The following is a 117,444-nucleotide window of genomic DNA, read 5'->3' as shown; positions in this document are numbered from 1 at the left end:
CATCTCGAATGGATTTTCTGCGACTGTTGCGTCGCACTGCAACATGCTGCGACGCAACAGTCGCAGAAAATCCATTCGAGATGGATTTTTCTGCGACTGTTGCGTCGCAGTCGTAGCATGTTGCAGTGCGACACCATAGACTGCCATTATAAAAATTTTCGCGCGGCATTGGTGCAACAAAATGTCGAGCGACAAATGTCGTCGTGTAGACGTGGCCTAATACCTCCATATAGATGAGCCTAAGGGCTCATGCACATGACCGTATGGCGGTTTCAGTGTTTTGCGGGCCGTTTTTAACGGATCCATTTTTGTTTCAGTAGGGTTTCCGGTTCAGTTCCATTTTTTCCGTATGACATACACAGTATATAGTACTTACATAGGAAAAATTACAGATACAGAAGACATAAGGAGTACATTCCGTATGTGTTCCGTTTTTTTTGCGGACCCATTGACTTGAATGGAGCCACAGAACGTGATTTGCGGGCAATAATGGGACATGTTCTATCTTTCAATGGAACGGAATATACGGAAACGGAATGCACACGGAGACACTTCAGTTTTTTTTTTGCGGAACCATTGAATTGAATGGTTCAGTGTATGTAATGCATACTGAACTCAAAAAACGGTCAGTATACTGAACGCAAAAAACGTTTGTGTGCATGAGCCCTAAGGCTGGGTTGGGCACGTAGGTGGGTTTTTTTCAGCTGCCCAAAAAAATAAGCCAACAGGGAGTCCATCATATATCAAGGGCAGTTAAAGGGACTGTGTTGGCTATATTTAGAGAATTGCTTTACAGCGGCCACCATGGGCCATAAACAAAATAGATTGGAGGGGACCTCATTGGCTTTCTACTACTGCGAGTAGATGAGCTGTGGTATTGCCTATTGTGACTGGTGGATCCTGTGTTATCTATATAGAGGTGATATGACATTGTAATCCTGCCTGTGGTGATAATGAGATGACTGATGAAACGCAATCTGTACAGACCAAGAAGTGGCACCTATTATTAGGCTTAGTGGCCAGTTCAAAAAGTATAGTTTTATAATTTTAGGTTTTTTAATATAGACGATGAGCTGGAAAATTAAAAAATATCATCAAACATTATTTAAATTTTTTTAACAAAACTTGATTGAAGCAATAGGTAATTTTCTGGTGACACGTTCCCTTTATTTCTTGTTCCGATAGCTCTCACAGATTTCCTATTTTCCTGCGTTGTAAACTCTGCAGAGATCCGTCCTGATCCACATTTCTTACATTCCTTTTTCCTCAGTAGACTTTTTTTCCTGAATAAGAAGGAAACGCATAAGAAAAAGGCTCCTCTTCTGTGGCTTCAGTTCATAGTATGGACGCTTTTTTACTAGTTTAAAGATTTCTGCTCTGCAGGTCGTAATTTTGTCTGGTGTCCCCGAGGCATCTAAAGCTTGACACGCTCCTAAGAGGTCATTTTAGAGGAAGTGATTGTACAACTAAGCGCCTGTGGGCAAATTTCACACCAGGAAGCTGAATGCTGACAGTGTGATAATTTTTAAAAAAAATATTCACCTGTTACTTAGGCCTGAGCTCTCTGGTCCTCCCCGGCGGTCTCTGTTACTTAGGCCAGAGCTCTCTGGTCCTCCCCGGCGGTCTCTGTTACTTAGGCCAGAGCTCTCTGGTCCTCCCCGGCGGTGTCTCTACTTGTCTGTAGCAGTGACAATGCCCCTGATCAGTAGCCGCTCACTTGTATGGCACGAGACTGCTGAGGCCATTGATCGGCGTCTGTGTTCACATAGGTAGGTGGGCACATCATTGCGGTTAAGTAAACAAAGACCACAGGGACATCGAACAGGAGAGTGTTGGTTCTTTAGTTATTTTATCACATTGCCCGCTTTTGGCCTGATCCACACGACCGTGCTCGGTCCGGCAAATATGGCCCTGATCGATCGCAGTTCCCCTGACCCGAACTGACTGCATCATAGTGATTTATGATAATCAGTTACTATCTGATGGGGAGTCTATTGTACTGTACTACATGATGATATGAGTGCAGTCCAATAGTCCCACAATCAGATACTGATTCATAATACAGCCAGTTCCTACCTGATTGTGGGACTATTGGACTGCACTCATATCATCATGTAGTACTCACCATCAGATAGGAACTGACTGTATCATAAATCACTGTGATGCCATCAGTCGGGGTAAGACTACTTTAACACTAGAGTTTTTTTGCTGGATCCGGCACGGTTCAGCAAAAACGCTTCCGTTCCTGATAACACAACCATCTGCATCCGTTATGCACAAATCTGGTTGTATTATTGTTTACATAGCCAAGACGGATTCGTCATGAACACCACTGAAAGTCAATGGGGGACGGATCCGTTTTCTATTGTCAGAGAACATGGATCCATCCCCATTGACATTGTTTTGCTCCGAATCCCAGGACGGAAAGAAAACGGCAGCATGTTGCGGTTTGCTCTCCGGTATAAGAACGGATCCGTTCTGTTCAGTTATGTTTTGTCCCCATTGACAACGAATGGGGACAAAACGGAAGCGTGTTTTTTTTTTTTTTTTTTTCGGTATTGAGACCTTATGACGGATCTCAATAGCGGAAAATATTAACGCTAGTGTGAAAGTAGCCTTAGGGGAGCTGCGCTCGGTCCGAGAGATGAGTCCGACACACGGGCCGTGTTTCCTGGACTGAGCACGGTTATGTGAATAAGGCCGTTGCCCAAATGTTTATGATCTCTTGCTTCCTTTGCTGGCTTGATTCATATTATACACTGATCGACCACCCTGCAATCCATCAGCGGTTGTCGTGCTTTCACACTATAAGAAAAAGCGCTGGCTTATCTGGTTGTCAGGACCATGGGAGCGCAGAGGGGGCAGTGTTTTTCCTATAGTGTGCAAGGTTGGGTTGCAGGGCAGTGTATAATGTGATGGAAAAATGAATCCAGCCAGCAAATGAGGCAATATGGACAATCACAATACATTAGTAAGTGCCTGGTATTAGCTTTTGATACATGATCAATGCCATTTGAGGAAGTGACAATACCCCTTTAAGGGCTCATGCACACTAACGTATTTTCTTTCCGGCTTCCGTTCTATTTTGCGGATCCATACTGTAGAAATGCTATGCCCAGCCCATATTGCTCATGTGTTTGGTGATTATTTTACGGTTTCTATTTCCGATCTGCAAAAAAACGGATCACATACGGAAACCATATGGATATGTTTCGTGGAATAACTGAACGGAAGAGGACTTAAATGAGAGAAAACGAAAACTCGGATACGGAACAACGGATCCGTGAAATACGGACCGCAAAACAACAATGGTTGTGTGCATGAGCCCTAAGGGTGGGTCTGTAGGCAGCGGCAAGAACATCTCCTAAAGATGTCAAAAATAACACAACTGTGTCAAGTTTTAATTTATTTACTGCCATTTCGATGTATTTGCAACCAAAATCTCAGTTGCATACATTTCCTTATGGTTTCACTAAGGTCTGGCTGCCTTCTGCTTTTTGTGGACCCAGCGAGTCACTGTAAATACCCTTTTGGTCGACAGATACAGGATTTCTAAGCAGTTAAAGGGGTTGTCCCACGAAAAATATTTTACAGTTTTCGAACCAGAACTTGCATCTGAACACTTCTGTAATTGCATGTAATTAAGAATTTAGCATAGCCACTGAGTTATTCAAAAAAATTTATCTGTATAGCGCCACCTGCAGTTTGTTTTTCTCATATCTTTGACCTGCTCACTGAGATGGCCGCGCCTGCTCAGTTTCCTCCTTCAGCTGCCTCCTGAGCTGTGATAGGCAGAGCATGGACACGCCCCCTGATCTGCAGCAGAAAGGACACTCCCCTTGAGCTGTCAGCTTGATATAAATCTAGCAGAGCAATGACTGGGGAGATCTCTGGATCCATGTGAGGTACAGGGCTGGTTCTTTATTAGAAAGAGATTGTCATGTCCTATATGATGTCTGATCTTCATTTTATACAATTTGCGGTCCACAGCACGGGCTTCACACGGTATTGTGAACGAGCCCTAAAGGGATTGTACAGTGATTTTATATTTATAGGTCATCAGTATCCGATCAGCGGGGGTCCGACATCTGGCACCCCTGTCATGTGAGCACTGCTTCCATTACACTGCCCGTCTCCCTGATGACCAATCACAGCTCAGCTTACGTTTTTCCAGCTCCGGTTTTCCTTTCCGCTAGGTTTCTTGCACCTTACCCACGGATTTTTGTTAGCTGCAGTAAAGCATTGCCAGACCACCTCTCACATGGCCGCTCTGTATGTAGGTCAGATTTCCTGCCCTCCGATGTGACTACTGTGCCCTATCTTTCTTACTTTTGTCTTCCAAACTTATAAAATGTATGTGTTGAGGTTAGACCACGGCCCCTCCCTGACGGCTCTGATTTAGTAGTGACTTGCATCCCCCATGTAATAACTATTCTGAAGCATCTATTCTTATGTCTTTAAGGGCATCTGTCAGCAGTTTTGCACCTATGAAACTGGCTGACATGTTACATGTGCACTTGGAAGCTGAAGGCATCTCATGTTCATATGTAAACACCATACCTATATCCCCACCTATAATACACCCGTATACAACATGGAATAGAAAACCAATAGATTTATGTGGTTCAATAATAAAAAAACAAGCTAAAATCACACATCCATCATGGTTATAGCATCACATTTTTAGTAAACCTATATTGCAGACATGGTTGGCACACACAAATAAATTAATAAGGTTAAAAACACCAACACAGTGGTGGTGACCACACTGCAGGATAAATGCAATAAAGTGCAAGGGCATAAAGTATTTTTAGGGAGATACTATAAAGTGCAGATTCAAGAATACATAAATAAGTTTTAGGGCTCATGCCCACAAACGTAAGGGGCAGCCACATATGGATCACTTGAATGGGGTCAGCGATCCGCATCCGATGGTCCGCACTGCAAAAAAGTAGTGCATGCACTACTTTTTTGCGGTGCGTAGGCACGGCCAGAAACACCACGGGAGCACTCCGTAGTGCTTTCGTGGGGTTCCGATTCGTGCTTCCGCACCTTAGGCTACTTTCACACTAGCGTTCAGGGTTCCGCTTGTGAGTTCCGTTTGAAAGCTCTCACAAGCGGCCCCGAACTGATCCGTCCAGCCCTAATGCATTCTGAGTGGATGCGGATCCGCTCAGAATGCCTCAGTCTGGCACCGTTTGACTTCCGTTCCGCTCGGCAGGCGGACACCCGAACGCGGCTTGCAGCGTTCAAGTGTCCGCCTAGCCGTGCGGAGCCAAACGGATCCGCCCAGACTTACAATGTAAGGCCTCCTGCACACGGCCGGTTTTTTTTTCCCGTTTACTGGCCGTTTTTTGCGTTCCATATACGGAACCATTCATTTTAATGGTTCCGCAAAAAAAACGGAATGTACTCTGTATGCATTCCATTTTCGTTTTTCCATTCCGTTTTAACATAGAACATGTCCTATTATTGCCCGCAAATCACGTTCAGTGGCTCCATTCAAGTCAATGGGTCCGCAAAAAAAACGGAACACATACGGAAATGCATCCATATGTTTTCTGTTTTTTGCTGAACCATCTATTGAAAATGTTATGCCCAGCTTAATTTTATCTATGTAATTACTGTATACTGTATATGCCATACGGAAAAACCGGACAGAAACGGAAACACAACAGAAACAAAAAACAGAACAATGGATCTGTGAAAAACGGACCGCAAAACACTGAAAAAGCCATACGGTCGTGTGCAATAGGCCTAAGTCAATGGGGACGGATCCGTTTGAAGTTGACACAATATGGTGCAATTTCAAACGGATCCGTCCCCCATTGACTTTCAATGCAAAGTCTGGACGGATCCGTCTGACTAACTTTCAGACTTAGAATTTTTTTCTGAAAGATAATGCAGACGGGTCCGTTCTGAACGGATCCCATTGTTTGCATTATAGGAGCGGATCCGTCTGTGCAGGCACCAGACGGATCCGCTCCGAACGCAAGTGTGAAAGTAGCCTTATACACACAGCCTAATGATAGGTCTATAAATAGTACAGATCAAATAACATGTAAAAAATAAGTGATGCAGTATAATACAACACAATTATTTGGTTGGTACTATATATAGATATCTGCTTATATACTTTGTATTATACTGCATCGCTTATTTTTTACATGTTATTTGATCTGTACCATCTATAGACCTTCCATTAGGCTGTGTGTATTATGTATTCTTGAATCTGCACTTAATATAATACCTCCGTAAAAATACTTTTTGCACTTTATTGCATTTATCCTGCCGTGTGGTCACCACCACTGTGTTGGTGTTTTTAACCTTATTAATTTATTTGTGTGTGCCAACCATGTTCACATGTGCCCACATTGCTGAGAAAAATTATGTTTAATTATATGCAAATGAGCCTCTAGGAGCAGCGGGGGCGTTACCGAATCTGCTGACCCTAATATTGTGCCATTCCTATATTATTCCAGCTAGAAGTTTATGTATGAATTGCTAGCTGTTTCTATGAAGGGTGTTACCATTTGGGGGAAGGGGGGTGTCCTTGGACACGAGCAGCACTGATTGCATAATGTCAGACTGTGCACACAACGTGTAAGACCCATCCGGACCTTCATTTAAAAATGGCTAGCAATTCATTGCAGAAATAATAGAGGAATGGCACATCATAGTCATGAAGAAAATCTCCAGAACTGAATTACATGGGAGATGCAAGTAGTTTTTCTAAAACGGACATGTCAGGAGAGGGGACAGCTCTACTTTACTTTAAGATGAGGTCTGGACTGACCACCTGCTACGAAATAACTTTTTATATGAGTGCTATTGAAGTTTTTCAAAATGGTCGTCAGAACCTTGAAACGGTTTGTCCTTTTATTTAAAGGGGTTCTGCACTTTGTTTAAACTGATGATCTATCCTCTGGATAGATCATCAGCATCTGATCGGCGGGGGTCCGACACCCGGGACCCCCGACGATCAGCTATTTGAGAAGGCAGCAGCGCCGCGGCCTTCTCACTGTTTACCGCTGGCCCAGTGACATCACGACTAGTATCAACTGGCCTTGGCGCGGCTAAGCTCTGTTCACTTGAATGGAGCTTAGCCGCGCCCAGGCCAGTTGATACTAGTCGTGACGTCACTGGGCCTGCGGTGAACAGTGAGAAGGCTGCGGCGCTGCTGGAGCGCCGCTGCCTTCTCAAACAGCTGATCGCCGGGAGTCCCGGGTGTCGGAGGATAGATCATCAGTTTAAACAAAGTGCAGAACCCCTTTAACCACCTCAGCCCCCAGTGCTTAAACACCCTGAAAGACCAGGCCACTTTTTACACTTCTGACCTACACTACTTTCACCGTTTATTGCTCGGTCATGCAACTTACCACCCAAATGAATTTTACCTCCTTTTCTTCTCACTAATAGAGATTTCATTTGGTGGTATTTCATTGCTGCTGACATTTTTACTTTTTTTGTTATTAATCAAAATTTAATGATTTTTTAGTAAAAAAATGACATTTTTCACTTTCAGTTGTAAAATTTTGCAAAAAAAACGACATCCATATAGAAATTTTGCTCTAAATTTATAGTTCTACATGTCTTTGATAAAAAAAAAATGTTTGGGTAGAAAAAAAATGGTTTGGGTAAAAGTTATAGCGTTTACAAACTATGGTACAAAAATGTGAATTTCCGCTTTTTGAAGCAGCTCTGACTTTCTGAGCACCTGTCATGTTTCCTGAGGTTCTACAATGCCCAGACAGTACAAACACCCCACAAATGACCCCATTTCTGAAAGTACACACCCTAAGGTATTCGCTGATGGGCATAGTGAGTTCATAGAACTTTTTATTTTTTGTCACAAGTTAGCGGAAAATGATGATTTTTTTTTTTTTTTTTTTTTTTCTTACAAAGTCTCATATTCCACTAACTTGTGACAAAAAATAAAAAGTTCTATGAACTCACTATGCCCATCAGCGAATACCTTGGGGTCTCTTCTTTCCAAAATGGGGTCACTTGTGGGGTAGTTATACTGCCCTGGCATTCTAGGGGCCCAAATGTGTGGTAAGGAGTTTGAAATCAAATTCAGTGAAAAATGACCTGTGAAATCCGAAAGGTGCTCTTTGGAATATGGGCCCCTTTGCCCACCTAGGCTGCAAAAAAGTGTCACACATTTGTATCCCCGTACTCAGGAGAAGTTGAGGAATGTGTTTTGGGGTGTCTTTTTACATATACCCATGCTGGGTGAGATAAATATCTTGGTCAAATGACAACTTTGTATAAAAAAATGGGAAAAGTTGTCTTTTGCCAAGATATTTCTCTCACCCAGCATGGGTATATGTAAAATGACACCCAAAACACATTCCCCACCTTCTCCTGAGTACGGAGATACCAGATGTGTGACACTTTTTTGCAGCCTAGGTGGGCAAAGGGGCCCATATCCAAAGAGCACCTTTCGGATTTCACTCGTCATTTTTTACTGAATTTGATTTCAAACTCCTTACCACACATTTGGGCCCCTAGAATGCCAGGGCAGTATAACTACCCCACAAGTGACCCCATTTTGGAAAGAAGACACCCCAAGGTATTCGTGAGGGGTATGGCGAGTTCCTAGAATTTTTTATTTTTTGTCACAAGTTAGTGGAAAATGATGATTTTTTTTTTTTTTTTTTTTTTTTCATACAAAGTCTCATATTCCACTAACTTGTGACAAAAAATAAAAACTTCCATGAACTCGCCATGGCCCATCAGCAAATACCTTGGGGTCTCTTTCTTTCCAAAATAGGGTCACTTGTGGGGTAGTTATACTGCCCTGGCATTTTCCAGGGGCCCTAATGTGTGGTAAGTAGGTAAATGACCTGTGAAATCCGAAAGGTGCTCTTTGGAATGTGGGCCCCTTTGCCCACCTAGGCTGCAAAAAAGTGTCACACATCTGGTATCGCCGTACTCGGGAGAAGTTGGGGAATGTGTTTTGGGGTGTCATTTTACATATACCCATGCTGGGTGAGAGAAATATCTTGGCAAAAGACAACTTTTCCCATTTTTTTATACAAAGTTGGCATTTGACCAAGATATTTATCTCACCCAGCATGGGTATATGTAAAATGACACCCCAAAACACATTCACCAACTTCTACTGAATACGGAGATACCACATGTGTGACACTTTTTTGCAGCCTAGGTGGGCAAAGGGGCCCAAATTCCTTTTAGGAGGGCATTTTTAGACATTTGGATACCAGACTTCTTCTGACGCTTTGGGGCCCCTAAAATGCCAGGGCAGTATAAATACCCCACATGTGACCCCATTTTGGAAAGAAGACACCCCAAGGTATTCAATGAGGGGCATGGCGAGTTCATAGAAAAAAAAAAATTTTGGCACAAGTTAGCGGAAATTGATTTTTTTTTATTTTTTTTCTCACAAAGTCTCCCTTTCCGCTAACTTGGGACAAAAATTTCAATCTTTCATGGACTCAATATGCCCCTCAGCGAATACCTTGGGGTGTCTTCTTTCCAAAATGGTGTTATTTGTGGGGTGTTTGTACTGCCCTGGCATTTGAGGGTCTCCGCAATCATTACATGTATGCCCAGCATTAGGAGTTTCTGCTATTCTCCTTATATTGAGCATACAGGTAATGAGATTTTTTTTTCCGTTCAGCCGCTGGGCTGAAAGAAAAAAATGAACGGCACAGATTTCTTCATTCGCATCAATCAATGTGGATGAAAAAATCTCTGCCAAAAAAAGAAAAAGGAGAGGGGAAAGGCGTCTGCCAGGACATAGGAGCTCCGCCCAACATCCATACCCACTTAGCTCGTATGCCCTGGCAAACCCGATTTCTCCATTCACATCAATCGATGTGGATGAATAAATCATTGCCGGGATTTTTTTTTTTATATATACAAAGTGTTTGCCAAAGTATATGAACACCGCCACCTCCTCAGCTCATATGCCTCGGCAAACGTATCTTTTACTGCAGAGGAGAAATCTCGTCTTGCAGCGCCGCATACACCGACTTGCGTGTAATCTGACAGCAGCGCAATGCTTCTGTCCGAATGCACATCAGTGCTGCAGCTAGTCGATCGGTTGGTCCACCTGGAAGGTAAAAAAAAAAAAAAAAAAAAGAAAAAACCAGGCCGCAAAGCAATAACTTTATTAACTTTAGAACAGAACATATTAACTTTTTTTAACTTTTTTACTTACCGGTAATTTTTTTTTTGTTTTAGTTTTTTTTACCTTTATAGAACAAACCTCTCCTTCCCCATGGGACAATGTGCAAAGCGCAAATCGCCCAAAGATGTGGCGAAGTACGTTATGCACTTTATCCCAGGTGAAAGGAGAGGTTTGCAGCAGCTGTGAGTGAATGGGCCCTAATAGCCCTGTGTGCCTGTCCTGTGAGATGCAATCCCTATGCTAGGTGTACCTGTGTGTGGTACTTCCGGAAACACTCACCTAAGCATAGGGCAGGGTGGTCAGGGCAGTCAGGACAGAAATAGCGGGTGTCACGCCTTTTCCACTCCTGCTACAGACACGACATTTTTTTCGGGGTGGCGGTTGGGTTGAGGTACCAGCAACGACACTGGGGAAATGTCGCTCGTGTAGACGGCTAACTACACTGGTGGATGGGGCCACGGAACCTCCTGGGTAAAGGAGGTTCGCGATGATCTCTTCCTGGAATTTGAGGAAGGATCCTGTTCTCCCAGCCTTACTGTAGAGAACAAAACTATTGTACAGCGCCAATTGAATTAAATATACAGACACCTTCTTATACCAGCGTCTGGTTCTGCGGGAAACTAAATAGGGAGCCAACATCTGGTCATTGAAGTCCACCCCTCCCATGAGCGCATTATAGTCGTGGACTGAGAGGGGCTTTTCAATGACACGGGTTGCCCTTTCAATTTGGATTGTCGTGTCTGCGTGAATGGAGGAGAGCATGTAAACGTCACGCTTGTCTCTCCATTTCACCGCGAGCAGTTCTTCGTTACACAAGGCAGCCCTCTCCCCCCTTGCAAGACGGGTGGTTACAAGCCGTTGGGGGAAGCCCACGCGACTAGTTCGCGCGGTGCCACAGGCGCAAATCCGTTCTAGAAACAAATGCCTAAAGAGGGCCACACTTGTGTAAAAATTGTCCACATAAAGATGGTACCCCTTGCCGAATAAGGGTGACACCAAGTCCCAGACTGTCTTCCCACTGCTCCCCAGGTAGTCAGGGCAACCGACCGGCTCCAGGGTCTGATCTTTTCCCTCATAGATCCGAAATTTGTGGGTATAGCCTGTGGCCCTTTCACAGAGCTTATACAATTTGACCCCATACCGGGCACGCTTGCTTGGGATGTATTGTTTGAAGCCAAGGCGCCCGGTAAAATGTATTAGGGACTCGTCTACGCAGATGTTTTGCTCAGGGGTATACAAATCTGCAAATTTCTGGTTGAAATGGTCTATGAGGGGCCGAATTTTGTGGAGCCGGTCAAAAGCTGGGTGGCCTCTGGGACGGGAGGTGGTGTTGTCGCTAAATGCAGGAAACGCAGGATGGTCTCAAATCGTGTCCTGGACATAGCAGCAGAGAACATGGGCATGTGATGAATTGGGTTCGTGGACCAATATGACCGCAATTCATGCTTTTTTGTCAGGACCCATGTTGAGGAGAAGGCCCAGAAAAATTTTAAGTTCGGAAACTTGGACTGGTTTCCACCGGAAAGGCTGGGCATAATAGCTTTCCGGGTTTGCGGTTATAAATTGTGTGGCATACCGATTTGTTTCTGCCACGACTAAGTCCAAGAGCTCCGCAGTCAAGAACAGCTCAAAAAATCCCAGGGCCGAACCGATTTGAGCCGTCTCAACCCGAACTCCAGACTGGGCGGTGAAAGGGGGAACTACAGGTGCGGCTGAAGTTGGTGACTGCCAATCAGGGTTTGCCAGCACCTCAGGGACTCTAGGGGGTCTACGGGCCTGTCTGTGCGGTGGCTGCGACGGGGTAACTACTGCACGTGCCACCGTACCAGCTTCAACTGCCCTTCTGGTGCTCGCTACTTCACCAGGTTGTACGGCAGTGCTGGTACTAGGTCCAGGGAGGGCTGCGCTGCTGGTGTATGCCTCACCACGTGATCCGCAGCGACAGCCCCACTCTGCTGCTCTTGAAGCGGATCCTGCGTAACCTGTGGTCTAGCGACACGGGGCCTGGTACGCCTGGTGCTATCAGGGACCTCCCACCTCCTCGTCCGAAACTTTGGGTCAGAGAGCCACTGCTTTCCACAGGTTCATATTCTGACCCGCTAGATTCGTCAGATGAGGGTTCCCACTCCTCATCCGACTGGGTCAGAATCACTGTAGGCCTCTTCAGAAGAATACCCCCTGTTTGACATTTTGGACTACTAATGTAGGGGTATTCCCTGAGACTACCCAAGAAAAAAAGCCAAACCTGTCTTACAAAGGGAGGCTAGCGAAGTTACGGAGGCTGCTGCGGTTGATAAAAAATATCAAAACTGATTTTTTTTATCGCCGCAGTGGTGTAAAGTGAATGTTGCAGTGATCAAAAAATAATAATTTTTTGTCACTGCGGATGGGGCGGGCAGTGGGTGAACGCACGTGTGGGCGATCCGATCTGGCCTGATCGGGCAAACACTGCGTTTTGGGTTTTGTTCATTGTGTGAGGCAACTAAAGTGACACTAATACTATTATAGATCTGACCGTGATCAGTTTGTGATCACTTACAGATACTATAAAAGTACAAATGTGATTAGCGATACGCTAAACAGCGAATAAAAGTGACCTGCGGTGCGGTGGGGTGGGCGCTAACTGACGTAACCTACCTAACCAAGGGGCCTAAACTATCCTAAAACCTAACAGCCAAACTAGTGAAAAAAAAAAGTGTCAGTTTTACACTGATCACTTTTTGTCTTTCACTAAGTGATTGACAGGGGCGATCAAGGGGTTAATTGGATGATGGGGGTGATGGATGGTGATCAGGGGCTAAGGGCAGTGTTTTTGTGTGTACCCACAGTGATGTCTGCTTCTCTGCTGGATCCAACCGACGAAAGGACCAGCAGAGGAGCAGAGAAGCATATAACAGATCATATTTACTAATATGATCTGTTATATGGCTTGTGATTCGATTTTTTAAAAATCAGCAACCTGCCAGCGACGATCATTGGCTGGCAGGTTGCTGCTGCAACTCTCCTCGATCTTTGCCGGCCCGCGATGCGCATGCGCGGGCCGGCTGAGACCGAAATCTCGCGTCTCGCGAGAAGACGCGCCGGCGCGTCCACTCGGAATGAAACAACCACCTCCAGGACGCGTCTGTGCGTACAGCGGTCCGGAGGTGGTTAAAGGGGTTATCCCATGATTGATGTAAAAAATGAAAATCAGACATCATATAGTACATGATAATCTCTAGAACCAGCCCTGTACCTCACATGGGTCCAGAGATCTCCCCATTCATTGCTCTGCTAGATTTATATCAAGCTGAAAGTTTAAGGGGCGTGTCCTTTCTGCTGCAGCTCAGGGAGGGGAGGGGGGGGGCGTGTCATTTCTTCTGCAGTTAAAGGATGAAACTGAGCATGTGCGGCCATCTCAGTGAGCTGGACAAAGAAATAGGAAAAAGAACAAACAGCAGGTGGCGCTATACAGATACATTTTATTGAATAGCTCAGTGGCTATGCTAAATTTTTAATTGCATGCAATTACAAAACGTATTCTGATCCAAGGGCTGGTTTGAAAACCTAGAATATTTTTTATGGGACATCCCCTTTAAGGAGGATTTCATTGTTTGTATGTTAGAGGCATCTCAGCGATTGTGACTTCACCTTTCTGTGAATTGAGACGCTCCCGCCTTCTCTTAGTAACTAGGGGTCCCACCTCTGGGTGTCATTCACAGGAACACACCCATAGCAAGCATTTGCTGCAGGGCTTGATAGTGTGAAACCCGAGTTACCACCGGTGCTGTCCCCACCCTCTTAATATAGACTTACTTCCTCATCCGACACCCACCACTCTTCTCGAAAGGGGGAATCCCTTCTCTCTAACACTACAGAGAGAGAATTTTATATTCACGTCAAGTGACACTATTATAATTCAGTATTTCGGATTTTACGGTGCGTTACTGCCATTTGTACGGATATGAGCACCATTTGTGTATTCCTTGATTTAAGTGGATTCTGGACCCCTGAGAACGTCTGGCAGAGGTAGGTAGGTGAGGGGTGGAGCTGTTTCAACGGGTTTCTAGAATTTTTAGACATTGACGGCCTATTTTTTTTTTTTTTTTTTATCAAATCGTTTTTATTAATCAAATAAAAGCATCTTATTTCAAAACAATACGTTGTCTTTTTTTCCTTTCCTTTTCAAAATGCAGAGTCTGTATACAGCAGTAACATATGATAACCTCATACAAGGGTCGCCATACATCAGTACATAATGTATAGAACGTAAGACCAAAATTTAGACAATAGATGCATTGATCCTAGCAACCACCTCTCCTCCCTTCCCTCCCCCCCCCACCTCCCCCCATGAACTAATCGTGAACCCCACAAGAAAGCCTAGATAACAACATGAGTGTGAGATAACCATTCACTCCATAGTTTCTCAAACTTCTGAGGACAACCTCTCTTCACAAACACACCTTTTTCCAATATCAACATATCATGCACTTTCCGCTCAAACTCATCCAATGTGGGCGGACTCCCCTGGATCCACCTCAGAGCCACCAATTTCCTGGCCACATACAACAGCCTCCCCACCGCTACCTTAACCGACTCAGTCCCTCCAATATCTGACACATACCCCAACACACACACCTTGGGATCCTTTTGTAGCCTCAGCATCATATTACTGTTAATCATGTTCAGTACTCCTTCCCAGAAGTTACCTATTACTGGACAAGACCAAAGCATCTGTACCAGATCCGCGCCCTCCTCCATACACTTTGGACACTTGTCATCAATTCTCACCACCACCTTTTTTAAGAACACCGGCGTTTTGTACACTCTGTGAATGATGAATAATTGAGACAGCTTGCCCTGTTCACTCAGGGACACTTTGGGAACTCCTTCCTGTATGTCTTCCCACTGATCGTTAGATATGGCCCCCAGGTCAGCCTCCCACTTCTTCATCCTTGAAAGCAGAAATCCTTCTAAAAATTTCACCAGTAAGAGAGTATACACCTGCGATATCAGTCCTCTTTTTTTCCCCCTGTCGGAAGAACAAGTTTATGGACCACCTCCATTTGTGCTATTGTACAACCTTTCCTCATCGTGACCTCAAAGGCATGCCTCAGTTGAAGATATTTATAAAACCATACCCTGGGAATATTGAATTCCTGCTGCAAACTCTGGAACGATTTAAATATCTTGCCCTCAATTAGTTGGCCAATCCTCATCACTCCATGAGATTCCCAATTCCGGAGTCCTGACATTGTTAGGAACTTGGGCAATAAGTAATTATTCCTAATTGGGGAAAGTTCACAGACACCACCTACACCTCTAAGCTGCTTCACCTTCGCCCAGACTTTCTTCATAAGATCAATAAGCATGGACTTCTCTCTCCCAGCGTGCATTCCTGACCCCTCCAGAATACCCATAAGGTCCCGACTGCCCAACCAGTGTTGCAGTATCTGTCCCGTCATATCCGGCAATTGGAAATTAATCCATCCCTTTAAAATGCTGACATTGGGAAGCTAAGAAATAGATCCATGCATAAGGAACAGCCAGACCACCTTCAGACTTGGGGTATTGCAACGTCTCCAGCCTAATCCTAGCCTGACCATACTTCCAAATAAGATCTCTAAACATAGAGTGCATTCTCCTAAATCTATCCAGAGGAATCCACACGGGAGCATTATTCAATACATAAAGCAGCTGGGGCATCATTACCATTTTTAAAAGGTTTACTCTACCCACCACCGATAGGAAAAGTCTACACCATGTCCTTACCTTTAGTCTAAAAGTAGCTAGCAGCGGGGACAGATTAAGGTCTTCAAAGTCCGACAGTCTAGGTGTTATATAGAGCCCTAAATATTTGAATTTATCCACCCAGGGAACCAAACTATCAACTCGCCCACCTGACAGGGCCTGTCCATCAACCGGCATCAAAGCGGACTTCTGCCAGTTTATCTGAAGCCCAGAGAAGCTCCCGAATCTATCAATCAATGCCATGGCCGCATCCAGGGATGCACCAGTATCGCCCAAGAATAGCAGAGTATCATCAGCGTACATAGCCACTTTATTATGCAGCACACCATATCGAAACCCATCAATATTCGGTGACAAGCGAATAAAAGCCGCAAGCGGCTCTATTGCTAGAGCAAACAACAAGGGCGATAGTGGGCACCCCTGTCTGGTGCCCCTGGCCAAGGAAAAACCATCTGACAACCCCCCCATTGGCTCTAATTCTTGCCTTTGGGACTCGAGTACAGTACCTTTTACCCACTGAATAAACCGCGCTCCGAAACCCATGATTCTCAGGACCCCCCACAGGTAGTTCCACTCCACACTATCAAACACCTTGGCGGCGTCAAGAGCAAGCAAGGCCCTGTCTCCACAATTATCTGCCGGGATATTCAGGCTAGCATATAGTCTACGGAGATTTATAGCGGTCGATTTCCCAGGCATAAAGCCCGTCTGATCTGGGTGCACAATAGTCAAAATCACCTTGGACAACCTGTTCGCCAGCACTTTTGCTAGGAGCTTTACATCCGCCGTTAAAAGCGAAATTGGTCTATAAGAATCTGGTAGTTTGGGGTCTTTCCCAGGTTTAGGAATAACCACAATAATAGCCTCCTGCATCGAATGTGGTAGCGAACCTGCCTCCAGTGAGTGTTCAAGCACCTTAAGCAGTTCAGGAAGGAGTATCCCCTGCAACTTTTTATATACCTCCACAGGTAGGCCATCTGCCCCCGGAGCCTTTCCGTTCGCCATATCCCCAAGCGCAGCTTCCAATTCTTCCAGTGAGATCGGCTCCTCTAATCTTTCTCTATCCTCGTCTGACAGCACCGATAACTGTGCCTCCACCAGGAAGGTGTTCAAAGCCTCCTCCGAGCTAGAGACAGTGGAAGCGTATAGAGACACATAAAAACTTTTTAAAATATCTAATATTCCTTTCGTGTCCTGACTACTATTCCCCAATCCATTACTCAGTTCCTGAATACAGGAGGAACCTCTCTGGGCCTGGGAAACAACCGACAGCAGATGACCTACCTTCTCACCCTCCTCAAAAGATCTCTGGCGATAGAAACTACTCCGCTTCCTCTCTGCGGCCTGCACTAAATGACACCTCAGCTGCTCCTGAGCTACCGCCAGAGCCTCACTATTATTCAGAGTAGGGGATCGACCAAACTCCCTCTCAGCCTCAGCCACTAGGACATGAGCTTTAACGTCGGCCTCTCTAGACTTACCGTATATACTCGAGTATAAGACGAGTTTTTTGGCACATATTTTTGTGCTCAAAAAGCCCCCTCGTCTTATACTCGAGTCTAGGTCTGTCTTAGCTCTGGTAATAGCAGGCAGTGCGGGGGGCGGCGCTCACTCACTGACGTCACGCGCCTACGCCGCCTAGTGGGAGCAGGCGCGTGACGTCAGTGAGTGAGCGCCGGTAGATTTATGCTTGCTAATTTCTTTCATCAAGACTCCCCTCAAGAATGCTTTCATGGCATCTCAGACTCCGGGTACTGAAGCCGTCCCCGCATTGATAGCAAAAAATTCCCTGACCTCCAGTGAAACCCTGGATAGGTCACCCAGCACATTCAGCCAGTGTGAGTTACATTTCCACAGCCTCGGTCCCTGCCTGAGCACCCCCAGGCACAAGTCAATCTGCACCAGAGAATGGTCAGACAACGACCGAGGATGATAGACAACGTCCCTAACCAGTGGCAGCATAACATCATTAACAAGAGCCAAGTCTATGCGCGATAATGAATGATGCGTAGCCGATCTGCACGAGTATCCGCGCTTATCAGGGTTACGCAGTCTCCACACGTCATATACACCAATTTCACTCATAATATTCTTTAGAGCCACACTCCCCGGTGAACCACCTGATCCTTCCACCCAACATCTAAGGAGTCATTCAGCGTGCAATTGAAGTCACCTACTAGCAGCCATGGTAATCCAGGGAAGTCCGCCACAAAATCCATAATCTCCCTTATCACTGGCGAAGCAAACGGTGGAGGCACATACACCGACACAAGCACCACCTGTATCCCATCAGTCTTACACACGACACAGACATACCTGCCTTCAGCGTCCACACATTCCTGCATATGTTCATACCTAATACTACTATGCACAATCACACTTACACCCCTAGAGTGAGAGGAAGGAGTTGAATGTATCGCATGAATCACCCAATTCTTGTTATCGCCAGTCAAATGCGTTTCCTGAAGACAACATATGGCCGGCTGAAACCGCCCCAAGTATTGGAAAATACACTGTCGCTTCCGTGCGTCTGCCATACCTCTCACATTCCAGCTTAAAACTCTAATCACCTGTGACATGGTAAAACATTAAGCCATATCTGAATCTCACAACCCACTCAAACACCATCCCCTCAGAGTTCACGACCCCATCCCCCCCCCCCCCCAATCAGGTTACTGTAACTGAGGACCGCAGTCCCCCCTTTATCAACCTCAATCACTAAAACAGGGCAATCCGGGAGCAATTTGCCCCCAAACCTATAATAATCATAACCGATTACAACACACTTCCTCGGGTAGAGAATCCTCCCCACAGCTGAGAAATACATTATAGTCTCCCAACCACCTACTCCCACCTCAGGATCTACCATGCGGTAGCATTGCATAATACACTCCTTAACTGGTGCAACATTAAAGTGACCTTAAAGTGCAAACACATATATAGATTAAACACAAGAAACCATATCTTTGCCTCCTTCAAGTGTCCAGGGCCCCACTTCTCAGTTGCCGCTCGTGGACGTCCAGCCACTGCGCCGCTTCCTCTGGATCTTCAAAAAATCTGGTGGATCCCAAAGCCACCACACGCAGTTTAGCAGGGAACAGCATAGCGTACTGGACTTGTAGAGCTCTCAGCCTTTTCTTGATATCAATAAATCTGCTTCTTCTTCGCTGCACCTCATTAGAATAGTCCGGAAATATGGACACTTTGACCCCATTCAGGACCATCTCCTCATTACCCCTGGACTGCCGCAGAATAGTGTCCCGGTCCTTTAAAATGCAGAATCTTCGCCAGAATAGGGCGAGGAGGCCTGCCTGGCGGGAGCGGCCGCATGGGCACTCTGTGCGCCCGCTCCACCGCATACAGGGAAGATAGGCCCTTCTCATGAAACAACTGATGCAACCATTTCTCCACAAATTCCATGGCATTGGCCCCCTCCGTCTTCTCTGGCATTCCCACAATTCGCAGGTTATTCCTTCTGGACCTGTTTTCCAGATCATCCGTTTTAGCATATAAAGCAGCAATGTCCTTCGCAGTTGTTTTTGCCGCCATTTGCAAAGGCTGAACTACATCTTCTATAGTGGACACCCTCTTCTCCAATTCAGAGGTGCGCTCAGAGATCTTGTGTAGATCATGTCTTATTATAGACACATAGGATCTCAGGCTGCCGACTTGCACTATGAGCACTTAAAGGGTGCTGTTACAGCTGGCCACAGCGGCCATGATATCTTTCAGAGTGGGCTCCTCATTAGCCGCGGCCCTAGGGCCTGCTGTATCTTTAGCTGGACATGCAGGAGTCGGTAACGGCAGATTCACTGCTTCCAGGCCGTCACCATCAAGGGATCCGTCCTCCTGGTCAGAGGAGGTATGTATATCAGACTCCTTTTCCTCAGCCCAGTCGCCCACTCCGCTGTCAGTACGAGCATACTTGCTCAGTTTAGCAGCCGCACTCTGGCTCATCGTCTGCTGCAGCGCCATCACCTCTCCGCCATCGGCGCCATGTTGGCCCACCTCCAGTCTGTCGGACTTCGTCACTTTGCTCGACTTCCTCTGCATATTTAGGCTCACAGATTCGCCACAGCACCCTCCGGTCACTTCCCTTCCACCAGGCAAGGTTATTGCAAAGAATCGAGGGGTGCTACCACTCGTTTAGACAGGATACTAGCAGGAGCAGTGAGCGGTGCGTCTTACTCCATGCGCTCGTAGGCCACGCCCCCATTGACGGCCTATCTTTAGGATAAGGTCATCAATCTCGGATCGGCGGAGGGCCGAAACCCAGCACCCCCCACCCCTCGCCTGCTTTGGCAGAGGCCAGCATGGGAAAGTATACAGTTGGATGGAGCCGGGGCATAAGGTTGTGTCCGCTGTGTCGGGGCCGTGCCGGGTGCTGCAGCTCAGCTCCTATTGAAGTGAATGAGAGCTGCAGTACACCGCGCCAGGAACTACTCTGTGGACAGAGCCTTCTGCTGCGTGCCCGAAAACGGCTTCCCAGATTCGCTTGGCCAGCTGGTTATACTGATGCAGGGGAAACTTATGGTTGGCCACAGCTTCCTCTAGCTATAGCAGCTAATCGGACCAGCGGTTACTGAAATCGGACCAGCGGCTATCGCCGGGATCTACCAGTGGTTGTAACCGCCCTGATGACCAATCACAGTTCAGTTTACATTTTTCCAGCTCCGTTTTTTACCTGCCCGAAACAGCTTCCCACCAAATGACGGCTCTAGAATCCTACTCCGAAGAGAAGATTTATTAATATATATTTCTCAGTTTTAAAAGGGTTTTCTGAGTTTCTCCTCTGGATAGGTCATCAGTATCTGCTCGGTGGGGGTCTGACATCTGGGACCCCCGCCGATCAGCTGTTTTAAGAAGGCACCGGCACTCGCAGTAGTGCAGCGGTCTTCTCTCAGCTTACCAAGCACAGCGCTGTCTAAATATCCAAACCAGTAGCTGCCTCTAGCTTCGGACATTTCATTGTAGAGGTATAATGCACTAGCCCAGGGATGCCCAACCTGCGGCCTTCCAGCTGTTGCAAAACTACAACTGCCAGTATGCCTGGACAGCCTACAGCTATTAGGGTATGCTGGGAGTTGTAGTTTTGAAACAGCTGGATGACCAAAGGTTGAGCATCCCTGCACTAGCCAGTTCTCCCATACACATAAGGGATCATGCACCCGACCGTATGTATTTTGCAGTCCGCAAAAAAAATGGATGACATCCGTGTGCATTCTGTATTTTGTGGAACGGAACAGCTGGCCCTTCATAGAACAGTACTATCCTTGTCCGTAATGCGGACAACTTCTTTTTTTTCCAGAACGGAAATGCGGACATACGGAAACAGAATGCACACAAAGTAACTTCAGTTTTTTTTTTTTGTTTTTTTTTGTGGACCCTTTGAAGTGAATGGTTCCGCATACGGTCCGAAAACCCCCCAGAACGGACACGGAAAGAAAATACGTTCGTGTGCATGAGCCCTAAGAGTAATGTATGCCGAACATGGCCGTTTTTGGAGACGCCAGCCTGCCATCAACTATGTAAAGAAATGCCCGCTTCTCCTCCGACAACAGATTTCAGGGGAAAGAAAGGATTGGGTAGGTGGATTTTAACATGTCCAATCCTTTTGCACATGCAGAGCATGCATGTGTATTGGATTGCCAGCTATTTCATGTGTCCGGAAGTGTCCAACCACTCCCTCGGCAGAAAGAAGGATTGGACATGTTGGATTTTAATAGGTCGATTCACTGTTTCCAGTTAGAGAAGCTGTCATTTTTATCCCTCTCCCCCTTTTGAAAACACTTGCATGCTCGGCCAAGCATGCACGTGCACTGGAATGCGATAGCTGTCAGCTAATTGCTCATTGAAGGTTATAGGACAGGAATTGCTGTGTTCAGCGGACAGCACATGTAGCCGGGGTGCCTAGAAACTACATTTTGGGTTAACCTTTCTGTGGATTACCTGGCTACAAAAAAAAAAAAAAAAAAGGAAGTACATTGGTCCATGGTCCAGAGGAACCGAGCTTAGATTATGATAGGGTTCTGTGGTGATGTAAATTAGGTTCGGTTCATGGATTCTGCAACCATAATGCAAATACTAATAATCTGACGCATTTTGGCAGTTTTGAAACTGGTCTAAGTCCAAGTAACCATGGATGATGTGCCTGTTACCTGTGACTTCACGGTCAGCTGAGGCGGTGACTGGAGCGTTACAGGGAATATGCACAGCAGCAAAATGCTGGATTTTTAGCTTTTTGCATGGTGGTTTGCCTTTAATTTTCTGTTTTGTGTAGGTTGCTTGTCTTCCACTATGGTACATACACACAAGAGACTTGTACACCTGGCGCAGCATGTAGGTTTGATTGCTTTATATTTAGCCCACATTACCAGAGTCATGCTGCGAGCCCCTATTATGCAGCTAGCAGCGTTGTCAGGGCCTACCCTGCTTTTCAATGGCTTTCCCTGGGAATTGTGCCAACTTAATGCGGATATGTTTGTTTTTTGTTTTTTTGCAGCCTATTGTATTGAACTCTGGGCAGAGTGGCAGAGAAGACATTAGCATGAGGCGTCGGGCATGGCCTTTTAGTAAATCAATACAGAGTGGTCAAGCTCAATGAAGGCTTGTCCAAAATACTCCCAAGAGTCAAAAGCAAAGAACTAATCCCCTAAAGAGGGGACAGAGGGAATAAAACGTAACATTTATTAAATACTGGTTAGAATAAATGGTGCAAAAAGGAATTATACAAAAAACACATCTAAGACAAGCCCGTGTGGGCCTAAACAATAGCAAGGTATTGCCAGTATAAAAAAAAGGAACGCTCTCGCCCATGACGAACACGGTGGATAGGACTCATCAGGAGGGTGCCAGGTCGGGATCCCAAGGAATGCGTCTTCCAATTCTTTTGATTACGGTTACTGGATACCATGCAAGGAAGATGTCAGAAGAGGAGTTGCTGCAGGAATAGGCAGGGGTCGGGAACAATTTCCCTAATCAGGCCCTAATGCAAGGAAGGGGCTATTAATACCCTGCCTACCTACACGGAGTACTTGCCCCGCAAGGAGCGACCCCGTCCAGATACCTGTCCCTGGTGGAGGCCGGTATCGCTAATGTACCCTAAAAAATTCCCGACGTGTCACGTTTCATTACACAAAACTCATCAGGGGAAGTATGCATTCGAGGGTAGCAGGCAAACCAAGCCTGTAGTTAAAGGGGAATAGCAAAAATAGCAACAGTTAAAGCCATAAGGCTAAAGACATTGAGCTAGGCCGATGTGGTTCAGAAAAAGTGCTGGAATGGACCAGTGGGACCAGACGGGCACAAAAAACAGTGGCCGGGCCAGTGGGACCAGGCAACACAATTGTATGCACAGATGGACCTATAGTGCCGGCATGCCAGTGGGCTGCATCAGCACAGAGATTTAAAGCGTATCGAGGTCCCTGTGGGGCCCAAAACGTTGGGTGCGTGATATAGGGCTGTCAGCGAATAAATACCTTAATGATACCACTTTTTAAGGGCACAGCACAGCGCGCCGGTTATCCAGGACCGCCCTCAGAGGTCACATGAGGCCGGGTACGCCCAAACATGTGACCCAGGCCTGCGTGCCATGGAACGCAGCGCTGGGTCTCGCGTCCCGCCCAGGGAGCGACAGGGATGGAGGCGCGCTCGACGTGACGGGGCACGTAAAAAGGGGCGGGGAGACGTGGAACGCGGCGCAAACGGAGCCGCTGCACCAACTAGGCACGCAGGTCAGGAGGAGGGACGGATACTTGCACACTGGAGGCGGCCTGGTTGCCAGGCAATCAGGACGCCGGGAAATCTACCACGGAGCCGTCAAAGATTGCAGGGGAGACCAACAGTCAAATGGGTCTCATGTTTCAGCAAAGCAATCAAATGCTTAGAAAGCAGAGCTGCATATGTGCAGGCTAAAAGACAACAGGCCTAATTTAAGGCAGTTAGACTGATGATAAGGCTAGGTTAAGAAGTGTGATACAACTGAATGACATTATGACCGGACGATCACAGAAAACAGCTAAAATTAAGCTGCTCGTTAAGGCCCAATGGAGCCATTGTTTTTAGATAGTAGATCCAGCGGGTTTCGCGCTGCAGAATCGCCCCCCCGCCGCGGAGGAAGGACCCTGTTAATGCCCATGACGGACACATGGGCAGTACCATTGTGATGATTATGAATGTGGTTGGCCACTGGTGTGTCTTTGGCCTTGGAAATGTCATTCAGGTGTTCACCCACACGTCTGCGGAACTCGCGGTTGATGAAATGATTGATAGTATATGCTTTCCCGGTCATGTTGCTGCGGAAAGTCTTGCCAGTTTGCAAATGGCTGCACGCGATGCAGCCACTACATCTGTAGCAACCTTTTGATGTTGGACTGTAACCACATGGAGCCAGAAGGTGCAGGGGGTATAAACTCACTCGAGACCAGTCTGTCATGAAGACTGCGTCCTCTGCGGTAGGTGAGGTGTGGATACTCCCCCACCACCTCTCTTAGATCTGGATCCATGAGTAAGATGCCTCAGTTGTTACGTACAATGTCTCGGACCTCAGGTACTGACCAGGCGGATGAGATTCCCAGTCTGTGTGCCTGGTTGGACTTTGGGACTAGGAGATTCGTTCTACTTTCTTGCAGCGCTGACCTGAAAGCTCCTCTCAACACCTTGTCGGGATACCCTCGCTGACGAAATCTAAGCCGCAAGTCGTCAGCCTGCTTGATAAATTTCTTTTTTTGAGGAGCAATTTCTCCTCAGCCGGAGGTACTGCCCCTTAGGAATACCCTTAAGGGGGAGCGGATGACTGCTCTCCCACTTAAGTAACGTATTAGTTGAAGTGGGTTTCCTATATACCGTTGTAGTCAGCTCCCCTTCCTCTGTTTTAGAGATGAGAACGTCTAAGAACGGCAGGCAGGCGGTATTGTTCTCACTAGTAAAGCGAAGACCTATGGTGTTATTATTAAGTGTCTCCACTAGAGAACGAAACGAGACATCATCACCATTCCAAATGATGAAGATGTCGTCGATGTATCGCGCCCACAGTCCCACTGGGTCCATGGTAGCGGATCCCGCATCTGTAAAGACCCAGTCTCCTCCCACCAGCCCAGGAACAATTGGCATACGATGGTGCCACTTAAATACTGTTTGCTGGGTATGGAATTGAGGCGGATATGAAAGTGTAATGCAAGACGTCCCATGTATTAAGCTTCATACACGGAAATATAAATAAAAAAAATCCCAATGATCTGTTTATGCACCCAAAAATGCAGATTTTCTGCACACAAATCTGCACTTTATGAAGGTATCCTAAGGCCACCAGGCTACATGGCTTGACTGCTGATAAACGCTTTTAAAATGGCTATACCAAATTTTATTTTGGGCCTGGATCGGCCATCTGTTTCATGTGTGCAGAGATGTCCCCCTTTTCCCTCGGAGGAAAGAAGGACTGGACATGTTGGATTGTTTCCACGAGAGATAAGCCACTACTAGAGAATCAGCTGAACTAGCCATTTTTGGTGAGACCAGCCGCCCATCTACTGCTTCTCCTCCAACAGCAGATTTCAAGGATTGGGCTGTGGATTTCAACATGCCTGATCATTTTGCACATGCAGAGCATACAAGTGTATTGGGTGGCCAGCTATTTCATATGTGCAGGGTTGTCCAAACTCTCCCTCGGAGGAAAGAAGGATTGGACATGTTGGGTTTTAAGCCACTGCTAGAGAGTCTGGCAGGAGTTTATTCCTCCTCTCCCCTTTGAAAACACATGCATGTTCGGCCAAGCATGTATGTATATGGGGGATGTGATGAGAAACAGGTGTTGGGCACATAAAGAACAGGGAAGGGAAGAAGCGCAGCAAGCACAGGCATGTATGAAGGAATCATGAAGAATAGTAATGCACAAGGAGGTTAGTCCAAGTCTGGAGCATGCTGGCACCTGTTGTTCTCCAACTAGTTGCCTGCCCTCTGTGTGCAACAGCAGGAATTGTGCACAAAGGTCATAGATACAGGGAGTGCAGAATTATTAGGCAAGTTGTATTTTTGAGGATTAATTTTATTATTGAACAACAACCATGTTCTCAATGAACCCAAAAAACTCATTAATATCAAAGCTGAATATTTTTGGAAGTAGTTTTTAGTTTGTTTTTAGTTTTAGCTATTTTAGGGGGATATCTGTGTGTGCAGGTGACTATTACTGTGCATAATTATTAGGCAACTTAACAAAAAACAAATATATACCCATTTCAATTATTTATTTTTACCAGTGAAACCAATATAACATCTCAACATTAACAAATATACATTTCTGACATTCAAAAACAAAACAAAAACAAATCAGTGACCAATATAGCCACCTTTCTTTGCAAGGACACTCAAAAGCCTGCCATCCATGGATTCTGTCAGTGTTTTGATCTGTTCACCATCAACGTTGCGTGCAGCAGCAACCACAGCCTCCCAGACACTGTTCAGAGAGGTGTACTGTTTTCCCTCCTTGTAAATCTCACATTTGATGATGGACCACAGGTTCTCAATGGGGTTCAGATCAGGTGAACAAGGAGGCCATGTCATTAGATTTTCTTCTTTTATACCCTTTCTTGCCAGCCACGCTGTGGAGTACTTGGACGCGTGTGATGGAGCATTGTCCTGCATGAAAATCATGTTTTTCTTGAAGGATGCAGACTTCTTCCTGTACCACTGCTTGAAGAAGGTGTCTTCCAGAAACTGGCAGTAGGACTGGGAGTTGAGCTTGACTCCATCCTCAACCCGAAAAGGCCCCACAAGCTCATCTTTGATGATACCAGCCCAAACCAGTACTCCACCTCCACCTTGCTGGCGTCTGAGTCGGACTGGAGCTCTCTGCCCTTTACCAATCCAGCCACGGGCCCATCCATCTGGCCCATCAAGACTCACTCTCATTTCATCAGTCCATAAAACCTTAGAAAAATCAGTCTTGACGTTTCAGCTTGTGTGTCTTGTTCAGTGGTGGTCGTCTTTCAGCCTTTCTTACCTTGGCCATGTCTCTGAGTATTGCACACCTTGTGCTTTTGGGCACTCCAGTGATGTTGCAGCTCTGAAATATGGCCAAACTGGTGGCAAGTGGCATCTTGGCAGCTGCACGCTTGACTTTTCTCAGTTCATGGGCAGTTATTTTGCGCCTTGGTTTTTCCACACGCTTCTTGCGACCCTGTTGACTATTTTGAATGAAACGCTTGATTGTTCGATGATCACGCTTCAGAAGCTTTGCAATTTTAAGAGTGCTGCATCCCTCTGCAAGATATCTCACTATTTTGGACTTTTCTGAGCCTGTCAAGTCCTTCTTTTGACCCATTTTGCCAAAGGAAAGGAAGTTGCCTAATAATTATGCACACCTAATATAGGGTGTTGATGTCATTAGACCACACCCCTTCTCATTACAGAGATGCACATCACCTAATATGCTTAATTGGTAGTAGGCTTTCGAGCCTATACAGCTTGGAGTAAGACAACATGCATAAAGAGGATGATGTGGTCAAAATACTCATTTGCCTAATAATTCTGCACGCAGTGTATGATATAGTTGGATATGATTGTTTTATCAATGGGAGAAGGTAAATGAGAAAGCATCTTATCTCCCACAGGAGCAAAGGATCAGCCATGTTGAAATCCAACTGCCTGATCCTTGTTTCTCCCATACACAAAGGCAAGATTTATCATAGACCAGCGACGAATGCCAATCTGTTAAACACGTGCAGTGCCAGAGCCAGATGATCTGCTTATACTGGCCCTGGCCGGCATAGATAATCTTCTTTTTAAAGTAGAAAACGGATGTAAAAGATGATAAATGTGGTGGGGGCGCTCACACCGCCCTTACCATGATCCCTTTTGGAAAAATGGTGAGGCCGGAGGAGATATGCCATGTGCTCGTTAAAATATAATATATATATTAATATATATATATATTATTTTTTTCTGAACATTCTTTATTTTTAATTTTCTAGAAACAGAGCGGGGGAAAAAACATAACATATATGAGATATTAAAAATACAATGAGCTGGTGTCAAGCAAATGTACAGACTATGGGGGTAACTTATGAAACGGAAGTAGGCCTAAATTTAGGCGTATTTCTGGCGCAGATTTGAGGTCCTTTGCACCGCAGACCGGCGCCGGTCTTAATAAATATGCCCCTATGTTCCAGCCCACTTGATGTCCATCAATGAAACTCCTAGTTCCTTTTAGACCCAATATATACACTCGCCTAAAGAATTATTAGGACCACCATACTAATACGGTGTTGGACCCCCTTTTGCCTTCAGAACTGCCTTAATTCTACGTGGCATTGATTCCACAAGGTGCTGATAGCATTCTTTAGAAATGTTGGCCCATATTGATAGGATAGCATCTTGCAGTTGATGGAGATTTGAGGGATGCACATCCAGGGCACGAAGCTCCCGTTCCACCACATCCCAAAGATGCTCTATTGGGTTGAGATCTGGTGACTGTGGGGGCCATTTTAGTACAGTGAACTCATTGTCATGTTCAAGAAACCAATTTGAAATGATTTGAGCTTTGTGACATGGTGCATTATCCTGCTGGAAGTAGCCATCAGAGGATGGGTACATGGTGGTCATGAAGGGATGGACATGGTCAGAAACAATGCTCAGGTAGCCCGTGGCATTTAAACGATGCCCAGTTGGCACTAAGGGGCCTAAAGTGTGCCCAGAAAACATCCCCCACACCATCACACCACCACCACCAGCCTGCACAGTGGTAACCAGGCATGATGGATACATGTTCTCATTCTGTTTACGCCAAATTCGGACTCTACCATTTAAATGTCTCAACAGAAATCGAGACTCATCAGACCAGGCAACATTTTTCCAGTCTTCAACAGTCCAATTTTGGTGAGCTCGTGCAAATTGTAGCCTCTTTTTCCTATTTGTAGTGGAGATGAGTGGTACCCGGTGGGGTCTTCTGCTGTTGTAGCCCATCCGCCTCAAGGTTGTGCGTGTTGTGGCTTCACAAATGCTTTGCTGCATACCTCGGCTGTAACGAGTGGTTATTTCAGTCAACGTTGCTCTTCTATCAGCTTGAATCAGTCGGCCCATTCCCCTCTGACCTCTAGCATCCACAAGGCATTCTTGCCCACAGGACTGCCGCATACTGGATGTTTTTCCCTTTTCACACCATTCTTTGTAAACCCTAGAAATGGTTGTGCGTGAAAATCCCAGTAACTGAGCAGATTGTGAAATACTCAGACCGGCCCGTCTGGCACCAACAACCATGCCACGCTCAAAATTGCTTAAATCACCTTTCTTTCCCATTCTGACATTCAGTTTGGAGTTCAGGAGATTGTCTTGACCAGGACCACCCCCCTAAATGCATTGAAGCAACTGCCATGTGATTAGTTGACTAGATAATTGCATTAATGAGAAATAGAACAGGTTTTCCTAATAATTCTTTAGGTGAGTGTATATAAAAGGATAAATGCAAGGGAATATAGAGGAAGGGAAAAGGGAAAGGAAGGGGGCACTGAAAGGCCAGGGAAGCACTTTAGAAGTACTGAGAGACTACTCTCCTGAGCAGAAGAATATTCTGTGCTGTCACCTAATGGGCAAATCTAATGAGAAAATAGAAATTTTTAAGAAAATAAAAAGAAATATCCAAACCTTTTTCTCTTGGGATAACAGAGGACAGGAGAAGGTTCATGATGAGTTGCCATAAGGACCTGCAAGAGTGCGCCAGGGCCACCAGACCAGGAGAAACCTGTCATCGGTCCTTTTGATCCAGCTAGACATCTCCTCAAATTGACAGATCTGATCGAGCTGGGCACGTCGTTCCTGCAAGGAAGGTGGCTGTGTGTCTAACCAAGGCAAAGGGGTTAATGCTTTCGCAGCTGCGATAATACGGTTCCTTTTAGAGGTATTGTATAGTTTGTTTGGTCGAGACAGAACAATCGTATCTAGGGAAATCTGGACTCGAACGTGCATTTTGCAACTTTTTCACGCCCTAAAAGTGGTGTATTTTAATGATAATTCCTCCCCACTGTGTGCAAAATATACCAGAAAAAAGGCCACAAAAATGCTGTTTTTTGTTCTTGCATTTTTAATTTTTTTTTGTGGTAAAAAAATAACTAAATAAGAGTATGTAGGGAGCTTTATGGAGAACTGGGGTGGCTTTGATGGAAGTTTATCACTGATTGTTGGTTAATCTGTAGACAGATCTACCGTATGTTTTACAGTATCCGTTGCATGATAATATAAAACTAAACTAAAACTACGCAAAATTTCTCGAAGCAGAAAGGAATTTCTCGCTGTTTGCCCAGGCTGCATCCACCTGCTTGTAGTCTTGTGTCCAAGGCATCTGGATTGAAAGCCGATGAGGAAAAAAATTATTTGTCGTTTTGGGTTTAGATTTCGACATTTGATTCATCGTGTTATGAGAAATGGAACTGAAAGCTTAACCTCCGAGCGCTGTTTTACAGTTTATGTTGGGTACAGCAGAAATAGAAAGTGATATAACCTGGTAGATACATTGCACTCTTCCTCTTGTACTCATCCGGAGTTACTCCAAATGACACTTATGTAGGGATGAGCGATCTTGTGTTTTTCATGTTTGGTGTACAGTGTTTAGGTTATCTAATTATTCCGTTACCACAGACCAGAATTCTTAGATAATTTGAACCGTGGACGCCGAACTTGAAAACACAAGCTTGCGCAAAAGTACACCTATGTACTACAGTGTTTAAGCCTGACACACATGATTGCTGCCGTGGATGTGAAACTTTATCTGCTGTAGATTCCCCCTCCCAAGAATTTCAGTGCAATAAATTTACCAGTATGTCTGCACATATGCTGCTTGGACAAAAATCCGAGCAGATTTCCCCAGGGAAAGTAAATGGAGTTACAAAACCCCTGTTCACATGCATAGTGTGGTGTTTTGTTCCCCCCCCCCCCCCCCTCCTATGCAGAAGTTGACCTGCCATGAGGATTTTTAAAATCCACAGCATGTCAATTTTTTATTTTTTATTTTTTTTGTGAATGATTCCGCCGCACCGGCCGGCACCCCCATAGAACTGCCTATTCTTGTCTGCAATTGCGGACAAGAATAGGGCATGTTCTATTTTTTTCCAGAGATGCGGACCGGAAGTTTGGGGCCGCGCTCTGGAAATGCGGATGCAGACAGCACACAGTGTGCTGTCTGCATCCATTCCTGCCCCATAGAGAATGAATGGGTTCATACCCCTTCCGGATAATTGCGGAACGGATGCGGACACGTTCTACGGACGTGTGAATGGATCCTAAGATATAGTGGTTTTCTCCATAAATTTAATAGAAAATCCACAGCAAAAAAGTCAAACTTTGCACAAAAACTGCAATAAATAGTGCAGTTTACCCTTGTAAGAAATTATTATATATACTATATTTTATATATACTGGGTCTGATTCGAAGGTTGGCTGCAATAAATGAGACACAAGAGTGAACGTATAAAAGAAAAGATATATTGTAGAATGTGGAAAATTGATACTATACTTGTTATTGATGAGTATATATGGAGTTCGGGTAGCTACTTTCACACTGGCGTTTTGGCTTTCCGTTTGTGAGATCCATTCAGGGCTCTAAGACAAAAGGAGCTAGATACATACTAATGAAGTATGCACACACATGCAGTCACCTACCCGTCTCTGATTCACACAAATAAATCCCTCATAATCTATAAATATAATGCATATATTATTTCCAAAACCTGTATTTCTTATACCCTAAGGGCTGCACACAGGTGTGAGTTTGAGAACAGAAAATCTGCGCAGTTTTTTGTGCATTTATCTTTGTTTTTTCCATACCAAAAACCGCATGTGTTACTTGCGGTCTTTGGTACGGATTTGATGTGGTTTTGCTGCAGATCTCACCCTAGCATTGAAAAAGGTGCAACCCCACACCGAAAAATTGAGCAGAGAATTGATAGGCTACAGATTTCTAAATCCACACAGCAGGTCTTTTTCCGCACAGAAATAAGGCTGGGTTCAGACCTGAGCGTCTTTGATATGCGCGTTTAACGCGCGTTTTTTATGCACGTTTTTTGCAATAGTAAACGCGCGTTTGACGCGCGTTTGTGTGATTGACTGCAATGTCCTATGGCCACAAACGCGCGTCAAAACGCCCCAAAGAAGCTCAAGTACTTGTTTGAGCGTAGGGCGTTTTACAGCGCGTTTTTCAGCGCTGTAAAACGCTCAAGTGAGAACCAGGGCCATAGGGAAGCATTGGTTTTCATGTGTTGAGCGTTTTACAGCGCGTTTGAACGCGCTGTAAAACGCTCAAGTGTGAACCCAGCCTAAGAAGCAAAGTGTACGTGAGATTTGTCAGATCTCATTCACTTTGCCCGTACTGCATTATGGTGGTGGTGTGTTTTTGTTTTTTTTCTGCACAAAAATTGGCAAAGAAAAACTGCATGTAATCCGCCTTGTGTGCAGGCACCCTTCACACGCTGCTGATTTTGTTGCAGAATTTTACACGATTGAAAATCCGTTCCGTTCACCTGAATGGTGCTTGCCACCCCATGTGAATGAATGGAACCGATTTTTCAGTTGTGGGAATTTCTGCAACAAAATCTGCAACGTGTACAGGCACACTTGTACTCCAGAGCTGCGTTCACAATTCTGCTCTGTGCACCTATAATGCAGTAGGAAAGGTAGTGTTTCCTATGTCAGATTATGGTACAGTGTCTGTACAGTAACTGGGGGGGAAGGGGAGCTCTGGAGACAGCCTGCATAGTTATGAATGCAGCTCTTGAGGAGTATAATACAGGATGTCACTCTAGGTCAGCACAAGATAAGTAATGCAATGTCTTTACAAAATTACTCAACTTTTTCAGTTCTTAAATTCTGCTTGTAAATTGGTGTTCAGCCTCTTAATACGCGGCATGGGCAAAAGTATGTCATCATGCTTATGTGACAAATGGATTCAGCCACCGCCATTGCGAACGTGGCAGGGCATGTGTGTTGGGTGCCAACAAACCGCCCTGTTGTGCATGCCATGTACTGACTAAAGCTAGTGCCATATTCCATAAATAGACGGTTGCGATGAGACGTTCCCTTCCACTCTTATTGTTGCCCCCCCATAGGCTTTTATCATTGTAGCTGCTGTTTTCTGATGTTTTAGTGAACTGTCATTAGTGTGACTAGTGTTCCCCGACAGAACTGTAATGAATCACTGGGATATTATTAAGTCGACGGTCCAATTATTAGCCATATTATTCACTACCAACCTCGTTGTTTTGTAGGTTCCTACACAAACTTACTGAAAGATATTTGCGGCGGTATATGGTGGCGGAACCTTTTTTTTTTTTTGCGCTGTTTAGGAAAGTGCAGCAGACTGATTTTTTTATTTTATTTTTTTCTACTGGTGTTGCACCACAAGATAGGGCATAACTAACTGATCAGTGGGGGTCTGACCGCTATATAGTATAATATAATTGTATAACCCAACACAAAAAAAGGTAAAGGGCAGTTGGAAGAATTAATACAAATCAAACAAAAGTAAGATTGGATGGGTTATGATCCCTTCAGGTGAGGTTTCCAGTTGATCCCACCAAGATCGAAGGGCTCTACCGGTGAAGAATAATTTCACTGTGTCATCCGTGAGCCCGGTATTTCTCGGCGAGGTGGTTCTATATTTATTTCACAGCCAGACAGTGGAGGAATTGTTCATTACGATAAAAATCTGCGGAGCGTTGCCAGTGGATTGAACTGCAGTTCTTTCTGGTAAAGCAAAACTAACGAAGACAGCAGAGAAGTATATTGGCGTTACATAACTGAGCTATATAAATCCTTTCCATATAATACTGTAACATGGTAACTTCCCAGTATCATCAGAAAATGACTTCCTATTCACGTAAAGTTTTTATCATAAACAGTTAAATATTAACTTTTTTTTTTTTTTTTTTTAAAGATGCGAACTGTATAAAAATACTTCCTGAAGAGGAAGTATTACTGTTTTTAACATAATAAATTTTTAGAATTTTTTTTTTGCAGGTCTTCTAAGCTTTGCTGTGTAGACAGGACACGTTGAGCAGAGTCATCATATTACCCTTAGCAAGTTAATGACAATTGTATTGGAGGCCCAGATCAGGCAGGATCCATTCTTCCTCCAGACTCTGGGTCCTTGGTTTCCAAATGAGATGAAAAAGTTGCTCTCATCAGAAAAGAGGACTTTGGAGCACTGAGCAACAGACCAGTTCTTTTTTTCTTTACCCCAGATAAGACGCTTCTGACATTATTTGTTGTTCAGGTGAGGCTTGACAAGAGGAATATGACATTTGAAGCCCATGTCCAGGATCAGTCTGTGTGTGGTGGCTCTTGATCCACTAACTCCAGCCTCAGTCCACTCCTTGTGAAGGTCCCCAACACTTTTGAATGGCCTTTTCCTGACAATCCTCTCCAGGCTGCAGTCATCCCTGCTGCTTGTGCACCTTTTGTCTTCCACACTTGTCCCTTCCACATAACTTTCTATTAATGTGCTTTGATACAGCACTTTGGGAACATCCAACGTCTTTTGCAATTACCTTTTGAGGCTTTCCCTCCTTTATGGAGGGTGTCAATGATGGTTTTCTGCACAACAGGTCAGCAGTCTTTCCCATGATTGTGATTCCTACTGAACCAGACTGAGAGACCATTTAAAGGCTCAGGTACCCTTTGCTCAGGGGATATGGATTAATTACCTGACTAGAATGTGACACTTTGAGCCTAGAATATTGAACCTTTTCACAATAGTCTAATTTTCTGAGATTGTGAATTTGGGGTTTTGATAAACTGTAAGCCACAATCATCCAAATTATAAGCAAGGCTTGAAATATCTCGCTTTGCATGTAATGAGTCTATCTCATATATTAGTTTACACCTTTTAAGTTGCATTACTGAATTAAGTGAACTTTTGCACAATATTCTAATTTTTCGAGTTTCACCCGTACTCTGTACACAGCTCTCCTGCCACTCTTTGGTCCATGGAGGATGGGGACTATACGCCATCACTTCTTGTAGGCTGTAATAATCTATGACCTGTCTCTATCAACTCCTATTCATTGCTCCTACCAAAGATGGCTCATCCAAATGACTGGTGTGCCGCTGACCACAAAAGGGACCTCTATTTTGTCTTATTTAAATGGGGGGGTATTAGAGGTTGTCCAAGGTTTTAATATTTATGGCCCATCCCAGTGATGGGTAACCTCTGACACTCCAACTGTGGTGAAACTACGACTCCCAGCATGCTCCATTAATTTCTATGGAGTTCAAGTGTACATCTTGGGTGTCTTAGTTTTACCATAGCTGGATTGCCGGAGGTTAGCCATCACAGGTCTAACCTCTGGTTAGTTAATTGGTGTCAAATCGGCAGTGGTCTGACTCTTGGCATCCACACCAATCAGCTGTTTGAAGAGACGACGGCACTCTGGTGAGCGCCACAACCTCTTCTTCCTAGGCCATGTGACGTCATGTTCATCGGTCACATGGCCTTTAGGCGCATCTCAGTTCGGATGAATCACTGACTCTGTTATGGTAACTCCAGACAGGACCCGTCCTTCTATTATTGAGAGTGTGACGAAACCTAGAAACCCTGTTGTCAAAAGGACACAAGCACAGTCATAGGAAAGGATAGAAATATCTGTGGGTGTATTCTCGGGGTTAATGACATACATGTCACAACAAGTGGTTAGTAAGGATGACTTTTTATTTTATTTATTTTTGTGAATTTGTTTGGTCTTTAGCCCTTTCTTGTATTCAGTAGCAGTCTGACTTCTGCAATCCTGTTGCTGTCTACGGATTCGGCTGACAGGGCTCTGTCTGTGACCTCCTGTTGCATGCAGTTAGTGTCATTAATGTGTACATCCAGTTATAAAAAAGTTTTTAAAAATGAATAGTACAGGTGAATATAAGAAACTTTGTAATATATCTAATTAAAGAATGATGCTTCCTCCTGGCGCTTCTCAGGCTCTTTCCTCCTCCTTTCCCTTCACTCAGACTCCTATGTCTAGTAGCTCCAATGTCCTCGCTGTCTCCAGCCTCACACACACAAGTCTATGGAGGGATGAGGAGGTTGCTGTCAGCTTGTAAGTGATTTATTACCTTAGAACCTAAGGTTACTTTCATACTTTGTTTGGTGCGGATCCGTCATGGATCTGCACAGAGGGATCCGTTCAGATACAACCATCTGCATCTGTTCAGAACGGATCTGTTTGTATTACCTTTAACATAGCCAAGACGGATCCATTTTGAACACTATTGAAAGTCAATGGAGGACGGATCCGTTTTCTATTGTGCCAGTGAAAACTGATCCGTCCCCATTGTCTTACATTGTGTGTCAGGACGGATCCGTGTGGCTCAGTTTCGTCAGAAGGACACCAAAACGCTGCAAGCTGGTGTCCGCCTCCAAAGCGGAATGGTGACTGAACTGATGCATTCTGAGCGGATCCTTTTCCATTCAGAATGCATTAGGGCAAAACTGATTAGTTTTGGACCGCTTGTGAGATCCCATGACTGATCTCGCAAATGGAAAGCCAAAACGCCAGTGTGAAAATAGCCTTAAAGGGGTCTTCTCACTTCAGCAAATAGCATTAATGTAGAGGAAGTTAACCGCTTGCCGACCTAGGACGAGAATGCTCGTCCTTACTGGCTAGTACTTGACGCCTTAGGACGAGCATTCTCGTCCTAGTGTTAACCAGCTCCCCACATGCGCTGCCACGATCAGCAGCAGGGGCCCGGCTGATGCTGACAGCCGGGCCCCTGCTGTATCCGCCATCATCGGTGAAAACACCGATGCCGGCGGATTAACCCCCTGTATGCCGGCATACAGTGTGTTTGCAGAAGCTTGTACATCCCCATCGGGTCCCCGTGCTGCGGTGACGGGAACCCGATGGTTGTCATGGCAGCCCCAATACCTTGCACAGACATCGGGACTGCTAGCTACGGAAGCCCAGGAGATCCAGCCCCAGGGTTGGGTCTCCTAGGCAACTGTCAGCGTCTTACAGTGTTACATAAACTAGGATCTGGGGGAAGAATGGGAGGTCATACTAATAAGCGGGTAGATAGAGAGTGGGATATAGGAGGGGACAGTGGGGATTTAGTGGGGGCTGGAAAGTAGGGAGAAGACTCACCAGAACTATACAACGGTGAAAAATAGAACTGCTGGTAACAAGAACCTGTTACATACAGCCGCCATGGTAACCAAAAATCCCAGATATTGACTTTACAGGTAATAGTAATTTAAAATGTATTTTCACAAATGCCAGAAGTCTAGCTAGAAAAATGGGGGAGCTGGAGGCTCTGGTACTAGAGGACCACATAGATGTAGTTGGTGGGGCTGAGACATGGTTGGACTCTTCACATGACTGGGCTGTAAATATTGAGGGTTTTACACCATTTAGGAAAGACCGGTGTTAATAGAAAAGGTGGTGGTGTGTGCCTGTATGTGAGGAGTGATGTGAAGACAAGTGTGAAAGAGGCAATTGTGGGTGAGGATGCTGAGGATGTGGAAACCTTATGGGTGGAATTTCAAAGGGATATAAACACTGAAAAAATAATACTTGGAGTAATATATAGACCCCCTAACATCACAGAGGAGATAGAAATGCAACTGTATAACCAAATAGAGCGGGCGGCACAGGCTGGTACATTGGTCATAATGGGAGATTTTAACTTCCCAGACATGGTTCTGCCTCAACCGCAAAGGGGAGAAGATTCCTCAACTTGCTGCAGGACCACTTTATGGGCCAGTTTGTAAACGCTCCCACTAGGGGCGATGCTCTGTTGGATCTGGTAATCTCTAATGATGCAGAGCTTGTTAGAAATGTTACTGTTCGAGAAACACTAGGTGATAGTGACCACAATATAATTATATTCCCCCTAAACTATGAGAAACAAACTCTGTCAGGCAGAGCAAAGACACTGAATTTTAAAAAGGCTAATTTCCCTGGGTTGAGGGCAGCATTTCAGGGCACAGACTGGGGTGCAGCTACCTGTGACATAATGAGGCTACATGCACACGACCGTTGTGTGCTTTTGCGGTCCGCAAATTGTGGATCTGCAAAACACGGATGGCGTCCGTTCTGCAATTTGCGGAACGGCATGGACAGCCATTAATATAACTGCCTATTCTTGTCCGCAAAAACGGACAAGAATAGGACAGGTTATATTCTTTTGTGGTCCACGGAACGGAGCAACGGATGCGGACAGCACACGGAGTGCTGTCCGCATCTTTTGCGGCCCCACTGAAGTGAATGGGTCCGCATCCAAGCCGCAAAAGTTGCGGCTCGGATGCGGACCAAAACAACGTTCGCGTGCATGAGGCCTAATACTGAGGATAAATGGAAGAGCTTAAATAATGGTAAGGGTTGGTTGGGGAGGGGGGGGGGGTAGTCACAGAAGATAAGGAAAAGGCAAAGTTACTAAATGTTGTTGTTTTTTTAGCTCTGTTTATACAAAAGAAGAGAAATGAGCTGATATCTGTGGTGCTGGGGCTGTTAGTACATCTAGTAATATACTCAATTGACTAACTGTAGATCTGGTCAAAGATAAGTTAAATAAGGTAAATGTGAACAAGGCTCTGGGTCCAGATGGATTACACCCAAGAGTGCTTAAAGAGCTCAGTTCAGTCATTGCTGTGCCCCTGTTTATAACTTTTAAAGATTCTCTAGGTACTGGTACAGTGCCAAGTGATTTGACACAAGGCAAATGTGGTGCCCATATTCAAAAAAAATCTAGGTCCTCCACAGGTAATTATAGACCTATTAATCTTTCTTCATAACTAAGACCCTCCATGCCCCTTATCAGTTTAGTCGCTCTCCTCTGTACTTTATCCAGCTGCAGAGCGTCCTTTCTATGGACTGGTGCCCAGAACTGGACTGCGTATTCCAGATGAGGCCGCACCAACGCTTTGTAAAGTGGTAATATTACATCCCTGCCCCGCGAGTCCATGCCTCGTTTAATGCAGGACAATATCCTGGTGGCCTTAGAAGCAGCTGATTGACATTGTATGCTGTAATCTACCATCCACAAGGACACCCAGATCCTTCTCTATAAGTGACTCTCCCAGTGCTACATCACCTAGGACATATGAAGCACGGAGATTATTACTACCAAGATGCAGAACTTTACATTTGTCCACATTGAACCTCTTTTGCCAAGTAGATGCCCAATCACTCAGTGTCCAAGTCAGCTTGTAGTTTATGGACATCTTCCATAGACTGTACAGTACTACACAGCTTAGTGTCATCTGCAAAAATAGATATGGTGCTATTAATCCTGTCCTCAATATCATTAATAAATAAATTAAATAATAGAGGACCCAGCACTGAACCCTGGGGTCACCACTTAGGCCTCTTTCACACTTGCGTTGTCCGGATCCGCCGTGCACTCCATTTGCCGGAGGTGCCCGCCGGATCCGTAACAACGCAAGTGAACTGAAAGCATTTGAAGACGGATCCGTCTTCAAAATGCGTTCAGTGTTGCTATGGCACCCAGGACGTTATTAAAGTTCTGGCTGCCGTAGTAGTAGTGGGGAGTGGGGGAGCAGTATACTTACCGTCCGTGCGGCTCCCAGGGCGCTCCAGAATGACGTCAGAGCGCCGCATGCGCATGGATGACGTGATCCATGCGATCACGTCATCCATGCGCGTGGGGCGCCCTGACGTCATTCTGGAGCTCCCGGGGAGCCGCACGGACGGCAAGTATACTGCTCCCCCGCTCCCCACTACACTTTACCATGGCAAACAGGACTTTAGCGTCCTGGCAGCCATGGTAACCATTCAGAAAAAGCTAAACGTCGGATCCGGTAATGCGCCGAAACGACGTTTAGCTTTAGTCCGGATCCGGATTAATGCCTTTCAATGGGCATTAATTCCGGATCCGGCCTTGCGGCAAGTGTTCAGGATTTTTGACCGGAGCAAAAAGCGCAGCATGCTGCGGTATTTTCTCTGGCCAAAAAACGTTCCGTTCCGGAACTGAAGACATCCTGATGCATCCTGAACGGATTTCTCTCCATTCAGAATGCATTAGGATAAAACTGATCAGGATTCTTCCGGCATAGAGCCCCGACGACGGAACTCTATGCCGGAAGAAAAGAACGCAAGTGTGAAAGAGCCCTTATAACCCGGGACCATTCTGAACAGGAATCATTGACCACAACTCTCTGGACACGGTCCTTCAGCCAGTTTTCAATCCAATTATTAAACTATACTTTCCAAGCCTATAGAATTTGAATTTATTTAGTCTTGAGAAGAGACATCTAAGGGGGGACATGATTAACCTGTACAAGTATATAAATGGGCCATACAAAAAATACAGTGAAAAATTGTTCCATGTAAAATGTGCTCAAAAGACAAGAGGGCGCTGCCTCCGATTGGAGAGGAAAAAGTTCAGTCTCCGGAAGCGTCAAAGCTTCTTTACTGTAAGAACTGTGAAGCTGTGGAATAGACTTCCTCAGGACGTGGTCACAGCAGGAACAGGGGACAGTTTCAAAAAGGGTTTAGATGTTTATTAACAACATTAATGCTTATGAAAACGTGTAGAAATCTGAGTCTCGCTTCCTTCGGGGATTCGCGTCCCCACCTATAACTTGGTTGAACTTGATGGCCTTATGTCTATATATATATATTTTTTTTTTATAACCGTATCAACTATGTAACTATGCTAAAAAAACAAACAAAAACAAACAAAAAAAATATTTGTCACCTTTCATCACAAAAAGTGTAATACTAAGCGATCAAAAAGTCATATGTACCCAAAAATAATACCAATCGAACAGTCATCTCATCCCGCAAAAAATTTGTCCGTATATGACAGTCGGCCCAAAAATTTAAAATATATGTCTTTCAGAAAATGGAGACAAAATGCTTTAATTGTGTAAAATCAAAATAAATATAAAGAAATAGACAAATTGGGTGTCGCCACATCCGTAACAACCTGCTCTATAAAAATATCACATGAGCTAACCTCAAATAAAAACCGTGCCAAAAAGCTATTTATCACCTTACATCTCAAAGTGTAATACCAAGCGATCAAATAGTAGTATGTAACCAAATATAATACCAAACTGTCATCTCATGTCGCAAAAACTGAGCGCCTACATAAGACAATCACCCGAAAAATAAAAGTATGGCTTTCAGAAAAAGGAGACCCAAAAGTTCCAATATTTTTTTTACAAATTATGTAAAACTGATACAAAATAAGAGTAGACAGCCATTTTTTTGGTTACATTGCCTTACAAAAAGCATAATATAGAGCAATCAAAAGTCGTATATACCACAAAATAGTACCAATAAAAGTGTCCCCTTATCCTATAATTTCCAAAATGGGGTCACTTCTTTGGAGTTTCTACTCTAGGGGTGCATCAGGGGGTCTTTAAATGTCAAATGGCAACTTAAAATTATCCCAGTGAAATCTGCCATCCAAACTGTCATCTCATGGTGTTCTTTTAGGGGCCAGCTGTTCCGTTCCGCAAAATACGGAATGCACACGGACGTCATTCTTATTTTTTGTGGACCGCAAGATACATATGGTCGTGTGCATGAGGCCTTAAAAGCGGAGAAATTCAAATTTTTTAAATTGCTAATTTTTCCAAATTTTCTGTAAATTGAAATTTTAATTATATTGACTAAAATTTTTCACTATCATGAAGTACAATGTATCGCGAGAAAACAGTCTCAGAATGGTTTGGTTAAGTAAAAGCGTTCCGAAGTTATCACCACATAAAGTGACACATGTCAAATTTCCAAAAAAATAGCAAGGTCCTTAAGGTGTTAATACAAAGCACTTACTAATGTATTGTTGTTATTCATATTGCTTTGTTTGCTGGCTGAATTTTATTTTTCCATGGTTACGACCACCCTGCAATCCATCAGTGGTGGTCATGCTTGCACACTATAGGATAAAGCATTATCCTATGTGCACTTCCACGGTCCCAGCCACCAGAGAGGCCGGTGCTTTTTCCAGTCAGGTGCAAGTACGACCACTGCTAGGAGGAGCGATCATTGTGCCATTGCTTGTCCCCATGCTGTCTAGTTATTTGCTGGCAGCAGATCGTGATTAAATAGCAAGATCTGCCGCTGGCAAATTGTGATCTTTCAGCATGCAATATGCGGGAGTATTAGACTGCCAGATGATCGCTAACGAGCATTACTACGAACAACCGTTGGCAATCATCTGGCAGAAAATCTGCCAGTGTAATACAGGCTTTATCCTACTAGATAAAGTAGAATCAAAAGTGCTATGTGTAGCAGAGCTAGGAAACTGCACTTTGTGTGCCTCTCATCCAGCACCCCCCCCCCCCCCCCCCCCACACACACATAGAAGCCAATGTTAAAAACAGAGCAAAGCAGACTGGTAAACGCATTTTCTTTAATTAGATATATTACAAAGTTTCTTTGCACTACTCATTTATAATTGGGGATAATGTTTTTGCAGGGTTTGCAGTTTACATTGGAGGTATAAGGCCCCTTTCACACGAGCGAGTTTTCCGCACGGGTGCAATACGTGACGTGAACGCATAGCACCCGCACTGAATCCTGACCTATTCATTTCAGTGGGTCTGTGTACATGAGTGTTGTTTTTTTTGGTTTTTTTTACACATCAGTTCTGCGTTTAGTGAAAAACGTAGCATGTTTTATGTGTAGCCCTGGCCCCACAGAAGTGAATGGGGCTGCGTGAAAAACGCATTGCATCCGGAAGCAAGTGCAGATGCAATGTGTTTTTCACTGATGGTTGCTAAGAGATGTTGTTTGTGAACCTTTAGTTTTTTTTATCATGCGCGTGAAAAACGCATCAAAACGCATTGCACTTGCGCGGAAAAAACTGAACGCAATCGCAGACAAAACTGACTGAACTTGCATGTAAAATGGTGCGAGTTTTACTCAACGCATCCGGACCTAATCTGTCACGCTCGTGTGAAAGAGACCTAAGGCATTGTGCCTGGTTTAACAGTAAGGCCCCTTTCACACGGGCGAGTATTCCGCGCGGTTGCGATGCGTGAGTTGAACGCATTGCACCCGCACTGAATCCCGACCCATTCATTTCTATGGGGCTGTTCACATGAGCGGTGATTTTCACGCATCACTTGTGTGTTGCGTGAAAATCGCAGCATGCTCTATATTCTGCGTTTTTCACGCAACGCAGGCCCCATAGAAGTGAATGTGGTTGCGTGAAAATCACAAGCATCCGCAAACAAGTGCGGATTTTCTGAATACAGAATGCATAGTAAAATAGCGCTGGAGGGGTTAAAAAAAAAATAAATAAATAAAAAATTAACTCACCTTAATCCACTTGATAGCGCAGCCCGGCATCTCCTTCTGTCTTCATCTTAGCTGTGTGCAGGAACAGGACCTGTGGTGACGTCACTCCAGTCATCACATGATCCATCACATGATCTTTTACCATGGTGATGGATCATGTGATGACCGGAGTGACGTCACCGCAGGTCCTGTTCCTACAATCAGCAAAGGAGGAGACAGAAGAGATGCCGGGCTGCGCGAACAAGTGGACTAAGGTGAGTTAAATTATTTTTAATTTTTTTTTAACCCCTCCAGCCCAGTACTATGCATTCTGTATTCAGATTGCTATTATTTTCCCTTATAACCATGTTATAAGGGAAAATAATACAATCTACAGAACACCGATCCCAAGCCCGAACTTCTGTGAAGAAGTTCGGGTTTGGGTACCAAACATGCAGATTTTTCTCACGCGAGTGCAAAACGCATTACAATGTTTTGCACTCGCGCGGAAAAATCGCGTGTTCCTGCAACGCACCCGCACATTTTCCCGCAACGCCCGTGTGAAACCAGCCTAAATGTGCTGCTGACATACGCCCTACGAGCTCGGCTTTTTAGTTGCATTGTGTTTGCAGTCTGCAGACAAAGTCCAACCATCTTTTTAAAGTAATGCATATCTATTAACTTATCTTTTTTTCAAATATTTTTTTGTTTTGTTTGTCTTCCCGTCCTGGAAACGGTTGTAAAGCTCCCGTTCACAGATCTGACATTCTTTTTATATGTTTATCGATCTGGTTTTATACATCCGCTGTGGTTTTATTGCTGCAGATTTGCATTGCAAATTTCTGAATATCCACCGCATAAAGTGACATGCTTTGGATTTAAAACCAATCCTGCTATCTTCCATCTTCTATTTGGGGGCTGCTGATGGGAGGAGGCTTGGTCAGTTGGGGGCAGGTTTCTTTTGCAGCAAATCCTGTAACAGTAATTAGCAACCTTACCACTATTGGGGAACCCCTATAAAATGTTCTTCTCCTGATGAACCCCTACTTTTATATGTGAATTTTTTTTTTTTACATTTTGAATTTATGTAGATTAGTCTATAGGAGCAATGGGGGCGTTGCCGTTACACTTGGAGGCTCAGCTCTCTCTGCCACTGCCATGCCCTCTCTGCACTTTGACAGGTCTAGGTAGTAAAAACATCATAATGCCTGGCCCTGTCAATCAAAGTGGAGAGGGTGCGGCAGTTGCAGAGAGAGCAGAGCCTCTAGGTGTAACGGCAACGCCCCCGTTGCTCCTAGCAGCTCATTTGCATATATTAAAATGTAATTTTTCTCATCAATGCGGACACATATGAACATGGGACCAACACAGATGCCTTCAGCTGCCAAGTGCACAGGTAACAGGTCTTTTTTGACTGCTTGCCTGCCCCGATTGTTGGGTACACTGAAGAGAGATTTCCACTTTTTTTCCCCTCGACACCTGCCATCAGGGCATAGTCTTGAGGCCACCATATACGTTAGTTTGCGATCACCGGTGGGCGCCGGGACCAGTGTGAGGGTACACATTATGGATACAGCGCTGCAGGGTATGCTGGCATTGTAGGACTCACAAGACAAAAATAGTGAAGTGAGCGTGTCCCCTGCGCACTCGCTATATAAATAAGGGATAACAGAAGCAGATTTATAGGAGTTAGACGAGGAAGTACTTTGTTGGCATGGCTCCGACTGCATAGTTATCTAACATTTTATGAGGTTAGGGGGTTAGCGTCCCACATGTTGGACAGGAATGTTGTCTTTTGTGATGCAGTTTTTATATGCGTGCTTTCATATAATAATTCATGCCGAGGATTAGTGCAAAGCCTAGTGTGTGGGCGAAGTATGTCACGCTATATTAACTGCAGCTCATCTGAGCAGTTATTACTGCACTTCTTACTTCTGTCACAGGAACCACGGGGGCGCTGCTGAGCAGAGTCTGCTGCAGAGTCCCAAACAGGGGGTCACAGGAGCCTCATGCGTCTTCTGCGCATGTTTGGCCGACAGTTTTTCCCCCACCTCCCCCCCCCATACATATGCACTATCAACTCTGCCAAGCATTTCTGTGTTAATAATAGGAAGAGTGGAGTAAGGCTAAGGGGGTCATTTATCAAACTCCAGAGATCTCCTCATTCATTGCTCTGCTAGATTTATATCAAACTGACAGCTCAAGTGCCACCAGCTTGACCCCCCCCCCCCCCGGTGTCGCCAGCTCCCCCTCCTAGCCATGTCCCCGGCGCCAGTACTTACCTTTCCTGTAGGGGCGCCGCTCCACGGCTCCTCCATCTTCTCTGCGCGCTGCACTGCCGTCCTGACGTCACACAGCGTCGGGTCATAGTGCGCACTTACGTGTGCGATGACCTAACGATGTGTCAGGATACAGTGCACCACGGTACGGGCCGGCGGGTGACCACGGAGCGGTGATTAATAGCAAGCGTGTCACTCCCGCTCTGTGGTCAGATGACACGAAGAAATGTTTTTGTGTCGAATTACTCTATTTCAGTCGAGTAATCGTTTCAGCCCTAAACGATATGCCTTTGTCGTCTTGGGTATAAGAATCTATTTATTTAAAAAAAAAAAAATCCATTTCTTATTATTTCACCAGTCTGCCTGACTTCTCACGTTACTCTGTAAGCTGCTCGGTTGTTCATTTCAGTATGAACTTGTAAATTCCTTCCCTACAACAATTCTCTCAAGAATCTCCTTTAGCTGCACCCGGAGTCCGCCACACGCTAGCTGCACCCGGAGTCCGCCACACGCTAGCTGCACCCGGAGTCCGCCACACGCTAGCTGCACCCGGAGTCCGCCACACGCTAGCTGCACCCGGAGTCCGCCACACGCTAGCTGCACCCGGAGTCCGCCACACGCTAGCTGCACCCGGAGTCCGCCACACGCTAGCTGCACCCGGAGTCCGCCACACGCTAGCTGCACCCGGAGTCCGCCACACGCTAGCTGCACCCGGAGTCCGCCACACGCTAGCTGCACCCGGAGTCCGCCACACGCTAGCTGCACCCGGAGTCCGCCACACGCTAGCTGCACCCGGAGTCCGCCACACGCTAGCTGCACCCGGAGTCCGCCACACGCTAGCTGCACCCGGAGTCCGCCACACGCGCTAGCGTGACTTGCATGGGATTTTACGATGAGCCGGCCTTTCTGTTTTCTGTTCCGTAAAGACGCCACCTTGTACCAGCCTAAAGTTCTTTCGTTATGAACTGCAAACCCTTAACCACCCCCAGGTTTCACTTTTTTCCGTGAATAAAAAGTAAATTATGCAGCACTGGTCGTCATCTCCATCTTTACAGCAGGGTGCAGAGTATGTAAGTAGAACATTCATTACGATGTTGGCAGCTCCACGTGGGCTCCTTGGGCATAATTCCTAATTAATAGAACATCTGCCTCCATGGAGGAAGACTACCGAGCATAGCAGCTGGTCTCATCCTTCATATACGTCTCCAGAAGAATTTTGGTCGGCAATTTCTGGTCGCAATATTCGTCAGGGTCAGATACTGTTAAGAAAGAACATAATTTGATACCAATACAGATATTTCAATATCAAATGTAAATCGACAGTTGAGCGTGGAGGGCTGCACTTGAATACGCTACCCCAGAATTAATGCACCCCTTAAAGGGGTTTTCCGAGAGGTTTGTTTGTTTTGATTTATTTATTTATATATTTCTCCTGATGACCAATACTCTGCCACAGACGGGACCCCCGCCGATCAGCTTTTTGAGAAGACCGCGATGCTCCCGCTGCTTTCCCTTGGCCAAGTGATCTCACGCTCATCGTTCACATGGCCTAGGCGCAGCTCAGTTCCATTGAAGTGAATGGATCGGAGTGCAATACCACGCACAGCCACTATACAATGTACAGCGCTGTATTTGGTGAGAAGACCACGGTGCTACTGTCGGTACCTTCTCAAACAGCTGATCGGTGGGGTCCCAGGATGACCGGAAGACCTATATGTAAGCTGTCTTGGTGTGTTTTGTGGTTCATTACTTATCTTACTCCTGTCCTTTGGATCAGAAGGGGACATTACAGCCCACATGTAAGAGGAGCCTCTGTGTCCCCCACGACAACACTTCTTATTCCTGAGCTCAAGCAGCTCACTGGAGGAATGCCCTTTTAGACCTGTTGGTTGCAATAAGTGGCTCTGGTGCTTCAGTATTGCTGTGTATGAATAATTCTCTTAATCCCGGTCTTGTCAGGAAGACCAGCAACATGTCTAAGCCTTCAGCAAGGTGCTGGGTCCTCCAGACTCTTCCTTGCCGCTTGCTCGCAGTCCAGATCCAGATGTTGTCAGGCCTTTTTGGATCTGCGGCTGGTTTCTTGGCTGCTTTCCCACCAGTGATCCTGTGAGTCAGCATTCTGCTGGAAACTGGGATTTTTTTGGCGCAGGTTCCCGGAAGATAATCCATGTGTCTTACAGACTGTGTCATGGCATGTCGTCTATCACACATAGTATAATTTAACTACAGTATGATAAGTTACTTTCCAGTAAGAAGTGATTCATTTTACCATATTTTTCGCTTTATAAGACGCACCCCAGGTTTAAGAGGAGGAAAAGAAAAAAATATCATATCCTCAGATCAGACCCCCATAAATATCAGGAAATCGGATCAGGCCCCCATATCATGACATCACATTTGACACCCTTATCAGGATATCACACCAGCCCACCTTGTCAGACCCTCTTCAGACCAGCCCACCTTGTCAGACCCTCTTCAGACCAGCCCACCTTGTCAGACCCTCTTCAGACCAGCCCACCTTGTCAGACCCTCTTCAGACCAGCCCACCTTGTCAGACCCTCTTCAGACCAGCCCACCTTGTCAGACCCTCTTCAGACCAGCCCACCTTGTCAGACCCTCTTCAGACCTCAGATTAGCCCACCTTGTCAGACCCTCTTCAGACCAGCCCACCTTGTCAGACCCTCTTCAGACCAGCCCACCTTGTCAGACCCTCTTCAGACCTCAGATTAGCCCACCTTGTCAGACCCTCTTCAGACCTCAGATTAGCCCACCTTCTCAGACCCTCTTCAGACCTCAGATTAGCCCACCTTGTCAGACCCTCTTCAGACCTCAGATTAGCCCACCTTGTCAGACCCTCTTCAGACCTGCCCACCTTGTCAGACCCTCTTCAGACCAGCCCACCTTGTCAGACCCTCTTCAGACCAGCCCACCTTGTCAGACCCTCTTCAGACCAGCCCACCTTGTCAGACCCTCTTCAGACCAGCCCACCTTGTCAGACCCTCTTCAGACCAGCCCACCTTGTCAGACCCTCTTCAGACCAGCCCACCTTGTCAGACCCTCTTCAGACCAGCCCACCTTGTCAGACCCTCTTCAGACCAGCCCACCTTGTCAGACCCTCTTCAGACCAGCCCACCTTGTCAGACCCTCTTCAGACCAGCCCACCTTGTCAGACCCTCTTCAGACCAGCCCACCTTGTCAGACCCTCTTCAGACCAGCCCACCTTGTCAGACCCTCTTCAGACCAGCCCACCTTGTCAGACCCTCTTCAGACCAGCCCACCTTGTCAGACCCTCTTCAGACCAGCCCACCTTGTCAGACCCTCTTCAGACCAGCCCACCTTGTCAGACCCTCTTCAGACCAGCCCACCTTGTCAGACCCTCTTCAGACCAGCCCACCTTGTCAGACCCTCTTCAGACCAGCCCACCTTGTCAGACCCTCTTCAGACCAGCCCACCTTGTCAGACCCTCTTCAGACCAGCCCACCTTGTCAGACCCTCTTCAGACCAGCCCACCTTGTCAGACCCTCTTCAGACCAGCCCACCTTGTCAGACCCTCTTCAGACCAGCCCACCTTGTCAGACCCTCTTCAGACCAGCCCACCTTGTCAGACCCTCTTCAGACCAGCCCACCTTGTCAGACCCTCTTCAGACCAGCCCACCTTGTCAGACCCTCTTCAGACCAGCCCACCTTGTCAGACCCTCTTCAGACCAGCCCACCTTGTCAGACCCTCTTCAGACCAGCCCACCTTGTCAGACCCTCTTCAGACCAGCCCACCTTGTCAGACCCTCTTCAGACCAGCCCACCTTGTCAGACCCTCTTCAGACCAGCCCACCTTGTCAGACCCTCTTCAGACCAGCCCACCTTGTCAGACCCTCTTCAGACCAGCCCACCTTGTCAGACCCTCTTCAGACCAGCCCACCTTGTCAGACCCTCTTCAGACCTCAGATTAGCCCACCTTGTCAGACCCTCTTCAGACCTCAGATTAGCCCACCTTGTCAGACCCTCTTCAGACCTCAGATTAGCCCACCTTGTCAGACCCTCTTCAGACCTCAGATTAGCCCACCTTGTCAGACCCTCTTCAGACCTCAGATTAGCCCACCTTGTCAGACCCTCTTCAGACCTCAGATTAGCCCACCTTGTCAGACCCTCTTCAGACCTCAGATTAGCCCACCTTGTCAGACCCTCTTCAGACCTCAGATTAGCCCACCTTGTCAGACCCTCTTCAGACCTCAGATTAGCCCACCTTGTCAGACCCTCTTCAGACCTCAGATTAGCCCACCTTGTCAGACCCTCTTCAGACCTCAGATTAGCCCACCTTGTCAGACCCTCTTCAGACCTCAGATTAGCCCACCTTGTCAGACCCTCTTCAGACCTCAGATTAGCCCACCTTGTCAGACCCTCTTCAGACCTCAGATTAGCCCACCTTGTCAGACCCTCTTCAGACCTCAGATTAGCCCACCTTGTCAGACCCTCTTCAGACCTCAGATTAGCCCACCTTGTCAGACCCTCTTCAGACCTCAGATTAGCCCACCTTGTCAGACCCTCTTCAGACCTCAGATTAGCCCACCTTGTCAGACCCTCTTCAGACCTCAGATTAGCCCACCTTGTCAGACCCTCTTCAGACCTCAGATTAGCCCACCTTGTCAGACCCTCTTCAGACCTCAGATTAGCCCACCTTGTCAGACCCTCTTCAGACCTCAGATTAGCCCACCTTGTCAGACCCTCTTCAGACCTCAGATTAGCCCACCTTGTCAGACCCTCTTCAGACCTCAGATTAGCCCACCTTGTCAGACCCTCTTCAGACCTCAGATTAGCCCACCTTGTCAGACCCTCTTCAGACCTCAGATTAGCCCACCTTGTCAGACCCTCTTCAGACCTCAGATTAGCCCACCTTGTCAGACCCTCTTCAGACCTCAGATTAGCCCACCTTGTCAGACCCTCTTCAGACCTCAGATTAGCCCACCTTGTCAGACCCTCTTCAGACCTCAGATTAGCCCACCTTGTCAGACCCTCTTCAGACCTCAGATTAGCCCACCTTGTCAGACCCTCTTCAGACCTCAGATTAGCCCACCTTGTCAGACCCTCTTCAGACCTCAGATTAGCCCACCTTGTCAGACCCTCTTCAGACCTCAGATTAGCCCACCTTGTCAGACCCTCTTCAGACCTCAGATTAGCCCACCTTGTCAGACCCTCTTCAGACCTCAGATTAGCCCACCTTGTCAGACCCTCTTCAGACCTCAGATTAGCCCACCTTGTCAGACCCTCTTCAGACCTCAGATTAGCCCACCTTGTCAGACCCTCTTCAGACCTCAGATTAGCCCACCTTGTCAGACCCTCTTCAGACCTCAGATTAGCCCACCTTGTCAGACCCTCTTCAGACCTCAGATTAGCCCACCTTGTCAGACCCTCTTCAGACCTCAGATTAGCCCACCTTGTCAGACCCTCTTCAGACCTCAGATTAGCCCACCTTGTCAGACCCTCTTCAGACCTCAGATTAGCCCACCTTGTCAGACCCTCTTCAGACCTCAGATTAGCCCACCTTGTCAGACCCTCTTCAGACCTCAGATTAGCCCACCTTGTCAGACCCTCTTCAGACCTCAGATTAGCCCACCTTGTCAGACCCTCTTCAGACCTCAGATTAGCCCACCTTGTCAGACCCTCTTCAGACCTCAGATTAGCCCACCTTGTCAGACCCTCTTCAGACCTCAGATTAGCCCACCTTGTCAGACCCTCTTCAGACCTCAGATTAGCCCACCTTGTCAGACCCTCTTCAGACCTCAGATTAGCCCACCTTGTCAGACCCTCTTCAGACCTCAGATTAGCCCACCTTGTCAGACCCTCTTCAGACCTCAGATTAGCCCACCTTGTCAGACCCTCTTCAGACCTCAGATTAGCCCACCTTGTCAGACCCTCTTCAGACCTCAGATTAGCCCACCTTGTCAGACCCTCTTCAGACCTCAGATTAGCCCACCTTGTCAGACCCTCTTCAGACCTCAGATTAGCCCACCTTGTCAGACCCTCTTCAGACCCGTAAGATTATGGGACTGATCGATTGGTGCATTATGGTTTGTATGAATGATCCAACCATTAGCTCCTTCCTGACTAAACTGCCAGAGAAAAACACACCATCACAGTGGGTCTGCGCAAAGTGGCAAATAATAATAAGCCGAATCTGGCTGATCATGCCATACATTTTCATACAATCATGGCCGAATAAATCCCACCGGGTAGATCACATTTTGTGCAGACAATAGTCCGCCATCCCAAACGCTTACTCGGGTATAACTTTTTAAAATGGTTCTCAGCCAAAGTGGTCAAAATCATCCATTTTGTCCGATTTTTATCTTATGTGGATGGGCAGCTGTACTAGCGGGTTGTTTTTGTCAGTGATATACAGCAATCCGTCTAGATGAAGGCTCCTGTTATCAGACCTCATATATCAGATAAAAGCTGCTGTTGAAACGTATCTGGCCTGAAGCCAGAGCTGAATAATATGATTTTAAATGCAGATTTATTCTAGTCGGTTTGTGAATTTATCCCCCTATAAAGAGCGCCAATCTTTGTCCATGGGATGTTTTTGGTATTGCAGAACAGCCCCATTAAAGTGAATGTACATACGTTTAAATCCTGGGATAACCCATATCTCCTTTCCGCAGGATAGATGATAAGTGTCTGATCCTTGGGGGTCCGATCGCCTGGGCTCCCAGCATTCACAAGAACATGGGTCCAGTATCGGAGGAACAGTGGTCAAGTGTGCACTTTATCGTTCCTACGTCTTTGGGACGGACATAGATGGCTGAATAGCCATGAAAACCAAATCCAGCACTCCAGTGACTTCAGATACAGCCTGCACACTGTCCAACAGTAACCATCACTATGAGTAAAGATTTCTATATCTGAAACGCGTCAGAGATGGTTACTTTCGGGACCATGTGCAGGCTGCTATTAGTTTTACTACAGTAAAGGAGAAGTGGAAGTCACTGGAGTGCTGGATCTCTAGGCCTGTCCGAGCACCCGTACAACCTGTGGGATTTATCCGATGTGTGCGCTCCGCTAGCTCCGGCAGTCCGATAGACTTGGAATGGAGTGGCAGTGCACCTTCTCGATTGACTGTCTGATCTGTGGTTAGCAGCACTTATCCTCTATATTGTGGATTGGTGATAAGTTAAAATATTGGGGCATAGCTATACGGGCAGCGGCTGCTTTGGGACCTGAACTCAGAAGGGGCCCACCCAGGAGGAGGAGGAGTAAAAGATTTTGTCAAGGCCCCCTCAACAGTATTATACCATGACATTATATACGGACGGAGCGGCTTCTGGGCCTCGTCTGAGAGAGCGATCTTGACTAGCCACAGGAGTGGGGGATGTGAAGAAGTTGCTATGTGGGGCCCCGTTCAAAAATTTGCTGTGGGGCCCAGTCCTTTCTAGTTACGCCATGGCTAAGGCTTTTATTGCGGATTGTTTTTTTTTTAAATCTTTTTATACCAGTATACAAGGTGTCTAGTCTGGTGTCCTTTTATAGTAACAGACCATTTACTTTGGAAAGTCCCGGAGTTTTCCTGGTGCGGGAAGTCTCTGCATTTTCAGTATAGAACAATGTACTAATGGCCACCATTACAATGCTTATGGTTGTCTCCAGGACTAAAGGCGGCTTATATATTACTGGATGTGTATGGCGGTGTCCTGACCTCCTCCCTTTATGGCAGATGACAGGGGGAGGAAAAAGGGGTTGGACATGTTGGGTTTCAACTGTCTGATCCTTTTGTTCTCAAGGGAGAAAAGCCACCGCCAGAGGTATCCGGCAGCAGCTTGCCCCCCCATGTTCTTTTTGAGAAAACATTTCGAGCACAGCGCACATATATGGGAGGAATAGATGTTTAGCTGCCAGCTATCTGGTGTTTGGCCAACAGAAATAATAAATCTGCCTTATTGTGCAGTCATATTACATAATGATTCACATCTGAGCCGTGCTCCAGGTGTCCTGTAACCGCAGATAACACTATTCATTCAGCTGCACAGAAGATAAGACTTCTCTCCGGTTCCCGGTCAGTAAACATGGCTGTGTTTTCTGTTTTTCAGCTTCCCTGATTATTCCTGACCAGACAGATCTGCGCCTCCTGGAACAACAGGGCCACCGGCGGAGTCGGACCGAAGGGGTGATGTGGCACTGGATGAACAGAAACGCCCGCCTGAAGGACCTGCTGTCTATCTTACGGAGCCTGGGTTTATTCCGGGCACTCAACAGTTTTGAATGTTGTGAGTCCATCTCGCCTCTTATTTCCTGATTGTTTTAATTATTTTTTATTTTTTTTAAAGTAATATAAGAAGTCTTCATATTGATGCTGCCGTATCGATACGCTGATTTCAGCTCTTTGTCTTGTACTGTTTTTTCCCCCCACAAAATTGCTGTTTATTAGCAGGACAAAGCTGTGCAGTTCTGGCGCCAAAGCAACTCCCAGCGGTTGTCGGGCCCCTGATGATCTGATATTGATGACCTCTCCTAAGGATAGATCATAAATTGTTACTTCCTGGAGAACCATTGTAAGGAGAAAAAACAAAAACATTAGGATCATAAAAATGAGATTTCAGTTGTCAAATCTGTCTGATTTCCCTGGGATCCACCAACAAACATTAATAGGTGCTGCTTGACCGTTTCTTGTAAAAACTGGTATTTTACAGGATGGATCCTTTCAGATTCCTATGTTTTTCCCCAGGATACCTGATGGTCACTTATCACCCATCTAGAACTCCTCTGCTAATATTATGTCACCTTTAGGGGCCCTTCCACTAGCAGTAGGAATGGTCCATTCATTGAAATTCCATATTTTTGCATCTTATTAATGAACTAGTTCTGCTGCTGAAGAAAATAATAAAAAAAAATGGGAATTAAAAATTTAAATTAGACATTATTTAGGACAGAACCTGCCCTGTACCTCACATGGATCCAAAGATCTCCCCATTTATTGCTCCAACTGTTCTGCTAGTTTTTTTTCAAGCAGTCAGCTTAGGGGGGCGCCTCCGTTCTCGCGGGGCATGTCCTTTTCTCGTGCAGCTGGTGGCAGTTGAAGGATGGAACTGAGCATGTGCTTCCGTCTCAATGAGAAGGACAGAGAAATTTGAAAAAAAAGCAACCAGCAGGTGGCGCTAAACAGATTTCAGTAAATAACAGTAGCTATACCAAATTACTAATTACATGCAATTACAAAAGTATTCAGATCCAGGGGCTGGTTTGAAAACTATTTTTCATAAAAAAAATTAAAAAAAAAATGTTAACCTACCTCTTTGCGCTCTGACATCTAAACTGTGGGAGAAGTGAATGGGTTTACAGAGACGCTTTTTAGCCAAGTATTATTTTTTTTGTAATTGGCACAGAAACATTCCAGAAAAGTAAGAAGCTGAAAAAGAAAAGCGGTGACACATGACGGGGAAATGCTGCTTTCACTGACCATGAGTAAAGTGTGCCGATTCACTCCTGACCTAAAATGATGACGCGTTCACAGCAGTAACTGCACCTGCTTGTAAAAATGGAAAAGAAAACAGGAAACAGTAGTGTACAATAATAGTCTACTCATACTAGTAGAAGTCAGTCATACACTTTGCAATATTTTTTAGTTTACTCACTGTGTTTCTGTTCCTGCTGTTGTTACCTTCATTAACTTTTTATATTTCTATACATTATTTTTATACTATGGCTGCTGCTGTAAATACAGCCTGTAGATTATTGCTGCTGTTGTGTTCATTAACTTGCATCCATATTCTTTTTTTCATGTGCTCTTTTTTTTTTTTTTTCCCCTAAGACTGGCTGCTACCGTAAATGCGGCCTGTGGATTGTTTTTTTGCACCTCTGGCCCCTTGATATGACATCAAAGTGGCTCCATAGCCCCCCGTCCTGTTGGCATTGCGTGCTCCTGTCCTGTCTTCCACTGCGCAGACTCCACAAGAAGCATTCAGCATCTGCGCAGTGGAGTCAGTTCCTACCTAAAGTGTCCCGGCCTTGGAGCGCAGGTGACTAGAGAAGCGCGCGTGCACACTGACAAAGCCTGCTGCAGCGGTCGCTTGTGTTCATCAGCTGCGCTCCAGGGTCAGGACACCTGGAGGCAGAAGCTCATTCTACTGCCCAGACACCGAACACTTGTTTCAGAGTCTGCGCAGTGGAAGACCGGACGGGGGAGCCTATGGAGCCATTTTGAGTGATGTCATCACAAGGGGCCAGTCAGAGAGAGGAAAAGTACATGAAAAAGGAATATGGATGCAAGTTAATGAACACAAGAGCAGCAGGGACAGAAGTACAGTGAGTAAAATAAAAATATGGCATAGTGGCCAAACACCTTTAGGCCTCATGACCATAAGCATTTTGTGGCCCGAAAAACACGGAAGCGGTTTGTGTGCCATCTGCATTTTGTGGACAAGTATAAGAAATGTTCTATCCCTTGTGGAATGGACATACAGATGCGGGAAGTGCACGGATGACTCCCATGTGCTTTCCGCATCCGTATGTCCAGTCTTCAAAAGATAGAAAGTGTCCTATACCTGTCCGCAAAAAAATAAAATAATAATGCGAGTGACACACGGATGGACCGCTTCTGTATCTTTGCGGACCACAAAATGCTTATGGTTGTGTGATGAGGACGTAACACTGGAAATAGTGCGTCTAAAGATCTTTTTCTCCACAGGTTGATTTTGGCCTCTAATGAACGCTGATCGATGATGTCACATGTCAGCCGGTGCTCGTTTAAAGGGACTTTTACAAACAGTATATGTGGGGGGGGGGGGGGGGAGATGAGCGGTTGTTACTAAGAGTATTTTTCTCCGTGTGGTTTGCATATTTTCGGCATCACATCTGTTAACGTGAATGTTATATGTTCATATAATGCTATATGGATGTTAACATAAAGGATGTGATCAGCCGACTGATCATCACTGGGGTGTTCAGACGGGCCGACGAGCGACCAAATTAATGTTCTTAAAGGGCATCTGTCAGCAGTTTTGTACCTGTGGAAGTGGCTGACCTGTTACATGTGCACTCGGCAGCTGAAGGCATCTGTGTTGCATCGCTGAGAAAAATGAAGTTTTAATATATGCAAATAAGCCTCTAGGAGCAACGGGGGCGTTGCCGTTACACCTAGAGGCTCTGCTCTCTCCAACAAATCTGCTGACAGATGCTCTCTAAGAATAAAGTTTATTCTCGGTGCTCATCCCTTGAAAAGAGCCTTTAAAGGGGTTGCAAAAAGATGGCCCCTTTCTTCAAATAATAGCTCCACCCTTGTCCACAGGTTGTGCATGGTATTACAGCTCAGCCCCATTGACTTTAATGGAGCTGTAATGCAATACCAGGCACAAACCATGGACAGGCGTGGGGCTGTTTTTGGAATGAAGCAGCCATGTTTTTCTAATCAAGGACCACTTTTTTAAATTATGTTCTAAGTTGCCAAAAAGCAGAGGATGAACTGCAACCTTAGACCACACAAGGCTTATTTGTAGTCTGTTAGTATGGAGATGAATACGCCTGCACAGCTACTATCTATACAAGACTGCAGGTTTTCGAGTGTTTTTTTTTTTTTTTACAAAAAAATGTTTTTTTCTCCCTGCTGTTATCCCCAGCAATCAGCTATAATTGTGGGACAACCCGGCTGTAAGGCCCCTTTCACACGAACGATACGGATTAGGTCCAGATGTGTTCAGTGAAACTTGCACCATTTTGCAAGCAAGTTCAGTCAGTTTTGTCTGCGATTGCGTTCAGTTTTTTCAGCACGGGTGCAATCAGTTTTGATGCAGTTTCATGCACGTGATAAAAAAACGGAAGGTTTACAAACAACATCTCTTAGCAACCATCAGTGAAAAACGCATCGCACCCGCACTTCCGGATGCAATGCGTTTTTCACTGAAGCCCTATTAACTTCTATGGGGCCAGGGCTGCGTGAAAAACGCAGAATATAGAACATGCTGCGTTTATCATGCAACGCAGAACTGATGCGTGAAAAAAAAAAAAAGGCCATGTACACAGACTCATTGACATGAATGGGTCAGGATTCAGTGCGGATGCTATGCGTTCACGTCACGCATTGCACCCGCGCGGAAAACTCTCTCGTGTGAAAGGGGCCTAAGTGTTCACCTCTCCTGCACTGCCTCTGCTGGAGAAATAATGCATTACATGGTGTCGCTCTTCTTACTGCTCTTAGGATGGGAAGAATTTTTGGCTGGGATTCATCAATTTGGGCTTCTGTTTCCTGCAAGATGGTTATCTTTAGATGCAGTATGTTCTAAGGCCTAAATCGCTGATCTGCAAAATACAGATGCAGTCCGTGTCCCATCCTTCCTTTTTTTTTTTTGGGCGGGCTCAGTGACTTAAATGAGTTAATGTTCCACATTTTGCAGAACAGACACACTGATGCGGAAAGCACGCAGATTATCCGCATTGCGTCCTTTACGCAAAAAGACCATGTCCTATACTTGGCCACAAAACGCAGACCACGGAGCCATTGAAGTCAGTGGGTCTGCAAAAAATGCGGATGCAACTTGGACGGTTTCTGTGTTTTGCGGATCCACAATTTGCAGACGGTCGTGGGCATGGGACCTTACGGAGATCACTAAATAAAATAACTACGTCCTGCCTTGCTTGAGTTGTGGTGGGTGTATGTGCATATGGGGGTGTTTTTGGATCAACAGTTCACCAGAAAAACATCATCTGACACTGTGTCCTGGGGCCTACAGCGTCCAGGGGTTTTCTCTCCATATAGAAGTAAAACGTGAAGGAAGTTCATATCTGTTGTGGACACCAAGGAAACCTATTTTCCTGGTAGGTCTCCTTTAAGGAGCCGAGTGTGAAACGACATTGATCCTCAGCCTATTCAGAACAGTTCACCCTTGTGCACTTAGAGTACTTAATAGAGATGCATGATAAGAGTCTAGATTTTATACTTGCTGATTATTCTGCAGATGTTGGATCTTCACGGTTAAAGGAAATTATAGAGCAGATGTCAACAGCTCCAGTTGTATATTGACCAATTTTGCTCATAAAATCTGAATATATACTGTAAACTAAAAAATTTTAACTTAAGTTTATAATTGACAGCTGTCTGGTCACTCGCCTGGTTATGTGCGTGCATTAAGAATTGCGTTTTTCCTTCTTAGGGAGGTTGGGATACGAATCGAAATTGGCAGCTGCTCGAAACGCTCAACCAGCCAAGGAACCTTCACATCCCACACGTACATGGCCCTGCCCAGAGCAGAGTCACTCGGAGAAAAGAAAGTTGCCTTCAACAGAAACTGCAACATCCTCTGGTACTTTTTAAAGTCCTTCCGGTACTCTGTGTTGGCTGTTCCTCTACTATTCCTCTTGGAAATGTATGAATAAATATATAACTAACATTCCCCTATAGTTTAACACCTCCAGCACTGATTAGGCAGTGTGTAGGGACGCGCCCTATTGATAAAGGACATGGCAACACCCATTGTTAATGTCTGGATACATTTCCCAGAAGAATAACAGAGGAACAGCACAATGCAGAGTTGTTTAAAAATGTATGTTTTATGGGGAATGCAAGTATTTGGTATAATAGACATGTCTGTAGAGCTCTTTAGTATTCATATGGTTAACAGGTTTAAACTTAATACATTTTGTACATCGTCTTTTTCTTAGGGAACCCACTGCCTCTTCCTGATCCCCCTCCTCAAAACCTGGTTTGCAGCAGCATTTGCCCATCCAAAGCATCAAGCTCTAACGGCAGTAGGGACAGCACCGCTAGTAATACTCATTCTTCTATTCAGGTAAGTCCAAGTGTCACCCATTTTACACCTTACATACCTATGCTTCATACATGACTATCCCTCCACAAGCATAGGAGGTTGAAGGGAAGATCCACCTTAAAAATGTTGCATCTGAAATTAAAAAATTAAACAACTTTGTCTTAATTAGTCTTGGACCAGTTTCATGGGATGTATTTTTTTATTTTATTTATTTTTTGTGCCTGTGTTACAGGCTAGTGTCCCAGGACAACTGCAGGTCTACTGAGCCTAAGGCTCCATTTACACGTCCGCAAATGGGTCCGCATCCGTTCCGCAATTTTGCGGAATGGGTGCGGACCCATTTATTCTCTATGGGGACGGAATGGATGCGGACAGCACACAGTGTGCTGTCCGCATTTGCGGAGGGTGGCCCTGATCTTCGGGTCCGCATCTCCGCAAAAGATAGAACATGTCCTATTCATGTTCGCAGCTGCGGACAAGAATAGGCTTTTCTATGGGGGTGCCGGGCGGGTGTGTTGCGGATCCGCAATTTGCGGGTCCGCAACACACCACGTACGTGTGAATGGAGCCTAACACTTGGCGTCATAGATTCCAGTGATTATGATCCTGCAGTCTAAGGGCTCGTTTACACAAACTTATTTTGCGTTCCGTATACAGGCTGTTTTCTGCGTTCCGCATATACGGAACTATTCATTTCAATGGGTCCGCAAAAGATGCGGACAGAACTGTGTGCTGTCCGCATCCGTTGCTCTGTTATGTGGCCCCGCAAAAATTATGAGTCCTCTCCTATTCTTGTCTGTTTTGCGGACAAGAATAAGCATTTCTATAATAGGCCTCCTGTTCCGTTCTGCAAATTGCGGAAGGCACACGGGCGCCATCCGTGTTTTGCGAATCCGCAATTTGCGGACCGCAAAAAACTGCACAGTCGTGTGAACGAGCCCTAAGGGCTCGTTCACACGTCCGTATGTGTTTTGCAGTCCGTTTTTCATGGATCCGTTCCGTTTTTTTGGGATCCATAGTGTTTACGTTTAGTTTCCGTTCCGTATTTCCGCAAAAAAATCTCTGTATGGTTTCTGTATGCGATCCGTTTTTTGCGGATCGCAATCGGAAACAGAAAATTTGTAATCATTACTGTAATGTACTGTAATATTTGTAAACAGTAAATACATGGGCAAAGTGGGCATGGATCCGTAAAATATGGATGTGTTCTGTATGCATTCCATATTTTTTTGAGGACCCATTGACTTGAATGGAGCCACGGAATGTTATTTGCGAACAGTAATAGGTCAAGACTCAAAATGTTGCGGAACAGAAATACGGAAACGGAATGCACACTGAGTACCTTCCGTTTTTTCTTGCGAACCCGTTGAAATGAATGGTTCTGCATACAGTCCGCAAAAAAAAACTGAGCGGAAACATTAAAAATATGCAGTCGTGTGAATGAGCCCTAACTGTGCTTCATCTGGCCCCTATTGACTGCTAACCTATCAAGTGTAAACTAGTGAGAATTAGGGGATTGATGGGAGTGTGACTGCATCATCAGACTACACAGACTTTGTAGTCTGTTACCATGGAAACTTAAAGGTTATGAACACCTTCAGGGGTAATTTTCTATTATTGTGTTTTACTCATTTTGGAATACAAATCAATGTTTCAATTGGTCTTTATTAAAAATATTCTTCAGTTTTTGTCATAAAGGGTTGTCCGATTTTTACTATTGATGATCTATCCTGAGGATAGGTCATCAGTATCAGATCGGCAGGGGTCCAACACCCAGCACCTCCGCAGATCAGCTGTTTGAAGAGAAGGCAGCTCTGGTACGAGCGCTGCTTTCTCTGCTCTCTATCTGCTTTCTCTGCAGCAATTTCAGTGGTGAGCAGGTGTAATTACAAGTATAGTGTCCTCATTCACTTCTATGGGACGGCTCTGTCTGTTCAAGTGAATACCACAGAGCCGTCCTATATTCATATTTGCTTTGTGCAACTCTTATGCTTTATTGGATTATTTTCTAGGGATACAAATGTGGATGTTGTTAGACCTGCTGAGATGAATTAAGCTCAGAGGCGTTGATGCCTTGCAGGCTGGATTTGGACTAAAGGGTCTGTTTTATTTTCCCGTAAACAGCTCGGCTCTTGTCCGCGGGCCGTGTTTGTTCTGCAGCTCGGCCCCATGAACCGACCAAGAACCGCTGTTGTCACCAAAAGCAATAAAAATCCCTGTATGTCGAGTGGTCCCATTCATTATAGGATTATTCCTTTTTAAAAGGTGATCCCTTTATGATGGGACCCCCACCGATCCCGAGAATGAAGGGTCCACTTTCCTGCAAGTGAATGGGGCCGGCTGATGGTGACTGGGTGCGATACTGCGCAGAGAAGACTTTAGATCAGTGGGTGTCCCAGATGTTGGACCCCCATTAAATATAAAGTGACGGCATAACCTAACTAATGCCAGCATTTGGTCAGAGCAGAAGCTACAGCTACTACTCCACCACTGCACTCTTAATGATGTGCCTAAGAAAAGTAGATTGCTGTCCTCCGGGTGCGTTTTTTGTGGTGTGCTTAAAAAAAAAAAATCCACAGGATCCGGTTACACAGATGTAAGGTGACTACTGAGCATTTAGTTCTCTTCTCATTTTTGCACCAGGAATCCCCTGACCATAGTCACTCGGTAGAGCCTCCGAAGCATTTATTGTGGAATTTCCAAGAAGTGATCCAGGGTACAAGAAACTTCTCCAAGTCCTCCCTTGTTGGAGAAGGTGGATTTGGCTGTGTATATAAAGCAGTCATCCGGAACACTGTGTACGCAGTCAAGCGGCTGAAGCAGGTATGCTGACCCGTGCTTTATACAATGGTTACCTTGTGTAGAGGTATCTTACTCAAGACAGTGCTCTATCTGTGTCCAAGAAAACTCAGATTTACTGACTATTTGAAGATTTTTTTATTATTTTTTTTTGTCTGATTGAAAATACATACTGTGGGGATTCGCTCTGGTAGTTAGGACTAGCGGATGCAGTATAGAGGCAAAGTACACAGTTCTTGAATCAAACAGCGGTGTTTATTCACACATTGGTGTATAACAAAATGCAGATGAGCTGTATCACAAAACGCAGGTTTCTTGGTGTTTGTTCATACACAAGGAAATTCCATAAACAAAAGTCACCTTTTCTCCCGGGTGTCAATTCACACCCTGTTAACAGTTCAGCCTCAAAGTCCATAGGTGGCCTGTTCGCCTTTAAAGGGGCCCGAGTCCTCCAGCCCGGCTCAAACCTCAAATCCCAGCACAGCCCTCAGTTCACAGCACACAGACTCCTGAGCTCCACTGTCAGAGGGAGGTAAATCCACCACACCTGGCAGTGCTGGCTGGTTTTTATGCTTGGCAAAACCCGCCTGGAACATGGGGAGTAGTCACCCACCCAGCACTTTGACTACTCCCAGTAAGAGCCGTCCTGGATCAGCTATGACAGCCATGCTAAATCTCAATGTGTCAATTAGCAATAGCTGCTGCTGACACATAAGATACCGGCTCTTACTTCACCGAGGCCAGGAACCTCGGTGACACATACCTTCCATCCATGAGGAGTCCAGGTACCTTCTTACAAGATTTAAAAATGAATTCTTGAGTCGGTCCACTTTTCAGTGTAAACACTGCCACCAGTCAGTCCTCAGTCTGGTACACAGATCAGCTGCCTCCGGCACTCCATCTGTGGTGAAAGTGCAACTCCCAGCATGCACACTTGCTTGGCTGTTCTTGGAACTCTCATAGAAGTGAATGCTGCATGCTGGAAGTTGTAGTTTCACAACAGCTGGAGTGACGAAGGTTGCTGATTCCTAGTCTAGTATTAGTGATGCCCACAGTCAGTCCTCAATCTAGTGTAAATGCTGCAGCCGGGCAGTCCTCAATCTAGTGCTGCCAGCGGTCATTGCTCATACTGTACTGAGGAATGACCATAGGCAGCACTAATAGACTGAGGATTGACCGTAGGTAGCACTTACACTAGACTAAGTGGTACCCATGGTCAGTCCTAAGTCTAGTATAAGTGCTGCCCACAGTCAGTCCTCGGTGTAGTGCAAACTCTGTATACATTTGTATATTTATAGGATTCGGAGTTAGAATGGAGCACAGTGAAGAAGAGTTTCCTGACAGAGATAGAGAAGCTCACGTGGTAAGAAGCCCGGTTTCTATCAATATCTTTTGTTTCCAGTCTCTGTAAATCTATAATACTGAACTTTCTTTCATCGTGGCTTGTGGTAGACAACACTTTTTCATACCAGTTTTATTGCATCAGAACTTTGGCACTTTCCTTCTCTCCAGATTTCTATCACTCAGATGTTCCTATTTCACCAGGATACAAACAGGAAAAGGTTTCCAGTTGTGTCTAAAACTATCCCCCTAATGGATGATCCTAGTGATCACAAATCCAACAGATTCGACCATTTCCTCCAGTTAAACATTGCTATCTTTACCGCTACCCAAAATAATGGTATTCTGTTGTGACCCCACATGTGCCGCCATTTAAAAAACACACGTCTAATCGGTATATTGTCAGTGTATTGTCAGAACATACCACGAACCATAGCAATGATTTTACTTCAGATGTTGCGGCTCCAAATACAATCGTTATCGGTAACAGGCTTCCAAACAGTGGTGCCTAGGGCCCACCAGTGCAATTCATTCTGGGGGCCCACTATAAAGCTACGTGCATATGCTACCTGCCCACACTACCCAGTTTTTTTTATATGGACATAGGCAATGTACTGTATAGCATCTCAGCCAGCCTAATTATATGTCAGTCTACTGTGCAACTTGTGCCAGGGGGTGGGGGACTAGAGGTCCACCAGGGGGATTCACCTGTCCACCTGTGGGCCAGTCCGAGCCTGCTTCAATATATCACTTACCGTTATTTCATGGGGCAGAGAGAAACTTTTTGGGTCTCACACCCAGTTACAACCTCTGTATCCCCTCTATCCACTGTTATGCAGCAATCATTAAAGGGAACCTATCATCAGAAAATGACCTGTTTTTAAATATATTTTTTTATATTAAACATATTTGTAAGAAGTTTTTCCAACTTTTCAATTTTGCTATCTATATGCTATCTATATTAATTAAATCCTGAAATCTCTTGCTGTTCTGTAGAGAACTTCTGAGCAGTCATCTCATTATCATCACAGGTAGGGTTACAATAGAAGATGACAGATTTGATAGATTGGATGGACAGATTAGGTTGGATCGATAAGAGTAGAGTGGATTGATAAGATTAGATGGATAACACCGGATCTATCATTCACAATACGTCATGGTCACAGCTAGCTTTCTCCCCCTCCTTGTACAGTGACTTTCACAGCATGCCCACAACACTCTGCCCTATAAATGAATGAGTGATCTCCAGACTGTAGGTTCCTATGGTCCATGTGGCTGCTGTATAGCTCTTAGCAGAGCAGGCTGCCCTCATAAACCATGTAGATAAAATAAAATGAGTTTTTAGCAGAGGAGATATTCTCTTCCTAGACTATTTTTGTTTAGTTCTTTCACGACAGAGTTTTAGCTAGGCTTTCCTTTTAGATGCAAGGCTTGTTGACATCCCCCCGACACCCAGGATACATCCCCCCCTCCCCCCAGCTATTCCCCCTGCTTACGATTAATTGTTTCCTTCCCCTTTTTGGTTTCGGTATGAGAGTCACAAGATTAAACAAACAAAACTTTTCCAGAATCAAGAAACTTTCATATCTTTTTGAATCAAATGTTGGCAATTCATACTGACGGGCACAGTGCTAATGTATGTGGGTGTACTTCCCTTTTTAGGTTAAATTTCGATTCCCCTGTACAACCCAGTTGTTTCCAGGAGCATGTTGATTTGTGAGATGGCGTGATGAATGCATGTTTCTTAAGGTCCCTGACAGATCAGCAAGGCAATTGTCGGGAGGGAATCGCCTGCTCGTTAGAGGAGGAGACCGCTGCTATTACATGCAGTAATAGTGACAAGCGGTCTTTAATGCCTTCACTCGTCCCTATACTTCTCATTGTTTTTTCCGGCAGCAGAGCGCCTATTACATGGCACAATCTGCCGCCGGCAAACCAGGATTTTTAAACATATTAAAAGATCCTGTTTACCCGATGAACGAGCACTTGCTAGTTCAGCGGGTAATCCAGCAGCGGTATTACACTGCCAGGTGATCGATAACGAGTGTTACAACGAACGCTCGTCATTGATCATCTTCGCTATTATCTATTGGTGTAATAAGGCCTTTAGACTGTGTTGAGCAGTGTCCATTGTGCTGACAGTACCCTTTTCTGTAGTTTCTGATTTCCATTGATTTCTCTACTTGCCTTCACAGTCTTCGCCACCCAAACATCATTGATCTAGCTGGTTATTGTGTGCAGGGGGAGGAATACTGCCTCATTTATCTATATCTGCCTAATGGCTCACTGGAAGATAGACTGCATCACCAGGTATGACTTCTTTAGTAACACTAATGATACTCTCCATAAGCTGGTTGTCCAGGATTCTACTATTGATGCCCTATCCTCAGGATAGACCACCTGTATCTGATCGGCATAAGTCCTGCATCTTGTATTCCCACTCATCAGCTGCTTCGGGCTAGTGCTTGCATCGGAACTACACAGCCCTGTCCATTACGTAGTGGACAGAGCTGGTTACTGCAGTGCTGCTCACATTCATTGCCACATTGAAACAGCTGATCAGAAGGGATGTCCGACCCCTGCCATTCAGATATTGATTGCCTGTCCTGAGGATAGGACATTAAAGGGGTTTTCAGAGATTTTCTTACTGATGACCTATCCTCTGGATAGATCATCAGTATCTGATAAGTGGGTGTGCAACACCTGGGACCCCCGCCAACAGCTGTTTGAGAAGGCAGCGGCGCTCGCAGTAGCACCGCGGCCTTCCCTCTGCTACCGTATGTCTCGTGGCCTAAGAATGGGGCTGATCGGCTGGGGTCCCGGGTGTTAGACCCCCACCAATCAGATACTGATTATCTATCCAGAGGACAGGTCATCAATAATAAAAAATAAAAATAAAAAATCCTGCAAAGCCCTTATCATAGTAGAATCTTGGACTATCCTTTTAAGGCTCTTGGGCCTCAATGCCAAATCTGGAGCCCAACTACCATGTGCCATCTATAAATACTGGTGTCTTCTTATCTAGAAGAAAAGCTTTTAAGTCCCCTCGGGCACCACGGCCCAGAAGTGATTCCACTCCCAATAGGCACTCCCCAGACACAAAATGTTACCTGCTGGGTTCTGAAGATGAGTGTTTTCCTACTAAGACCATAGAAAATGTCTCAAATATGTGTCCCACCTCTGGGATCCTCACCCATGTGGAGAGTAGGGGTCTCCAACCGCTGTCTCGCTTATCAGCCAGCCACCAGAACAGTTGGAGAAGTGGCTGTGAATAAGCTGGCACAGGTGCTAACATAATTAATGTAGAACTGAATGGAAAAAGCCTGGGGGCTTTTTGATGTGCCATACGTGTTTTAGATGGGATAGGGCGGCACTTGGGACCACAGGGTAAGGACTTGGTGTCCTGCTCCAGGACAACCTGAGCCTGGCCTGGATGTTGCTGCTACCAGTGACTCATGGTGTGGTGTAGACTTACCACCATCTTGTTACTGTACATGGCTTCAGTTTTGAATGTCTATGTATTCTATACAATGAAATGCAGACTTCTTGCTGGGCTCCATGTATAAGCATTGTCGTGACTTTTCCCGCCCGCAGGGCAGCTTTCCTTCACTGACCTGGAAGCAGCGTCTGAGCATCATGCAGGGTGCGGCCTGTGGCATCCAGTTCTTTCACACCTGCAAACCGAGCATCATCCACGGAGACATCAAGAGTGCAAACATCCTATTGGATCATGCCCTGGTTGCCAAGTTGGGGGACTTTGGACTAGCCCGCTTCAGTCGCTATGCATGCGATGCAGGGAAGAGTCGCACTTTAGCACGGACCAGCACTGTGAGGGGTACGCTGGCGTACCTACCCGATGAGTACGTGAAACTGGGGAAGCTTACCTTTGAACTTGACACTTACAGCTTTGGAGTGGTGAGTTATCATGAATAAAAGTAATTTTATATTGAATGTGAGATCATTCGTATTAGTTGGGGTCCATGGATATGGCTGTAGAAGGTTAGGTTCACATCTGTGTTGGAGACCCCATAATTATTTTTTCAGTGTGCATCATTCATCGGGTAATATGATCATGTGTGCGGTCACAAAAATCATTTGCCCGCGGCAGATCGTACCGTCTCATCATGCTCTGCTGCCGGCAAATAATGATTCAGTATGGGGACGAGCTATGGCATTATCTGATCACTCCTCCCCATACTGTGGAGGAGATCGCTGCATGTAATTGCAGTGCTCTCCTTCACTGATGAGCAGGCGATTGTCGGGAAGGAACACTGCAGTGTGATACGGCCCTCACTGCAGAGCTATTCTTGCCTCTGGCAGATAATTTGATGTCTTGCAGAGGCACCATTTGGCTTAAAACAATAGCACAGCACCCGACCATAGGTTTCTACTGTGAACATGAATGGCGCTGAGCAGTAATATCATACACAACCTGTGGACGGCTGTGGCGCTATTTCTGGAAGAAAGCAGTCTTTCAGGGTCCTAGTCTCTCGCAGACGCATAAGAAAGCAGCCATGTTTTCTAAACCTGCACATCCCCCTTTAAACCGGCGTTGTCTGCATTCTTGGGTAAATGAAGGGCCCCTATTAACCGTTATCTGCGGTTGGTTGTGGCTGATTTCAGGCCTCAAGTCTCCAGAGAGGACTCGGGTGTAATCTTTGCAGAGCACTTCCTCATTGTACAGCGCACACGCACCCCCGAGATCATGGATTTGTCTCGTACGGCAGTGTGCTGGCCTCAGATACCATTGTGCTCTCGGTCCCTCTGGTGGTGGAAGGAGAAATGTGTTTGTGTGTTGATTAGTCTTCGGTTTTCCCCGCTGCCTGCATGTGCTGGAATTAATCTGCAGTTCAATAAATGCAGCTTTTGTCCCACGCTGACCCTTCGGTCTGACCATCCATTTCCTTCTCCGTTACCTTTTTAGGTCTTACTGGAAATTCTGACTGGAAGAAAAGCTGTAGATAGCGATAGCAATTCTCACACTAAATATCTGGTAAGGTTCATTGGGTCTTTTTTTTAATGAAATGCTGCACATATTGGGCAGATCAGGTGATGGAAGTGATGTACGAAACACAAATGATTTAAAGGGGTTATCCAAGTGTTAAAAACTTGATGGCCTATCCTTTTCATGTCAGGAGTCGGACTCCCATTTATCTGATAATGGCGTTCGTTCACTGACACTCCGACTTCTTTGCACTTTGTGATGGTTTTGATACATTACCTAATTTTGACTAGGGGAACCTGGGCCAAAATAGAATGGACTGTCCATTATTAAAGGGGTTTAAGGTCCTTAGGATAAGTTGTTAGCTTGTGACATATTGGGGGTCTGATACCCGGGACCCTATTTATGAACAAAGTGAAGGGGGTCTGAGATGCAGTACCAGAGCTACCAGGTAAAACAGCTGATCACAAGAGGTGCAGGGTGTCAGACCCCCGATCTGAGGATAGCCCATCAATATCCTGAACAATCCATTAAAGGGCATCTGTCAGCAGTTTTGTACCTATGACACTGTCTGACCTGTTACATGTGCGCTTGGCAGCTGAAGACATCTGTGTTGGTCCCATGTTCATATGTGCCCGCATTGCTGGGAAAAATTGTGTTTTAATATATGTAAATGAGCTTCTAGGAGCAATGGGGGCGTCGCCGTTACACCTAGAGGCTCGGCCGCTCTGCAACTGCCACGCCCCCTGCGCTTTGACAGGGCCAGGCAGTGTAAATGTCCTCACACCTGGCCCTCAATCAAAGTGCAGAGGATGTGGCAGTTGCAGAGAGAGCAGAGCCTCGAAGAGTAACGGCGACGCCCCCGTTGCTTCTAGAGGCTCATTTGCATATATTAAAACACAATTTTTCTATTGGTGGAGATCCTGATGGGGGATACCTTGATACATTGATCACATGGTAAAGGTATAACCATTAAGAATGACCTTTGTGTGTGGGGGGCTTTATGCAATATTGATATCCTTCGCCGCACTAGGTTTACTATTTTGGGGAGGCTGCACGATGGATACTGATATCGATGCCCGAGCCATAGCAATATTTCATATCAATAAAAGGTCAAGTCAAAGATGTAATTTACAGTCCTAAATATGGGGAAAGCGCAAGACGTCCAATATCTCTTGCCCTGTAACTACAGCTCTGATCTTCTGTGATCATTTCTTTATGAAGGATAATTCTACTCATCCACTTTGGCACCAGCACTGCTTGTAACATGCCATATCCAGTAGGGGGCAGCAGAGTACTAATGGTTTAGAATAAACATGCTGACTTTTTTTTTTTATTTCGCGACCAAAGCCTTACAAGCCGGTGAGTGACTGTCACATTCCACGGGACGGGATTCAATGGCACTTGGAACAGTGATGCTAACTTGCCTCACAAGCCTCGTTAGGATCTTTATGTGGTTTAAAACAGTCACAATTTATGCGTAATTGGGAATTTTATACAATGGGTCATGCAGCGTAATGCCAAGTTCTTTAAAAAAATAATAATGGTGAATTCAAGTGTCGCAATTGAGGGATTTTGCAGAGGAACTGTATTTCTTTCATCAGCCTGTTATCTCTTCTTGACAGAAAGACATTGTGAACGAGGAGGATAATGATCAGGAGGCTGAGCGTAGTAGTCTGCAAGGAGCTACCAGCACCAAAGGTGCAGAAAACAAACTATCCAGAGCAGCATCTCGCATCTGCCAACATCATCTAGACTTCCGGTTAGGACGTTGTCCTGCAGAGGTCGCTGAAGAGCTTTGTTTGCTGGCATGTCGATGCTTAGGACGACAGAAGAAACGGCCCAGCATGGTGGAGGTAACTGCACTCAGACCCTGGCATTAGGAACCATAACGAGCTGGCGCCAATATTCTCAACTGCCTGGAGTAATGGTCTCTATTTCGCTAGGAGGTTTTGCATGGTCAGATCTGCTTATACTTTAACTCGTTTGGTGCCTGACTACTAAGTTTTACCCTTAGAAACTGCTGAATAATTACAAAGGGAAACTGTTTTGGTTTCCTTTCAAAGGAGTATTCCCTTCATATAAAGTGATGGCATGTTGCTAAGATATGCCAACACTTTATGATCAGTGGGGGTCTGATCGCTGGGACCCCCACCCATCTTGAGAATAAAGGGCCACAGCATTGTGTCCCCTGCTGATTCGCTGGCTAGAGAACTGTAACACAGCCCGATCCAAGTAAATGGGGGCAGGAAAACATTAAAACATTGTGACTGCGGCCCCTTCATTGTCAGGATCAGAGGTTGGATATCACAGGATATCCTTGCAGTGGACGGTTCTTTTAGACGCATTTTCGTTTCGTGCAGCCATTGCGGGCAGCAAATACATCATTACTACAACTAGTGGCTACACAGCACAAATGTACGAGAATGCTGCATAATTAATGGTGTGCCCCTACACTGGTTTCTTTGTCATGCCTGGACAAAAATTCCCAAAATCCAGCATCCTTCTAACCCTTAAGAAGCCAAGCTATCAGAAAATGCCAGACTATTGGAAATAAGACGCTGTGACGTTAATGCTAAATAGGCCACCAACCTGCATGCCATGACAGCAACTTTGTTTTCATGTTGGATCGGGAGCATTGGGTACCAGATTAGTGGGATTTCACTGTATTAATGCAGGTTCCACGCAGACGGACTGCAGATCTTCTTTTTGAGAGAAAAGAGGACATTCCTGTCTCCCTGATTCATATAAAACACTTATTCTGTCTTTAAAGGGGTTATCCAATGTATAAAACATGCCCCCCAATGCCCGGGGCACTCATATAGATGATACTTACCCTGCTCCCCGGAACCTGCGTAGCTCCTGCTCACTGCACGGCCAATGCAGCGTCTCTTCATTGCGGGTGACGCTAGGAAGGATCGTCCCAGTCGTGGCCTGCTATTGGCTGAACCCCCCCCCCCTGTCCTCTCTCGCCAGATGTTTTGATCCGCGCGATGGGGAGATGCAGTGGTAGCTGTGAGGGGACTAGGAGCTACGCGGGTGCCGGAGAGCAGGGTAAGTATAATCTATAGGAAGGGCCCTGGCATTGGGTGGCATGTTTTCCACGTTGCATAACCCCTTTAAAGAACATGGATAGTTTTACGTCCTGCAGCAGCTGAGGCACAGAACTGTGTAAATCATGTTGCAGTTGCCGAACGTCGTCATAAAGGGGTTGAATACTAATTTCCAGACCTCTCAGGCTGGCGGGACCCGAGGATCAGGTAAGTATGATCACCAACCTGGGTCCCGCCAGTCTGAGAGGTCTGGAAATTGGTGCACCACCCCTTTAAAGTGGGAGCACAAGTTAGTCAGCAGAGGAGAAGACTCTTCCTGCACGAATTCTCAGGGACAGGCTGCTTCTGCAGGAAGAGATAATTGGTGGGTACGTAAGGCTGCTCATCTCTGTATTATTGTCAGGTTGTGACATCACCATGTGCTTCCTCTGATGCATATTCTATATCAGGGATACTCAATCTGCAGCCCTCCAGCTGTTGCAAAACTACAACTCCTAGCATACCCAATCAGCCTACAGCAGGGCATGATGGGAGTTGTAGTTCTACAACAGCTGGAGGGCTGCAGGTTGAGCATCCCTGTTCTATAGAATTGTCACCTCTCTTGTACGGTGTGGTTTTATTTCTATCTTGCTTTGGATTTTCAGGTCTTTAATGACGTTAGGAGATTGCAGAGCCTCCTGCACGCCGCAGACACAGGACACCACAGTGATGGACAGGGATCTTTTCTCCCCGACCAAAACGATTCTTTTCCTCCTGTCCTGGATATGCTTTCTAGTCTGGAGGCTTCAGTACTTACCCCTCAGGAAAACACGGACAAATTTACTCCATTTGGCACACCAGGAGTTGCTGCGGCTTCAGGCGGCGTCAGGCCTTACAGCCCCTGTGCCTATGATGACCAATTGGTGAATTTTTGCAGTATTTCTTCATATGGAAGTGAAAGGACATTTCAGAGGACGCCAAATTTACCTGAGGAGAGTGATGAAAGTGTCCCAGATGAAAGTGCTGCTTCACCAGAACTTACATGTGGTCAATCCCTAGGCCAACAAGAGACACGAACCACACCTCATGTAAGAGCCCTAAAGTGCCGGAGTACAGTGCTTGAACCCTCGTACATTGACTCTTCTGCCGGCCAAGGTAGCAGCATACAAGGCGAATGCAGCTTGGCATCGGGTGAATCACAAGGTAAATGTGATGATATAGTGCCACCATCTTTTGAGGTTGTTACAGACGGACATCCTAGCAGTAAATCGGGACAAACAGCCCCAAGGTCTTTCAATGGACCCTGTGCCATCTGCCCATACTAGGTAGGGCCACAGTTGTGTCAGAGATTTCCTATAACGTGGTGGCCCCCCTCAGTCTTTTACTTTGAATGCTTCTGTAAGCATTGATCACAGAAGAGAAAGGGTTAAATGGCGGAGTTTAGTTCTGCTGATCTCCGTCATTTGAATGGGGCTGTGGCTGTGTATTGCTCCACTCCTGATTGAACAGGTACAAACGCTGGACCCACATGATCAGAAGGACTAGCATTAGAATTGGGAGGAATTGCTACAGAAAGTTGTAGGCTTAGACTAGACCAGGGATCGGCAACCTCTGCCACTCCAGCTGTTCTAAAACTACAACTCCCAGAATCCTCCTTTCACTTCTATAGGAGTGACCAGAACAGTCGAGTGAGTGCGCACTGGGAGCTGTAGTTTCACAGCAACTGGAGTGCCAAAGTTTTCTGACCCTTGGTCTAGTCGGTGTGAAAATGCCCCAACTTTATCACCGTGGTTGAAACTGGATGATACACCGCGCACCTTTTAGACTGTCGAGTGTAAGTTAAGACCATCTCTAAGGCTTAATGCACACGACCGTTGTGTGTTTTGCGGTCCGCAAAACACGGAAGGTGTCCGTATGCATTCCGCAGTTTGTGGAATGGCACGGACAGCCATTAATATAACTGCCTATTCATCTTTTGCGGCCCCATTGAAGTGAGGACCAAAACAACGGCCGTGTGCATGAGGCCTTAGTTGACTTGCTTTGTGATGGAATTTTGTATTAACATTTTGGCGCGTTCTTTGGAGCATTGCAGTGTGTTATGAAGAGTGATGCATCTGATCACATGCTCCTCCACATCATGGATGGCCGCAGCATGCAGGAGTAAAATATGGCTGTCATAACGGGGTGTGGTTTCTCAACAAGCGAAAACTGTGCAGAACTAAGGGTATGTTGAGACACGGCCACGCTGTGGTAGAGTAGGCGCAGCCTTTACGAGTCCTAATTAGTCTGTCTCTAGTTTTTAAAGGTCACACAGCACCCACGATACTGCAGAGCCATTAACAATAAACAGTGTGGTCCCAGTTAGTTTAATAAGAGCCTGCTGACGCTTGTACGGCTGTGACACGGCTAGCCTAATGATAAAGACATCAATATGTTTATTTAAATCATGTTTCTAATGCATTTCTTAAAGGGCATCTCTCAGCAGATTTGTACCTATGAAACCGGCTGACCTGTTACATGTGCGCTTGGCAGCTGACGGCATCTGTCCACGCCCTCTGGGAGGGCTCTGCTTTTTCTGCAACTGCCGTGCCCACTTTGATTGATAGGACCAGGCTGTGTAAACGAGGCCCTGTCAGTCAAAGTGGAGAGGGCGTGGCAGTTACAGAGAAGGCAGAGCCTCTAAGAGTAACGGCGACGCCTCTATTGCTCCTAAAGGTTAATTTGCATAAAACATCATTTTCTCGGTGGTATCATTGGGGGACACAGGACCGTGGGTATAGCTTGCTGCTGCCACTAGGAGGCGACACTAGGCTGAAAAAATACTTGGCTCCTCCCCTGCAGGCTATACCCCCTCCAGCCTGGAGAGAGCATGTCAGTTTTTAGCTTAGTGTCCTTTTTAGGTTGGGGGTCCAGGGCAACTAAGAGCTCTGCATCCATGGGGGGGGGGGGGGGCTGACCGGTGACGCTTATTCCACCGCTCTGCCTCCCACAAGAAGACAAAGTGGACCAGGAGGGCTTCACCTTCCTGCTCCCCCCCAGCCATAGGGCCAGCTGTTCCTGCCCTTCAATCCGGTCCCTGTCACCTGTGCCAGGGACTGAAGAGGTGGCTCTGCTGGTCCATGTCACAAGGGTGAAGAACACAGATGAAGGCAGGTGAGTAGTCCGGAGTGGGTAAGTATCTTCAGCTCTCCACCTGCGCAATCCAATGGGGGACCTCTGGAAGTTCCCAATCCACCCTCCGGGGTTGTGGGTTGATTAAGTACCGCCCACTCAATCCAGTGAGCGGTCCTGTAGAGGTGCCGATTCCACCTCCTGGGTGGTTTGATTGTTATTTCATCACCGACACAGCCTGCATCTGCCATGGCTGATGCTGAGAGGTAGAACTGCGCACAAGCGGGCCAGAGCAGGACATGTTTCCTCCTCGGTCTCCTCCGCACCTCCACCCTTCCTCAATAAGGCTATATTCAGAACCCTCCCTTCCGGCAGGGGTTGGTTCTGAGGAAAGGGGTTGATCAGTTCTGCGGACTCTGATATGAATCCAGTTCAATCTTCTATGATTGCATCCATACTGACCAGCTGTACTGATGGTATGCATTACCCCCTTTCTTAGGCGGCATTGCACCACTACTGGTTAGGTGGACTGACTGCACTAGCACTGGTCTCAGTGCCAGCCATTCGCGTCCCTCCTTCCGTACTTGATGGAATTCCCGTTCCACTGGGTACAGTACTGGCAGTATACATTAGCCTCTCTCATAGGGGACGTTATGGCAATATCACTGGTGGCAGTGTTTACTGTTAGCATTCCCCCCTTACATAGCTGGAGGAATTTCTCTTCCCACCGGGTACTGGACTGATCATATGCATTACCCCCTTCATTAGGGTCGGCTGGCCATCTTCCCCTTCGACCTACTCGACAGGTAGCACTGGGTTGTACAGCTAGGGAATCCGGAATCTATTTTTTTTCCACGAGGAGTATTCTTGTATCTTTGTCATCTGCCCTTCCAGGCAGTGTCTCCACATGGTCAATATATATCACTTATGGGGCTTTCCATCACCGGTGATGCTCACATCGTTTTTTTGCTTCTACCTTTATCCGAGGTATTGGTTCTTTGGCCTGCAGTTGGGCATGCCTGGCTCAGGAATTTTGTTCTCAGTTCTTTCTCAAGCAGCTTCTCTCGCTAGAAGTCTCACCACAAGCCCGAAGGCTCTAGGGGCATTAGTCTACCAATTTACCGCTTTCTAAGGGATGTCCTTTTAACCAGAGGAGGACCCCGCGGACCTGAATTTTGGTTCTGCTTCCACAGTTGTAGCAAGCAGCCGGCTTCGTCCCAGCGACCTCTGGGACTTCTTCTTCTCTGGAACTTCTTCTTCTCCTTTTTTATTTCTAGGAAGGCGGCATTCCGGGTGGCAGGATCTTCCACCCGGCGGCTTTCCGAGTTGATAGCGCCTTCTTGTACGTACATTTTTCCAAGTCATCTACATCCAGGGTTAGGGCCAGGTACCTAGTTTCGTCCAGATGACCGTTTGGTGGCGTTTCAGTGAGGAACAGGTCCCCTCTCTCTGTGAGTCTTCTTCCCCTCTTTTTATTCTGGGAAGGTGGCATTCCTGGGGGCGGGCTTTTCCACCCAACGAATTTGGGAGTGCCTTTCTGGTACGTACGTTTTTCTTATCAGGTACTCGCATAAGGCAGTGCGCCGCCCATTACCTTTTTTTTGCTGACGGTAGTCGCCGCCTTCCACGTTGACAGGACATTGTTTTCCCTTCCTTTTCCTTCTCCTTCGCACTCGAGAGAGTGAGCCCTCAATCAGAATGAATTCGAGCTCGGAGGTTTGCTTGTCCATAACTAGCTCTTCCGCCGTGCAGACTTTTACCTGGTCATTCCTGGAGGTCCTTGGAAGGGCTCGATGGTCTCCAAGGGGTGTCCCAGGTGGATCCGTTGGCGGCTGCTTAGGCATTCCGCTCCCGGGGCAAGACACCGCCCAGCGGAGTTCGGGACATCTGACCAGCGGTCAGCTCTTCGGGAGATACATGTTTCACCCTGCATCAGCTTCGCGGTTGTATACGGCAGCGCCTTGATCTTCCTGGCGCACGTTCACCAAGTTTTTTTGCCAGGTGGTTCCTTGGCGTCGCTAGTGATGCTACGGGCTCCGGGTCTCGCAGGCAGCAGTGCATTTAGCATTCTCGAGAGTGCTATTCCATGGGCGTGGATCTTTTTCCCTCCCTGTGGACTGCTTTAGGACGTCCCACGGTTCTGTGTCCCCCAAGGATACCAGCGAGAAAACAACAAGATTTTGTGAAACTCACCAGTAAAATCTTTTTCTCGCGGGGTTCATTGGGGGACACAGCACCCACCCAGTATTTATTATTGTTGCATTCTCTTTTACTTGGCACATGTTTTCTACTGCTCCTACTGCTTGTGCACAAACTGACAGCTCCTCCCCTGCAGGCTATACCCCCTCCAGCCTGGAGAGAGCATAAGTCTTTTTTCAGCCTAGTGTCGCCTCCTAGTGGCAGCAGCAAGCTATACCCACGGTCCTGTGTCCCCCAATGAACCCGGCGAGAAAGAGATTTTACAGGTGAGTTTCACAAAATCTCGTTTTTCTCAGCAATGTGGGCACATATGAACATGGAACCAACACAGATGCCTTCAGCTGCCAAGTACACATGTAACAGGTCAGCCAGTGTCATGGGTACAAATCTGCTGACAGATGTCCTTTTAATGTTTGGTAGTCATAATCCGGAATTGTTCAGACCACTTCACTACTAAACGTACGATTTCCCTTATATATGACTGTGACAAGACACAGATGAGAATGAAAATCATTCTGTATGTATCAATTTCACTAAGGAGAAGCAATCACTTTATTGTTGGCGCGTTCACAAAAACAAATCAATTTCTTGTTGCATGTGGTCGGGTGTGTAAATCGTAGCCGTAGGGCCTGGATGTGATGGGGAGAGGCGTTTAGTTTCTTTAGTTCGTTTTTGGGATTCTGTGCTTGCATGCCGCCTCCTCTCCCCCCCCCCCCCCCCCCCCCCCCCCCCGCCCCTTTCTCCTTTCGTTAGCACATGATTATTAGAATAGGCCATCAAATAATATTTTTTTTTATTGGTTATTTGAGAAGGCAGAACTGCTCCGATGTGCTGACCTCGGCTGGCACTACAACCCTCACAGTGCGCTGCTTTCTGCAGTCATCAGGCTCCTCTGGAATAATGCTCTTGCGGCCAGTACTCGCCTCTGTGTAGTGTATTAAACGTCTTGGTTCTTCTTCCAGCTATCTCCATGCCACATCACCAGATCATCGTGAATCCTGCCAAACAGAGATTTGTGGAGCAGCTGGCGCTGTACGACCAGGGGAAAATAAACAGCCTAGAACTGCTGTACTCTGGAACCAGTCCAGGTAACCGGCTCCGGAGAGAAGACTGTACATCCTGAAGCCACCCCGTCCCTGCTCTAGTTTACCCCACGTTCAGCCTTCTCCTATCCCATTGAGGAATATGTGTAATTTAACCCTTAGTTAGGCCTGTGTTGTAAACTAGGGAAATGTAGAGAGATTTCACTATGTTCGTTACAGGCCTTGGCTCACACTTGCTATTTTTGGGGATATATAAATATTGCTTAGGATTCAGTCCCAGGGGGGCAGCAGAAGGAGCATTGCTTATCCACGTACACTCCCTCTGAGCCCTCAAAATTAGCCCTCCGCATCATGCTCTGCAGATCTTCTGGCTCTTCCAGAGAGCAGACAGCCTGCTCCGCAGAAAATTTAAAGCCTAGATTTCTTTGTTCCACATAAATCAGGTTATATGTACCTAAAAGGGGGTTATCTGGGCCTGTATCCACTTTTACATACCCCTGCAAGACCCGTTAAGTGAGGGATACTTACCTGCTCCCCGACACTCTGTTCCAGCTCCTTGCGGTCTTCTCAGGACTTCCAGCGTTACATGTTAACATGCAGTACGGATGGGATCACGTGGGCCACTGCAGCAGTAACATGTCCCTCAAGGCAGCACGTGACCAGTGATGCGCTGTCTAGGGGGACACGTCACCACTGCAGCCAGCCTTTGGCTACAGCAGTTCACATGACCCCCATCTGTACCAGATGTTCATATGCAGCCACTGGAAGTCCAGAAAACAGTGCTGGACCCTAGGACCTGAGTGTCGTGGAGCAGGTAAGCACAGTATGCTTCACTTAACGGGTCCTGCGGGAGGGTTGTGGGTGTTTTAAAAATTGATACAGGGCTGAAAAACTACACCGGCTTTCCAGAAATCGGCTGATTATTCTTGACTTATTCTTTTCAGCACTGCGTACATGAAATTAGGGAAGGTAAAAGTAGCAGCCGTTATACACCTACATCCCAACATGCAGATATAAGGACCAGGACTGCGTGCTGTAAATTCACGCTTGCCAGTCTTTAAAGTGTAACTACTATTTTATAAATCTTTTGACGTGTCTTGGTGCTGAGACCTTGATTGCTGAAATGAGGCGGTAGAAATGCTCTTCTGAGAGTGAGCAGAGCAGTGTAAGCTTTCTTTGACCTTGTACACCAATTTGCTTGCTCAGAGACCAGATTAGAGCTGGACACGACTACGGACATGCCAAAAGTTTTCTGACCTCACAGGTACACTTTAAAGGGCCTCTTGCATTGTCGGCAATCATCGACAGTCAGGCAAACAGCTTAGGCTACTTTCACACCAGCGTTTTTGCTGGATCCGTCATGGATGAGCAAAAACGCTTCTGTCATGATAATACAACCGGAACAGTTATCCGTTCATAGCGGATGCACAGTTGTATTATCTCTAAAATAGCCAGGACGGATCCGTCATGAACACGATGGAAAGTCAATTGGGTACCGGAACTGTTTTTTTTTTTTTTTTTCTAGTGTGTCTGAGAAAATGGATCCATCCTCATTGATTTGCATTGTGGGTCAAACGGAACAGAATGCATTCTGGTGCACTCCGTTTCGTTCAGTTTTGAATGGGGACAAAACGGAAGAGGTTTCCTCCGGTATTGAGATCCTATGACTCATCTCAATAGCGGAAAGGGAAAGCGCAGATGTGAAAGTAGCCTTATGTGGATATAAAAATGATCAGCAGTATATCTTCCATGTAAACTGAGGATGTGGTGCCGACAATGAAAACGAACAGGCACATGAGCCCTCTGATTGTTCATGCGGTCATTTGTTCGGACAGCTTTCTGCCCCCCTAAAGGTCCTTAAATGAATGCCAATCTACATACTATGTCATCAGTCGGCATTCGTTGCATGGGCAGGAACCTGCTAAGTGATTTAAACGGAGCATGTAGTGACTGCATTGAGTGGATCCGTCGGACGAGACTGCACCTGTCATGTCGTGCTGGGGTCAGATTAAAGGAACTGGTGTCTTTTATATACGGGTTCATCATTATAAAATATCTTTTCTCTTTCTTTAGAATACCATTCAGGAGGTCGAGGATACCCAGAAGAAAGTGATGATTTTCCCAGTTAGCCCCTTGGCAGAAACGCATTGGATTTGCCGTGGAGAAAGTTCTCATCCCAGCCGCAGGAGATCTGACTTGCAACTAATTGTCAGCCTGCGGATGATCCAGATAAACAGTATTCCAGACTCCTATCACACAGGAGTTGTCGTCCAAGTGTTAAATCCTTGCTCCTCTTGACGTTTCCATGAGACAGGCCGGTATGAGTCCTGTGCCGACGGAAATCGCACAAAACTTCACTTTGGTAGAGTGTTAGTATTTATTGTGTTTAGAGGAAGGTTGTGCTTTTAGATTGCTGTAACAATTAATTTTGTCCTGTACTTTATATTGGTCTGTTACAATTATTCATTGCACTGCTGATGTTCAGCCATTTTGTAGTCTGTGATATTGGGGGTAAAAAAAAAAAAATCTTGAACTGTAAATCTCTGCCTGGGGGGCAGCGAGACCAGGGTCTTCACTAATGCAGAGTATCTCTGCTTCATGTCTTAACTTTTTATTATTTTTAGAATATTTTTAAAGGGAACCTATCACCATGAATGGGAGTACAATCTGTAGACAGCATATTACAGAGGAGGAGGAGGAGGAGCTGAGCACTTTGATATATAGTTTTCTGGGGAAAAGGTTCCACAAAGCTGGTACATTACTTTTAAATCACTGCTCTTCCTGTGCTTTGGAGTCCAGTGGGTGGTCCTACTCGGTGATTGACAGCCTACCCACATGACTCTAAAGCATAAAGGAGGAGAGGTTTAAATGAATAATGTCCGCTAGCTGCAAAACCCTGATGCAGGTATGTCTCTGGGTAGGTTCGCATCTTTTTTTAACTGATCCGACAGGCTGTTCTGACAGAGAACAGCCTGCTGGAGTTCCCCAGATCCGGCCTAGCTGGACACTGCCGTTCACCGCCAGATCCTATTGACTATAATCAATGGTGAACCAACCCTCAGACAGATATGTAAATTGTTACAGGTGTGGTCTTACCACGAGAGAACATACACGCATGAGCAACTCCCACAGTTTCATTGTCCACCCTCCAGACAGAGGTGGCTCCTTCCTTACACCCCTGTCTCTGCCCGGACCATTTCCAGGTGCTTAGCAGAAGGAAACTTGGTGTCATGGCAGCCATTACATTTCCTGCATTAACATACAGACACAGTCACCTTCTTTTGCAGTGGTGTCGTGAAGAAACCTGAACTGCTACCGACTGGAACCGTATCGTCTTTACCGACCTATCCAGGTTCTGTTTGGCATCCCAAGATGTGGACAGGTTTAAGTATGGAGGCCTTGTGAGCGCTTCAATCCTGCCTTGGAGCAACATATTGACCCAACTGCTGGTGTGATGATATGAGGAGTCATCACATACAAGAACTGGTCACCCCTAGTAGTGATGCGAGGACATCCTACAGCCACATGTGTTCCTCTTGCTTCCAACTGGCATTTTTCAGCAGGATAATGCTCGCCCACAGACTGTAAGGGTTTCCCAGGAATGTCTCCTCCAGATTGCAACACTTCCGTCACCACCCGGTCACCAGATTTATCACTAATCAAGCATTTATGGGACCAGCTGGGGCGCCAGCTTCGGCAACCTGTGAGTGTGCAGAATCTATGGGGAAATGTGCCACAGGATGCCATACAGAACCTCCATGCCCAACCATATCTAATTTTGTATCCAGGCTAGAGGTGGCCCAACAGGGTCCTTGAGCCTCCATTTAATTATACAGTTTTCCCTAATAAACGTTTCCTTTCACTTTTATATTGCAATCACTTGCATCTATGATCATTACAGTCACACATAGAAAGTTTCAATCGATTGCATCAAATTCTTCTTGGTGCATTATGTATATTTTGATTTTTTTTGGTCAATGAGTGTATGTATCAGTCTGCACAGCTCCTCCTGTCCCACAGCACGTGCCTGCAGATTGAACTGCTTTTTTATATGACAGGTTCCCTTTAAAGAGCATCTGTCAGCAGTATTGTACCTATGAAACTTATTGACCTGTTACATGTGCAGTTGGCAGCTGAAGGCATCTGTGTTGGTCCCATGTACATATGTGCCTGTATTGTTGAGAAAAATTAAGTTTTAATATATGCAAATGAGCCTTGAGGAGCAATGGGGGCGTTGCCATTACACCTAGAAGTTCTGCTCTCTCTGCAACTGGCACTCCCTCTGCACTTTGATTGACAGGGCCAGGTATGATGACTTTTACACTGCCTGTGAATCAAAATGCAAGGGGGCCCGCAGTTGCAGAGAGAGCTGAGCCTCTAGGTGTAACGGCAAAGCCCCCGTTGCTCCTAGACTTTCAACTAAATAATGTGGGTAACCTTATTAAGACTTGGCATTTAATAAATATACATTAAAATAGGCCCATATCATTGATAAAATTATCACAAAAACAAATAAACTGTGACAGAACACAGTTCACAGCACCTTTGAAATATATATATATATATATATATATATATATATATATCACCGCATAACTCAGCAGGACAGGTAATGTATAAGGGGTTAAAGGGACACCATGCCAGGTCTTTTACCCTAGGAGTCCCTATAGCTCCCTCCATAAGCGTATCTTCCTATGTGGCCCATGTAATGATGACTCATGGGTCAGACATATGGCATCGTTACTCCTAGAGGCTCATTTGCATATATGAAAACATCCTTTTTCTCAGCAATGCGGGCACATATGGACATGGGACCAACAATGATGTCTTCAGCTGCCAAGAGCCAGTGTCATAGGTACAAATCTGCTGACATGATGCCCTTTTAAATATTGGACACCATAGTCCAGCATTTTTATGCAGTCAGCCAAATCGTTGTGCATTGTGGCCACCATCACACTATTGTACGTATGGGTGTAAAATTCTTCCTGTGTAATAAAAAAAATAATAATCTGTGCATTATAATAGGAATTGCTGTAGCTAACCTGAACAGTGCATAGTGCTTACTACAGTCTCCACGGAGCATGTGTTAATAGATATGGTCTTCTAAAGACAACCTGGACTCGGGTTACAGATTGGTTTAGGATGGTCACGAATGCAAGTTTTGTGTTTCAAGGAAATGTGTCACAAAATTTTTTTATCTGCTAGTTAAAACCAGATCTCACACATCCTTTTTTAGTAGTTTGATTTTATTTTCTGATTGCAGATTTTTTTTTAATTTTTTTATTCTATTCTCTGAACTCGACTATGGGGGCAGCCATCTTGCCTGAGCTGTTCTTAAAAGCATTTACACAGCATTAAAAAAAATTCCTTTACGGCAGCCCCATGGTCTATAGACACAATCGACAGGAGAGGACCCTATTGACTTCTGTGGGAGAGTTTTCTAGGCATACTCTGACCTGTGCGGAGGCCATTGTACAAGGAAAGAATAGATTAGCTCTGACAATCCCCTATTGTTAATGGAAGATCATGTCTTATCTATACACAAAGGTGATATCATTACAGGCAGGATTAGAATGACAGATACGCAGATAACTGCAGTAAAGTGATCTGTGCAGACCAAGAAGTGGCACTTTTTTTTTAACTTAGTGATCAGTGTGAAAATTGCAGGAGTTTATAGTTTTTGTTTAAATATAGATATTGACATGGAAAATTAACCCCTTCCTGATATCCACCATACATGTACGGTGGATGTCAGTTCTTTAACCACTTCAAGACACAGCAATTTTTCACCTTCAGTACACAGCCTAATTTTGCAAATCTTACATGTGTCCCTTTATGTGGTTATAACTTTAAAACGCTTTTACTTATCTGGGTCATTCTGAGATTGTTTTCTCATCACATATTGTACTTCATGACAGTGGTAAAATTGAGTCAAAATATTACATTTTTATTTATAAAAACATACAAAATTTACCAAAAACTTTGAAAAATTTGCAAATTTAAATTTCTCTACTTGGTAATACCTCCAAAAAATAGTTATTACTTTACATTTCCCATATGTCTACTTCATGTCTGGATCATTTTGAAAATGACATTTTCTTTTTTTGGAACGTTAGAAGGCTTAAAAGTTTAGAAGCAAATCTTTAAATTTTTAAGAAAATTTAGAAGACCACATTTTTTTTAGGACCAGTTCAGTTATAAAGTCGCTTTCTGGGGCTTACATATTAGAAACCACCCATAAATGACCCCATTTTAGAAACTACACCCTTCAAGCTATTCAAAACTGATTTTACAAACTTTGTTAACCCTTTAGGTGTTCCACAAGTATTAGAGAAAAATTGAGATGAAATTTCAGAATTTTACTTTTTTGGCAGATTTTCCATTTTAATCCATTTTTTTCTAGTAACAAAGCAAGTGTTAACAGCCAAACAAAACTCCAATATTTATTGCCATGATTCTGTAGTTTACAGAAACACCCCATATGTGGCCGTAAACTGCCTTACGGGCACACTGCAGGGCACAAAAGGAAAGGAACGCCATATGGTTTTTGGAAGGCAGATTTCACTGGGATAATTTTAAGTTGCAATGTCACATTTGAAGACCCCCTGATGCACCCCCTAGATTAGAAACTCCAAAAAAGTGAAGGCATTTTGGAAACTACGAGATAAAGTGGCAGTTTTGTTGGTACTATTTTAGGGTACATATGATTTTTGGTTGCTCTATATTACACTTTTTGTGAGGCAAGGTAACAAAAAAATGGCTGTTTTGGCACAGTTTTTATTTTTTGTTATTCACAATGTTCATCTGACTGGTTAGATCATGTGGTATTTTTACAGAGCAGGTTGTTACGGATGCGACAATACCAAATATGACTACTTTTTTTGGTTGGTTGTTTCCGTTTTTTTTTTTTTTTTTGGGCGACTGTCTTATGTAGGGGGTTAATTTTTTTTTTTGTATGAGATGACTGGTACTTTTTTAGGGTGCATATGGGGGGGGGAGGGGGGGCGGCGGCAGCAGCGATGATGGAGTCAGAGGGAGCCCCCTCCCTCTGTACACCCTGCACATGCCGCGGTCAGCGCTGACTGCGGCATGTGAAAGGATTAATCTGCTGGCATCACCGCATACAGCGATCCAGGCGGATGCAGCAAGGGCCTGTCTATCAGTAACAGACGGGCCCATGCTGCGGACCGGGCAGGCGCAGCTACTGCGCCCGCCCGATCCCATCGCGTACATGCACGTGGGAATGCGGTAAGGCATCACATTCCCACATGTACATGATAATGTGGGAAGGGGTTAAAGATGGCGCCCGCTCCGGAGCGATCGTCATAGCTGCCGCGTGCCTGCTGTTTTATACAGCTATAATGCAGACTGCAGATATTTAACACCTTAGATGCCATGATCAAATGTGACCACGGCATCTGAGAAGCCTAAAACCGGGTAAGGTGCACTTTTCTCCCTGTGGAGATTGGGGAAAGCGCCCTGTTGCAATAATGAGCCTGAGCCTATAGTAGGCTTCCTGGCTCATTATTAGTATATCCAAGTTCAGCCCAGCAGGTGGCAGCACTGAACAGGGATATAGTGATTTCTGTACAGAATAATGCAACAAACACTATTATCCTGTACAAGTTGCTATATGATGATTGAAAGTTGTGGCCCACTTGGAGACCTCTCAAACAGTAAAAAAAAAAAAAAAAAAGTTTTGAAAAATATAAGAAAATAAAGATTTCAAATCGCCTTCCTTTCCCCAAAATCTAAATGAAAATAAACTATAAAAAAAAATAACATCATGGGCATATGAAAGTTATCCATACAGTCAATGGTGTAAAGGAAAAAAAAAAATAGGTGATTCGCTGTTTTTTTCCCCATCACTTTACTTCCCAATTTTTTTTTTTTATAAAAAGTGATACACACCCAACTGACACAGGACAGGAAGTAACTTCTCTATTCATTCCTATGAGACTGACATTGAGGCTCACATAGGAATACATGGAGTAACTGACCACCTGTCCATACATAAGATGCTGTGTTATTTGGAGAGTCAGTGCTGGTCACATGACACAGCTGAGGATCAGAAAAGAGGTTATAACTCACAAATACAGTCTCTGGTAAGAAGATTACCTTCACTACAGATTACATCAGATACCTTTTTAACTGGTCAGAGAATAAAAAAAAAATTGTGGGAGTGCTCCTTGAAGCTGGCCGTATGCACGAGAAATATGTCACCTGAACCAGATTATTTCGGCAGCCAAACATCTAATGTGTCCTGACTCTACCCTAACAGCGTATGGCGGCAGAGTAAGTTGGGTTTCAACTATCTCATCCATTTGTTTTTAGGGAGAAAAGCCATTGCCAGAGTTGTCGGGCAGTAGCTTCTTCTTCCTACTGGGAACATATGCAGCTGTAGCTCGATAATTAAAATCAATCTGTAGCTATACAGAAAGTCTCAGTGTAGTGCTGGTCTAAAAAGCTTTGAAAGATGAAGTGATTTCTGCCAAACCAGAGACACCCATTAGATAGCTGTAATGGGTCAGGCTTTAAAGGGGCTGTCTGAGTATTTAAAACTTAGCTTGATGCTAATAAATTGTATAAAAAAAAAAATCTGGAATGGACAGTGGGTGTGAACCCACTGTGACAACTAACAAGTTTGATTATGGGCTAAATTTAAGGGAGTCATCCTGGCAGTTCCCTGGTATTCATCCTTTAACCTATGTACAGGGATCTGGACTTTGCTGCAGGGGACCAACCATGCCACTATCTCCTGAAGTATTACTCGGGTAATGCAGCTGACCCACTGGGGTCAGAGACACTGGGGCAAAGCATCAAGGTATCAGGCAAAAGATATCTGATCACAGTCCAAGGGCAGGCTGAGTATGTGCATATTCTAGGTAGCAGTTCCAAGGTCAACAATCGGTAAACAGGTAGTCAGAGAAGAGATCACACCTTTGCTGGTTACTAGACACTAGAAAACCTTAAAGCTCAGGGAAGGTGCACAGCCGAGCTAAATAGAGAGACTGATCAGCACTGTAGTCATCAGCTGGACAGGGAGCAAAAGGGAAGGATTAACTCTCACAGTGCTGAAAGGAAGTTCATAGAGCACTAGTCACAATACACACAAGACCGTTTGTTTTTTTTCAGCAGGAGGAGAGAGAATTTGCATACTATTTACACACAGGCTGACAACAGGCTATTTCTGAAAAAGTTTGCTATGATATCCAGTTTATACAGTCCTCTGTATAAAAGGCTGCATTTAGGTTGACACATTATCCCTACACTTCTACAGTCGTGGCCAAAAGTTTTGAGAATGACACAAATATTAGTTTTCACAAAGTTTGCTGCTAAACTGCTTTTAGATCTTTGTTTCAGTTGTTTCTGTGATGTAGTGAAATATAATTACACGCACTTTATACGTTTCAAAGGCTTTTATCGACAATTACATGACATTTATGCAAAGAGTCAGTATTTGCAGTGTTGGCCCTTCTTTTTCAGGACCTCTGCAATTTGACTGGGCATGCTCTCAATCAACTTCTGGGCCAATTCCTGACTGATAGCAACCCATTCTTTCATAATCACTTCTTGCAGTTTGTCAGAATTAGTGTTTTGGTTTTTTTTTGTCCACCCGCCTCTTGAGGATTGACCACAAGTTCTCAATGGGATTAAGATCTGGGGAGTTTCCAGGCCATGGGCCCAAAATGTCAACGTTTTGGTCCCCGAGCCACTTAGTTATCACTTTTGCCTTATGGCACGGTGCTCCATCGTGCTGGAAAATGCATTGTTCTTCACCAAACTGTTGTTGGATTGTTGGAAGAAGTTGCTGTTGGAGGGTGTTTTGGTGCCATTCTTTATTCATGGCTGTGTTTTTGGGCAAAATTGTGAGTGAGCCCACTCCCTTGGATGAGAAGCAACCCCACACATGAATGGTCTCAGGATGCTTTACTGTTGGCATGACACAGGACTGATGGTAGCGCTCACCTTTTCTTCTCCGGACAAGCCTTTTTCCAGATGCCCCAAACAATCGGAAAGAGGCTTCTTCGGAGAATATGACTTTGCCCCAGTCCTCAGCAGTCCATTCACCATACTTTCTGCAGAAGATAAATCTGTCCCTGATGTTTTTTTTTTTTGGAGAGAAGTGGCTTCTTTGCTGCCCTTCTTGACACCAGGCCATCTTCCAAAAGTTTTCACCTCACTGTGCGTGCAGATGCGCTCACACCTGCCTGCTGCCATTCCTGAGCAAGCTCTGCACTGGTGGCACTCTGATCCCGAAGCTGAATCCTCTTTAGGAGACGATCCTGTCGCTTGCTGGACTTTCTTGCATGCCCTGAAGCCTTCTTAACAAGAATTGAACCTCTTTCCTTGAAGTTCTTGATGATCCTATAAATTGTTGATTGAGGTGCAATCTTAGTAGCCACAATATCCTTGCCTGTGAAGCCATTGTTATGCAACGCAATGATGGCTGCACGCGTTTCTTTGCAGGTCACCATGGTTAACAATGGAAGAACAATGATTTCAAGCATCACCCTCCTTTTAACATGTCAAGTCTGCCATTTTAACCCAATCAGCCTGATCTAATGATCTCCAGCCTTGTGCTCGTCAACATTCTCACCTGAGTTAACAAGACGATTACTGAAATGATCTCAGCAGGTCCTTTAATGACAGCAATAAAATGCAGTGGAAAGGTTTTTTTTGGGATTAAGTTAATTTTCATGGCAAAGAAGGACTATGCAATTCATCTGATCACTCTTCATAACATTCTGGAGTATATGCAAATTGCTATTATAAAAACTTAAGCAGCAACTTTTCCAATTTCCAATATTTATGTAATTCTCAAAACTTTTGGCCACGACTGTACATTACATTAAAAAAGTGTAAGATCAGTAGCTCAACCAACACAGATATACGGAGTTAGGTGCACTCTCCCATGGTAACACCCTTACCAAGTGGTATATAGTAAATTTGAGGAAAAATGTGGGAGGCACTCAACTATCTGGTGTTAGCATGGAATCATATACCAATAAACCATATACAATATACCATTAAAATTTTTAATTTTATTTAAGAGAACCATATATATTGAGAATCAATAAACGAATGAATAAAAATCAATGACAATAAATGGATTGTGTCTGCATGCTCCACATAATATTACATTTCTTTTGCTGAGTACATATTTTCTACTTGTCAATATGATTAATATTTTGCGGCATTATACAATAAATCACGTTAAAAAAAGCACACTTTAAAATATTAAGGATAAGAATAGACCAAAAAATTAAATATATAAAAAAAAAGCAAAATATGGGCAAAATTTATATATCACAATGTCCTCTGGATGTTTGAGATAATGATATCACAGTATTTTCAGTGTGAATAGCATATTATTTTCAGATTCCTCAAGTATTTGTGTCTCAAATAAATATTGAGACAACAAAATAATGTCCTTTGGTAAGAATCCGCTTATTAAAGGAACAATAGATCTTCTTTTAGTTTTTCACATAGACTGGTTCCTTTATAATATTCCTGTGAGGACACGGATGTCTATTTCACATACTACCCCATTATAGTAGATCAACTCGTTTATGTGGCTATGAAATGCCGATTCCTGGTTATATTTATCTCAATGTATCAATCCTGAATCCGTTTGGATGCATAAATAGTTCTTTGCTAGTATAGTTAGTTGATATTCCACTATTCTTGGTAAATGTTGTAAATTATCAATATTTCAATACTTATGTGATGTGAATTATTTAGAACATTTGCCAAGAATAGTAGAATATCAACTAACTATACTAACACAAATAATATTTTTAATCCCATATATGGTATATGGTTCCATGCGAACACCAGATAGTTGAGTGCCTCCCATATTTTCCTCAAATTTACTTGTACATTATGACTGTTCTCTTCTTGAGATGCATAAGGGCAATTTCACACAAGCGTATTTTGTGTAGGGGATGTGCTTTGTGTGACAGCAGAAGGCTGCTCCTTCCGGCATTATAATAATTTCCAGTCCCTGGCTCTCCTGCAGGTATTTAAGGGGCTCAGCCCTCTTCCAAGAGGCCTCAATGTCAAGGTCCTTGAGTTTGCTGGTTCCTGATACTCTCGTGTGCTCCAGATTTATACTTCGTTCTTGGACTCTGCTTATTATCTGATCCCTGCCTGCTTGCCTTGTCTCTCCTGTTGCTGACCCGGATTGCCTGACCTGTGCCGCCTGCCCTGATCTTTTGCCTGTCTGACTACGCCTCTGCCTCATCCTTCGGTACTGCACTGTTGCTCCTGGTAACGACCCCACCTGCCTGTCTACGTGTGTACTTCTGGTACCTACCCAGGTACGTCCTGGTCCGCCTGGACCAGCTGCCACTGTCCCGGGGATTGCTCTGGAGTAGCCCCTGGCAACTACCCTAACTGCTCAAGTCTAGCCTCACCATAAGAGGCTCTAGTGAAAACCAGGTGGGGATGGTGTGTTCAGGGTGATGTACAGTGTTATTTTCCGCGGTTTGCATTCAGGCCAGAGCACCTTCTTCCACATGTTTTATGTGTCCCCTACATGGGAAAACTACAAACTGGTGTTCATATGGCTTGCTTTCTTCTTGCCACTCTTCCATAAAGGCCAGATTTGTGAAGTACACAACTAATAGTTGTCCTGTGGATCTCTGCAGCTCCTCTAATTAGTGCTCTCCTTGCCTGGGCTGTCTGTTTAGGGGGACGGCCATGTCACGGTAGGTTTGCAGTTGTGCCATACTCCTTGCATTTTCAGATGATGGATTAAACATTGCTCCTTGAGATGTTTAGTTTTGGATTTTTTTTAATCTAACCCTACTTTACACTTCTCCAAAACTTTCTCCCTGACCTGTCTGTTGTGTTCCTTGGTTTTCTTGATGCTTGATAACTAATGTTTACTAATAAAACTCTGAGGCTTTCACAGTACAGATGTAGTTATACTGAAAATAAATTTACTAATTAGGTGACTTCTGAAGACAATTGGTCACATTGGATTTTATTTAGGGGTATCGGGGTACAGGGAGATTAACACAAATGCACGCCAAACTTTTCAGATTTTTATTTATTAAATATTTTCAAAACCATGTATCATTTTCTTTTCACTTCACACCTGCTTTTGTGTTGGTCTATCACATAAAATCCCAGTAAAATACATTTAAGTTTGTTGGTGTAATGTGAGATAATGTGGAAAAGTTGAAGGGGTATGAATACTTTTTCAAGGGACTGTATAAGGCCTCATCCACATTTCCGTGTCATTTTTCAAGTCCATGAAAAAAGTGTATGTGTTTCATCCGTGAAGCTGTTCATGTGTCCGTTTTTACCATCTGTGTGTCGTCCGTAATCCACGGACGATGCTCTTCTGAAAATTAATTTCCAGAGCATCTCTTATCAGTCTTTAGTGAAACAAGGATGCCATCCGTGTTGTGTCTGTGATTTTCACTGACTCATAGAAGTCCATGGACGTGTTTGGTCCTCATCACGGGCCAAAGTGTTGCATGTCTCCATGAATTTTTTACTGACCCATAGTCAGTAAAATAATACTGATGTGTGAACACATATGCCCCATTGTCAGATGGGTGCAGGTCCCACTTCGGCTGCCCTCCATTCCTTCTTTGTATGGCCCACCGAAAATAGCTGAGCACTGGCTCGTCTATTTCCGTTGGCCCCATAGAAGTGAATGGAAACGGTGGCCACGCAAGCGCGGTGCATTCCCATTCATTTTGGCTATTTTCAGTGGGCCAATAGGAACGCTTGGTGGTGTAATGACTGGGATATACCAATACCAGGGTTCTCTCTCTATAGGAAAGACGGAGAAGGCAAGGAAGGGGGAGGGGTGGCCCTGTATGTGATAGATAGCATAAAATCTAATTTAATACAAGTTAGTGAGACCAATTTAGAGTCCGTTTGGGTTACGTTGCAGCTTGATAATCATAAGGTAACTCGTGTAGGTGTGATATATAGACCACCTAGCCAAGTCAAAGAATTAGATGATCTACTAGTTGAGGAAATAGCTAAAATGACATTGAAAGGGGAAGTTATCATTATGGGAGACTTCCTGATGTAAACTGGAAAACCAAAATAGCTAGTTCTGCCAGGAGTACAGATATTCTAAATTTCCTACTGGGATTATCTCTACAGCAAGTAGTTGAGGAACCAACCCAGAAGGCCCTTTAAGATTTAGTATTCACAAATGGGAATTTGGTATCTGATATTACTGTAGGGAAAAGCTTGGGATCTTAGTGATCACCAGTCAGTGTGGTTTACTATAAGTACAGTGACTGAGTCACACCACACAAAAACAAAAGTTTTAGAAATACTGACTTTTCTAAAATTAGATTAGTGCTATCAGGGTGGAACCTATCAGAGTGGAACAGTTTCAATGGAGTCCAGGAGAAATGGGGCTACTTAAAATTGGCACTATTGAAGGCAACAGATAATTGCCTTAGGTTTGTCAGTAAAAGCAAAAAAAGAAGGGGACCACTGTGGTACTCAGCAGAAGTGGCCAAAATCATTAAAAACAAAAAGATAGCATTTAGTAATTATAAAAAAAATTAAAACGAGGATGACTGTGCCTAATGTTATAAATTTGCCAGAGAGGCCAAGCAAGTTATAAGAGCCTCTAAAGCACAGGCAGAAGAGAAATTAGCCCAGTCAGTGAAAAAAGGTGATAAGACAATTTTCAGATACATAAATAAAAAAAAGGAAACTAAAACAAGGAATTACCAAATTAAAAACAAAAGAAGGAAGGTATATGAAAGAAGATAAAGAACTAGCTGACTGCCTCAATGAATACTTCTGTTCAGTTTTTACTAAGGAAAATTAAGGAAAAGGACCTCAGTTAGGGAGGAAGACTAATGAATCTTTTGATGCATGTGTCTTTACAGAGGAAGAGGTTCGAAGTCAGCTGTCTAAAATTAATACAAATAAGTCACCGGGGCCTGATGGGATACACCCAAAGCTATTAAAAGAGCTTAGCGCGAACTAGCAAAACCATTAACAGATTTATTTAACCAATCACTGGTAACAGGAGTCGTCCCAAAAGATTAAAAGATTGGAAATTAGCAAATGTTATGCCCATTCACAAGAAATGTAGTAGGGAGGAATCGGGCAACTATAGGCCAGTAAGCCTGACATCAATAGTGGGGAAATTAATGGAAACCATACTTAATGAGAGGATTGTGGAACACCTAAAATCCCATGGATTGAAAGATGAAAAACAGCATGGGTTTACTTCAGGGAGATCATGTCAAACTAATCTTATTGATTTTTTTTGATAGGGTGACTAAAATAATAGATGGCGGAAGTGCAGTAGACATCGCTTATCTAGACTGTCCCACATAGAAGGCTTATCAATACATTGCAGTCTTTGTGCTTGGACTCCCATATTGTTGAATGGATTAGGCAGTGGCTGAGGGACAGACAACAGAGGGTTTTAGTCAGTGGGGTACCTCAGGGATTCTGGGACCCATATTGTTTAATATCTTTATCAGAGAAATTGCAGAAGGCCTCGATGGTAAGGTGTGTCTTTTTGCTGATGACACAAAGATTTGTAACAGGGTTGATGTTCCTGGAGGGATACACCAAATGGAAAAGGATTTAGGAAAACTAGAGGAATGGTTAAAAATCTGGCAACTAAAATGTAATGTTGATAAGTGCAAGATAATGCACCTGGGGCATAAAAACCCAAGAGCAGAATATAAAATCAGTGATACAGTCCTAACCTCAGTATCTGAGGAAAGGGATTTAGGGGTCATTATTTCAGAAGACTTAAAGGAAACCTGTCACCAGGATTTTGTGCATAGAGCTGGGGACATGGGCTGCTAGATGGCCGCTAGCACATCTGCAATACCCAGTCCCCATAGCTCTCTGCGCTTTTATTGTGTTAAAAAACAGTTTTGATCCATATGCAAATGACCTGATATGAGTCCTGTATCCGGAGATGAGTCAAGCGGAAGGGAGCCCAGCACCGCCCCGCGTCCTCTGAATCTCCTCCTTGCTGGCTGACGTCACAGAGCTGGAGCGCCGAAATCTTGCGATGCGCGAGCTAACGCATGCGCAGTGTCGGCATCATGTTCATTCCCTGTACTGGCATCAGCACAGGAAACGAACTACGCATGTGCTAGCTCGCGCATCGCGAGATTTCGGCGCTCCAGCTCTGTGACGTCAGCCAGCAAGGAGGAGATTCGGAGGACGTGGGGCGGTTCTGGGCTCCTTTCCGCTTGACTCATCTCCGGATACAGGACTCATATCAGGTCATTTGCATATGGATCAAAACTGTTTTTTAACACAATAAAAGCGCAGAGAGCTATGGGGACTGGGTATTGCAGATGTGCTAGCGGACATCTAGCAGCCCATGTCCCCAGCTCTATGCACAAAATCCTGGTGACAGGTTTCCTTTAAAGGTAGGCAGACAATGTCATAGAGCAGCAGGAAATGCTAGCAGAATGCTTGGGTGTATAGGGAGAGGCATTACCAGTAGACAGAAGGAGGTGCTCATGCCGCTCTACAGAGCACTAGTGAGACCTCATTTGGAGTATTGTGCTCAGTACTGGAGACCATATCTCCAGAAGGATATTGATACTTTGAAGAGAGTTCAGAGAAGAGCTACTAAACTAGTACATGGATTGCAGGATAAAACTTATCAGGAAAGATTAAAGGACCTTAACGTGTATAGCTTGGAAGAAAGACGAGACAGAGGGGATATGATAGAAACTGCTAAATACATAAAGGGAATCAACAAGGTAAAAGAGGAGAGAATATTTAAAAGAAGAAAAACTGCTACAAGAAGACATTAGTTTTAAATTAGAGGGGCAAAGGTTTAAAAGTAATATCAGGAAGTATTACTTTACTGAGAGAGTAGTGGATGCATGGAATAGCCTTCCTGCAGAAGTGGTAGCTGCAAATACAGCGAAGGAGTTTAAGCATGCATGGGATAGGCATAAGGCCATCCTTCATATAAGATAGGGCCAGGGGCTATTCATAGTATTCAGTATATTGGGCAGACTAGATGGGCCAAATGGTTCTTATCTGCCGACACATTCTATGGTTGCTGGACCCGACACTGCCACCCACCAGTTTGCCGGCTGCGATTACAAGATAGGTGCGGGTCCCAGAGGTGGGACACGCACCTATCAAACCATGGGGGCATATCCTAACGATATGCCCACATTGTTTGAGATGGGAATACCCCTTTAAGGCATCCATAAAATGCCATTTTTAAAGGGAGTAAAAAATGAGACAGAGGAGCAGCGTGAGGCCTACTAAGAAAAACTAAGAGCGTTCATGTGACATAAGTACCATGGAGAATCTGTTGTCCCCTGACTGAAGGGCTTTTTAGTAGGGTTCCATTCAAAAATCAGACTCCTCTTTATCAAGTTCTCTTATACATGCCCTGGGACATAAGACCATGTCAGCTCTTTAACTCTAGAAAATAACTGGTTAGAAACTTTCCTTTTCTTGATTTCTTATACAATTCGGAAAGCTCCAGCTGCATCCCAGTGTTATGGTAGTATGCCAAGGAAGCAGGAAATGACAGCTGTGGATGAGGTGAGCAGATGATGAGAGCATGTGCTGCTGCCGCCCAGCCAGCTAGCGCTGCAGTCCGAGCCAGTTACGATAAATGATATCGTGGCAGAGCAGATCTGCTAATGTACTGAGCACAAAACATGATTCTAGAAGAGGTAATGCTGCATCTGCAGAAAACTACTGAGAAAAAAATTTGACACAATTTTTAGACAAATGGTGTGCGTAAAAGTCAGCTCTGCTCTAAAGGGGGTGCCGAGATGGTGAAAAACGTCCCTAAAGCCACTTAATCCCCCACCACATCCAGTGTCACTGCTGCAGCCCTCACCTCTGGCTTGTGTTGACATGGATTAGATGGCTGCAGCGGTGACACAGCTGTATACTCCTTGTGTCCACTGCAGTCAATCAGTTCTATATATAGCTGAGGCCAATGATTGGCTGCAGCGGTCATGTGGGTCATACAGTTATGTCACCATTGCAGCCATGTAAACACAGACCAGTGGTGAGGACCATAATAGTGGCACTGGAAGGGGAGTGGGATTCAATGGGTTATTTAAAGGGAATGTATCACCAACATTTTTTTCTGCCAGTTAAAACCACATAGCGGTGCATATCCTCCAACCTGTTTTTATTTTATGATTACGGATTTTCTTAATTCTATTCTCTGAACATGATTATGGAGGCGGCCATTTTGCTTGAGCTGTTTTTAAGAGCATTTGGAGAAATGCTTTACAGCAGTCACATGGGCCATAGATACAATGGACAAGAGCTGACCCCATTGACTTCTATAGGAACATTTTCTAGGCATGCTCTGTAACCTGTCCAGAGGGCATTTTATATGGAAAGAATAGATAAGCTTTCACAATCGTCTATTAGGAATGGCGGATCCTTTGTTATCTGTGCACAGAGGTGACATCTGTCCTTGCAGTCCTGCCTGTAATGACAATGAGATAACTGCAGTAAAGTGATTTGTATAGACCAAGAAGTGCCGCCTATTATTAGGCCTAGTGGCCAGTGTGAAAACTGCAGGATGGTATGTTTTTTAAAGAGGACCTTTCACCACTTCTGACATGCCTGCCATGTATTCCCCATGTAACAACAATTCTCGAGCATCTATTTTTATGTCTGTATGTTGTGCCATTCCTCTATTATTTCTACTAGAAGTTATGAATGAATTGCTAGCAGTCTGCAGTAAGGGTACAGAGGGGTGGTAACCAGTTGGGGGTGTGTACCTGCACAGTCTCGTTCTATCCAATCAATGCTGCCATTTTCAGGTACACACCCCCAACTGGTTACCACCCCTCTGTACCTTTACTGCAGACTGCTAGCAATTCATTCATAACTTCTAGTAGAAATAATAAAGTAATGGCACAACATAGAGCCATAAGAATAGATGCTCCAGAATTATTACATGGGAAATGCATGAAGCTATTAAAACAGACATGTCAGAATGGTGAAAGGTCCTCTTTATATATAACTATTGACATGGAAAATTAAAAATAACGTAGCTAAAAATGGTTTAAAAATATGTTTAACATTAAAATGTGATTTAAACAATAGGTCCTTTTCTGATGACACATTCACTTTAAAGAGCTTTTATTTTAGCAGGAGTCCTGGCTTTGGGTAAGTTCCTCATTATCTCGGACAAACCCTTTAAGTGTTGTTGTAAACATGAGACTTAGATTTGACCAATATGTATCCTGCGTTTTTAGCATGATTAACAGTTGTCCACCCAGGGGGGTGATGAGAGGTCAAAATTTAATGCAAAATCAACTATTTATTCCTTGCCTAGGATGCAGCACCTATCAGACTTTTTGGGTTCATCCTGTGGATACTCCATACATGTTTCTGATGGGAATAGCCTGTTAAAAGTGCAAAACTATATTACAAGCCACTTTGACTCTTCCTATTCCAATTTTGCAATATCAAGCAAATAACAATTGCGGCACTAATGGAAATTGCTCACAGATGTTAGGAGGACGCTATAACTAAAATCATAAATTGTATTGGTATATTAGGTTAAAAATTAACGAAATGAGAACACAAATATCAGATCATGAAGATCCCATACCAAATATAAGATCAATACAAGATGCACCATTGGCCAAGTATTTGCATAGAGGTGCAACTCTTGTTGTATCTGTCCGTACTTGGTATGACTAATGAGGGTACATGTAGGGATAGTGATACACTTGCTAATAACTACCCCTTAATTCCTGGTGCTATCTAGATAACCTAATCCACCCCTAGTTTACATGGGTGAATGTAACAACACCTGCTCATCCCTCGCTACTAAACATTAATATACATAGTGCCTCTGTTATTTGCTGTGAAGTGGCTGACTAGAACATATTGCAAGCTCAGGCTCGACGCGTTTCTGGCTAATTCAAAGCCCTCATCAGGAGCCCTGCCTTGGTATCAGCACTTGTTTTAAAGAAAGTAACAAACAGACAAACAAACAAAGTAACAAACAAACAGATAAAAGCGCACTCCACCTCTCCATGTGGCAGCGCTATCGGCACTATTGCGGCCACCGATACCGAATCATTTACATGCCCTAACTCTGCCCATAGTGGGTGGTCCGGCCACTCACCAGAGCGGATGTCGGCAATCAACTTGGCCCCCGCCGTGATGAGACATGCAGTCACATCATATTCAAGGGATATAAAGGCGGATTTACACTGACAGGTAGGGACACCACATAATACACAAGAAAGCATGTGAAGCAAGAAGATGTAAATAAGGATACATATAAACCAATCATGGAGGGGACATCTTTAATAAATTATATAGTGTTGATCCGGAATAAACGGTAATATGATGACTGTTAGTGATCACAGCATTGTATGAGGGGCTTTGGTCTTAGAAAGGGGACACCGATGGTTGTCATGTAAAAGAAAATATATGACAAAGAGGTGTCATTGTGTCCTATTGTATCTCTTTATTAACTGATGGGACATAGGGGAGGGTACATATAGCTGGGGGGATAAATGACCCAAATCCTATAATTAAAATTGTAGTATCTCCATATTAGAGAAAGCAATTCTAGGAAATATAATCGTTGAGGCCATTGGGTCGCACAGTTTCAAGGCGGAATGTCCATTGGACATAGAGGCACTAAATAGATCCATCCCCCATGGTAGGGGATGTGATGCTTTAGTGACCACTCTACAGGAACTGGGCACCCATCTCCGACCCCACAATGAATTTGTGCTCCAACTGATGACATTCGTTCTGGAGCACAATACATTTCTCTTTGACAACAAATATTACCATCAAATAAAGGATGTGGCCATGGGAAGCCCATGTGCCCCTACCTTTGCCAATTTATATCTGGGCAGATGGGAACGTGACTATGTCATGGGGGATGAACTCAGAGAATGCTCATCATCTATCGAGATGTGGATAAGATACATTGATGACGTGTTTATTCTCTGGCATGGGGATACTGAATCTTTTTCGTCCTTTGTGGCCAAACTGAATAAGAATGACTGGGGTCTCTTTTTCACTTGGGAGACCCACCCATCCACCATCTCATTCCTGGATTTGACTACAAGAAGGAAGAGGGTGTTTTGGGCACACGTCTATTCAGAAAGGAGACAGCCACGAACAGCCTGCTCGGCTGGAGTAGCTGTCATCCACCAACACTTAAACGAGGCATCCCCAAGGGCCAATAGTTAAGAGTGAGGCGCAATTGCTCAACCATGCGGGATTTTCAATCTGCATCGTCTGACCTCCAACTGAGGTTTATATGACAGGGGTACCCAGATAGGGTTCTCAATCAGACATACCAGCACGCTTTATGCTGCGAACGAACTTCGCTTCTTAATCCACGTCCACAAAATGAGACATTAGAACAAATTCGCATTATTGGCAATTTTGATGGTTCACATGACCTTGTGAGGGGGATATTCTCTGAATTTTGGGGCATTCTACGTGCAGATCCTGACTTGGGACATTTGGTTGGTGAGAACCCATTAATTACATACAGACGTGTTGCAACATCAGGGACCACCTAGTGCATAGCTTCCACCAATCACAACCACAGGGCTCCAATTGGCTGCAAAATCCCCTGAAGGGTACGTTTAAATGTGGAAGGTGCATTGTGTGTAGTTCAATTAAAAAGGGCAACACATTCAATAGCACACATATGGGCCTGTCATATAATATCAGAACGTTTATTAACTGTAGGACAATGGGGCTGGTGCACCTTGCAACTTGCTCATGTGGTATTTATTATGTAGGGAAAACGCTGAGAGAATTAAGGAGACGCATCGGTGAGCACTTGGGGGATATACGCAGAGAGGCGGATACCCCGATTGCCCGCCATATGACGGAAGTCCACAGTGATAATACAGCTCAGATGTTCTTTCAAGGCATTGAAGTGATTGGACCGTCGCCGAGGTGCGGAGACATGGATAAACGCCTCTTACAGAAAGAGGCTCAATGGACATTCCGCCTTGAAACTGTGTGACCCAATGGCCTCAACGATCATATTTCCTATAATTGCTTTCTCTAATATGAAGATACTACAATTTTAATTATAGGAGTTGGGTCATTTATCCCTCCAGCTATATGTACCCTCCCCTATGTCCCATCAGTTAATAAAGAGATACAATAGGAAACAATGACACCTCTTTGTCATATATTTTCTTTTATATGACAACCATCGGTGTCCCCTTTCTAAGACCAAAGCCCCTCATACAATGCTGTGATCACTAACAGTCATCATATTACCGTTTGTTCCGGATCAACACTATATAATTTATTAAAGATGTCCCACCCCATGATTGGTTTATATGTATCCTTATTTACATCTTCTTGCTTCACATGCTTTCTTGCTTTGTTGTGTATTATGTGGTGTCCCTACCTGTCAGTGTAAATCCGCCTTTATATCCCTTGAATATGATGTGACTGCATGTCTCATCACGGCGGTGGCCAAGTTGATTGACTGCTGACGTCCACTCTGGGAAGTGGCTCATGTGAGCACTCCTATCTCCCGAGCGGCATCAGTGGATTGGGCGGAGTTAGGGCATGTAAATGATTCGGTTTCGGTGGCCGCAATAGTGCCGATAGCGCTGCCACATGGAGAGGTGGCGTGCGCTCTTATCTGTTTGTTTGTTACTTTGTTTAAAACAAGTGCTGATACCAAGGCAGGGCTCCTGATGAGGGCTTTGAATTAGCCAGAAACGCGTCAAGCCTGAGCTTGCAATATGTTCTAGTCAGCCACTTCACAGCAAATAACAGAGGCACTATGTATATTAATGTTTAGTAGCGAGGGATGAGCAGGTGTTATTAGCTACATTCACACATGTAAACTAGGGGTGGATTAGGTTATCTAGATAGCACCAGGAGTTAAGGAATGGTTATTAGCAAGTGTATCACTATCCCTACATGTACCCTCATTAGTCATACCAAGTACGGACAGATACAACAAGAGTTACACCTCTATGCAAATACTTGGCCAATGGTGCATCTTGTATTGATCTTATATTTGGTATGGGTTTTTCATGATCTGATATTTGTGTTCTCATTTCATTCATTTTTAACCTAATATACTATTAAAATTAATGATTTTAGTTATAGCGTCCTCCTAACACCTGTGAGCTATTCCAATTTGCCCCATCAATAGAGGCTCTTTAATAACCCCCTTTGGATATGTAGACGATCTTCTGTTACTTTAAAAGAGCCATTTCGGGCAGAAATTTGTGTATTGGGGTAGACGTGCACGTGACAATGAAGATCCTGTGTGTCCCTGTTGAAGCTGGATGAATGCCTGCATTGTTGGCTCATCCCTTACCTTTTCCTGTATCTCTTGTGTTTATGAGCACACTTGGCATTCACGTCCATGGACGTAATCTGCCAGAGGGTTCGGAGCAATTGTGTGGAGTCCGCAGAAGAAATATTTTCTTATCAAACGTGCCAATATGTGATATCATGGGATATGCACGCTAATAGCAGTTTGCATTGATGCTGCAGATGTGGCCTGTGCTATAGCAAAGCGGGTACATATTCGGTACACTGGCATATCCACGATTTTTATTCACGGTGAAACAAATTGTTTATGGGAATAACAGAGTTGACACATCTGTCAGCATACTGAAGGAAATGTGTGAGGAGGGGCGGTGGGGGTTATAGTTTGGAAATACTAAGACTTCACTTTGTATCCTGAAATAACTGCAGGTTGGCCCTGGCCTCTCGGCGCCATCACCTCATCTACATTTTGGTAATTTCTTACTTTGTGGGAACAATAGCTCTTCTGGCACACGCAGCAAACTTACAGGTGTTTCCTATCAACCGCCATAATGACGTGCCTTTTAAGTATTGTAATCCTATGCTCTATGGTTTACTATCAGTCCGTGCCAAGCCCTGCTTACACTACCTGCCAACCCTGGTGTGTATTGGGACATATCTTAAGATCTATAACCGTTCCCTTTGGGGTTGGCTTCAAGATGGCAACTTGCGAAATTCTTGTTGCTTTGTGACAAAGGTTTTCTTAGATCAGTTTATTGCCAGCTTATACAGTAGATTCTGTATGGCCAATCTGATGCTGGTTAAAGGAGTCTGTCAATAGTTTTGACCCTACTAAACTGCTGACCGCACTGGATAAATGAGAGGTAAGGGTGCGTTCACATCAGTGTTAAGAAATCCAGCAGGCTGTTCCTGCAGAACAAGCAAAGTCAGGGGCGGATTGGCCATAGACCCTACAGGGAAATTTCTGATGCCTAGGAGGGCCACCCAAGCTAATGATCTGATTCTCTCTTACGCACCTGGCCAGCAATCATAGGTGCCCACATGAATTCAACTGTATTGACGTCAGGACAGTGATACAGTTGAATACTGTGGTGCAGGTGGCAGAATTTTATGCTGCACTGTGGTATTTGGTTCAGTTGTGGCGGTATATTGTTCTGCACTATGGTATTGCTGGCCCTGCCTACTTCCTTTGTCCCTGCCTACATATGTTGCCCCCACCTTCAGTCAATTTGGACCCACCTGCAACATGGGGCCACTTTTAGTTCCCAGTCCGCCCCTGGGCAAAGTTCACTGTAGCCAGATAATGCTTGAACCACCGTATCCCTGGTTGACTGTACTGGCATCTCACAGGGATCCAGCAGTTTCTGGGCAGAAATGCCACCTTTCAGCTGGCCAAAAAGTTCTGTGTACGTGACTTTTTGTCCGATCGAAACCCAGGGTTTCTGCCGGAAACTAGACGGATTCCATTATAGTCAATGGGCATCCGGTGGTTCATTGCACTGGATACAGTGAACTTCAGCAGGTTGTTCCTCTGCCTGAACAAGCTTCCAGATTTCTTAACGCTAGTGTGAACCTAGCGTTAAGCTGTTTGAACATACCTAGGGTGATGGTCATGCTACTTGCCTGACTGAGGAAATCCAAATTTTAATCCCCTCATGTGTCCAAAGCTCTCTGCACTGAATGCACCAAACCACTCCTTTCTCTGGTGACAGCTCTAGCCATCTCCTGGTTGGATGCTACAGTTGTCAGTCGAGCAAAGGGGAGTGCAGACCGCCCAGGACACTACATGAAGGGAACGCCCACAGGACTCTTGCAATCACCCAGTGAGTATAGTGGTATATTTAAAGGGGTTGTCTCACTTCAGCAAGTGGCATTTATGATGTATACAAAATTAATACAAGGCACTTACTAATGTGTTGTGATTAGAGATGATCCGAATTTATTTGCAGCGAATCGCGTTAAAAAAATGCTATTTCCTGGCTGCAGAGAGCGTTTATAGTGGTGTAGAACACTGTGCCTTGCAGTAACACGCATAGGGAGTCTGCTGTGGTAGTAAAACAATACTGTGATTCAGTATGACATGCAGATGACAGGCGTCGCTCTTAGAATCACTGCACACTTCACCTATTTGGCCAAAACTGACCAACTAACTATGAACTCAGCCTTACAGGTCGATGTTAGCGTCAAGAAGCGCACTCCTTTTACACCGTCGCCAGCTGATTCCACATAGATGTCTACAGAACCTGCTCTATTAAACACTTATACAAGTAGAGCCCCCCGACAGAGTGGAGGGGGTGTCAGCAGTAAGTTTGTGTTGACGTTACTGATTATTTTCCTCTTCCTCTGATCCGTCAGAACAATAACCCCCAAAAAACGGATCCTGTCTGTTGAGCATCCGCCTTCACTCAGTCAGCATTTGGTCAGTAATCCATCAGTATTGCTAATGCCCAAAAAAGACAGGAGTGGATCCAAAACAGAGATGACCGAGTCGACCATTCAAGAACCACTGGGTTGCTGGTCAAGACACAACCGCTAGATGACACCGGGAGCTCAGGCCTCTCGCTGCGACTCCTGCTGCCACGCTCCCTTACTCTGCTGTGACCTCTGCCTGCTCCAGAAACCTTTAGGCCTCTGCCACTCCTCTGTTAGATCAGATAAATAAATAAAAAGGAAATCAAAACACCCCAAAAAAGTCTGTAATTTTCTCACTTCACTACACACTGGCTAATCAGCCCTTTTTTTCCCCACTAATACATGCCAAAAAGGGCTGTAATTTTCTCACTTCACCACACAACAGCAAATACTTTTTTTGTGCCACTAATACACGCAAAAAAGGGCTTTAGAACATATAACTGCACCGCTGAACGGCAAATAATTTTTTTTTTGTGCCACTGACACGCCAAAAAGGGCTGTAATTTTTGCACTTCACCACACAACGGCTAATAAACCCTTTTTTTCCCACTAATACAAGCTAAAAAAAAATGCTGTATCAAACAGCACTTGCACCCCAATAACAAGAACGGTTTGCTGGAATTACAGAGCTGTATAATGGCAATTTTGATCCCCAGTCAGTGCAGCAAGGTGTAATAGGATTGTTCCTATTACCCAGGCTGTAACCTCCCATACTGAACCCTGTTCTACATAAATGCTGTGGAATGATTCCTCCCTATCCTTTCCCTACACCTTGAATAATCTTTCCCTGAACTTGTAAATCGTTTTTTTAGCACAAAGTTTTTCCTAGCACGGTCCCTAGCTCCCTGCATTAAGTACACTGGAAAATGCCAGAATTCCAAAATGTCTGAGGCTATTTATAGGGCTGTGACATCACAGGGCTGATTGGCTGCATACATGGCATTATGGGTGATCCCGCGTTCCCAAAGTTCCTTGCTCCATGTGTCCTCACACGTGCAGCAGCCATTTTAGGAAAAAATGCGATTCGTTACCACGAAGTGTGAGGAAATTCAGATTCGGAGCGAATTGAATTTTTCCTGAAATTCGGATTGAATTCCACTTCGTCAACTTCGATTCGCTCATCTCTAATTGTGATTGTCCATATTGGCTCTTTTGCTGTCTGGATTCATTTTTCCATCACATTATACACTGCTCTTTTCCATGGCTACGACCACCCTGCAGCCCATCAGTGGTGGTCGTGCTTGCACAGTGTAAGAAAAAGAGACGGCCTCTCTGGCGGCCAGGAGCATGGTATCACACGTAGGCTGGTGCTTTTTCCTATATTGTGCAAGCACAGCCACCGCTGCTGGATTGCAGTCTTTGCATTGCATTATGCTAAAAAAAATTCCTACCACATTCAATTCACTGCACTCATGCATATTTTCTGTGTGGAATCCACACCAGAAATCTGCAACTAGTCCGCCACATCTGAACGTGACCTAGTAGTTCCTCATTAGTGCTGTTTGACATGCCAGCTCATTCTGACATCTGATCAGAGTGCTGTGGGAGGGCGCCTACAGAAATTACACATTTGAATAAACATTTGATTCTGTGTTTTCATTTTCGTTTTTAAATTAACGGGCTAGACAACTACATGCTATGTTCTCTAGTTGTGAACAGAGCCGAAAGTCATCATGTCAATGAGGTGGAAAGTGAGATAAGGAATAGCATATGAAAAAGCATATCAAAAATAATTTGTCCTTTTGAATCCGTTTTTTGCTTTACACCTAAATAAAAATGTCTTAGCCGGTTATTGTTAAACGCTACTATAAAATTAAGGACTAATGCACTACTAGGTTATTGGCTCAGATTATGCACTACTGGTGAAAATCACCAAACGTCTAAAGTCTCAATCACACGTCAGTGTTTTCCATCAGTGATTCTGAGCCAAAACCAGGACTGGACCCTCCACCGACATAAGGTATAAGGGAAAGATCTGCACCTGTTCTGTGTTTAGAGCTGCGCTTGGTTTTGACTCAAAATCACTGATGGAAATCAGTGAAACGACTTTGAGATAACCACGAAAGATTGCATTGAAAATTGATCTTCTGTGGTTTCTATTTATTAAAGTGAGTCTGTCCCCATCCTGGACAGTTAGTATGGCATTGTAGCTCTGCAACTGTCGTTTCGAAACATACCTAATTGTAAAGTGCTGCATAATATGTTGGCATTATATAAATATTATTATTATACTTTTATGTGCTACCCACTCTTCTCTAGCCCCCCAAAAACAACTTCTTATAATTATGCTAATGACCTGAAAGTGCCCAGTGGGCGGAGCCCAGCCGTGCCCCTCACAACCGAGCCCTGCTCCTCCCCTTTTCTTCTTCTCTCCACCTCTTCAGCTCGACATCATGATGCTGCTGCAGTTCTCACATAGGCGCACATCATACTCGTGTGCGCCTGCGCTGTCTGTTGTGTTTTGTTGGCAGCGGCTTCCCTAATTGTACTGTGCATGCGGTTTCTCGTGCAGGGGGTCATAGTAAATGACCGTCAATGTCTTCATCTAATGATCTAAGAGAAACAATAATAGTCTAGATTTCTCTTGTAATAACTGAGCTTTTATGTATTTGCAATATCGATTGTAAAATGTCCATTAAGTAGGACAAATAACAATGAACGCTTCTGCCTATTTAGGCTCCATTCACACGTCCGCAAAATGGGTCCGCATCCTTTCCGCAATTTTGCGGAATGGGTGCGGACCCATTAATTCTCTATGGGGACGGAATGGATGCGGACAGCACACAGTGTGCTGTCTGCAGCCGCAATTGCGGAGCGCGGCCCCGATTTTGGGTCCGCAGCTCCGCAAAAAGATAGAGCATGTCCTATTCTTGTCCGCAGCTTGCGGACAAGAATAGGCATTTCTATGGAGGTGCCGGGCTGGTGTGTTGCGAACCCGCAATTTGCGGGTCCGCAACACACCACGGACGTGTGAATGCAGCCTTACTCAGCTGCATAATAGGCCGACGGGTATTTCCCCTGACTTTCCGATAAACATGGACGTTTAAAGGGGTATTCCCATCTTGGCCTTTCATAGATGAGATGGGAATAACATGAGTTATAGAAACATCTGAGCTGGTGAATGGAGGCTATAGCACAGCAGAGGACACTGTTACTGGTAAATCAGGATTTATGGAAATGGTATGCTGTACTGTTCTCGTCGTTTTCATTCACTCCTATGGGACTTAAGGAAACAAATAAGTGCAGGTCACTTGGCCATTTCTGTAACTCTGCCTACCTCCGGCCAGCGAGCGTGAGGGCTAAGTGCCTGTGCTGTGGATTGGAAGCGCAAAAAGTCAGCATCCACAAACGGCCAGTGCCCGTGCATTGCGGTCCGCTGCACGGGCCCTGAGCCATTACTCTTGGGTGCATGAGCCCTTAATGTGAAGACATGCCTATGCTAGGAACGTCTGGCAGCAGCTTTTCTAGCACAGCAAATGCCTAGGCATAATCCATGTGTCCCCAGCATTTACTGTCATGGGACCAGAAGGGCACTCTTGGCATTCATTAGTTATGGGGGTCATATGTGTCAGTCTATGCTCCGGACATATACAGTACCTCCGACATGTAGGAAAAAAAAGTCTAGTTTATATCAGATTTCTTCCTTTTTTAGACTAATCAGATGGCACTATGAGTTCCATATCTAAGCCCCTTTTTATTTTTTTTAGATTATGCTGGAAATGAGCTGTGTAAATAGCTTTTAAAAAATGTATTTTCTACTGATTATATAAAAAAAAAAAAAAACATTTCAAAGGACCCCCTTTTCCCCCCTGATTGTATTAACCTGTGCTCTCAACCAGGGTTCATTTTGAGGCATAATTGAAGGATGTCTTTTTGCTATACGGGACTGGATTCCATCGATGGAAAGGCTTCCCTGCTTGAGACCGTGTAAATGGCTTGCATCCTATTTCTTCACCTTGGTTGATCTGCAGTGGTCTAGGTACGTTAAGAAGCAAAAAGCATAATGGAATTGCAAGATGTCACATATTTTTGACCAGAAGTGTCCAGTGAGTCTCTGAAAAACAGAATACTGTGCCAACCAGTGATCGAGAAGCTTTAGATTAACAAACCCAAGACACGATACGAAAGCCAGAACAAAGTACATCCTTGAGGTTGCATCTCCGTATTTTCTTTGCAGTCTCAGTCCAGAGGTAAAAGCCCATAGGATATGTACGGCCAGGGCTAGTTCAAATCCTTGTGGATGGACCTTACTCAGGAAATAACTGCTCAGCGAGAAGAACTCTACCGCTAGGAAGTGTTTACTGCCCCAGCTGTTCAGTATAGAGTTGCACCAGATAATCGCCCAAGCAAAAATAGGCAACGTAAACCACTGATCTAGAACTGCAGCCCATTGTGTCTGAGTCCATATCCTGGCCCACTGGACTGGTCCATATACCACTGCCATCCAGGAAAAGATGTTCTTCAGATAACGTCCATTCTGGCCTTTCATTACTGTAGCCTTTTCATCTTGGGCTAGCCAGTATATACCCAGTATAACGTATCCGAGGTTAATGAGGGAGTTAAAGGGCATGGAGAGGAAACCAGGAAATCCTGGTATAGGCTTTTCAGCGTAGTGACTGTAACCAAGTTCTGTACTGACCGTGTCCAATACACCAGTGCCAACAATCACCAGGCACACTGTTACAGTGCCGAGCACGTGCCACAGTGAGCGGTCTTGTCCTGTAACCTTTGATATTTTCATTTTCAAAAATTGAAGTATGGCTGCTGAAGAATGTGACCAGTAAGCTGAGGGAGCGAGAAGCGGCAGGCCGGGACGCCTCTAATGTCTTCACCTCCACCCCCGTTTGGCTTTCAGCAGATTATGCACTTCCTGAATGTAGCAGTGCACAGAGGCGGTCTAGTGCTGCAGAGGCTGGAGCTTTCCACATAGATTCTCATGCACTTTGCTCAGCTCCCTGCCGTGCAGGTTTTGTTTAGTAGCAGTATATGCAGACGTCATCCGGCTTTCTGTAAGAAATATTGCAGCTAGTTTAGTGGTTTTCTGCCCTAAATGAGACTTTAAATTGTGACACTGAATGTAGTTATACACATCTATTAGGAAATTATTATTCTGTTAGATACTCATATGATATGTTTTATATAAATGAGGTCGAATGAGATGTATTAGGCATCATGCACACAGCTGTGACCATGATCTGGTCCGCAAAATACAGATGCCTTCTGTGTGCATTCTGTAATAGATCGGACCAGTCTTGTCCCCAGGACAGAGAGAATAGGACATGTTCTGTAATTTGCAGACGGCCATACAGATCAGCAAAAAACAGTGATGTGTGCATGGCCCCAAAGAAATGAAAGGGTCAGGGTGCTCTCAGCAAAAAATGTGTATCGCTCATGAATGAAAAATACAGTCATATGTATGAGGTCTTAGATTATCAATGAATCAGGGGTGAGCAACTCCTTCTGGCCCAAGGGCCAGGTTGTCATGTATAAAGACTCTCAAAGGCCGCAATAAAACAAAAAGGGAGATGTTTATCAAAAGTATAAGCCAAAAATGTCTGATGGGTGCAGGTTCCACATCCAGGATCCCCTTCTCCCTCAGCCATGAGACAATGCCTTCACTTGGCTTTCTCCGTTGTAGACTATGGGGCACATTTATCATGCTCGCCTGTTTTAAGGTGTAAAATTAGACAGGAGTATTTGTTATGTCTGTCAGTCTTTTGCCTAGTATTTCTTAAAATTGCACAGCACTTCATGAATTATACTAGGTCAGGGATGCCCAACCTGCGGCCCTCCAGCTGTTGCAAAACTACAACTCTCAGCATGCTTGGACAGCCTACAGCTATTGGGGCATGCTGGGAGTTGTAGTTTTGCAACAGCTGGAGGGCCGCAGGTTGAGCATCCCTGGACAAGGCGTATGTTTATTAGTCGGACCTCTGGTAGTTCTTTTTCAGGTAGACTGGTCTAGTTAGTATGCACATGAAAAAAAAAACGCGCAAATGAGCTGTGAGAAGTCGCAAGTCACCCTTAAAGTGCGACTTTTAATGCAAAAAAAGTGTCACTTCACCACTTAAAACAGATTGAGGAAAGTACGCTAGCCCTGAAGTGGAGTAAAAATAAGACTGTTTTTACGACAAAATCAGGTGTAAAAATGGCATCCTACATAAATAGATTGGGAAAGAGTTGCAAAAGTTAGAAAACTTCTAAATTAGTTTAAAACTTCAAAATAATCAAATGAGATGCAAACGTCTCCAAAACAGGTGCAATTTGAGTAGAAAATGGCATTTAGACTGCCAAAAACAGCATTTTTACACCTAAAAACAGGCGCAAACACTATAGTAAATGTGCTCCCATAGGTATTGTAGTAACATCTTTCACAACTCCCATAAACTAATAATAATATCCCATAATAAAGAAAGCCACAAGCTTAAAGGGAATTTGTCACCACAAATGTTTTCCCCTTAAAGGGGTTGTCCTGGACATATCCCCATCTTCACCCCTCTGATATGAGCATTTAATGCTCTGATGCTCTCCCTTGCCCTGCGCTGGATCATGCAGGACAAGGGCTGTTTTGTTTATATTATTACACTACTAGGTGGAGGTTTCCACCTAGCAGTGTTTCCGGTGACGTTACTGGCACTAATGAGCTGTCACCAGGCTCACTGCAAGGTGAAAGCCTCCACCTTGCATTCCCATGGCGAGGCCAGATACATCACCGGATCTGCTGAAAAAGCCCTTGCCCTCGGCAATTCAGCTTTACAGCAGCCCCATGGTCCATAGACACAATGGTCTGGAGGGAACCTCATTAACTTTTACGGGAGAGTTTTCTAGGCATGCCCCGTGCAGAGGTCAGGAGGGAGCAGATAAGCTGCGATATCACCTACTGTGAATGGTGGATCCTGTGTTATCTATATATAGAGGTAATATCTGTTATTCTAATCCTGCTTGTAACATTAAGCAGATAACTGCAGTAAAGTGATCCGTAGAGACGCCTATTATTAGGCTTAATGGCCGGTGCGAAAACTGCAAGATATTTTTTTTTAATACAGATATTGACATGGAAAATGAACATTACCAAAAATTATTTTTAAAATAGGTTTAACATAAAAACATTATTAAAAATAGGTAATTTTCTCATGACATGTTCCTTATAAACGGCCACCTCTATACTCCTTTCTGGGTTCCAAGGAGGGGTCAAGGGACCCCATTCTTTTGATGTATGTGGGATCTGAAAATGGCTGTGAAGTGCCCTGTTTGTACTTGCCCGTCCCTGCTCCTGTGCTGTGTGCCACTTCTCTCTCATATGGAAACTACATGTCAGCAGCCACACACAGACGAGCAGTTCTATGTGCAGCTGGTTGGGGGCCACACACTGACAGTGAGCCGTAGGCTGTGCACCCCTGAGTAGATGTTCTAAACAAAACAGGGGGGAATAAACCTGAAACAGGAATGGAAGCAGCTGAGGGAATTTAGTTCTGTTCCACGTTCTATATTATATCTATAGCCCGGTAAGGTCTCCCCCAGTTTTTATACAGTGAGGGGGCGGCATTATAGAAACTGGCATTTTGCCTGTTCATTAGTTTCTGCCTTTCTGAGTAACTGCATTTTGGCCCTGTTCGGTTAGTGTAAAATAAGTTTTTCAGCTGGGGGTGGGGTAAACTGAAGCTGCACAGGAAACCCATGTGACATGTCTTGACATCTGATACCAGTCGGATTGCAAAGTGATATATACAAGGGAATTACAGTAGGTCGTGTCAGAATGCAGAATAAGAGAATACCACATTGGGCAGTAGAAGAAGCGTGTAATACCGGTGCCATAAACGTGAAATTCATTCTCTGCCAATCATTCTGCTTGTGCGGATGTCCCTAATATAGCCCTGTGCAGCACTGATAGTGGCAGGTCCGAGATCCTGCTTGTTCTGATATTTTAATATGTGCATTCTGGGCAGCAATTTTAGACAGATACCGGAATTTAACATTCCTCCTCTCATGTCCTTTCGCTGTACACAAAATTTAAGGGACCAGTTAGTCCGAGCAGATGTGGGCACTTTGAAACGTTCGTTTCGTTCCTACTTTGGCTCAACTAAAGCGGGGTGTTTCCCATGCCATAATTGTGTAAATTGCCCTTTAAAAGGAACCTGTCATGAACTTTATGCTGCCCATACTAACGGCAGCATAAAGTAGAGACAGGTGAGTTGATTTCAGCGCTCTGTCATTTCTAAGTTAAAAGTAAGTGGTTGCCGAGAACCAACATCACAATCATTGTAGACAGACTGGGCCTGGAAAAGAGTCCCGGCCTCCTGAGAAGAGTCCTGGTTATTCATATATTCCTGCTCTCCTGTCCACCTGCTGATGACTGACAGTCTTCTACCAAGTTTTCTCTCTAGGAGAGAACTGCCAACCATCAGCAGATAGGTGAGCGTGCAGGAGGTTAGGAATAATCAGGATTCTTCTCAGGTAGATTTGACTCTTTTCAAGGCCTGGGCTGCAATGATTATGATGCTGATTCTCAGCAACCACTTACCTTTAGCTCATGAGTGACACACCGCTGACATCAGCATTTCTGTCACTAACTTATGCTGCCCTCAGTGAGGTCACCATAAAGTTGATGACAGGTTCCCTTTAATGTTAACCCTTTGAGGACCAAGGGACGTATTTGTCCCATGTTTTTAATTGCCTGTATCGTCTGATTAAGAACTTAAAATACTTTTTTTTTTTTTTTTGAGTCAAAATATAAGTTCTTATCAACAAATGGTTCTAGCTTTTCGCCAGTTATTTCATGAAATGGCTTAGTTACAGCAACTGAAGTGTACGAACTTCAGTTGCCATAAAAAAAAAAAGTCGCTTCTTTTGGCTTTCCATTAAAAGTAACCTAAATAGTCACAATTGTCCCGTGTCATAACTCCTCCCCCAAAAATGACACAAGTGTGGAAATGGTTTTATTTATTGTTCAAATACATTCTTAAATGGAAAAAAATATAATTATTTTTATATTGATGACGGTAATCTTATGGTCCTCAAAGGGTTAAGGGGCTCTTTATTCACACATCCCCAGACTGGCGACTCTTTCAAAATTAAACATTACTTGACTTGCGATTCCACACATGTGGTGTATCTATTAGAATGCCCTTGTCATCTCCTCTATGTTGGTGAGACGACGTGGGATGTTAAGACTAGGCGTAACCAACATAGATATACAATCCGTGAGAAAAGACTTGTCCTTCCTGTTTGCAAACAGCTAGGATCTAGCGCTATGCTGGATTATACCTGGATCCCATTTATATAAGCATACTAATGCATGGTGCAGATTTATTTTGTTATGTTTAGGAGGCTCTTTTGTTGATTGTGTATCCTTGGTTACCGCTTTTGGACATGCGTGGTTAGCATTGTTTACATTGTGGATTCCATTCATGATACTGGCATGGATACTCTGACATAAGCCATGCACATGCATGTTTGCGCACGCATGGACAGTGGAGATCTTTTGCCGATACCATGAGTCTCTTCCGGCCTGATGGTGACTGTGCGCTGACGCAGGGGCAGTGAGCACCACAGGACGCCTGACTGGTACCGCATGGATCTAATATGGTGGGTGAGCGTACCATGAACAAATACGTTTTACACAAGTGGCAATTATTATCGCACATGCACTTTATTCTAATCATGATTTAATGATTAACTCACTTTATCATGTACACGTTTATTTTTAATTTTTATAATCGGCTTTGATCACATATTCATTATATATCATGGATTAAATAATCTGGATATGAATTTCACAGGACATTATTATATTTTTATGTATATTATCATGTTTGTACCTTGATTGATCTCATTATTGAAATATCATGTTCACTTATGTTTGGCCCTTTAACCCTATTTCACATTAAGGACTTGGCCATCTTTTGCAAATCTGACCAGTGTCACTTTAAGTGCTGATAACTTTAAAACGCTTTGACTTATCCAGGCCGTTCTGATTGTTTTTTCAACACATATTGTACTTCATGACACTGCTAAAATTGGGTCAAAAAAGTTAATTTTTTTTGCACAAAAATAAAAAAATTTCAAAGTTTCAGTTTCTCTACTTCTGTAATACATAGTAATACCCCCAAAAATGTTGATGACTTTACATTCCCCATATGTCTACTTCATGTTTGTATCATTTTGGGAATGTCATTTTATTTTTTGGGGATGTTACATGGCTTAGAAGTTTAGAAGCAAATTTTGAAATTTTTCAGAAATTTTCAAAATCCCACTTTCTATGGTCTGAAGTCACTTTGTGAGGCTTACGTAATAGAAACCACCCAAAAATGACCCCATTTTAGAAACTTCACCCCTCAAGGTATTCAAAACTGATTTTACAAACTTTGTTAACCCTTTAGGTCTTCCTCAACACTTCATGGCAAATGGACATAAAATGTCCGAATTTTGATTTTTTGGAAAATTTTCCAATATAATCCATTTTTTCCAGGAACAAAGCAAGGGTTAACTGCCAAACAAAACTCAATATGGGTTGCCCTGATTCTGTAGTTTGCAGAAACACCCCATATGTGGTCGTAAACTACTGTTTGGCCAAACGGGAGGACATAGAAGGAGGGGAACGCCATATGGGTTTTGCAAGGCAGATTTTGCAGGACTGGTTTTGTTTATACCATGTCCCATTTCAAGCCCCCCGTTGCACCCCTAGAATAGAAATTCCAAAAAAGTGACCCCTCAAGGTATTCAAAACTGGGTTTACAAACTTTGTTAACCCTTTAGGTGTTCCACAAGAGTTAATGGCAGATGGAGAAACAATTTAGGAATTTCTATTTTATGGAAAATTTTCCATTTTAACCCTTACTTTATTACTGGATAAACTGGGTTAACAGCCAAACAAAACTCAATATGGGTTGCCCTGATTCTGTAGTTTGCAGAAACACCCCATATGTGGTCGTAAACTACTATTTGGCTAAACATAGAAGAAGGGGAACGCCATATGGTTTTTGGAAGGCAGATTTTGTTGGACTGGTTTATTTACACCATGTACTCTTTAAAGCCCCCCTGATGCACCCCTAGAGTAGAAACTCCATAAAAGTGACCCCATCTAGGAAACTACGGGATAAGGTGGTTGATGTTTTGGGACTATTTTAGGGTAAATATGATTTTTGGTTGCTCTATATTACACTTTTTTGAGGCAAGGTAACAAAAAATTTAAATTCTAAAATTGTTTCTACAATCGCTATTTAGTTTTGTGGAACACCTAAAGGGTTAACAAAGTTTGTAAAGTAACTTTTGAATACCTTGAGGGGTGTAGTTTCTTAGATGGGGTCACTTTTTTGGAGTTTCTAGTCTAGGCTACATCAGGGGGGGCTTCTAATGGGACATGGTGTAAATAAACTAGTCCATCAAAATCTGCCTTCCAGAAACCATATGGCGTTCCCTTCGCTCTATGCCCTGCCGTGTGGCTATATAGCCATTTACGACCACATATGGGGTGTTTCTGCAAACTACAGAATCAGGGCAATAAATATTTAGTTTTGTTTGGCTGTTAACCCTTGCTTTATTACCGGAAAAAAAGGATTCAAATGGAAATTTTGCCCAAAAAATGGTGTTTTGGCACAGTTTTTATTTTATATTTTTAACGCTGTTTATCCGAGGGGTTTGGTCAAATGTTATTTTTATAGGGCAGATTCTTATGGACGCGGCGATACCTAATATGTCTCCATTTTTTTATTTATTTAGATTTTACACTATATTATCATTTTAGGAACCCAAAAAAATTATTTTAGTATCTCCATAGCCTGGGAGCTACAGTTTTGTTTTTTTTGTTGGGCGACTAATGTAGGGGCTAATTTTTTGCAGGATGAGATGGCGGTTTTATTGCCACTAATTGGGGGTGCATATGACATTTTTATCGCTCGCTATTACACTTTTTGTGATGTTAGGTGACAAAAAATAGCTTTTTTTTACACTTTTTTTTTTTTTTAAACGCTGTTCATCCGGGGGGGGTTGGGTTAAATGTTATTTTTATAGAGAAGATTTTTACGGACGCGGCGATGCCCAATATGTATGGCTCTCAGACTTTGGAGACACTAAGCAGGCATCCTCAAACTGCGGCCCTCCAGATGTTGTAAAACTACAATTCCCACCATGCCCTGCTGATGGCTGTAGGTTGTCTGGGCATGCTGGGAGTTATAGTTTTACAACATCTGGAGGGCCGCAGTTTGAGGATGCCTGCACTAAAATATTTGGGGGAAAAAGTTTCCGTGTCTCCAAAGTCTGAGAGCCATAGTTTTTTATGTTCTCTAGGGGACTGTTGGGGATTATAAAAATTTAGTACTCCATGGAAGTGTGATACTCCCTGAAGCAATCGATAACGCAGAGGCCCGGATGATCGGGGCAAGTGTCACATTGAGTGGTGGTGTCCTTCCGTATCCCCCTTTTGTGACACACTCTGCACTTTTTTAGGGTTCGTCCCTTCTTTCCAGTATGGGGGACCACACCTGGAAAATGTTGGCCAGGGACGATCCGGGCGCCTCCAGTTCCCGAGGTACTCTGGCCTGCTCTTTCCCGGTCTGAAAAGATCAGGTCCTTGAGGACTGCCTCATAGAATTGGAGGAATGTCCCTGTGCTGCCAGCGCTTCGGAATAGTACAAAAGCGTTGCCGCGGTACCTCGCACAGGGACAGGGGTGGTGCTGTTACTGTGGATTGTGGACAGTATAAAGACATCCCTCTTGTCCTTATACCTGACCAGCAACAGGTTTCCACTGGTAAGGGCACGGGTCTCACCCCTGGGGATAGGTACCTGGAGGGGGTAGGTAGGGAGGCCGCGTTGATTTTTCCGCACGGTCCCACAAGCGAACGTGGATCTGGCGGCAAGGGACCTGAACAAGGAAATGCTAGTATAAAAGTTATCCACGTACAAGTGGTAACCCTTATCTAGCAGTAGGTACATAAGATCCCACATGAGTTTCCCGCTAACACCCAGAGTGTGGGGACATTCTGGGGGTTGAATACGGGAATCTCGCCCCTCGTACACACAAAATTTGTAAGTGTACCCTGAGGCACTCTCACAAATTTTTGTACAGCTTCACGCCATACCTCGCCCGCTTAGAGGGAATGTATTGGAGGAAACTGAGTCTCCCCTTGAACGCAACGAGAGACTCATCAACCGCGACCTCCCTTCCAGGTACGTAGGCCTGCGCAAATTTGGCCCCGAAGTGATCGATGACCGGCCGTATCTTATACAGACGGTCATGGGCAGGATCACCTCAGGGGGGACATGCTGCATTATCTGAATAATGCAGACATTTCCGGATGGCCTCAAACCGAGGACGTGTCATGGCCATACAGTAGAGTGGGGTCTGGTAGAGGACGTCCCCACTCCAGTATTGCCTGACACTGGGTTTTTGCACTAGACCCATGTGCAGCACGAGGCCCCAAAATGTCCTCATTTCGGCTGCACTGACCGGCGTCCAGCCTACGGGTTTAGCCAAAAAGGAGCCCTGGTGCTGAGCAACGAACTGTTGGGCGTACAGGTTCGTCTGCTCCACCATTAGATTCACAAATGGGTCACTGAAAAAAAAACTAAAAAAGTCGATTTTAGTAAACCCCACTGTGGGAATCTGGGTTCCTGGATTGCCAACAAAATCCGGAATCTCAGGCTCAAAATCCACTCGGGGACACCAGCTAAGTTCACCGGCAGGGGGCTCCGGTGGGCTTATTTGGTGGGCTGGGAAACCAGTACGAGCCCCAGGGCGGCTCGTACTAGGGTGAGCCACAGGGTCCCTAGCATGTGGGGCCCCTGGCTCCGCCTTGGGGGATCATCGTCATCAGATGATGATGAGGAGGATGTGGATGACAAGAGGAACGTGGGGTCATCCTCATCCTCACTGGGGCTCTCGGGAGTCTGAGGCAAGCTGGGCGTATGCCTCCTCCACCAAGAACATCCGGCGGGCCATGGGTATGTGTGTGTGCGTGTAAAACTTTATTGTATGTGCGTGTGTGTGGGGGCACGGGTGTTCACGTACTAAAAAGTTTTAAAAAAAAGTGTTAGGAAAAAAAAAAAAAGTTCAAACTTGCTGATCAGCGGTACAACGCTGATCAGCGGTGGGGCGGGCGATGCGCTAACAGTGGCCGGACGCTAAGAGTGCCGGCCAGTCAGTGCACGGGGGGGCAAGTGGGGTCTA

The 117,444-nt window shown here is 44.9% G+C and overlaps 2 protein-coding genes across 2 annotated transcripts; one reads left to right on the top strand and one right to left on the bottom strand.

Annotated features, from left to right (window-relative positions):
• The first annotated feature begins 40,254 nt into the window (after nucleotides 1–40,254).
• Nucleotides 40,255–81,741, top strand: IRAK1 (interleukin 1 receptor associated kinase 1). Its single transcript, XM_040405053.1, has 13 exons — nucleotides 40,255–40,260; nucleotides 53,462–53,638; nucleotides 58,514–58,663; nucleotides 59,022–59,149; nucleotides 61,772–61,951; nucleotides 63,226–63,290; nucleotides 65,464–65,578; nucleotides 66,863–67,183; nucleotides 68,193–68,261; nucleotides 69,836–70,066; nucleotides 71,908–72,445; nucleotides 77,515–77,640; nucleotides 79,669–81,741. Exons 2-13 carry the CDS (start codon nucleotides 53,542–53,544, stop codon nucleotides 79,722–79,724), a joined length of 2,076 nt encoding a protein of 691 aa, XP_040260987.1. The 5' UTR covers nucleotides 40,255–40,260; nucleotides 53,462–53,541; the 3' UTR covers nucleotides 79,725–81,741.
• Nucleotides 81,742–107,003: 25,262 nt separating this feature from the next.
• On the bottom strand, nucleotides 107,004–108,242 carry TMEM187 (transmembrane protein 187). The gene has a single exon (XM_040405707.1). It carries the CDS (start codon nucleotides 108,017–108,019, stop codon nucleotides 107,222–107,224), a length of 798 nt encoding a protein of 265 aa, XP_040261641.1. The 5' UTR covers nucleotides 108,020–108,242; the 3' UTR covers nucleotides 107,004–107,221.
• Between the last annotated feature and the right edge of the window lie 9,202 nt (nucleotides 108,243–117,444).

The sequence above is a fragment of the Bufo bufo genome, chromosome 8 (genome assembly GCF_905171765.1).
Source record: "Bufo bufo chromosome 8, aBufBuf1.1, whole genome shotgun sequence".
NCBI lineage: Eukaryota > Metazoa > Chordata > Amphibia > Anura > Bufonidae > Bufo > Bufo bufo.
Note: the sequence above shows the minus strand (reverse complement) of the source record. Positions and strands in the feature narration are given on the sequence as shown.

Coding starts and splice junctions, on each gene's coding strand:
- IRAK1 (XM_040405053.1), top strand. CDS start 53,542: ATGTGGCACTGGATGAACAGAAACGCCCGCCTGAAGGACCTGCTGTCT. Junction 65,579..66,862: donor AAGATAGACTGCATCACCAG/GTATGACTTCTT, acceptor TCCCGCCCGCAG/GGCAGCTTTCCTTCACTGAC. Junction 77,641..79,668: donor GTACTCTGGAACCAGTCCAG/GTAACCGGCTCC, acceptor CTCTTTCTTTAG/AATACCATTCAGGAGGTCGA.
- TMEM187 (XM_040405707.1), bottom strand. CDS start 108,019: ATGAAAATATCAAAGGTTACAGGACAAGACCGCTCACTGTGGCACGTG.